This window comes from Chelmon rostratus, chromosome 16 (assembly GCF_017976325.1).
Source record: "Chelmon rostratus isolate fCheRos1 chromosome 16, fCheRos1.pri, whole genome shotgun sequence".
NCBI lineage: Eukaryota > Metazoa > Chordata > Actinopteri > Chaetodontiformes > Chaetodontidae > Chelmon > Chelmon rostratus.
The window spans coordinates 22,376,356-22,502,258 of NC_055673.1; the positions used below are offsets into that span (position 1 = coordinate 22,376,356).

The 125,903-nt window shown below is 42.2% G+C and overlaps 2 protein-coding genes across 12 annotated transcripts; one reads left to right on the top strand and one right to left on the bottom strand.

The window, feature by feature from the left end:
* The first annotated feature begins 1,966 nt into the window (after positions 1–1,966).
* On the top strand, positions 1,967–10,074 carry nr1d2b (nuclear receptor subfamily 1, group D, member 2b). Its single transcript, XM_041954906.1, has 9 exons — positions 1,967–2,150; positions 2,255–2,397; positions 4,305–4,526; positions 5,024–5,112; positions 5,686–5,830; positions 6,030–6,715; positions 7,645–7,830; positions 7,930–8,140; positions 8,384–10,074. The coding sequence occupies exons 2-9, from the start codon at positions 2,379–2,381 to the stop codon at positions 8,578–8,580; spliced, it is 1,755 nt and encodes a 584-aa protein (XP_041810840.1). The 5' UTR covers positions 1,967–2,150; positions 2,255–2,378; the 3' UTR covers positions 8,581–10,074.
* A 3,801-nt stretch (positions 10,075–13,875) lies between these two features.
* thrb (thyroid hormone receptor beta) lies at positions 13,876–121,675 on the bottom strand. Of its 11 annotated transcripts, none has more exons than XM_041954908.1 (11): positions 121,317–121,675; positions 57,287–57,353; positions 43,130–43,202; positions 41,127–41,177; positions 27,396–27,496; positions 27,162–27,309; positions 25,713–25,918; positions 24,578–24,604; positions 24,016–24,162; positions 22,737–22,995; positions 13,876–20,907 (listed from the first exon to the last, which is right to left on the bottom strand). In XM_041954908.1, exons 3-11 carry the CDS (start codon positions 43,134–43,136, stop codon positions 20,666–20,668), a joined length of 1,188 nt encoding a protein of 395 aa, XP_041810842.1. In that variant the 5' UTR covers positions 43,137–43,202; positions 57,287–57,353; positions 121,317–121,675; the 3' UTR covers positions 13,876–20,665. The 11 variants fall into 11 exon arrangements, with proteins under 11 accessions (XP_041810842.1, XP_041810843.1, XP_041810841.1 ...); XM_041954909.1 differs by having other exon boundaries at positions 121,266–121,675; XM_041954907.1 differs by having other exon boundaries at positions 121,248–121,675.
* Between the last annotated feature and the right edge of the window lie 4,228 nt (positions 121,676–125,903).

Consider the following 125,903-nt stretch of genomic DNA (forward strand, 5'->3'; position numbering starts at 1 on the left):
GCTCATCTCCAGCAGCAGCAGCAGCAGCAGCCGACACAGAGCCGAGAAAGAATGTTGGACTGTAGGTGTGTTCAGACAGAAAGCAAAGTGATGTTCACTGTGCTCGTTCACCCCCAAACATCTAATGTACAAAAACTGTTAGCTATAAGATTCAAGATTCAAGATTTCTTTATTGTCATTGAGCATGACATGTCAATTAAATTTGCATTTCAACCCCCATGTTAGAAACAAGATAATAAGAAAGATAATAAAATAAAATTAAGATACTAGAATAAAATAAACCAACATGGAATAAAAATATTCGTAAATGCAATTAAAAATATGCCAGAAATGAAAATATACTAAGGTACAAACAGTCTGTGGCCCTGATGGCTGGGGCCCGTGGCGATGGATCTCGCCCTCTTCCTGACCCGGCCTTCATATATAGAGTCTAGGTCAGGAAGGGGGATGCCCTGTGCAGTTTTAACCACCCGTGCCAGTTGTTTCCTCTCCTGTGCCGTGCAGCTGCCATACCACACTGTCACACTGAGGCAGAGGATGCTTTCAGTTGTGGCAACCGAGAGGAGAGTCCAGCCCATTTCAGTTTCCGGAGGAAGAAGAGCCTTTGTTGTGTCTTCTTCACCAGGCGGGAGGTGTTCATGGACCAGGAGAGATCAGACGTGATGTGGAGGCCCAGGAACATGATGTTGTCCACACGCTCCACCACTTCTCCATCCATGAGGAGGGGGGCGTGATCTGTGTATATGATAGCTAGAAACTGATTTGCTGACCATGAGTATAAAAGTGTGTGTGTGTGTGTGTGTGTGTGTGTGTGTGTGTGCACATCTCAGAACTCACCTTCGTCTCGGGATAAGTATTATATGCATTTTTGTGCTGGGCTTTGCCTTCCCACTCACTCACATCTTTCCATCAGTGTTACAGTGATTATTTTTGGTATGGATTAGTCGTCTTATTACATTCCAGATTAAATGAGCAGCTGTCTTGTTTACAAATATCATAAAATAATGAAAAATGCTCATCCAGAGCCCCAGGTGAAGTCTTAAAATGTCTTGTTTTGTCTTACCACTTACAAACACAATGATATTTAATTTACAATGACATAAACCATAGAAAAGCAGCCAATTCTCATGCTGAAGAAGCTGGGACAGGTAAATGTTCGACGCTTTTGCTTGAAAAATGACTCAAGCGATTAACTGATCATCAAAATAGTTGCAGATTAAGTTTCTAATTGAGTAATTGCTTCAGCTCTACTCTCCAATGAGCTTATTTGCAAATGCTCCTCCACCTCTAAAACTACCCTCACATTCTGTCTGAACACACCTTTACGCTTATCAGCTGGTCAGAAACACAGCATTCACAACAACAAAGCTGCTCATAGAGGTGTGGAGGCCGGCAAAGATCATTCTCTGTGGGTTTGTCTCTGCAGCATTCAGACCTCCGGGTTGGGAAATAAGACGTGACTGCAAAATTAATGTCAAATTTTACACTTAACTGAGTCAATAAAATATGACATAACATTTAAAGTAATTTTTCAAATGTATTCTAGTCAGACTCATGACGTCAGTATTTCATATTAACATCCTAGCTGTGATTAAACACTGAGAGGATGACTTTTATGGAAGGAAAAAAGCTGTTTTGCAATATAAGGAAAGTGCACTTGCCATCAAGCGTATAAAGCAAACTTGTTGTGTTTAAGCCAAACACTGAGTGAGACATTTCCCCCTTCATCACATCAAAAGCCCAGGAACAAACCTGGACTCGGACCAGTCTGTGAGCACCATGACCGCACCGCCGCTGGCTGCATGGTGCCTGTGTGTTTTTTTGGCCACGGGACGTTGTCGCCAGCAGTTTTTGTTCACTTTGATTGGTGAAAGTATGTCAGTGGGTTACATTGACACCAGCGCAGGGCTGCGGGGAAGGAGGAGCCGATGAAGTGGGTCACATGGTCGCACACTACTCGAAACAGTCGCTGCTGAACCAGTCCTCCAAACCACTGGAGTTGCGCCTTCGAAGCGGCTTTTCTCCGTACAGTCTTTGAATGGAGCACGGCGGACCCGCAGGTGTAGCTCAGATCCACTGAAAGCAGACGAGAATACACCGCCTTCGAGGACGAAACACCGACCTCTGAAAACTTACTGCTTCAGTCTGCTGTGAGATTCTTCTTCTTCGTGTCTAATTTCGCCTGTCACTGACAGCCGAGCAGAGTTTTTACGGTCTTTGCCGTGTTTACGTGTCGTTACTGTGAATGTTGTAGCTCGGCAGCCAGCTTCTCCACCGTGGTCAATCAGCGACTTTTCAGTTGCTGAACACTACAACAGAAAAACGGCTTCAGCACTGAGGTAGCAGAGGAGGAGGAAAACCCCCGAAACTCAAAGGATATGGAGTCAACCAAGGCTGGTGAGTGAGCTTTAACTCTTCTTGAAATGACAGCAGCCGTGGCTCATTCATGCCCCATTAGAGTCAAGGCAATTACGTTTTGTGAAAGTAGCACGGCTAGTATAATGAGGGCTTATATTTTAACTTGTCTGCTCTTAAAATTGTTAAAGGTTGAACCGTGTACTGGTGTGTCCAGGTTAAACTGGGTTAGGAGTATCAGTGGGCTGTTGTTATTACCCAAGTAGATGGCTTCAACAGCACTGCAGTCGTCCCGTCTCACATGGACCCATCTGCCTAGCCATGTGCGCCTGTGTTTACGCTCCCCGTGCGTCGCCGCTCATTGGCCCAGTGGCGTCGTGACGTAGCCATTGCATAATTCCTCCCAGCAAGCTGGTGTGGCGTCTCGCTGTGGATACACGTGAGTCATCTCGCAGCAGCTCGCGGTGACCCAGTTTTCCCGGCAAAGAACTTGCTAGCTCCACGTGGGGGCGTGTTGAAAAAAACGTTTAAAGTTATGGTGCATTCAAAGCCCATGGGATACAGAATCGTCTTTGTACTTTGTACGGTGTTATTCATTCCTTTTCTTAAAAAATATTTCTAGAGCACACATCCAGCTCACCTGTCATGTGATAATAATATAATCTAAACTCTGGTTTTGATGGGGTCGCGGTTTAATCAGTGAACTCAGAATGACAGAAAAAAGTAGCCCTTTAAAAACTAAAATGAATCCTTTACATTACATGTCACTTAATGGACAATGCTTAAAAATCTAATGGGAGGACAGGAGTGGTGTAATTTCTCCAAAATATTTGCCTTAACAAGACTAACATTAATTAGAAGTGGCATTTCCCATTCGATGGTATATATTTGTAACTAAAATGTAAGACATGCATGCCTATTTAACTTTAAATATATCAGTACTTTACAGGTGAAATAAAATTGACCCATTTAGAATGAGATCCAGCTCTAGGTCCATCTGTTGCGGACCCTGTAAATGTGAATGGCTGCAGGGAGGGGCCAGACTACCTACTACACACACCCTTGTGAAGCTGACATTATGTAATTGCTGTTACCTAATCATTGAGAATAGCAGGGGAAGAAATCAGGTCAGCCTATGTGGAGGGGGAAAAACTGGCTCAGCGGCGGCAGCAGGCTGTCTGCTCGGCTCCTACTGGCTGAGGAGCTGTTGTCGTATTATGATCTGCCCTCTTTATGTTAAGCTCGTGGGTTCACACAGCGAAACCGCCCGGGGCCGTGGATAGTTACAGTTACATTTCATCTGAGGGAAAGGAAAGCCAGCAGGAGCGCTGACGGTCACCATGACACAACAGAGGAAGTCAAGGCGCCACCTACAGATACTTGAATATCATCAACAGAAATTAAAAGATTTAGACATCACAGTATTTGATAAGATTGTGATTATTGGAGAATTTCCTGCTAAACTCCACAATGACAAATAAAAACCTGGAAATTAATGAGAAGACATTTGATTTTGTGGCATTTATTACCGTGGGAGAAAATGATGTTGAAGTGAAATATAAGAATAATGCTGGGGCTATTTTATATTTTCTTGAGAATGCATTCCATGAAAAAACAAAACCACCAATGTGTTAGTCTGTCTCTTAATACGGTCAGACTATCAACTGTCTGTGGTGCTCAGCTCCAAGCCCACTGGCCAGGCTTTCATATACACACATACACACACAATAAGATCCATTCATTGTTGGTATGAGTCTTTTCATGGGATTTGTTGATGGGAATTAAAATGTAGTATCACCAGGCTTATCTTTTCAGGGAAAAAAATGAAGGCTGTATTTAAAATCCAAATACAGCTGACATGGATCTCCTCCAGCTCACGTCTCTGCAAAGCGTTGAGTTGTCGCTGCAGTCTCATCGTGGTCCATTTTCTCTCCCCTGTTGAACACTAGGAGGCGTAATAGCCTACATCAGCTCTTCCAACTCTGGCTCAAGTCCGGAGTCGTGCCACAGCGACTCCTCCAATGGCAGCTACCAGTCGTCCTCCCCGCCCCATGGCTCTTCGCCCAGTCGCCACCAGCAGAGTCAGCTGGTGGACGCCGCCGGCGGCCAAAACCTTCCAGGGACTCAGAAAAGCGGACGCTCATCCTCTACTGCAAAATGTGGCATCACAAGTAAGACGGTCACTCCATTGTGTTTTGATAAGCTAACTGCTCTAATCTTACCGGTGTTCATTAACTTGAGGAGAACTTGAGATTCCTTCTTTTAGGTAATAGGTTGCTAGAGTTTGACCATGCGTGCACAACTATGACCATTATACAAGCATCAAACCATCAAAGGGAATATCCTATTTAACAGTGCCGTGCCCTATGATGACTATTACTGTAAGTGGGGAAAATGAGTTGCTCACAGTTCTGACTTTCCAAAGCTCTGCAAGCTGATTTTTATTACTGAAGAGAATTGTTAAAACCCCAAATTCACACAAAAAATACTGACATGAGCTCCGTGTCCTCAGTGGTATGGAGGGAATCCCTCTAAACACTTACACCACAGTTTGGGAAAAGGTTGATAATAATGTAAAATCGTAATAGTCTTTAGTTAAGGTGTTAAAACATGTGCAGTCATTGGTGTGTTCAGACGAACTGTAAGAATCTGTTTTCCTCTAAACCAGAAATCAACGGCCTGGTGCTGCTGTGTAAGGTGTGTGGCGACGTGGCCTCTGGTTTCCACTATGGCGTCCATGCTTGTGAAGGCTGCAAGGTGAGGCCGGCTCTCTGCAACAACACCCCACCCAACACACACAGACACTCTCACACAGAGCACTGAATCAGAGTCACAGTGATGGGTGCTGCAGTGACTTTGGGCTGCTGTTGAAGTGGGTCACCACCAGCGTAGCCATCTGTACAGCTACAGCCACAGACTCTGGGAAACTAGTTCACTCTCCCCATATTTATATCAGCTGCCCCTCGTACCTCACATTGCTGTGTGGCCTAGTTAACTATGGGGAGCTAACAGACCACAGTTTGCCTCAGAGCAGAAACACACACACACACACACACACACATTCAAACAAGCAGACACTCACACACACACACACACACACACACACACACAGACTGATGAGTTGATGAGCTAATATTATATAGTTTTACTCAAACCCCAAACTGCAAGAAATGTGAATAATTTGAATGTTATCGAACATGCTAAAATGAAATAGTGATTGTTTGACTGAACAGTCTAATGTGGACATATCCACACACAGTGCCCCCCCCCCTCTATGGCTTGTGGGCCCCCTGTCATCACAGCGTGCTGTCTGTCTTTGTGAACAAACAGGGCTTCTTCAGGAGGAGCATCCAGCAGAACATCCAGTATAAGAAGTGCCTTAAGAATGAGAGCTGTCCCATCATGAGGATCAACAGGAACCGCTGCCAGCAGTGCCGCTTCAAGAAATGCCTGATGGTGGGGATGTCCAGAGACTGTGAGTATCTGTAGAATGGACTGTCAGGCTCATTACAGCACCGCTAATTGATTCAGGCTCTCAAGAGCAGGAGGAGCTCTGATTGATTGTGTGTAATGTGAATTAACAGATACAGTCTATATGTATGTCTAACTTATAACTCAACACTGAAAAACATTTCGGGGACTCATCCTGAAATTGTCCTCTCCTCACTGTTCAGCTGTGCGCTTTGGCCGAATCCCCAAGCGGGAGAAACAGCGCATGCTGCTGGAGATGCAGAGTGCCATGAACAACATGATGAACAACAGCCAGCTGCACAGCGGCCAGACGCTACCTATTGGCAAACAGCTGCCGGCCAGTGCCACAGAACCTACCTCGGAGGACGCCAGCCCCGCCCCCTCCTGCTCACCATCCAGCCAGTCAGACTCCAGCTCTGACCCCGAACCCACGGTGCCCATGGACACCAGCCCCAGCTCAGCCTCACCCAGCGCGTCGGACAGCGGGGAGGAGGAGGTGATCGGCTCTGTGACCAGGGCCCACCAGGAGACCTTCATGTACAACCAGGAACAGAGCAGCCTGACAGCTGAGGCTCCGCCCCCCACAGCCCCCCTGAACAGCGGTTGTACCAAAACCACCACGAACCACAGGACAGAGGAGCGACAGGACACCTGGAACCACCACAACAACCTGCTCACCATGGCAGCACAGGAGCCCCCCTCCAGCGTGGGCCCCCAGGATCAGGAGGACAACACCACCAACCACTGCCCCTTCAGAGTGTCCAGGAGTGCTGCCACCAGCCACTGTCCAGCCTACACGCATGGAGCATTCAGAGCTCCGTCCACAGAGGGGCCCGTCAACGGAGTCCACAGTGGGCCCCTGTGGAGAGGAGGCAACAGAATGTATCTGGTAAGATCATAACAGGCAAAAAAGCTACAACACAAAACCAATTCAGTACGCTTTAATTCAGGAATTAAAGTTAAAATACCACTTAGACGTCAGTGAGGCGGAAATAAGGAAATAAATTACAGTACAATCAGATAAAAACCAAATGGCAGGTGAGGGAAACTGAAGGAGAAGTAGTGCAGATTTATTTTGGTCCGTTATTAATAACAAAGTCAATAAGACAAGAAACTAAGTGTAATATTAGCATTGTGGTTGGATGCAGCCACTCCCACAGAACTGAAGGCAGCGATAAAAGCAGCTGTGATGTTCACTGTGCTGGATCACTAAATACAAGCAAGTTTCAGGTCTTTGCAAGTTGAATTCTCTGTTTTTCTGTTGTTTCAGTGACTATAATTTACAGTGTATGAGGCCTCCAGCATGACTGCTTAATTTTACTCTCTGGCCACTTGGGGGCAGCAAATCAAACACATCTGACATATACTCACCTTATACAAGTGATATGGACCATAAGTTTTAGCAAACACAGAGCCTCATTAGAGCTCATTTGGATCTGTGTTTGTGGTCCGCTTGGTCTGTAGCAAATCCTGAAAAAATGATCTGGCTCTTCAGCTGCTAAACGCTGCTCACCAACTAGTCTCTTACCTGTGCCTGGCTGTCGTTAGGTAGTGTATGGTAGGTTTATCAGAGCATTTTCACTGGAAAGAAAACTGCTTGTCATGGCTGAAAACAGCTGATGAGAGGAGAGCTGTGGGCTGAAAACCAAACCAATATAAACAGAATAAAATGCACTTTAGAGGTGAGGGTGGTTCCGTCAGTGGGTGATAATCCTCTGTGGGATCACCGCTATGAGTGACCTGTTTTACATCATAAGCCGTGTATGTTTCCTCTGAGCAGGCTGTGTTATATCGCTCTGTCCTCTGTCCTGCCCTCAGGTTTGTCCCATGAACACGTCTGCTCAAGTGGACCCTCAGAAGTCTGGCCATGAGGTGTGGGAGGAGTTCTCTCACAGCTTCACCCCCGCTGTCAGGGAGGTGGTGGAGTTTGCCAAGAAGATCCCAGGCTTCAGAGACCTGTCCCAACCCGACCAGGTCAGCCTGCTGAAGGCTGGCACCTTTGAGGTATGTTTTCCCAAACCACGTGCCACAGATCTGTCTCTTGCGTGGCATTAGCACGTGTCAGACCACCCAGACTGACAGAGCGGGGCTTGTGTTCTGCAGGTGCTGGTGGTTCGCTTCGCCTCTCTCTTCGACGTGAAGGACCGCACCGTTACCTTTCTGGGTGGGAAGAAATACAGCGTGGACACTCTGAGGGCCATGGGGGCTGGAGACCTCCTTAACTCCATGTTTGACTTCAGCGAGAAGCTCATCAACCTGGGCCTCAGCGAGGAGGAGATGAGCCTCTTCACTGCGGTGGTCCTGGTCTCTGCAGGTGGGTTTGTGTTTACTGGCGTGTTTTCAGGCTCACTCTGCATTATGGATCAGAACCAGATTATGGGGTTTTTGCTTTTCCATTGAACTGGAAATAATGCTTTGGCCTCAAAGTTCATTCTTCACCCTGAAAGTAGTTTGACAAAACACTCCCAGCTGAGTGTGCACTTGAGTTGTGATCGTTTTGTTCAACATCTCGGAAAGTGGCCTCTCAGCCTAACGTTGTCCCCGTCCCCTCTTCCAGATCGTTCAGGCATCGAGAACGTGAACTCCGTGGAGGCCCTGCAGGAGACGCTGATCCGCGCCCTGCGAAGCCTCATCACCAAGAACCACCCCAACGAGTCGGCCATCTTCACCAAGCTGCTGCTCAAGCTGCCTGACCTGCGCTCGCTCAACAACATGCACTCTGAGCAGCTGCTGGCCTTCAAGGTCCATTCCTGAAATTTCCTCTAGTACTTGACGCCCCGACACAAACTATAACGCCTGTGACGGGACCCGGGGGCCACGCGAACCGGCTCCGCCTCACCTCCCGCCCAAACCACACCTGCACCTCTATGCTTCTCCCACGAGGCTTTGAGTTCCGTTCCTTCAGTCATTAAATTGAACTAAAGCTCAAACCTGACATTCAAAGGGGGAAGAAGACCATTAAAAATGTTCTTGTACTGTACTGTAGGGCGTAACTGCCTGTGCAATGGTAATGCATACATACAGACACACTGATTGATGTATATGTTTCTTGTGTTTGTGTGTAGCATACTGTACGTTGCAGCTGTACAAATGTTAGAAGCACTTTTCTGTATAGTGTAGTTTTTTGCATTCATAGTGCAATATGTGACTGCTTTTTGATTTTGAGCTGTATAGTGAGGAGTCGAGAAACTTGTGTATACTTTTGAATGGCACACGGTAATGATCGAACAGGTGCTGTGCTCACGTGATAAGGGGAAGGTTGCAAACCTAAAAACCCCGGGACACTGAATGGCCGACGAGGTCGGATTCTCTTTGCAAGGCAGACGACAATGAGAGGAATGTGGGCTTGAAGCTGCTAAGCGTCCCAGCTTCCCAGCTTGGTCTCCAGAGATTGAGCGAATGTTGTCGAATTTGAACAAATTCGGGGAGCAACAGATGGCGATGTCTTATATCAGGCTTTTCATGCAGTTTTTATGTGCTATGCTGTGTTTTCATTTTTTTTCTAAATTATTTGGGCATTGTGACAAATCAAATGTGTCAGTGCCACTCTATCGCTTGCCGATTTCTGCACATGGATCGCTGGGAATGGAGAAGCACTGAGTAAACGATATCAAATTCTGGACTTGTTTGAACATCTTACAGATGTGTTTTCTGTTCTCTTATCTTTGTTTCCTTAAAGAAAACAGACGTGTTTCTGAGATCCCCGTGTCTGCTGTCCTGTGCGTCCCAGGTCGGGTAGAGTTTTTCTACTTGCTCAGTGGTCGAGTCAGACACTTGATGTTGCTGTCAGGCACTGGATGGCAGAGCAGACGTCTCCCAGTCACCAGCAGCTCCCACTTGCTTGAATAAACATCCTTTCTGTTTTACGTGTACAGGCTTTAGCTGAGTGTAGTTAAGCTGAATAGGTAGGACTATTCCATATAAAATATGATTGTAATATCATTGAAGTGATTGTAATTTAAAGAAATCAGCCGAGCCGAGGTGATGGCTGAGTTGCTGGCGTTCAGATAGTTTTGCGATGCCATCTTTTTGTTCCCTGTTGGTGAATTCAGAATGTCTGTCCTTTCAATATCCAGAGCTTCTGTCATTGTGTTAACAGTGCTGACACGTAGTTCTGTTCTCCTCTGTGAAAGGATTGCAGTATGCATAGATTTCTATATAAATACATACATACTATCATACATACATAACTGTATAGATGAATATATCTATATAAATAAATTTTATAAATGCAGGTCACGTTGTGAAGTGGTCATTGAATTTGTCTGGTTGTCATTTCGTGAGGCAGAATGATTCACGTGATGTTTAATTCGAATAACTGATTTTGGTCTAAATGCTTGGAAGAAAAGTTTCTGGCACATCCACCTGCAGCTCCACCTTTACAGCTGTTCTCACCCACAGAACTTCACCTGAAAATATGACATTTTTTATGTCATTTTTTATGTCATTGTAATTCTTTGATATTTCTTATCTAGAAAATGTGGGTCTTTTTCCTAAATAAGTGTTATTTCAAAGCAGTCTGTGTTGACTCTGTTCCTAAATCACGCTTTGTGTCTGTTGAGTTTGGCTTCACAGAGCCCGGAGCTGTGAACTCAAAGCCTTAAACACAAGACCGAAGGAAACAGCATTAAAACAGCAGCTGCTGCTACAGTATCAAACATTAATTCATGTTTGATTCACTAAAATAACCAAGCCATGCATTCACAGCTGTGTGAAAGCTTTAATGCTCATTGTGCCCGTTATGCATTTGGGAGGGTTAGGGGGTTTGTTTTCATTCAGAAATTCTGAAATTGGCAAGAGAGCTGTCACTGAGTCCATCAATTATTGAGACATTTTATAAACAGTTTATATAGATTTCAGTTTCATCTGGTGGAAATGTTTTGGAAATTGAGCTTGGGGTTCAATTCACTCAGATTTGAACTGTGTCATCTCCATGCCACACACTGATTGTATGTATGAACAATATGCATGTGCTACTGTATATTATCTTATACATACAGACCTGATCAAAATCTTAAGACCAGTTGAAAAATAGCTAGAATTTACCTTTTGCACATTTGGATCTTAATGAGGTTTTACATTGAGCTACAATATGCAAAAATAAGAAGGGGGAGTGTGACAAAAAGCACTTTGAAAAAGTCAATTATTCAAAACAACAAGTAAACTGAAATAGGCTGTTTATCAGCTGATCAAAAGTTTAAGACCACAGGCTATAAAAGCCAAAATCTGCTCAAAATTCTCATTTTCTGTCAGGCATTCACACGGTCATGCCCTCCTGATGGCTAAAGCTAAGAAGCTTTCTCTTCTTGAACGTGGTCGGATCGTCGAGCTGCATAAGCAAGGCCTCTCGCAGCGTGCCATTGCTGCTGAGGTTGGACGCAGTAAGACAGTCATTCTAAATGTTTTGAAAGATCCTGAGCATTATGGAACAAAAAAGTCAAGTGATTGACCCAAAAAAATTACACCTGCGCTGAGCCGGAGGATCCGATTGGCTGTCGGTCAAGACACAGGGCGGTCCTCGACCCAAATTAAGGCCCTTACTGGTGCCGACTGTAGTGCAATAACCATCAGACGGCATCTGTGGGAAAAGGGTTTCAAAAACAAAAAACGAATTCAAAGACCTCGTCTCCTTCAACGCCACAAAGCTGCCCGTTTAGACTTTGCCAGGGAGCATCAAACATGGGACACTGAGAGGTGGAAAAAAGTTTTATTCTCTGATGAGAAAAAATTTAACCTTGACGCCCAGATGGCTTCCAATGTTACTGGCATGACAAGGAGATCCCACCTGAGATGTTTTCTACCCGGCACAGTGGAGGGGGGTCCATCATGATCTGGGGTGCTTTTTCATTCAGTGGAACATTGGAGCTTCAGGTGGTGCAGGGCCGGCAAACGGCGGCTGGTTACGTGCAGATGTTGCAGCGGGCCCCTCATGACTGAGGGCCCTCGTCTGTGTGGTAACAGCTGGGTATTTCAACAGCACAACGCTGCAGTTCACGATGCTTGCTTGACGAAGGACTTCTTCAGGGAGAATAACATCACTCTTTTGAACCATCCCACATGTTCCCCTGATTTAAATCCCATAGAGAACATTTGGGGATGGATGGCAAGGGAAGTTTATAAAAATGGCCGTCAGTTCCAGACAGTTGATGCCCTTCATGAAGCCATCTTCATCACTTGGAGCACAGTTCCCAATAGCTTCCTGGAAACACTCGCATCAAGCATTCCCAAACGAATTTTTGAAGTGATTAACAAGAACGGTGGAGCTACTCATTACTGAGTCCTACTGAGAAAATGTTTTGTTCTGGTTTGGAGAGTTTTTTGTAATTTTTTGAGCGATGGTCTTAAACTTTTGATCAGCTGATAAACAGCCTATTTCAGTTTACTTGTTGTTGTTGTTGTTTTTTTAATTACTTTTTCAAAGTGTTTTTTGTCACACTCCCCCTTCTTGCTTTTGTACATTGTAGCTCTACTTAAAACCTCATTAAAATCCAAATATGCAAAAGGTAAATTCTAGCTATTTTTCAACTGGTCTTAAGATTTTGATCAGGTCTGTATATAGGATATATACAGACAGGCATATACATATCTGTACATATACAGGCATATACAGATATATGCAGTATGCAGTATGCAACAAGCCAACAAACCACTTCATACTGAATCTGATACAAGAAGTTCACCATCACAGTCAATCCAGCTGTGACCACTGAAAGCCTCTGTTAATTCAGCTTAAGGAGGACGTAAAATTTCTTTCTAACATGTTAATGTTTAATACTGAAAACTACTGAAGCACAAAGCAGACAGTGTATGTAGTTTGTAGTTGGTGCGTAGCAGGTGCACTATGGAACTGGGACACAGCTTTCTCCCTAAATGAACTCTAATCGAAAGGTGTCGCAGCAAAATGCTTGTTTCCTGGATTCCTTCATTCAAAACAAATGGAACAGAGATCCACTAAAACAGATCTCTGCTCTTTTCTCACCACTTCTCAGCGCATGTTTCAACAAATCACATATGAAACGTATCAATGATGACTGTTTTAAAATGGGCCTAACTCATGGTGGTCACTGTGCAGCCTCAGCTGAGGTATGTGCAGGATATGCTGTGTGACACTGTGGAAATGTGATTTCCTACAGTCCTTGTAACTGTCTAGACAAAAAAGACGGGATAGACTGAATCTGCTGAACACCTCAGCAGACATTTGGTGACTTTCTTCAAAGACAAAGCGTCAAAGCTGTGATGGAAACTTGAGGTGCAATAACATTAGATTTCAAAAAAAAACAAAAAAAAAGAGAAGTGAATTCATGCACACTTGGCTGAGGTAGTGTCACTATCCATCAGCAGATGGCAACAAGCAGCTTCTTCTCTGAATGTCCACTCACTGCTCCTCCCTGCAGCCTGGGACTCAGACACCATCTGCAGCCTGCTCATGTTCCCTCTGGAAACCAAATTAGAAGTGATTTCACTGCTTTGTGAGCAAAACATACAACAGAGTCAATAAAGGCTTCACATTAATACTTTACTTTATAATTACAGCCTTAAACTCAAGATTCTGCAATTTCCCAGCTTGGGATAAATAAAGTATATCTATCTATCTATCTATCTATCTATCTATCTATCTATCTATCTATCTATCTATCTATCTATCTATCTATCTATCTATCTATCTATCTATCTATCTATCTATCTATCTATCTATCTATCTATCTATCTATCTAAGATTAAAATTGAACCTCTATCTGCATTAACCTCTGTTGAACAGTGCAAAGATGCATAACTGAACAACTTCAATTCATCATTGCCCTCTCATATACACACAGTTATATATGCATTGGGGAAGCATCAGGAGGAACATTCCCAAAAAGAAAGTCAAGCAAATGAATTACTTTGGAGGTTTGGAAGGTAATAATGAAATATATATATATATATATATAAATATACTCTTAAAAAACAACTACAATATTCAAGAATTAAATGAATTATGGTTAAAAAAAAATCAAATTTTGAATTAATGTCAAGAAAAAGCAACAAAAATGAAAGCACAAAACCAGATTCTCTCAAAACCATCTTTATTCTCAAGAGCCATTTCACATTAGCTGCAATCATCATCAATCATAGCGTCAAAAATCATTTCCTCAAGGCCCTCCACGCTCATGTCAAAGCACTGCCCAGAGCTGGACAGAGGCTCACTGGACCGCGTTTCCAGTGAAATTCAGAGTGCAAAACAGCATCTCATCTCATCTCATCTCCTGTTTCGCTGCCACAGACTCCCTCCTACACCTTACCGCCCTTTCCCTCTGCGACAGGTTTCCAGTATGTGTTGAACAGATGAGTTGAACAAGAAGACACTCAAACACGCAGGGAGAGAAATCTGTGTCGACGGTGGATGACTTTGTCTTTGATGCTGGTTACACTTTGACCGAGAAGTTGTCCTTAAATGTGTTCCTGTGTAGCTGTGCTGCATCGTACTGACAGTGACGTCCAGCTACAGCAATAACTGTTTTTTTAATCGCATAACTAATGCGCTAATTTAAGTTTTTTTTTAATGATCCATAATGTCTTGCTCATTATTCTTTTGCAGAGATGTGGAAGTGGATTTGAGAGCAAGATACTGTATTTTTTTTTAACGCTATGCAAAACAATGTCATGTTTATTTTATGCTAACAACATCCGTAAAAAAAATCTGCAGTCTGAAAATATACATCCTTTTTTCCTTTGTACTGTAAAATAGCTTTTCTATGGTGCAACTCTTGTTATTGGTTTGTAACTGAGTAACCTTAAGAGTAACAACTCGTGGGAGAGATAACAGCGTACTGGCGCCTCTTCAAGAACAGTTTCTGAACCACCAGTCAGCATTGACTATGTTTACATGCACCGACAGCTCCGTGCATATGAGAATTCAAGTAATTATGGTTATGGTGTGTGACAAGTAAAAATCCAACATATTCTTATGGCCATTAATGCCACTCTATACATATCCTAAAAAAAAAAATACAAACATTCGCATCACAGGTTATAAAAAGTTTAGAATGTTTCCTTAAAATCGTATTTCCGTGTAATTTGGTCAAAAATTACTTTTTCAGTTTTAGTTCTTTGGGTTAAAGCTGCGCTAATTATTAATTTTATATTAACAATGAGTCAAATGACTACCTGTACTGTGGAGGGGTCCCTTGCAGTAATGAAGAATTTTAGCCTCTTTCAGCTCATTGTTTTGGTTTTACGGCCCACGACTGTACGTTTTAGGTGCCTCAATATTCCCATCACCACCTTTAAATTAAGCTCAGGTAAACCAAGGCTACGCTACCTTCCTCCCTCAAATAGCACCGCGACAAAGCTGGTGAACATAATGCAGCACATACAGTGGCAGCTGAAGAGCCACATATTTTTCTCAGGAGTTGTTGAAGACCGAAGGAGATTGAATATTAGTCTTACATTCATCAGGTCGCCAGAAACACAACTCTAAAATAATGCTAACTCCATGTCTGCACTGCCAAACACCACTTTCTAATGAGATTAAACTGAAATGTCACGACTGAAGAACACTGCTGTAACGTCTGCTTTATCAGCCCGTTTGGATTGGAAGAATTTCTGCGTTTCTCTATGAAAATCCAGATGTGGTAAAGGGAATAGCCAGACTATGAATGCTCCAATTACTCTGGAACAGCTTCAGAAGACAAAGCTCAGCCATCTCTGTCAAAAATCTGAAGTGGAACTTGTGGCTCAACTGGAAGATCATTAGCCTCGAGAAACCCGGGGCTGGCTGCACAGGCAGGTTTTTGATATGATCTAACTTAAAGTCACCCTTTATACTGATGTCAAAATTCTCCGATTTCACAAAACCATCTAATGTGAGCAATCTTTGAACTCACAGTGGGTTGAGATTTTGCTGTCTATCTTAATTTTCACTGCCCCTAAGCAGGAGGGTTCTTGGTTCCACTAATCCCTCTGTCCTTGACTTGAAAAAGCTAAAAGAAAACTGGAAAGGTGTCATAGAAATTGTGCTAAATATACCTGGCGGTGGGTTGGGGGATAAACGGTGGAGGATAACGCAGAGTTAATGGGATCAACTGTGATATCGCTGCGGTTGTTCCTGTGAAAAGCTCTGATTGTACTGAATTAGCCTGGACGTGAAGTGGCCAATCAATATCTTTCATAGCAACAAATCTTTAACGTGGAAGTGGCCACTGCAGACCGATCTTACCTAAATCTGCTGCAGTCTGCTCTTTTAGCTCATTGTTTTACACAGCAGCAGTTTGTTTAATGTATAGTCTTAAGTTATAGTCTGTTTCCAGACAGCTGTTTTTCAGTCAAACAGCTCTGATCAGCATCAAACAGAGGTACTAACTAGCTGGTGGAGAAATCAAACATCTGGCAGACAAAGTCGAGCTTGTGTGTTCGTCTGCTCGTTGTGGAATTCTGCCCGTTAGTGGCAAAAAAAGCAAAAAAAGATCAAAGAATGCTGCTTTGAAACGACTGTTTTTATTTTGTGCAGGCGTCTTAGCTCTTGTCGCGGCCCTTTAACTGTGCAGGAACCCAGAGACATTTACAGAAACTCCAGGACTCCAGGAACTACACTTGATCTGAGGAACGTAGATCCAGTTTGGGTGTGTGGCCCACGGTTTGCACCCTCCAAAGAGCCCCTGCTCCTGAGGTAGTACGTATTAATGGTCCAGCAGCTGTCAGAGTGGAGTTAAAGCACTCATGTCACTGACTGGTCAAACACAAGCCTCAAAGCTGCTGCAGCGCGTACACAGCTTCCACTCAGACTGCAAGCGAGCGAGCGAGCGGTGTTGCTAGGATACTGGGACTTAGCGTGGGAATTTTCTTTCAATGTTGTGGACATTTAAACAAAGTTACGCAGCCGAATTCCTGAGACTAGTCTAAAAGTCTATAAAAATTTAAAAAAGAGGTAAGTGTGGTCCCGTCCTAAGGTAGACCATCAAACAGTCATGCAGCAGCACTCTACAAAAGACAGCCACGTGACAGCGTTGCAAACTCATTGCACTTTTTCATGCTTTTTGGGTCGAATACGCTAGCGCAGTTTGCTGGTCTAATCCTCACGGTTCTTCACATGCAATGGAAACGCAAACACAAATGCACCAAAGGGACTTTAAGGTCCTCATTTAGTTCCTGAGTTTAGTTCCTGGGACTATTTGGTTGAAAAGGGCCATCAGACAAGCAAGAGCAGAATTAAGAGTGGCCTAACTCTAGGTCAGTCTAAGGTAAGCATGTTTGTGCAACCAGCCCGAGGTTGTGATAGCTGATTCTCATTTTCCTTCATCTTGTCACTTCCTGTGGCAACTGCAACCACATTACTTTAGCACAATTGCTAACTAACGGGACATCATTTTGATTTTACAACATGTTTTCCACCAGGACTGATCTGTTAACTGGTTTATTAATGGCACCAGACACGCTCAGCATCAAACGACTTAACATGGTGATGACCTCAACAGGACAGTGGACGACAGCGGTGCATGTAAACGTGGCCAATGCCGCTTTTCCAAATGGCTCTGGCTCAGCGCGGCCCGGCACGTCCGCCGGGGCCGCCCGAGACCGGGCGCCGGTCCTCGTGTTCGCTCTCTCCCTCTGATTGTCTGTGCATTTATTTTGAGTCTGTACAGTTTGTGAGGTGTGTGTGTGAGGTCCGGGTCATTCAAACACTGCAGCAAGTCTATTGCTTTGATAAAAGGCATCACTTCACAGAAAAGAGAAAAAAAAAAACAAAACAAAACAAAACAAAACAAAACACACAAGCTGCTTTGAGGAGTAGTGTGGAGCTTGAAAAAGCGAGATATACAAAGCAAATGTTTGTCACATCGCAAACGACAATAGCAAAGAGAGGCTTCGAGAACAACAACAAAAGAAGAACATACCGGCTGAAATGAAAGAAAGGAAAGATCGCTACGTTTTCACAATCTCACCAGCTTTCTGTGTGCCTCGCTGATGACAAATCATACTGTTTTTGGGCCAGCCAATGCTCACTTGGCCTCCAAATCCCACCAGTTGGTCACAGTGGTGGGGTCTGACCCATATCTTATCCAGGCACATGCATATATGCATATATGTGCATGTGTACAGTTATGCTGTGTGTACTGTAAGTATGTACGTGTGTGTGTGCGTTAGTGTAAATGCATGCCATCATAAGAGGCTGTTATGCAAACAGATAATAATCATTTCTGCATGTGAGCAACGATACAGTTCAATCAGCCATCTCCCCAGCCCCCCTCCCCCCCCCCCGCAGCACCATGACGTCACTGTGTTAACATCCAGTCTGCCGTTTTCACAGAGTTCTACAAAAACCCCGAACAAAACACTTGAAATCATCCTACGTGGGACGAGTGCGGCGACGTGTCCGAGATGAAACATTAACGGTTGTATTATAGAAGTTGCTAACGTGGACTAACACACGAGTCAGAAGGACGACTGCGTGCGAGCGGCATGCACTAACTAGAATAACCAGTCTTGGTATCGCTATGAAAGCCCAGCGGGGATTCAATAAGGAGGGCATCATTCACTTGGTTTTGGCACAGCATGTGGCATAGTTACACAAAAACAAGTACTATTATGATTGTCTTTTCCTGACATCAGTGTCATTATGTGCTTTAGTTAGTCCTGACTCTTCTCGCTCGTGTTTATGCTACTGCTGCCTCCCTCTCAGTGTTGGAAGCCTGAATCGCCGGCAGGTAGGCTGGAATTACAACCTCTGTGTGTTTCCATGTGCAGTTTGTAAAAAGAAAGGCAAGGAACATCGACACAAGTAAGATTTTCTTTGATTGGATAGTTTTTTTTTAAATGCAGCTCCAACACGTTGGCGTATTAGGGCCACGGAAGAAGCAAAATTTGAGCCCTGCAATACTTCTGCCATTCCAAGTGCATTTGTTTAGGGCTGCAACTAACCATTCGTCATTCATTTATCTGATATCTGAGATATTCAATTTACTGTCACATAAGATAAAGGAAGCAGAAAATCCAAGCAAAGGAGAGCTGGAACTGGAGAACGTTTTGGCATTTTTGCTCAACAAACTTCTTAAATCATTAATTTATTGTCAGAATAGTTGCAGATTATTTTTTTGTTGATCAGCTAATTGACTCGTGGTTGCAGTTCTGCATTTGTCATATAAAATAAAGCATTAACAATCTGTTTTGTTGGACATTGGTGAGGAGCTCTGGAAACTCAAAAGTTTGGTAAGAAGTAATACACATCCAGTCTCTATCTCATGATTGGCAAAAATAAACTCTTCTAGAATATTATTTCAGCCCTGTTACATTCGATCCACTACTCGTGTCAGCATAGCTAATATCCATGAAGCAGCCCTTTGGAAATTCAGAACTGGATTGCCTGATATTTCATATGCTTCCTTTATTCTTTTTCTGTGAACAGTGCGACACATCTCGGACAGTCTAGATCTGAATTCAGAGTTGCTTGGTGGACCACATGTAAACCGCAATGTGGACCTGATCCTTTTGAAAATAGGTTGTGATTAAATTACCGGATTTTTGAATGGAGTTTGGTTTGCCGTTCTCCACATCTGAGAACACGCATTATGTCAAAGGCAAAGCAATGTTTGTTTTTTCTTGCATATTTCAGACTTAAGTGTCATAGGAATATTCTTTACATTCGCTTGGATGCTTGTGTCCAAAGTGACTTACAACTCGGCAGCTTTTTTTTTTTTTTTTCTTTTTTTAAGATATCACTCACTTCCACTTTATGAATAGAACTTTTTTTTGTTTCTTTTGCAATGACCCTAAAATGCTGTCGTACTGCAACGGCTAATGTCGTCCACGATATTTAGCAATGTTTGCTAGGCAGTTAGCACAGCACATTAGCATTAACTGTCAGTTTACTGTCACATCTGAAAATTCCATGTTAAACTAAGTATCGGGCAGAATTGCGCTCAAACTTTACTGAACGATGAGCTTGTGGGTTTTGAGGATGACAAACAAGTTTAACAGTATGGTTGTGTAGTGTTAACAGCGTGGATGCCATGTCAAATGACTGCTTCTCAGAAAAGTTCATTTTGCAAAATCTTGCCCAGGTTTCTTCCTCAGAGTTCTGCCTTGAGTTGATGCCCTGTTGCAAAATTCGGATTTTGCGACATCTCCTGAACGCAGCATTACGACTTAACGGTGCGATGTGTGGCTACCCAGAGACCTCAAAGCCCGTGGGCTGTTGTCTATTGTCTATCATAGAATGAGTGCTGCTGTTAGTGCTCGGGTCACAGTATGATGGTGAGGCAATGAACAGTTCACTCACCAGGTGGATGACTGACTATATGACAGCTAACGTACGGACTGACCATCAAATGGGTCCAATAAAGTAGAGCAGGTGGGGGAAGGCTACCGGATCGCTAATGTCTTGTTTTGTGTGTTATCAGGTGAGCAGCCACTTTGAGTTTTTCAACAAAAAGGAGGGAAAATTCAACATTTGCATGGTTTCTAATGAATGTCCAAGTGTTGATAAAATCACCATTATGCCAACTGTACAATCATCAACACAAAAAAAAAATCTAGAGTAAAATCCGAGGTGAGAGGTTATATCCACAATAACAACAACAAAACAAAAACAGACCAAAAAAAAACAAAACAAAAAAACAGAACAAAATGCTATTCACATGTACCCGCACTGTAAGGAATGGTTCCATCCAAAACTAGGCCAGAGAGCTACTCCTAAACTATGGAATGAAGTGACACTCAGTAGTGCTAATAGAAAGTTCATTGTGACGGGCCTTCTGCTGGTTCCATCCCTGAGACCACCAGGGTTCCCAGGAGCTGATGTATGCGCACACATACATACACACACATACATGCACGCACACACGCATACATTAAAATCCATTGGTCAGTCTTCGAAGACCTCCAGGAAGAGAGGAGGGAATAGCTCGGTGGGACACTCCACTTTCATGTGGAGGAATCGGCTGGCGTGGCAGGCGCCGATCATCCGCAGGTCCGTCACCTTCATTAGCAGCTTGGGCCAGAAGTGCGCCACTTTGTGTTTGCGGTAGTTGATGTAATGTTCAAAGGCCAGCAGGAACTCCTCTTGGCAGCGTTCGATTCGCTCCACGCTACTCAGGCCCGACCGATCTGATCATAAAAAGACATTGACAACTAACTTAGTTAGTGCACTGGAGGAATTTATAGGAAAAATGTTTGCACTGTGTGCGAGGAAGCATCAGTGGTGAAAGAAACCTGGTGTTCCTGTTCAGTTTCTAATGAGAATCATTTCTGCTGAATTAAAGGAAAAAGATGGTTAATTACAAACTGTGTTTTCTTTTCACAGATCAGTAATGATTATCAAAGTAATTGCTGAAATCTCAGAGCACAGTAGGTCAGATTTGTAGCAGGAGGTAAATCTGTAAACTATAATGAATGTTCACAACAAACAGGCTGGGTAATTATTTAACTGGTCCACTTTCTTTCCTCCTACAAATTAAACAGACTAACCTGGGGTTTGTTTACAACCTGTCCAATGGTCTGATAGCAGCTGCTTTGGTGAGTACGACATTATAATAACCAATAGCTCAACTGTTTGCTGTAAATTACGTACAGAAAGATTTTGCAGATTTTTTTAAGCGACATGTCTGCTGGATTTCAAAGATAATTCTGGTTTATGACATCTTGGATCCTATTTTCCCAGGCTCGAACACTATTCCCCATCAGTAGTAGTTAATTGGTTGGCTGGGAAACGTGGCTAATCACAGCTAGTGCAACGAGACAGCAAAAAACAAACGATCGGACAGGTTAAACAAATAAAAAAAAGAAAAAGATAATTGCCCCATTCTTATCTAAAATAGAAAGAGAAGGACAGTGATAAAATGATCACCCAACGCTCCGCTGTGAGCATCCATCACAGTTTACAGGCTGACTTCCTGCTTCGTGTGGCCTACTTATCGTTGTCGTGCTAACACACAGTTTTCCTGTGTAACGTGGGATTATCGACAACATTTCAGGTGCGCTCACTGTCGGTTTGACCTCCAACTAAAGTGGTTTAGATAATCGGACAAGACTGTTTATAGCCTGTCTGATTGTCCCACTTTGCCGTAACGGCGTTACTGTGATCCCAGACGTCGGTGATTACTCCGCTCTGCACAATGTTATACATGATGGAAGTGATTTCTACAGCTGTGGAAAATAGGTCCAAGTTGTCATAAAACAGAATTACCTTGAAAAGGCCTGATACCTTTCACAATTTCTAACTCAGTTTGATGAATATGAAGGGAATAAATGGTTGCAATCACTGGATTCTCTTGGCAGCACTGAAACCTATTAAGGTCATTAAATTATCTTTACTGTATGGACCATCACAGGGGCTGGATCCTTTTTTTTTCAGTCTTTCTGCAGAATAAAAGTGCAATTGCGGAAACAAGTAGATGCTACAACTGTGTTCTTATTTATTACTACATGATAATTATGTACCTGTACTATGTACCTAGCTTGATAGTAGACAGATAAATATCATGTTTACCATGAATATGATGCTAGTTGTTATCATTATTTATCTGAGTATGCATGATTATATAGAATTATTTATTCAGTGGAATGTTTAATTTCATAAACTTGTCTGGTAGAAAATTGTCAGAAGGAAAATGGTCAACTTTAAAGACAGCAATTACAGCATTAACTTTCAATCCAAAGCTATTGATTGCAGTGTTGAAAATGGTATTGATTAAACCAAAGTGGCTACTGGAAGCGTGTCAGAGGACAGATGGACAGGTTATCCCCATGTCATGTCTCCATGTAGAACAGTATTGATCTTCAATGAGATGCAGAGCGTCACAATCCAAGCTCCTCACAATGATTATGGTGATTAATTGACCGAACTTGGTTTTTTATGGATTTCATGTCAGAAAAATACTGTGCTAGCATGAGACAGAAACCCTCTTGTGATGAGCGTCTGGACAGCAGGCGCTTACCGGATGAGAGCAGGATGACAGCCTGTAGGAGAGCCACCTCAGAGTCATCCAAGTTAAAGGAGGACAGCGACACGCCAAGGTCAAAGATGGCATCCGACACTACGCCCAAGCCTCCGTTCTTAAGCTGACCCCGTGTGACCGCCATCTCGCCGTTCAGCGTGAGGGTCTCGCTCTCTGGATCATAGCGAACAGCAGCTCGCAGTGACATGATCTCCATGCAACAACCTTTCAGCAGGATGATCTGGTCTTCACAAGGCAGCTGATTAGAAGGAGGAAGAGATTAGCTTCGTTAGTCGGGGAATATAGCTAATCTAGCCATAGCATGCACGGCCTTATTTTTAAAATAGCTGAAAATTTAGCCATAAATACTGTTCAAATTAGGGAATGATGACAAATTAAAACCTTTGAACATTAAAATCCCCATAAATTCAAACTGTACTCTGAAATTTGGCATAAAGAAGCAGCTCAAATAGGCTGAGCTAAGTGTTTGCTAGCTAACACGTTAGACCGCTAATAATTATGTACCTGTACTATGTATCTAGCCTGATAGCTAGACAGGTGAATACCATGCTGGAATATGATGCCAATTGTCATTTATATGAATATTCATGATTGTATGTTATTATTTATTCAATGGAATGTTTCATTTGTGGTAGCATTAGCATTAGCAATACATCAACGTGAGTACAAATGTAGTAGGCATGTTAGCTGGCCTACTAATATGGTTAAAAAGTTACTGTTAGTGAATAGTGAAGTAATGTTTCTGCCAAAAATAGTTTAATATTAATATTTAAGTAAATATATGTATATCTATTTTTTAATCTCAAGTAAGATATCACTATAGGCCTCAAAATAAAGTGAAATTAATGTACCAATTGACCACTGTCTCCATTTGACATAAAATTAGTGCCAAATTGAAAAAATTCCACAGGATTAATGGACCTGTAAATCAGAGTTCTGGTTTGTTTTCATAGTAATAGAGTCAACTCTTAACTCAAAATGTTTTCAGTGCTCTTTGGTGATCAAGCTATGTAATCGTGACACTCTTTCTAAATGACCTCAAACGTATCTCTGTGTTGTGCATATTCTGTATTGTAATTTCATGTTACTTATCAGCTGACGTTCATGCTGTTGCTGATACATCTGTGATAAGCTGATATTGGCCGGGTATATTTGTTGCTTTTGATAAGCTTTCGATAGTCAAACAGGTGTTGGAACACCTCTGTATCCACCAGAGGGAGAATTAAGAAAAGTCTGTGCGGTCAGCAGCTCCTCTTACCTCACAAAACATAGGCAGTTTTTTGGCAAAGTCCACCACTCGGGTTATGGCAGGGGTGATAATTTTTGTAAACTGACTGAAGGCTTCTATATCCACTTTGTTTCCTTCAGGTGCATTGACCATGGACGCTTGACCAATATCCTCAGGCTGAAACGACAAAGACAGAGGGTCAGTGTAGGAGTGGTCTCCAGGTTTGAACACAAATACCACACAGCACGTTTCCTATAACTGAAAACTATTACTGAAATTAGCATTACATATGGAGTTCATAGGTAAGATGGGGAGTGTAAAGTATAAATGGCCAAATGGAGGAACTTGAAGGTGTGATGCATAAAAGTTATGTGATTTTGATTTAGTTGGTAAGATTTTAACTGGGCCATGTGATGTAAATATGTCAAATAGACTTATAGCCCTCATGCTGTCTAAGTGTTAAATGTGTTATGCATGTGAATGACTATAAATGAGTATATTATCCTCAACACTGATAATGGGGATGAAACTACACAAGTTGAAAGTCAGTACATTAGTTTCAGTTTCAATATTTCTGCTTGCTGTGTCTTACCTTAGTTTCCTTCACCCCCGCTGCACTCTGGTCAGAAGTATAGAATAAATTACATGTTATTTCATTAAGAAGCATAGCTTCCTCGACCTGTTGGATAATCAACAGGAATCGTGAAGTTTCAATGAAGAACCCGTGTCAAGCCAACTAAAAAGAAAACAAGTTAAAACTGAGGACAGATGAAAAGAGTGTGCAGATAGAAAACAGGTGAGGACAGAAATCCAAGATGGGTTTCTATGGTGAGATTCAGGCCCAGGACCACGACTTCATACAGGTCCTCAGAAACACTTGGTGACTATTGACGGCGCTGAAATGTACTCTTACCGTAAATAATGGATGACTATTTGGATGGCCGCGATGGGACACTTATTAACTTCAGCCAATCAAACCTTCAATCACTGAATCTCAGGTGTGAACACTACTTTACAGTAGTATTAGTTTGGATAAATACCAGGTCACGTGATGAAAGCGTGAAAGTCGTGATTCAGCCGTATTCGTGTTGACTGACACATGGAAAGTGAGGTCACTTCCCCAGCTCTCTCAAAACTTCAGAATGTCGCTGCTCCTCTATCACATTTTAATTCACCTTTATGCGAGTGTACAGGTGTTCTGTCTGATCGTGCCATAGAAACCCAAGACAAAGTCAACAGTTGAGGCGGACTTTCAATCTGGACAGAGCGATTTTACAGAAAAAAAACAAACCGAACAAAATTAGTGAAAAAAAGGGTGAGGTGTGAAATCAAAAGCTACAAACAGAAAGAGAGAAAAATGAAACACCACGAAAAAAGCAAGTTATTAGTATTAGTGATTAAGGATCATTGCTTGGTAAGACATAAGAAAGACAAAAATAAGATGTTCCATTATAAATTAGTGCTGCTGCGCTGAAGAACACACTTTTCTCCATCGTCCAGCTAATTCTCCCCACTCTACAAGGAGATACAAAAAAACACATGGACATATTAACACAGGGACCAGTGGAACAGTGGTTGTGGTGGAGGCAGAGGTGGAGACCGGGGCATGATATGGAAGGGGTCTGTGAGGGGTGGCTCGGGGAGGTGGGGGGTGGACTGGATAAGGCAGGGTAATCGATACAATGAAGGCTGTGGTGAGGAGGGAGGGAGGGAGGAGGATGTCTCACCAGGAATTTCCGCTTCTGTTTCCAGTGGTTGCCCTGGGCGTTCGTGGCCATATGGGCCTCAGTCACCATACGGATGAGGTCCCACTCCTCCTGGGTGGGCTCCAGTCGGTCCCACACCGTCTTCTGCAGTTCCTCCCTCCGACGGCGCTCCCGATTCTCCTCGATTAGCTTCCGCTTGGCCAGCCTCTTGCTGTTGTCCAACACCACTGGTGGGGAGGGAGGGGGCAGGAGCAGAGGGAGAAAAAGCGAGGCAATGAGAGTGGACAGGGAGGAGGAGGAGGAGGAGCAGGAGGGAGAAGCATGAAGCGATGAAGGGACGATATAGTTGAAAATACCGGGCAGTGCTTCTTCAGCTACAATCTCAAATCAGGTAGAGGTTAACTGTTCAAACACAAGAACATTACATTCAGTTTAGCTGGTACCTGAAGTGGTTCAAAATACTGAAAGCAGGCTGTAAGTGTTCACATGTAGGTCTTCAGTCAAACGTCCACATTTGGAGTACAAAACAATCACTGCAGGCTTAAAAGGTCGCTGTAATGAATTGTAATTCATTTAATTTACAAAGGACTCTAATGGTTTTTATAATTGCCTTTACGATGTGTAAGTATCACAATGTCCATAGAAACTGCTTCAATAACGTCTGTAGCACAACCCACCTCTCCACTCTACATCTGTTTACACTACAGCTGCAACTAATTATTTCTGTTACTGATTTATCTGCCACTTATTACCTCTCTGTGAAGAGGCCCATGTTTTTGGTTCAATATGTTTGTCTGATTGTGAGAAGGATCACGGAAAAACTACCGGCCTGATTTTCATCAAACTAGGTGGAAGCATGAGCCAAGAAAGAAGCCATTCAGCTGTGGAGTCATGGGGCGGGTGCACAAATTATTCTTCACTTCCACTAAAATTGTGAGATGGGGCAAATGGCATACATTTGAAAATCCGGCAGACGGAAGTAAAGTTCAGTGTCAACAGAACAGACGATTGTGGAACGATGCGACGACTCCACATCGTGATCCACGTTCATGAGGGCCAGTAATCCTCTGAAGCAGTCTGTGCATGTGACTGCTCAAACCTGATACAGGAAGCAGTCGTTATGGAGCGTTCAGGGACAGTGGTTTCATGGGAGAAGCGATACAACTGTAACATCACCACAACTGTACAACAACAGCTTATTTCTAAAATAAAGGTGTGGCTATGGAAACATAATTTCTGATTTTCACACGTGTACTGTATGTGAAGTATTTTAAATATTTCCAAAATGCTCATTGCACCTTCCCTGTATTCCACTGTATATATTTGTTTGCTAAACTCAGTAGTAAGTCAGTGCTGTAATGCTGTATGCAATGCAGACGTCAAAAGGCTAACTTCCCCTGTGCCTGGGATGGTTCACACTTTAAACGCATTAAAAGCAACAAACGAGCAGGACAAGCCTGCAAAACTCACAGTCGGTCGCCATCCCCACCGCAATGCACTTCTTGAAGCGACATTCCTGGCACTGGTTTCTGGTCACTTTGTCGATGACACATTTCCCCTCGTACTTACAAGCATAGGTTGGGTTGAGGTTCTTCTGGATCGTCCGCCTGAAGAAACCCTAGAGAGCAGACGGGCACACGCTCAGAAACGCCTGGAGCAAATCCTCTGACTGGGCTGCAATGCATCAGGACTCGCTTGTGTTACCTTGCAACCTTCGCAGGTAATGCAGCGATAGTGATAGCCTGTGGCTTTGTCCCCGCACACTACACATAGCTCATCCTTGTCTAGGTAACTTGGAATGTACCCTGGAGAGAAGAGCAAATGTTTAATATTAGACTTTATTGGTGGGGAAAAACAGATGACTGGATTTGGAGTCTGAACTATTTTTCCATGACTGCTGCGGTTTCATTCACTGCTAACATTTTTCACATTTTCAACTGGGTTTTAGCTAAAATTACCTGGTAAATTAAGACACTGTTTTAGTGACAATATCACATTTCTGATGTTTTTGCAATTTTAAATTTGATCTAAAATGAAAAAGTAAAAGAGAAGGCTAACAAGCTATCCATATGTTGTATATACAGTATCTACTGCTCCTTTGGAACATCTAGGTGTGGACAGGTGTCACTTTGAAAGTCAAACACAGATTTAAAAGTAGGCTAATCAAATAACAGGCTGACACCTAATATTTGATTAGCGGCGACTTCAACAGATAGTGCTGTTGTTTCCAGTTAACTCACTGACTTAACACCTGGCACAATTTTGGAATTCGGCTTAACAAGTTCAGGGCTTTGACCTCTGGCAGACTCCGGGACCGGAGCCTGACAAACTGATTAATACCTTTTTGGGGTTTGTCAAGGAAGCAATGATTTATCTCGCGCCAGCCTTCTGTTGCCTCACCGTCAATCAATAAGGAACCCCCGCCTGCCGCAGCCAAACACTGACCATCAGATGCACCAAGTCACCGCATGACGCCGTAAATCTTGGATTTACGCTTATCAGACTTAATTTGAAAATCCCAGACATCATTGATTCATTGATCAAGAAGGACTCATCACTAATTACCAAAAAAAAAAAAAAAAACTCAACAAAGATAAGGAACATGGAACCTGTTCTTCAACACAATCCAAAGAGACAAAACAACAGAATCTATTTCATCGTGCACATGCAGCAGTTCTGCCCAGCCAAAAACGCCGTTTCATCAAGCATTCGGACGTCATACCTTTCTTGTGCGCCCCCTGCATCCACTGCAGGTGGGAGTAGTCGGGTTTGATCTCAGGGAAATATTCAGGCTGATGGTGGAAGTGACTAAAAGGGATCTCCATGCTGCAAAACTCGCTCTTAAAAACAGGGGGGCCGCCAGCGTACGAGCAGGAGTAGTGCTGGCCGGGTGGCCAAGCCTGCTCCATGCAGGGCGGGTGGTGCAGCGGCTGGGGTTCACAGTGTCCGTACCCGGGCCCCTCACCTGAGTACATGCAGTGTTCCCCACCGCCCTGCACCGCGTAGCCTCCGACCCCAGCGTGAGGCATCTCGTACATGTCTGGGATGCAGTAGTTCATCATGGAGAGCCGCAGCGGAGCACCACAAAAAAGCTGAAGTTTAAGTTGGAGAACTGTCCGTTCTCAAAAAAGAAAAGCCGGCTAAAAACCCCACAGAAATCAGGTCTAAGAAGGAGCATCAAGCCAAACGAACGTGACGATTAGAAGTTTCCTGGCCTGGAGAAACTTCATAGAGGCTAACCCTACGTAGACATACAAACGTTTTATCCACCAAAGCCACACACCACAGACTGCACCTAGCAACTGCCCCACCCGCCACCACCCGGCCGAATTGGGATGCAGAGATTTATGACGACGTAGAGCTCTAATCTTACACTCCACAAATCCTCGATGTGCCACAGACAGTGGCGATGCTACAGATTAAGACCTTGCGTGTTGCACCTACAGTAAATACCGTCCAATAACATCCACCGAGCGGAAAACAATTCTGAGGAAAGAGAAGCAACGTTCCCAGAAAACTTTACACTTGAATTGTAAAAGCCTTTTGAAGGTTCTCATATCAGGATGAATAATTCTCTTTACCGCGGTAGCTTTCCTACCATTTAACCTTTAACCTCTGTGTACTAACCCCCTTGCTTATCCCGTGTGTATTCTAAATAGAACCCAAAACAAGCTCCCTTGAGTCAGGGTCATATAATTATTCCTGCCAACTATTAAGTGAATGTTGTGACACTAAGAAGATTTTAAGAAGGGTTCAGTGTTTTACACACACACGCCTGACTTTTTTACCATGTATTTAATGTGTTTATTTAGAGCGACTGAGCGACAGCGCTGTTAGAGCTTTAATGTGGGGATTACAGAGACTTTTTAAAAGAACCATAATAAAAAAGTAAAAACTTCATTTAGAATACTGAGCCAATCAAATCCACAGAATAAACTTTGTGTCCAATCAGCTGTTTTGCTTTTAAGATACATATAATAACATCTATATTGAGCATGCATAAATTAACACATAACATTCTAATGATTTAATCAAATTTTATTTCAACTTTAAAAAAAAGACAAAAGAGAAAAAAACAGTGCTAACAATAAAAACCACAAAAAATAAAGTTTTCTGTTCGTAAAATATAGTATAATGGACTGTTTTTATCTGTGTTTGTTATTATTATTCACATTCCGTCCTATTTATACTGAAACCTTACAAAATTTAGCTGTTTTCTTTTAAAAATAATTCTTACAGCTACAAGAAGACGGGCTGTAATTTGCTAAATCAATATCGTTTCCACACAACGAAAGACATGCGAGCGACACACTGAGCGACACATTGCACGATCTGTTGGAGATAATACACCTATTATCCTCCACACCAGCTACACTCAGCCATATTGATTAGGCTTCCTGTTCAATAAAAATGGGTTAAGCCTTATGGCGAGGATGCGTAGCTGCCTCCCTCAGCAACAGAGCAAGGTTTGTCATTTTCCTCAAACTTAACCTGTTTATAGACCAATCTGTCGAGGTGCTCTGAAATGCTGCTACTCGGGGCTGATAGTGAAAATAAACTCACATACACACGGACAGAAACCCTGCAGAGTGTATCTGCTGGTTTTTTATCACTATAAAAAAACACGGTCTAGATGATATTACGGGAAGCCCTGCTTAGCTTTGGCGCTCTTACATATGATTTGTTTAACACATTTATGGAAAAGGCTAGTGCCATCCATCCAATCCATCATAGTTACCTTTGAATTACCAACTGATTAAAGTGGGTCAGTCAGTGTCTACATTTTTAAGATACATTATCAACAGAGGAGAAAATGAATGCATTAAACATGGTTTTACTTGTCAGAAGAATACAGCATTACCAATGAATGCATAGAATGATATTAGTGACAATTAACAATTAAAGTCTGTTAATCCATTTCAAGGTTCAGGACCCTCCTGAGCGCAGTCAGAGGTGTATCAAGCGGCTGTGTGAATCTGAGCATGGTGCATCAGTTCTGTGTTTCCAGCAGCCTGGAGAGAGCTCCAAACCAAATATAGAGGAGGAAAAACCAAAACTGAATCTCACCCTATTCATTTCAAGCACAAGTCTCATGTAATTCTGCCTGTCTGCTTTTTAGGAGCATCCTCCAACTCTGAATTACATAAACAGACAAAAAAAAAAAAAAAATTTAAAATGATTAATCAGTTAATACTCATCAAAGAATTTGTGGGCAAGTGTAAAGTTTATCTGTGCTTCATTTAGCATTTGAGGCTACATCCATCATAATCAGACTGTACAGTGGTTTCTGTTTGCTTCTGTCTTTTCTATAAAGCTTCTTTTAGAGACTTTTTGGGCGAACTTGATCACACAAATGCCGTTGAGCTTCTTAAGATGACCACATACGGGAGCGCAGGACATCTTGTTTGTTAATAGATCATAGTTGTGAGCCTCAAACATGCAGACATGTGATTGCGTGAGCACATGGCGAAGTCTGAGCATAGATGCGTGCAGTTTTGGCTTTAAAATCCCTGCTGCTTGTACTCATCTGAACTCTCTGAATCGCGCCCAGTCTGCACGCCTCCCATCACGCCTTTGAAAAAGGCAAGATCAATACTGTTGGTGTGCAGGATTATGAAGAAGTGCGGACCATCAGGGTTCATACGGATTTTTCCACTACAAACACTGGCAGCTTTGAAGAGCTTGATCAGATGTCACAAGTCTGGCTTCTGTTTAATATTACATTGTTTCTCCTTCAAAACTTTAAAACATGCCAAAGCGAGCCCAGAGTTTTGTGCCACAGTCCACAGCAGGTAACTAAATATGAAAGAATGTCACTAACCCTCTTCACGTGTTAAATAACTGTAATTTTTTCCCTATTCTTTGTATTTCCACACAAATATCATCCTCTGCTTTGTCTCAATGGCAATACTGAAATTTATGGAAAATTAAACATAACAGAATTAAAAATCTGTCTTTTTCAGCCCTTTTTCCACCGGCTCGATGATAATCCTGTAAACCTGCCGTGATTATGTGTCCACATATTATTTGACACTTGAAGCGACTTAAACATATCATCCGACTCGTGTTGAAGTGACAGTTCTGGCTTTTTAATCTCATTAGTTGTGCACAAGATGATCTGCATGACACCAATGCATTTGTGTTCTGTGGAGCACGTTTATTATGCTGAAACAGGTGAGATGGGCCTGACAGTGTTAAAACGCAGGACTGCAGGTGTTCTGGTAGCTCACCTGATACATTACATTACTAAGGCTGTGTCCTGACCGCAGCCTGGGCCCTTCGCTGCGTGTCGCTCCCTACCTCTCTGTCTCTCTCTAGATGTCGCTATAATAAATAATAAAGCAGAAATGCTAAAATAATAATAATAATAATAATAATAATTCGAAAAAACAAACTGGACTACTGGAAGCTTCATGGAATAGTCAACTTACAAACAAGTCTGAAACCATTCATCTGCAACTATGTAAAAAAAAAAAAAAAAAAAAACTAGTCAAAGGCACCATTAGCTGTTGAGATGCTTTAATTTCACCCTACAATATATTAAAACCTAAACCAGGTTTTCACCTATCACTCAAACACAGAAAACATTTTTCCTCATGTTGACAGGAGCTTCCTCGTTCAGGTCATGTGTTGGAGGACTGGACACCAGACGAACCCTCCCTTCATTTGTTGGTGTTTAATAGCTCCAATTTCAAGTCATAATAATGTCATTTTGGCAGATTTTAAATGTTTTAATGTCTCTAAAATTGTAATTTTGTAATTATTTGCTGCAAATATAAAAAAGCTTCTATTTCCACTAGCAATAATTCAATTAATTAGAGAAGAAACAGGAGATACAGTTACACATAATGCATGGAGATATGTATATGTATGTGTTATTGTGGTGAACATGTGTTCACCTCGTTGTTGCGTGCTGGCTGTTTTTGTCAGTTTCTTTGGAGGATAATTCCTCAGTTTGTTTGTCTGTGCTGAGCTGACGTTTGCCTCTCTGTGATCGCGGAGTCTTCCACGAATGACCTGTAGCCCGATATCGTTGTTTATTTGGACCTATTCTTTGGCAAGCTCTCAAACTTGATTAGCGCTTCATTAAAGACAGGTGCGATGGGAAGGTCAGCCACTTAAGCCTCTATATGTTAAACACAGATAGACACAGCCGGCACTGAGTGGAAAACAAGCATGTTCTGCTGTATGTGGCTCGCTGCAGTGGGCGGGACACCGCTGTGCTGAGCTGTGCAAACAAGACGAGCAGCAGGGAGGAAAAATTAGAATAAGAGTAAAAATAAGAATTAGCTAACAACACTATAATAAAAAATAATAATCATATATAACAGTATTCAAATAACTGTATTGCCTGGTTGTGGACAAGAGCTGCAAAATTTCTCTGTATATAAAAGTGACTGTGCTCATTTCCATTTGAATAAAAACAAACGCATGAAATTCACTCAGTTTTGACTCCTTTTGTATTTTCTGGAAGCTTCCTCAAGATTTTAAATTGCTAAAATATAAGATTTTAAATTGCTAAAATATAAGATTTTAAATTGCTAAAATATAAGGTGTTCAAAAAAGATTGAACTGGCACTATATAAATAAACTATACAAATACCTGCACATGTAAATTTCATTATGTTTTCTATGCAAGCAGGCCAGACTGCAGCGTTTAAACTGGAGTATTGTCTGATTCTGGTTCTTTATCTAGAGTTCATGTTTCATCAAGTGACGCTCGGTTGTTTCCATTGTTAAACTTGCTGCAGTACTGACTGCACTGACGTTACTACTGAACATTTTTCCTACACGTGAAGATCTGGAATCAGTGTTTCCAGCAATAATCACTGAATTTTAAACATCACAGATGAACACAGTCAAAACGTGGTGCGTCTTTCAACGTGTTTGTACAAACTGGAGGATGAAAACTATGGCGAAGCGAGTGATCAGTGTTTAACTGACACAATGCGGCTGAATAAACAGGCTTACCGCGGGATTACTGACTCCATTCATGCAGTAAGTATGAGTGGATGTGGTCAACATGCAACAGTTGGTAAGAGGCAGGCCCTATCAGGCCAATCTGCTTGCAAAGAGGGCTTGATACCAGTTTAACTTTTTGATGAGGTGATGTCCTTGCCATGGACTAATCTTGTTTGGAGTTTCTTGAAAGACGAACTGTTAAGCGTTCATCAGACGCCTGTCAATACTGAAGCAATCTGTTGTCTGAGCGCACAGCATTAACGCCGCTGCTTTTTTTTATCATCTCTCCGTAAACTTCGAACCCGTTTTTCTAACACGTTTTTTTTTGTGTGTATTTTTATCACACTCTGTAATTAAAGTAAATGCTGAATTTCTTTCTAAATCTTTTTCACTCAGCTAAAAACCTTTAGCTGCTTTTAGAGAAGCAAACAGCACAAAAACATTTAGCATTATTTAAACATAAATGATCTGACAGATGAAAAGGCTACAGCTAAATAATATTAATACTAATAATAGTAGTATAACTACATACACAAAGATACAAAACATTTTAAAATGATTGAAGTTATCTGACGCTTTAATATTTTCCTTTGACATAATGCAAATAAAAGCTTGTTCACAGCTGACATTAAATTAATCTGCACATTAAGATAGTGAGTGGAGCTTCATATAGATTACTTTGTGTTTCTTTTCATATGACGGTATATAGACAAAACATCACAGATTAATATTAGGCTGTACATATAAGACGTTCAATATATTCAGAAGCACCTTGCAACCACGATCACCACAACAATAAAAAAAGACAACTTTTAGTGCATGAAAACAAGCGCGCACGTCGTATTGCTCACTGCATTTTAGATTTCTTCACTTACCCAGTCGTCTGTTTTTCTGTCTTTAACCTTGCTCTGATAAAAAGTCCAGAGGAATATTTCCACACCTCCTGTGTGAGGCTGTGCTCGGTCAGTATAAACAGTCCTCAGGTAAGTAACGAGGCCTTTCTATTTCAGATAACAGTGAACGTCTTCCCTCGTGGAGCTACGTGACAATAATGTTTCCTTCTCGCAAACAGGACCACGGTTCGTCCGCCGGTGGCACCTCACCACAGTGGCCCGGCAGCGGGCTTTTGCTCACATATATTCCCTCCCTGATTGATTGCTTTAGGTCTTGAGGGTTCACAGCCGGTCATGAACAATTTTTGGATGTGAGGAATCTCTTTCACCCCGGGCCCTCAACTGACATGATGCCTTGAGCCAGATGTCCCCGGCTACTCTGTGTTACCTGAGGAGGGCACATTAGTTGGTGAACCTTTCCCCTTAAAGTTCAGGGTAAGCTCAGGGGAACAACAGCAGGCTCCCATCGGCAAAGGTTAAAGTTTGAGAGGATTATGTCGCACTTCGCAATCTATTTTAGCTGCTGCTCTTCTTTTTAACTTCATTCATTTGAAATGATTCCACAAAGCTCCTAAAAGATGCTGCACCCCTCATGCTGGTAGAGCTGCAGACCAGAACAATCCAGTCTGAGCCTGGTCTACAGCTGATGAATGAATACAAATGAAAATGAATGAATGAAGTGACCGTACAGTAGATGCAACGTACAGATATTGTGCAAAGTGAGGATTTCTAAAACACTGACACTGTATGAAATCACAGGTTTATCGGAGTTATGTATTCACGTTGTGATGATCCACAGATCAGCTGCACCTCCTCTGAGCATACAGAGGGTTTCACCCTGTGTGACAGTACAAAATGTGATAAAACTGATGCAAATGAGGAAAGTTAACTGGATCAACTGGACTTTGCTGTGGAAACAGTGGAAGCACGTGCTCTTAATGAAACAAAGCTCTAAACTCCTTATTTACTCATTTTTAGAGCTCGTCCTTTTACTTTAATCTTTGGATCTTGTAGGTCTTCTTACAGCAACCTCCTGCCTTTGCTCTTTTGAGGTGTACTACAGATTACATACAGTTTGTAATTATTTGGTTGTATCTTGAATGTTTTGCCTTTATTCTAATACTGTTATCACATCATTTCATTTTCTTTGAGGTTTTGAATGAATATTATGACGGACATTATTTTAACTAACTTTCTACTTTGTGTTGTATCCTGATGATGAAACTTTAATTTGTTGCCCTTTTCTAAATGTGAAGTTTTGATGTCTCTGGTCTATATTTATGTATATTTATCACACATTTTAAGCTGTCATGTAATGTGGAAAATGTGGTTGGAATTACATTCACTTCACGATAAATACATATAAAAACTAAATTAAAATCAAAGTTTGTGCACATTAATGACATAATTTGAGTCCCTGCATGTAATCTGTTCTCTTAATAAATGAAGCACGTGACTTAAAACGTGCTGCTCGCTCTTTTTCTTGCAGAAAATGTTCATCAGCGAGTCCAGGGCTGGTTTTTAATGAGCAGAACCACATCTTCTTTATATTTTCCTGATGTTTTATAATTCGAGGATGAATGGAAATATTCGGTTAGCAGTGAAAAAGGCCCGTCCAGAACATGTCCTGTAAGTTTTATTGTGAAATGTTTGCAGCTTTAGAATGAAAACATTTTAATAACTGTACACTCATTGTTCTGCAAGGCACCGTGGCTGTCAAAAACACTTCATCAGAGCCGCTTTTGTTCCCCTCGCTGACCTCATTAAGAAGTCTGCAGACAAGCCACTGCTGAGATAGAGATGAAATGAGTGAATAATCATGGCAGAGATTTCTAAAGGCAAACACTGTCGAATGAGATTTCTCCTGAGACACGCAGAATTCAATTCCAGCCAAAACAAAGCTGACAAAATCACTCCATTTCTGTTTGAACACGGCGATAACACGCAAGCGTATGAAACTCTAAATCAAGCCCCGGTACAAAGAACGCAAAATGAAAATGTGGGAGAGAAAAGCAGCACCCGCAGTCTGACATTACACAGCTCAATCTGAATGAGTGAGTCTGAACAAGTGTGGTCTTTAGCTGAACAGCTGAGAGACAGACTGCGGACATGATGTCATCCAGAGAGAAAAACTGCCAGCTGCTCCACACTGAGCGGCACCAAAACTGCAGTTATACACTCCACTCCACTCCCATCACGACACAACGCCCTTCACGCTATCACACCAAGGCCACTGACTCAACGGGAGGGAGCCGTGTCCAAAGAGATCCACCTGATGGCATCATCGGTTAGCACGCTCGTGTATTTGAGCGCCAGAGCGCAGAGAGCCACGCTGACAAAAAACAGCACACAAAAAACAATGATGTGCATGTCTCACACACACACACACACACACACACACACACACACACATCTGAAGTGTTTGTGCAGGCCTGCAGGGTAATATCTTCCCTGCAATAAAACACTGCAAAGACAAGTCTTTTTGTGGAGTCGCAGTATTTCTATTCTATTCTACTCGTTTCGTTTCAGCACTACATAAGAGGCGACTTTTCTGAGCAGGCAGCTTCACTCTTTGGAGAACCTCAGTCGTGATGAGGCGTTATGAGTCAGCCACAGTTCTGACTGATTATCACTGTAAGCTCATCAAGACATCTGTGATCCCGAAATTAACCCTGATCCAGACTCACAAACTCACAACTTCATAAACATTTGAAACACCGCTTTAGACTGAGTCAAACGAGACAGTTTGCTGTGCCAAACACTCATCTACTAAAGCTTTTTCTCCCATTTTTCAGGTGCTGATCACATTCTGACGGTGTTTGCAGAGTGCATCTCTCTTCCATCTACGTGTGCAGTCTGGTGAGGATGAGAAAAACAATGGGTGGACACACATCAACAAAAACTGATCATGCACTTTGCTGGATTTACTCAGGTCCCACACTCCGCTGTTAAAAACCTGATGAACTGTAACAAACTGATCCAAATATTTAGATCAGGTATCACACTGGGGCTGACTGATGGATCTATTTAATTTGATTCTATGGTCCCACGTCTACATGCACATACTACATCATGCATCAGCAGCATTTAAGTGGTATTTTGCTATTAAATGGCTCGAGTCGTGAAATGTAACAGCCAAGTCAGTAATTAAACTAGTTAAAGGTATAAACCAGCTGATGCTGTATCAGCTAAGTACTCTGGAGCTCTGGTGTTTATTTGTGGGGATTATAACAGTCACAGACTGGACATTTCTCTGCATAGACTGTTTCTTCCTAATTTAAACATTATTGACATCACAGTCATATTCAAACACAAATTTAAAAGACATAAAACACAGGATGCCAAGTAAAGGAGTTGCTGGTGTGCAATTATTCATTATTTCAGTAATAAATAGCAATTCAGTTAAGTTATTGTCCACATGTTTTATACATGTTGTTTAACAAATGTGGGAAAGCGACGTGTAAGTCAAACCTAAAGTTGGCATACACATAAAAGAACGATCCCATTCTCTCCCACACAGTGAGGCATACGGCTAACCCAAAGCCAGATATCCAAATTCAGGTATCGGAATCAGATCAGAATCGGAAAAAGTGGATCTGTGCATCTCTAGGATTGACACAAGCAAGGTGGGACAAAATGCAAATATAGCCTCGATATAACAATAAAGCAAAAGAGTAGAAACTAGAGCAATGATTCTGAGTGAACACAACATTCAGTTGTTTTGTACCAGTAAATGAGCAGAGGGCAGGGTGCTGTCCTTCATTAAACTTGAAGTGTGAGATCACTGCAGGCTACGAGTGCGCTCGTCTTGCTTTGTATGTGCATCTGCAGTGAAAGTCTGGCTGCATTAACCTCAGTGTTAGTGAGATGTCAGCCATACTGACGCCGTCTCCAGCTCCACCGCTGCACACTGAGCTGTGCTGAGAGGTGAACAATGCTCGCTATGTTGCAGAGTGCTAAGATGAAGAAAAGAATGCTGGGTAATGAAAAGGGAAAGCAATGAGCAATTTGACGGAGAGGAAGATGAACATCACCTTTAGAAGAAGCCTGCACTGTTTGACTTCCTGTAGTTATATAGAAGACACTGATGGGCATTATGCTTTCACCACTGGAGATCTGTGCAGTTACAATGAAGTTAGTGTGTTTGGCTCACTAACCTATTGCAGGGGCCCAGGGGAGAAGATATGATGGAAGCAGTGTGACAGACATGGAAAATGCTATGAAGAAAATGTTATTCAGACCATTTTCTCTGAATGTGCACCAGACATGTCTTTATATAAATAAAACTGTCTTCTTACCCTCTAAACTCAACAAACGGGAGCTGTAAAATGTGAGTTCAGGCAATTTAAACTGTATTGAGACAATTTTTAAAAGTCATCCTTTCGTGCCAACAGGCATCACAGAGGACCTGAAATGAGTCTGGTCTATCACAGCAGCCATGGCCTCTGTGACTGTAGTGTCCTTGAATGCACCAGCGACCAGCGCCGGGTATAAAACAGCTGCCGGGCACGATGGAGGCTTTGTCTGAGAGACTGTGAGTGTGCTGCCTTTCATTTAAAACGTCTCTGTCAGGAACAGAGTTTGACATTGGCTTTACTGTCCGACAGCCGTGTGAAGAGCTCTGCAGGAAGTTTTAGTGGTCGGGGGAGTGGAAAGTGTCCACTGCATGCTCGCGGACACATTAGCGAGCAGTTAGCTGATGAACTGAGTCAAACACGTCTACAAATAAATCAAAGTGACGTCAGGCTGTGACAGGTGCTTCAGTCCTTCAGCTCAGCAGGATGTGCCTGTTCTTGAGTTTTAGCTAAACTTCCCTCCCACCTATCATCTTCTAACCTGATGAAGCACAGTCTCTGCCCTCGACATGTCACAGACAGATGTAGTCATTTGAAAGCTGCTCTTATTTTTCCATACTTGTCATTAGAAGTTAAACTTTTGCACACCTGTAGATGCACAGGTGCGTAGGAGAAGTCCATCAGTTGACACAAGAAAACAACAGACTCCCTCACACCATCTTCTACACTTGCAATCAGAAAAATGTATTAATAACGATGTTCGGTAAAACTGTCAGAAAGCTGAAGCAGCATATAAGTGGACATATAAGTGCTGACCGGGGTTATCCTGTAGCTGTTTCTGCGGTGTAGAAAAGGTCAGTCTGCCGTCTGGAGGTGGTGATCTTTGCTGTTTAAGAGACGTGAAGCAGTCTGGTTCTTTACAGCCTGCTTAACGTTTGAATGACGAGCTACTTCTTAATGTGATGAGATGTTTTTTTGTTTTGATTTTCTTCAGACAAACCTAAATGGTCCTTTCATGCTGTATTTCCTCCACATTAGCTTGCACCCAAACATCATTATTAATACATTTTTCTGAGTGCAAATGTAGAGGATACACCCATATCATTAAAATGCGTCTGCGGCAAACATTTGAAAATGTGGTTTGTCAGTGATCTCATCATGTTACTGAGCGAATGGAAGAGATCATTTGTCATATAGTGGACCAGCTGCAGCCTTAACAACTATAACATTAACTGAAATGTCCGTATATTTCAGCTTTATTTTATGAATCCTGCACTTTGCAATGATTTCCTTCTAACTTCCTGTGCTGTTTAATTTGGTACTAATCATAAGGGATCCAGAGAGAGCGACAGTTACTTTAGCTGTTTGTATTTCCAGAGAATTTTCCTTTAAAGAATTTAATCCCTCGTACACTTGAACTCATTATTCATTTATTATTGGACTTTGTTCTTCATATGTGTTGAATGGTTTTCTTGCCTGTAGGCAAGTTTGCCATTGATGCATGTTGAGCTGACTGTCTTGCACTGACTACAGTCCTCTTACTCTAACTTCATATTTAATAGAAATGAATTCATTCAAAGTGAACTAACAGAACTATGTATAATTGCACACATGTTGCTTTCCAGGAAATGTCTTACAAACGCATTAGATACTTACAGACCCATAAAATACAGTGCCACTCAGATTATTTTACGGCTTAGCTAATTGTGAAATTGCTGCATATTTTTTATAGCAAATAATACTTAAGTGGCAACTAAACAAGTGGAGATTCATTTTGGACACTAATTGCATTAAATTGAGTTAATTCAATATTTTGCATTTATTAGTAAACCTTTATTTAAGTATACCAACCTAGACAACCAACTCTTATCTTAACTTTAGTTCTAGCTTAGGTACAATGAATACAATGAAGACAAAAGACATGACACCTCTGTCTGCAGCCATACAGTTGCATAAAAAGGTTTGTTTGAATCAGATTTCAGTAAAACTTCGTGAATGGTTTGGGTTATGGGTTAGGGTTTTTGTTGGAAAGAGAAAGAATGAAAATGATGAGCAAACATTTTTTTCAAAATTTTCTCCAAATCAGTACATCAGTTTAAATGCAGTTATCAGAATCAGTCATGTCATTCCAGGCATTTACCATTCAAAGCAAAAGAAGGAGGTTAAAATGTGCAGCAGCGCCTCTGTTTTAGTGAAAAGCTTTACATTTCTCATGAGTGCTCCAAAGCTCACCCAGACGGACAGAGAGGAGGAAAAGCAGTGCGTAGAGGGAGGATAAATATTACCATTTTGCATGGCCTCATCTTTCCAGCGGGGGGAGCATTTTTCTGCTGGCTCTAAAATAGATGGGAGAGGCACTTTAAAAAAAAAAGCCACTCGCTCAGTGAAACAGGTGAGAGAGGCAGACTGTCGCTGCTCTGCTTTTCACATCAAATCAAAGGAATCAACAGTCAGGTGCTAATAAAACAGCAGGTTAATGTGGATCCTACACAGCAGCATCACAAACATCACTTTGTCACAGAACGCTGTCGTCGGCCTGGCATTACAGTCGGTGAGGGGATCAGGTTCGTGTCAGTCTATGATACATGTAAGCTTGTGTCTGTTCATTATGTTGAGATGGATAACATTTGTGCCGGGTCAAGCCAGGTCAGCGCGGCCAGCTAAATCCACACGTGACGGCACGTCCGTCCTGTACGCTGCAGAATGTATGCTGAGTAAACATGCACAGAGGGGCACAGACTGTCTGTACAGTGTACAGGCCGAGCTGTCTGTAGGCAGCAACAAGTACATCTTGTATCGGAGCCAGCAGGTTTAACATGTCCTTAAACAGCTTTGTAGGCGTGCAACTGCAGCCTACCAGTGTGCGTTAAATTAATGCTAATAAATGATTAAAGGTGTGGAAAAGGAGGTCACAGTTGAAAGTGAGAAATTCTAACTTTCAAATCACTAGGCTGTTAAAGAATAAAGCATTTTATTTCTGATCACAACTCTGAGACCAGACTTCTGGATTTTAGAATTTCGTTTTTACTAATTTTAACCAAGAAATAAGACAAGATTTATTTAATTGATTGATTGATGTGATTCTTGTTTCTTGCTGCTGGAGAGTAGTGGTCCCTGCAGTCTACAGTAAACAGGGTCCTCTGGTGGTGACAGCTCATCCCTAACCACTCAAATTAGACTGATTAGGTGATTTTTCTAATGTCTAGTCCACACATACTGCATATGGGTATTTTTAAAACAGGGTTTTTCCTTGTTTGTTTGCAAAAAAAGCACTACATAAGCACCTTTTTAAAAAAATCTCTGAGAACATCAAAGCACAACTGATGTATTGTCGAGAGAATGGCAAACCAACAGGCGTCAATATAAGCTTAACCCTAAAGCCATGTTGGCCAATCAGAAGCCTGAATAAAATCTATTTCCAGTAGGCTACCTGCAACTATGAGGCACGACCCACCTTTGCCATAGTAAACAAAGGAGATAAGGGCACACGCTTTGACGTCAAACAAAGGAGATAACGGGTAAAACTTTGTTTTCATCAACACTGCAAACAGAGTTCCTGAATATCTTCACCCCGGAGGGAGTTTGAGTTGGAGGGTTTTCAGTGACCTAAAATGCATAGAGAAAGCTACGATTTGAAAAATACCCGCGCACATGTGGACTAGACATATGGTCCTCTGCACATGATCAGTGGCACATGCTCAGCGCCATGTAAAGCTGGAAGGCTGCAGGCAGGAGAGGCTCATAGGAGCCGACACACACGCCTCCCAAATCCCAACAACACACTCCGCTGTGCAGAGAGAGGTCCCGACAATCAAGGTCAAAGTTGAGCTTTGACCTTCACTCATGAACTTCCTTGATTCTCAGCACCTCCAGACCTCATCCAGGCTGGCTTGGCGTTTCATTCCAGACCCTGGAACTGACTGAATTTTGAGCGCAGCACTGAGGTGTGCAATCTCAGTCTGAGGTCAGGTCAGGTCAGGCTTCCTGGCTCTCCCCATACAAAGACGATGACTCAGGCCTGTAGCTGCCACAAAGTGATCCTGCCACTGACCATGTGCAGAGGCTACATTTTCAACTGATTTCAATGGGCGGATTTAATACATTTAAGCTCCCAGACTTGAGTTTGAAAAAAATAAAAGAAGACTATAAGAATACAATTCAGGGGAAACAAGGAACACTTGTGTTTGGCATGAAGAGTCAGATTTAGATTTAGTGAACAGTGTCTTCAATATTAGCTATCAGCAACCTTAAAGAGTGTGTGTTGGGATAATGAGGTCAGACATCTTACCTGACATACTGGTGGGGTTCAAGGCCAAGACGTCATCCTCAGAGCCTCCTCAGACATCTGGGTATCTACCTAGCTGAACACAGAGCCAAGAAACCATCAGTCACCAAGTGCATTACTTACACATGACAATAATTACACCTCAACCGAACTTTTAAAATTAGGTATTTTGTGCACACATCTCTTACATCCCTGCCACTGATCGGATGCAACGCACCCCTTCAGCTTGTTAAAACGCAGGTGTTTGATGCCTCTGGTTGCATATCAGAGAGCGTTTTTGATGCAGCTCTTACTGTGCTGTCAGTTTCTCGAGGTGGATCGTGCACACAGGCTGCTCAGATGTTATGCCCCTTGTGACATTTTGCCTCTGCGTACGCTGACCTCTAGTGGTGAAACACTGAAAACCAGTTCACGCAACCTTATATGATCTGCTGCAGTTCACACACACATGCGCCTGCATATACATGAGTATGACTACACGCACACTAGGATGCTGCGTTGATTTTAATCCTGATCATGTTCAGGATATCTTATCTACAGACAGAGAGACATGTTTACTGCATGTTTACATTATTCCAACGTCATCTGGGTTTCTGAAGCCGACTTGTCTCTGTGATGTGACCTCAACTGTTTAGGGTGAACCCACTTTGGTTTGTGGGCTTACCTGTTCTATCTCACCTGGATTTGGCTTCTCAATAAGACCAGTAATGAAAGACCAGTGCAACGATACAAATTATACTGTGGTTGACAAAACAATCTCATCTCCAAGTCCACTTAGTAGCTGTCCTCGAGTCCCAGGCGGTGTGGCCTGGTGGGACTACCTTGATCCAGTGTTGTCATTCAGAGATCATAGGCTGGTGACTAATAATAGCCCTTCTCGTTGCTGTCATTAGCTGCCATGTCATGGGATAACGTAGCACATTCATTTAATTGATGAACAGCCAGACTTTACCAGGTAACTGACTGTGTATAGAAACAACATGCTTGCCTACTTGTACTGCAGAGTGTAAGTAAGTAAATGGCTGCATACCTAGATAAAACCAATGGAGTCTGATATAACAGTCCACTAATAAATCCTCCCTTCATGAAGGATGTGGTGTTCAGCTTCAGCTGCACAATCGTTTTGGAGGATGTAGTGTGGTGCTGTTGAAGTGAATTGCATTACACTGACAGGTGTTAATATTTCATCCACCCCACTTATATGAATGAAGGCGGGCACCTCTCTGCACAACGCAGCACGGATCAACATCACTACAAACTGGGAACTCCAAAACGATCCCACAATTGGATAAGCGCTTCTCTACGAAGTGTGTGCGAGCTGTATTTGCTTCCAGACACGACAGGAGGTGCAGCTGGAGTAACAGATTAATCATCTGATAAACCCCTCAGAATGATCAAATGAGCATTTGCAGAGTGACATGCACAGAAATAAAGACTGAGACCGACACTCTCATATGAATCACCGCGAAACAAAGACGGATCCAACAACGTCGGAGTGTTCCTGAAAAATTCCATTCCTCTTCTAAAATATTCTAGTCCATTTGCAGAAGCTTTCAAGTTTAAACAATATAATCGGAGAAACTGAGAGTCTCTTTAGGCGAGCTCCAAGGCTTTTCCTTGAATGCTGCAGCTGCTATTATAATCCAGACTGTCTGCATGTTTCATCATGTTGGATTTAGTTAGAATGGGCACGAGAACCATCAGATAACCAAGAATAACAACTGTCTTCCACTCAGGTTAGAATTCTGTTCCGCTGATTTCTCAATGCAGCATGTGTTGATGTTCGTTTGATGTCAGTTTAACCGAACTGAAACCCCTGAATAGAAATCAACTGTTAACACGGTCTGCACACACAATCATTCAATCAAACCTTTTAAGACAAGAAATGCGGATCGTAGTTGCACAGAAGAACAAATAAAAACGCTTTCCACCTCTGTGCCGACCCAGACACAGAGCAACCAAGACACTTAATAACCTGCATCTACTCTGAAGGCTCATAATAAGACCAGCAACATCTTTATATAACACGTCCTCAGCTGACCAGCCCTCTAACTGACCTTACCACGGTGCAAACATAGGTGTAATGATGAGAGAAAGCTCTAATTAAAACCTCGGACAAATCGACCATTAGACCAACCAGCCGCTAACGCTTCCATTTTGTACCTCAGCTCGCACGCTGTTTCAACAGCTTACTGTCAACGAGCTGGGAAAGAAAGAAAAGGCAAAAAGTATGACAGCTTTCATAATTTCCCCCGCTCTGGAAGAACAGCTGGCTTGAAAAGCATTACAGGAAACTCGGCTTCAGTTTGCTGCTTTTTACCCTGGAGAGCGTTTAATATCCAGACAACAGCTGGGGAAGGCCCGAAAGCTGGTTCATCCCTACGACGGGTTTCCAGAACTCCAGTGAGGACACGGACGAGTACATTTAAAACCCAAAGATTTTCCGGTAGGAACAAATATGAAGATCGATGTGAAACAGACAATGATGGGGCCGTCGTGCACATGCACAGATGGAAGAGATAAACGGCTGCAGGTCACAGTAGGATGCTGAGATAAGAAGACACAACAGATACTGAGCGATGTGAAGCACGGGGACATATTTATTAATAACCTCCTATCTATATCATAGACAGCGGCTGAGTCTATTGACCGAGCACGCAGACGCGGGGAGAACGCGGCTCAAAGTTACACCCGATGTTGACGGAGAATGAATATCCCCTGACTGTTGGCTTCTCAAAACTGCTTCCATTTTGGGAGAGACTTACAAACCTCTGATCAAATTCTCAGATTAACAATGAACTTTGTCTCCACTTCTTTAATAATGGAACATGCGAGGGCCTGTTGGTTCCCAAAGCAACACAGACCATTTAAAGGTACAACAGGTTTTTGTTACAGCCATCAGTTTTAATCAGCTTTATTTCTGAGAAATCCTGATTGTTATTTCCTTCAGTTCAGATTCTTTACCGTGCTCATCTACAACGTGGTGATCAAAGGCAACGACAGGAGAACTGATCTAAGATACGAGGCACAACCCTTTCAGCAGACACGAACTTAGGCTGGATGATCCTGCCAAAAAACCCTGCAAGCAAAAATCTGGGTCAATGACAACATTTTTTTCCCCAACTTTTTATAATTATTCCCTTTCTACAACAGCTGCTCGTGGTAAATAAAGCATGTAAATGAAAACAGAATGCAGTCCTTTGCACATTAGCTGTGTAAACCAATGAAGGTTTTATAAAGTTTGCCTGAGTCCATGTATTAATCTCCTTTATCCAATCATGTGTTCACAAAGTGATGAACCTCGCTCCATCTTGCTTGTGAACAACTGAGTCTTTCCAGGATGCTGCTTTCCTACCCAATCATGATACTATCACCTGTTACCAACCAACCTGTTTACCTGTGGAATGATCCAAACAGGTGTTTTTGGAGCGTTCCACAACTTTCTCAGTCTTTAGTTGCTCCTCTCCCAACTTGTTTGAAACATGTTGCTGCATCAAATTCAGAATGAGGTCAGATGAGGTCAAACATTAAATATATTGTCTTTGTAGTGTTTCCAATTGAGTATATGTACACGTAAAAAACGATTAGCAGACTTTCTGTTGGATTTATGTTTTAAACAGAACCTCAGGTTTCTCGGAGGTTGCACTATAGGTGCTCACAGGGAGGCATTTCAGGACAACCCGATTCCGTCAGATAGGAGGTCCACAGATGGCAATTTATTTTGGAAGGTTGGAAAATCATCCAGCTGAGTGCTTTTTGTGGCTCTCTAATTGCCATTTCTGCACATTAGTGTCCCAAATAAACAAAAGTGACAATAATGGACTTCCACCGCAGGCATAAATTAGCTGCAGTGGCAGGGAGCGGGGTCGCTCCAGTCCACCCCTTCCCTTTTCATCCAGCTTTGGCCTTTTCCTCTTTCCTGCTTGCTGCATCTGATTTTTTATACTTTAAAAACAGAGAAACTGGGTTGGACTCCGTGTGACATTGGCTGGACAGCTACATAACTTCACTGTTTGAATCCTGACTCTGACTGTCTTTGCAGGGATTTTCTGGTAACCCCCACCCCCCTAAAAAAAGAAAAATAATAAAAAATCAGGGCTTGGTGTCAACTTCTTATACAGCTGATCTGGACATGGAAAAACTGTGGTTGGTACTTGTTTGCAACGATTATAATTTCACAAGTTTCTTAATAATCTCTGTATATCTCAGGGGCTTTTGTTATGCAAGGCCTAGAGGCAACAATAATCTAATATTTTGTGACATTATACTGAGGACAGAGGACAGTAAACCAAGGTTACCATCCAGAAAATCTCTAAATTCTTCTCTGTACAAGTACACACAAACAGAATCTGTCAAATTTATGGAAGCCCTCCAAGGCTTCCTCCCTGTCTTTGAAAACACAGGAACACTGCTCCAGGCATGCAGTTACGGTGTGCCTCACATTTATTCTGCTTGTACTCTATGTGCACATATTGATTTGTACTCTTGACTTTCCTGGAACAGCCAGGAGCCCAAATGAAGTCCTAAAAAAAAAAAAAAAAAAAATCCACATTTTTTCTTGATGGGAAAGTGCTGAGGCATGATGCTGAGCAATTCCAGCTACAGCCTGCCTGTCAAAGCTATGTGTGATGGCATGTATGGAGTGGTGTGTGTGTGTGTGTGTGTGTGTGTGTGTGTGTGTGTGTGTGTGTGTGTGTGTGTGTGTGTGTGTGCATGGATGTGCATGAGCTTACATGCTGCAGCATTCAAGCTGGCCTTGTTTCAACATCACAGCCAGATACTGCTGCCTTTCTTTCTGCACCTCCCCTGCTCGCACTGTCAGCTGTCTAACTTACAGTAAACGGCTTCATCCACAGTGCGCGCGCGCAAAAATAACCACGATATCATCACCATCACATGCAGCGTGAAAAAATGTGAATGAAACATTAGGCTTCACCGAGCTTCATTGTTAATTGTCACACACGAGTGATTTTGGAATATTTGTGGTATTCACACATCTTTTCCTACTCCTGCTACTTCAGTCTGTCTCTCTGCACAGCAGAAAAACACTCATTTGACCTGAAATCATGATGCCTTAATCCAAATTAGTTTGTGCACACAAATATTTAACGAAAACCAAGTTATAACATTCGGTTCACCACTTCATCATCACCATTGCTACCAATTTACTAAGAGGCTTTGTACCTTCACCTACTGTGGACTATAATCCTCTTGATGCCCGCCTCTCACAGCAGCCATGGACCACTTTGCTTTAGAAAGATGCATTTCAGCATCTGACTTCATGTCAAACAACTCTCTGTTTTTCGTGTCACAGTCCAGCTCTGCTCTGATGACATGTCACTGGCAGCTCGACTGAGGTGTTCTAATTGTTTCAGGTCCTAGAATACGACTGCTAACTCTGCTGAATTTCCGTTTTGGCTCAGTGGAGTTGCTCTTTCTACTCTTTGATAACACTCCACAAAGTGGATGAAGCAGAGCAGCCTAAACGACCTTAAGGTGTGTCGATAATACTGAAGATATCATAATCATGCATTTCTACATTCTTTCATAAACTACTAACAGTCTGACCCTGCAGTGTAATGCAGAGTGCAGCACAATTGTGCTTATGTGCAGGAATATGGAAGCTCTAGCTTGCTAAGACATTCATTGGCTGCTGTTAGTTATCGGTTTGATTGATGGTTTACAGTCTAATAATGCGTGTTAGCATTGATTACTGACGGTGGCTGATCAGGCTAATTATCAGCTAATTGTAGTCAGTTTAACAGCAGTGTGCACTGAACGGTTTCCCTTTGTGTGTGTTTTTAAACCAGTTTCCTGAACATGATGTGCTTGATGGTGTTAATAATGATTCCTGGTGAAACTTGAAAAGCTCAGCGCTCTCGTCCATTTGTAAGTAGCATTAATAATTGTTCACCCAGAAACAGCTGATATTTCTCTGGGTGAGTGTCTGCAATGGATCTAGTGACGAACAGATACGAGTATTCTCACCTTGAGAAGTTTCTCATCAGTGTGTTTTAATTCATTTTTGTGATGCTCCTCTGATCTCAGACTCAAATGCTAATAGTTGGTGTTGAAACTTGTTCAGATTCATCTTGATCACCTTCAACCAATTTATAGACTTTATTTAATATTTGAAATATAACAATTACAATGAATATACTGAGTTGTTCACATTTTGTGAAAAAGTCAAACATTCAGGTTACAGCTTTAATAAAGTCAGTGCTGTTTTGACTGCTAATTATTGATTGGACACTGCTCTGTCCTCATACAATGTAATTATCACTTATTGTTATTGCATTATGGGTTTTGGCTGTGGTGCCCCACATGTTGGCTGTGATACCCCAATAAATTTGTATTTATCAAAGCCCAAAGTGCCCCTGCCTGAGAAAAGACTTAACTCCTGGCCTGTACTGCTCTCTGCTGCTCCACACTGCAGGTAACACACTGACTGTGAATAAGAACCTCATACAACCCCACCTCAAAAAACCCTGTTCCAAGCTTACTGTTTGGAACAGCGCTAACTTCTCTGTTTTGCATGAACCACAGATGTAGGATAAGAACTGAACACCCGACTCCACGCTGGCGCCCGTTTATCTGATAGAAATTGCTTGACCAAAGCGCAACCCGAAAAAGTTTTGGCAACCACACTTGGTCTATATGTCACAACACGTTTGGACTGGACACTTTGCACCAGGATAACGTCGCACATGAAAATAACTTTTCCAGCCTCCGGGTAACATTTGCAAATGGTAACTGCATCATTATTAGGTAATAACTGAGTAATAACTTGTTTGCAGCTGAAGCTGTCCTATCAACAGTTTCACAGATGTGTCTTTTATAATCGTAGTCACTGGACCACAAGGTGTTTGTTTAGCTGCAGTACTGCAGGTGGCCACAGGGGGAAATCTGCAACCAGGTTCAGTTGTATTGAACTCTTCATGCACCCATGGACCCACACGAAGCACACAAGCACCCAGTGACTGACAGTGATTGGCTGCTACTTTGGATGAGACAGGATTTGTTGTCGTACGTTCAAGTGCCTTAAAGGAGCACATTAAATCCATTAAATGACTGCCCGTCTAAAGGAATTCATTTACCAAACACACCAACATGACTGTGGGCAGCCTTAAGGCACAGAGCTTCATTTAGTCTTTTATTTTAACCTTGAAAATTAGTTGTCTCCAACATGAATTAAATCATTTCACTTGTTCATGCAGCAGTTGTCCTGTGTCCAATGCCAGCGTCCTAAAAAACAAGGCAGATTACTGCAGGAGCATGAAGAAATCCAACTTGACTCCAGAGTTTCGAAACAGGCAGATTTAGTGGATACTGGAAGCAGATGAAATAGTCAGTTTCAGTAGGAGAAAACCAAGACTTTAATAAGTCAAACAACACACTGAATGTTTGGTTCATGTGTTTGTTTTTTGTGGGGAATTCAAAGCACAGCTGATTTGTTCTGCTTTGATTTGTCTTGGCTGATGGTCAGAGTGAATGTACAGGAGCCAGCATGGACAAAGTTACAAAAAAAAGAGGCAAAAACCAAAATAGTCAGTCAATTGGTATTGTCTCAAAGAAGCAGGAACTGTCTTTTGACACTGACGATGTCAAACACTTCCACGTATGAGACTCCAGGGGTCGCCAAAGCCATCAGGTTTCAGACTGTAAGAGCTGCAGCTGACTGTCATACCCTGATTTCAGCCACAGCTGAAGTCAAAGAGTTAAACCCTGAACCATGTTCCCACTCGCTGCACCCCTTCGCAGCGTTCTCGTCTTACGGCCTCGGCGGACCCTGTGCTCGGACGTCAGGGTCGCTCGTGGGTTCGCTGCGTGGGTTCCTGCTGGTGTGCTTCATGCCTCTGGTTAGAGAGGGAACAGCACTCTGTAGGCTGCGGGCGAGCGCTTCCTTCTCTACGCCGGGAGACATAATTTCTCCACCGCAGCAACGGCCGCCACATCCTGCAAGGCGAGAGGTGCGAGAACACAGTGTGCCGTGCGCTCCAGAACAAAGCGAAGAAATGTAAACTCTTCAGCTCCGATACCTTGCCTACTCCTGACGCCACTTGAAAAGCATTATGCAACTTTGATTAACGCTGTGTACTAAGTGTTGGAAGCCACAGACAGAAACAGGACACTGATGTCATACTGCAACAGCACTTGTTAAAGCTGTGAGATCGTGTATTGCTCACTAGTATGTAAAACCATGCTGATGTCATACAGATTTTCAGCGTTTTGGCCTTCATTCCCATGAGTTCTGATCCAATTTTACGCACCAATTCCACTGCTAAGATTTGGGAAAGCTGTGATATCACTAGACACAGCTTACAATGAAATGTTTTGCTATTTTCCCTGAAAAAAAAAAAACAGTTGCATAATGTTTTCTGGGCCTCCTGAGGAGCTTTGTAGGCCTAAAAAAATGAGGGGCTCTAACTAACAAGCTGCACTTGTGAATATTTTTATAGGAACAATCGGTCGAATGGCTGCAGTATGACATGGGTTGCTCATAGTGACCAGCCCACAGGAAATTATCACCAACACTGCCGCTCTACGCAGCGTTTCAGTGTCTCACGACTAATTGTTTCGGTTTTCTGACCTGCAACTCATCTCGTCTCCAGCGACACCTGTCTCAGTGTTATTCACAGACGGTCTTGCTGCCCCGGAGTGGTCAAAAAATGAATTACTGCACCGTTAATAGAAAGTCTGCCTCACAACTTGGGGGGGTGGGGTATTGAGATGTTCATCAGGGCCCACTGGTCGCATTGTGGGAAGTATTGAGATGATTATATTAGCAAAATAAAATGACAGAAATTGTCCCAAACCACAAAAAAAACCCCAAAAAGAAATGACAAATCGTCGTCAGGGGATATACTGTGTTCATCCAACTGCCCAAAAATAAAGTGAGCACTTCATTTTTGTCTGATGAGGCTGCATGTGCACTGACAGCAGACAGAAAAGCATCACCTTGCTTAGGTTGTTAAGAATATCCCCATGGCTTACTTTAAATCTGACGACTTTGAAGGAAAATGCTGCTTTACTAATGAGTCGATTTTGGAACTGGAAACTCTATTCTCAGATCCCCGCGCATGTTGCATGTTATTCAGTGATGTCCTGCAACACTCACTTTCCCTCAGCCTGACTTGTCAACAACTGAATTAGATTTAGAGATTCTCGGATTTCCTGGAATCACTTTCAATTCACACGTGCAGCTGGACGGAACAATAGAGGCGATAGCGGCGTGAAACCTCACGCTTCGCCGCTGACGATGACATGACTTCTGCGATCGAGCCTCGGTCTCCACATGACATCATATTACCCCGCTCTAACAAGAAAACCGGATTCTTAACAACCACAATTTATCATTTATCTGTAAGTGAAAGTAGGGCCGCAAGTATTTTGAGCTTAATGTGGACGCACACTTGATGCAACAACACAGATAGTGGATAGTACAGAAATAGCATTGTGAAACCCACAAGTATACACTCAGGAGCCTGGGGTAAGGCAGGAAACAGGAAATAGGCCCCTAATGGGGCACATGCTGTACTTTTCCGCCCTGCTAGCTAGATTGACTGATTATTGCTCACCAGTTCTTGATACCTACAGGACAACGAGACTGGCTGTATGCTACAAAGTCATTGTATTTCTTTCCACATGAAACTACAGCTGATCCAAGGTGAAAGACAAGGATGCTCTTAATCAGTTTATTTTCACTTGAGTAGTGCAGATGCTGTGCACAAACACACAGATAAAGGCCTTCAGCCGGCTCTTAGCTGAGCGTTTTTATTATGCCTGTCATTAGTTAGTTTTACATGCTTTTTTTCAAATGTCAGTGCTACCCTGTAAAACCCTCTGCCAACATGAATGAGAGCCACAGATCTCTGAAAGGAGCACAGTACAACCAGCCATCAGAACAGGGCAGAAGCTTGAGGCACGAAAGAAGTCCACATTCTTTGAGTCTGACATAAAGTTGATGAAAAACACATTTGTATCAGCGTCCTCCACTTTTAAATGTGACCAAAGAAAAGCATTTCTCTAACTGTCATGCATTGGCAATGTGAAGGAAAGGGGGAGCACGAGATCAAACAGGGTTTCCCACGCTTCAGATGTCCAATCACAAAGCATTTCATCCTAAACTTCTGCAGACGCTACAAAACTGAGGCCTTCTATCTGTCGGAAATTAAAACTTAACACCTACAGCACATGGTCAGAGGTGTGCCAGCAGAGCCGCCCTCAGCACGTCGTGATGTCACAACTATCCTTCCTGAGGTGATCGGCTCAAGCTGACGTCACGTTCCTCGTCTGAGATATCATCTTAACGAGACGACGTGTTCTTGCTCCACCCGTCTCACTGGGGATTCTTCTGGAGCTGACGGAGTGTTTGAGCCAGGCTCATCGCGTTATTGTGTCACTAAACCCATTTTAAATATTATTTTTCAAAAGGAACCATGTAGATTTTCATTATAAAGTAACACCTACATGAGAGGCATTATGACTGGACGGTCAACTTCCACTGTTGTCCTGAGGAGGACAATCTTAGTTAGACAACAGTGACAACTTTAACTTCTACGTCTTCCACCACTGTATCTTTAAGACTCTTTGCAGCATGGACACAGTGGAACAAACAGCAGTGCAATACGTGCAAAAAAAAAAAAGCAAACGTCGCCTTTACCAGGAATAAAAACTACCTCTCTGTGTTTTGAAAACCCCACAAAGGGCATCAGGAGCTCATCTAAGTCTAAATGTCAGGGCTCCAACAGTCTTCAGCGATAATCTCATTGTGGGCGACGTCAGCTCGCATCATGAATCAACACTGACGAGCAGCAGTAAACAATAGTCATAGCCTTGACCGATGTGCATCTTATTTGAGGTGGCATTCAGATAAGAGTCGATCTTGATCCGCCGACCATTATGCTTGGAGCTCTCTAATACCTAATTTACGAAGCTGCATCACAGTGTGCAACGTGATACAGGCTCATCATCATGGCAACTGGTATCACAAAAAGGACAGCAGATGGTGTTTTCATTAAAGAATTCAAGCTAATAGAAGAATCAACCGAATGACTTTGCGTTGGAGTCTCCAGTGCACTTATCATATTACATTAAGTTCTCTAGCTGCCGGGAAAAAACACACGGGCCAATGTCAGAAGAGGATGGCGTGTTTCAGAAATGCCACAGTGTTCCTGTTACAGTGTGCAGAGTCACGGGCGTGATCCCATCACCGGAGACTGAGAGCTGAGCGGCTCCAAATAATGCATCGGGAGCATTACAACCAATAATCCATGCAGCGCTATAACGACCAGCAGCGAGAGCAGTCATGGCTGACAGCTGCAGCTAACAATCACCTGCAGAGCCATGAATGATGTTTGGCATCGAAGTTATCATCATCGCATTTCAGTTCCAACACAGTTTATGTGTGCAGATGGAAGCCTTTTTGTTTTCATTCTGACATCTCCTCTGAGCTACACAGCCAGTCTGTTAGCCTTCATTTTTAATAAGATGTCACATATATTTCCCTCCTTGCAATACAGTGTACACAATGCTGGGTTGAATTTACAGGGTAGCACAAGCCTCGGCAGCGGGGTGAATGTAGCAGCTGTGTTTATTTAATGGTCAAAACTGTTTCACTCATCGGTTTTTGCTCCTTTTTAATTAGCCGACATTAAATCAGTCACGGTGGAGGTTTTGATGCATTGGCTGTTGTTTGAAAAGGTGACAGCTAGTGCTGAGTGCAGCATGGGTTTCACTGAGTACAGTGAACAGCAAAATAAGCCTAAAGGGGAAGTGTTGGCTTGCTTTTTATAGCCCACATTCTGCTCTAATGCACCCTTGTGACAGTCAAACTGTTAGCAAGGTGGCCCCTTCACTGGAGCTCGGAGATCAGACTGCCCATTGTCCAATAACATCTTGTCTGTGGGGCCATACGGGTTGAAAGAAATTGCTAAAACGAGCAGCTCAAAGTTGAAATTTATCCAACATACTGCCAATGACAGGTAAAATCTCAATAAAACCATACTATTATGCTGCAGCATGATTTGCCATAATTATATGATTAGCGACTGCACGCTGCTATAATGCTTGAGTTGAAATACCAGAGAAGAACATTTTTGCATGGTGAGCTTATTTTCCTTCGGCTGTAGTAATGGTAGCTAATTACTTATTTACTTGTAGTCATTTTACACCTTTGTGGTTAACAGCCTAGCAGTGCTAACCCGACACAAACACGCTGGAGCTCTGCCATTGTTGTTGCTGTTTCAGGTGCATCCTCATTCCAAACAGCAACAATGGACGTGCAATGAACTGAGGTGGCGATGTCATTGTTTCGTTCTGCATGTTCGATAGAGTTTTGAAAAATCTGCACGTTAGAATGTGTCAGAGGTGAAAAGGAAGAGGAAAATATCTGTTTTCTAAAAAATCTGCATACATGTAGATAAGACCTGAGACTGAGTGTTTTGATTCATTTTAAAAATCCTGTTCATTTGGAAAGATGTCAGCTTTGATCACCCCATGCAGCGGTTAACTTAATGTCGTTAAGCTAATGTTGGCTATGAGCCTTTAATAAATAATGTCGGCCTTCATGAATTTTATCAATACTAATGATAAACGGTAAAGATTTCATTCATTCACTGTTACGTCTGTATGAAGAACTTCTGAAGAGTCAGATTTCAGTGGCAGAGCTTTTCTCTCACCACCTCCCTCAATGCTGACGATGTAATTTAGAATAATTTATAGAACTGTGTATCTATACATTTGTAATACCTAAAATTATTTTTTCCATGTGTGCAGCATGTCTTTGGCCTACATTCAGTTGACAAAACGTCATTCAACAAAGAAGCAGAAGTAAAAAATTATTGTATTGTAATATTACTGTGTTGTTCATGAAGTTTAAAAAAGAAAAAGGAAACAACAACTGGCAGCACATATCTAAGTCGAGAACTGCAGGGTCGCACCAGCTCTGCATCAGCAGTAATACAGTAATGCAACCTGTTGCTAATAGGAATTCAGTCACAGTGTTACATTCATTCAGTCTTTCATAGATAATCAACACAGCAGTCAGACACACAGGTGCAAAGCTCAGCAGCTGGAGTCAGGAAACATGACAGCCACCTCATTCATGGATAAATCTATAAACCAGTAACGTGTGCATTCTGGAATATAAAACTGCTCAGTCCAGCACTGCATGATGGGAGGTGTGGGCTGGTAAAAGCCTCGCTTTCAGCAAACTGGTGCAAAAGAGGTGTGTGTGAGAGTGTGTGTGTGTGTGTGTGTTTATTGGACATCAACCTCACGTCTCCGCACGTATTGTCGAAAAAACAGACTTGAAGTGTAAATAAACGCCTCGTGTTGTCGTTCCGCCTGTGAGACGCAGCTGAGGTGCGAGCCTGCACAGAGCCGATGCAGACAGTGTGCAGAAGTGCAAGCAGAAACAACACATCTGATAAAGCTCGTCAGCAAATTTCACGTCAAAACCAATCACTCAGCTAATGTTGCCATAGAGACCAGGTTATGCCGAGCCTATGATAATGATTGCGCTACATACTATGCAGCTACTTTGGCAGCTGGAACTCAAAAGTCGAGTAATCAGTATCACTTTACTTGACACATACGGCATTTCTGTAAAGTAGCTTATTACTTCGAAATGACTCACAACTAGCAACATGTAATATATTGAATGTTGCAAGTAGCCCCAACACTGTTCAGTGCATGGCCTTTGTTCAGGTCTGACTAGATGTCCCTCCAGCAGCAGACAAACTAAACTGAGACTGCACAGGAGATAAGTAGACGGCCATGCTACAGATGTTAATGTTCTGAATGTATGAAACAGAAGCTTTGTGTCATCATTTATCTGTTTACTGATGAATGAACAACATAAATGTAACGAGCATCATGTCGACAAACTAAAGCAACTATTAGGTGTAAACTATACAGAGAAGTACGATGCCTGCAGGAGGGTTACTGACGTTTAGATCAGCTGTGTGGCAGCAGGTGCGCCCATCACAGCCAGAGACATTTGATTTTCTGTAAGTGTGTGTGTGTGTGTGTGTGTGTGTGTGTGTGTGCGCGCCTTGGCCACAGCAGGGAGGTCTCATGAAGAGAAACACTATGTATTGGCATTCTGCAGGCTGCAGGACTCTGGCTGTGTGGGATTGAGCAACATGAAGGTCTTACCAGAGGAAGTGGTGAATTCTGACTCCAGGCAGCGCTGAGGAGCTGCTGAGCTCCCCGAGAGAAACACCTAGAAAAACACACACGCACACACACACACACACACACACAGACACAAAGCCCGGTCAAACTAATGAGCAGCCGAGATGAAACTCACAGTCCAGCTCTGAACACCAGCGGGTCTTGAAACGATTGCAAACATGTTGCCATGGCATTAAAAATTGACCTGAGGCAGTGGTGGGGGGGGTTGGCGGTGGTGAGGCAGCGAGGTCAAAGACATTAAAACACCTACAATGCAGGTATCTGCTCACGTCTTCAGTGAACTCACAAGCGAGCAGAGGATTCATTCAAATTGAAAATACAATTGTCACAGTGGAGTCTCAGCACCTTTTGTTCTGTGTGGCGGGATGTAGTCAGAACACGACATCCGGCTGAGATGACCTACATACGACACTCGACGAGGCAACTCCCACAGCTGCTTTAAAATAACCTCTAGTGGTTTCCACATGTGGTCACGACCGCAAATGCTTCCCCCCGCGCTGCAGTATGGGCGGAGGAATCACAGTATGAATTTCTTTTCCCTTTTGGATAAGTCGATATATCTGTGTGTGTGTGTGTCAGAGCCCGGAGTGAAGAGCGGCATTTTGGGAGGAAAACGGCCATAAATAAAACAACAGTGACAAAACAACATGTGCAGGGAAGCAGAAATGAGCGCTGACTCCGAGTCTGGTGTTTAGCCAAAAATCATTGAAAGTCAGGTTGAGTTCATGGCGAGATCTCAAGGGAAGAAGAACACACACGAAAAAAAAGAAGCAAACAACAAGAAAAAAAAACAGATTGATTATGATGAGAGTGAGAAAAGAAAGCATTTGTTTATGGCATTAATTCAGTGGCAGGACAGGGCCGGTCATCTCTCTCCGACAGACGGTAATCACTTGTAATCAGATTTAATGGGCGCTCTAATGGGAATGCTTTTCCTCCCTCCGTGCTCCCTGTGGCACTCTTTAACACACTCGTCCACACACAAACAAGTGTGCGCACGCATGTGTGCGAGCACATTTGCATCTCATCTTGGGGGAAATGTAACATTGCACTTCCATCTGAAAGGGAATTATTGTATTAATAACAATGTCTATCCACAACAGGACAACATAATCAAGTCCTATTTGTATGTAATGCTAATTTACATATTTGCTTGCTTCATATTCTCTTCAGGCCTCATTTGCATGCACTCATTCATTTGCAGAGGCTGGTTACTCCGCTGAGTCTCAGTCCTGCTGCCTCCTGCTCTCCATCAACACTTCTACACTGCTTTATTCCTTCTCTTCCCGGTCATGGCCATCATTGGTCATACCATGGCGGCCTCTCCCCCTGTGATCTGGGAACATTGTACCACGAAGCAGCGGCTCTGAAACCTTCCTTGCAACATCGTCACCTGTTCATTGTGCCCCTTGGCTGTGTTCTGACAAGGCGTCCCATCCTCATTTTCTCCACCAATGACCAGGAGGTTTGTTTAAGTTGCATTGCAGAGAGGAAGCTCCTGGCTGGGTCCGGATGTGGTGATGACAGACAACCTGACTGTTATTTTCTCAGCTGGTTAAATTGAAGTGATAGAATAAAATGCTTCATCTGCCTGCCCACACAGATATTGCACCAATCACAGTACTAAATTCACATCCACCTGGAGAGCATTAATATAGGCAGCACGATCACTGTAGAAGTGATAGTAGTAACACTTTGACCAAAGTACCGTCAAAACAAAGAGACATGTTGATTTCTTGCCACTGACACATTTGAACAGTTCATTAAAGGAAGTTAGTGTGGAAGCACATGCTTCTGTGGTAACACACCTAAAGACAGGGAGGAGGAGAGCTGGACAACATGGGCGTGAACAAAGATGGACTTCAAATACGTAAAAAATCAGAAGTTTCACGAGGAACGAAATTCACTTTTGGTGAATAACAAAACTCAAGTTTGTTTCCAAGAACACTCCAGAGGAGCCCTTTTAGACACCAGGGGAGGGATTTTCGGGATGTACGGTGCACGCTGTGGACAGGGGTTCTGGAATGCATCATCTTCTAATGTGAAAAACACTTTACCTGGAAGAAAGGATGCATTTCCAACTTCAGACAAACAAGACTGAAACTACTTAAGTCACCAAAATTGCAAAAAAAGAAACAAATAATGAACTGAGCATTTTCCCCAAAGAGAAATGAGTTAGCTATCAATGAATTATTGCACAGATTTCAAAAAATGAGTGAGGTTTTTTTGCAGAAAATCAAATCTCCTGCACCTTCTTGTTAGTTCTCGATCCATATGTACCAGCAGATTGACACTTAATGCCTGTACAGCCTAATCTCTTATTATGAGATGAAATGACTGCAGAACGTCTTCTCTGTGGAGCAGTTTAACAGCCTCATCAATCTGACTATACCAATTAAAGCAAATATCACCGAAATCACTTGTTTCGAATCACCTCGACACACTACAGCAACACTCGTTATTATTCTCTCTGGCAATAAATTCCTCTGGAAAGCCCACAGCGTACATGACAGCGGCGCTGCAACACATCTAATACCTTCCATGTTGTTGATTCAAACTTACTAGTCATATTTTCTACATTCCTTCCCCCCAGAAATGCAGCCGTTTCCAAAATAATTTCTACCAACAAGTGATTCCAGACCGTGATGCGATTATCCAGTCAGAGATGTGCGTGTATACGCATGTGTGTGTTATTTTTGAAGAGACACAAGGAGGGAGATGAAAAGAAAGTGTGTGTGTGCGTGTCTGAGAGAGAGAGACAAAAACACCCACTGATACACTCTGTTACTCAGTTTCCATGGTGATTTGAGTTATATTTGACAATGTGACGCACATTTTCAGCATCCATTTTTGCTGTTAGTCTTCTTCATCTTTTCCAGTGCGGCGAGCTGAAAGTATGAATGGTTTCTGCCGAGGAAATGCGAGATAAAATGACATTTGGGCCCGAGTCTGGGCCTGGACAGTTTAGAGGAGATGTGCTGATGAGTGTCGACAGGCTGGGCTCTAATGGTTATAAACATGTAAGTAAAGGCTGGAGAGGGCAGAGCTCCTTCCTCCAGGGGTGTGTCGAGGGCTGTGGGAAACTTCCCAGCTCGTCCTGTGTGCTCTGCCTCCAACTACTCCACTATCAACGGCAAGGAATTAGTGCTCAGGCTGGATGCTGCTGCAGCACATACAGAAACATAATGTGAGCTTATTTTTTTTTTATTAAAGATCCAATAATATACTGGCCAGTAACAGGGCTGACATTACTGGCTTTTAAAGCTCACAAATATGCAAACAACCAACCAGGCTCACTATTCCAGTGTTTTTCATGCTGTGCTGTTTGCGTTGAATCTACAGTAGCTTAGGGGATGATCACCCCCGTCACCTTTTCTGCAGCGAGTGGCGCCTCTATCCTGTTGTTTGCAGCGGTGTTTTTGCACACTGCTGTTGTTGTTGCACTTCGGGCGCTTGATGTGCCTTTGTGGGTTTTTGGAGAAATGGCCTGTAAGTGCCGTAGGCTGCAAAATGTTCACATGCCCTAGATCACCGCAGCGTTTTCTCCTCTGTTCGATCAGGTAAAGACATACACAAGGCATGCTTCTGTTTTCTATTAGAAACATGGAATCTCGATAGAATTTGAAGCTTTATTTCTGACCAATTTAATGTCCCTTTCTTTGTTAATTCTGGCTAAAAGACCAGAAAGATCCTTGGCTCCAATAAAACATTTGGCAAAAAAATGGAAGTCTTTCTTCTCCTTCCAGATCTAAGGCCTGTGCTCTAGTCGAGGATGGTGTCCATGTGTTTTGGTGTGAGAGGAAAGTGAAGCTCTTCAGGAGACCATGTGAACATGGAGAGAACATCACTCTGTCTGCAAAGGCCCCGGTCAGGTTTAAACCAGAGGAAACAGCGTAAACACTGGGGCATGATGATACGCAGCATACGGGTAAGCTTTGGTACATGACTATGGCTCTGGAGTCACAGTTTGTCTTCCATTTTAAAAACAAACACTTCACAGCGACTCATCATCAGTCTCACGTAAAAAAAAAAAGCGAAGGAGACTTCTGGTGGTGATGGCCGTGAAGTGGGCTAAGCCAATAGATATAGCGATTTCTTGCCACCAGAACATCTGTATTGCAGGTTTTAAAGAAGGAATGGAAGATCGCAGCTGGGGTGCCTTTATGACAACACTGCTGCAGAAGGCACCGGATATTTAAGTCCATGGCTGGTATGACCAGGTACAGACGCATCACTGACCGGGTTCTAATGGACAAGGCCAAAGCAAGGGCGGCAATGAAGAAGAAGCTACATGGAATGGGACAACTGCGCTTTCTTCCAGGATTATTCACAGGAGATACAAGAGAAAACATAACGTCGAGTATGCAGTGCATTACCCAGAGACAATGACTTTTTCTCTGGACGGTCATTAATTCCTGGTAACTGTGATTTGAGGACTATATAGCAGATAATGATGAGTTTCTGGAGAACAGACTGGGAGGTACTCTGTGAATAAATCATCAGCTAATGATAACTTCCTAAATGATTCGACTAACTCACTGCTTCCTTCACGAGTCGCTCTTGATTAACTCTGAACCAGCCTCTGAGTGACAGCTCATTAATGGCTCATTACTTAATCAATAGTTACTTTTTTGTTTCCCCTTAAGTAACGTGATACATCATACTGTGCAGTTACTGAGTCGTCCTTAACGACTTCATGATTAGAGCAAGTTTCTACCACCGCTCAGCAGCTGCTTCACTGTTAACCAGGCAGGACTCGTGGAGACAGTGGTCAGTATGCTGAATATGACGTTGTTTAAAGGTGTCATGGAGTCTATCAGGGTATGATAATATAATCTTGGGGGATGGGGGCTGAATCCAAGGAGGGATTCAAACATGGATAAAACTTCTCGGGCCTAACACTGTGGGTATTATGGCAATAGATGTATTCAGAACAGTTACATCCACCCTCAAGACGTTCTAGAGTAATTATTTTCTTACATCCCATAATTTGGTTAGTCAGCTACTGTCAGTCCAGTGCACCAGTGGATTTAGCCTTTATTCACTAGATAAAGGAAGAAGAAACCTGGAGATGGCAGCTAAACAACTGTATGCTGAGCAGGAAAGAGAACGGCCACTTCATTAAGTCTATGCAGGAATTCTGAGAGCGTGATGAAGGCTCTACTGAGGGCCATGGTATGATATAGATGCTTTTAAATATTTTCCGAGGGGATTTATTATTTAAAAAATTTCACTTAGTAAAACAGCAGACTGTTAGAAACAGTAAGACTGATTTTCACTGCACACCTATTATCTTTATGAGCAATAAAACTGTTGATCCTTTTGATTAAGAGGTGAATAACTGAGGTCATTTATTGAGAAAAATGCCAAACTTGTACACACATTGTGACTCCTCAACTGTGAGGACTCGCTGCTTCTCTCTGTTGGTCACTGTAAACTGACTATCTGTGGAAGAGATTTTGCACTGTGATTAATTGATTGGCACTCTTCTTTATACTGCTCTGAGAAAAACTGAAACTATTAAAACTGAGGGTCTGGAATCCATCACGCGCTATCGTGTTATTACGTAGAAACAAGATAAAGGAGAACTGTTAAGGAAGATGGAATAAATCCATTAAGGGAACAGATTTCATTTGATGAATCTGTATAGTCTGGTTGGGAATAAACATGCAGTGTGTTAATAAGCTGTAAACCAGGTCCGTCATAGAAAACCTGGAAAGCAGGACCTTAATGGCTCAATATAAAATAGTGCTTGTAATAAAAAAACAAAGAGAAAAGCTGTGGCGTAATTCTCTGTGACTGGGTGTTTGCATTTGGTTGTATTATTGATTTCTTTGGAGGCATAACATGATGTAACTGTGATCTGTGATTTTCTAAAAATGATTGAGTGATTTAATAAGAGAAAATCTCAACAATGAGTAATCATTAGTCGCAGCCCTTATTTCATTTGTAATGAGAAAAGCAGTAAATCCTCACATTTGAGAAGTTGGAACCAGAAATAATAGTTTGTAAATGTGCCTGAAAAAAATGACAATTAATCTATCTTCAAAATGATTGATGATTAATCAGCTGTTGATTTACTGAGCAGCTTTGGCATTAAATGAACTATTGTCGAAATGTATGATATGATAAGGGTGAATATGAGGAAATAATACAACCACAGAGCTAATTATGTTTGTGTGTGTGCGCGCGAGTGTGTGTGTGTGTGTGTGTAACCGCAGGGTGCAGTGGGATGGGTTAATATTGTGAGCATGTAATGGTCAACACCTGGATACTGCAAATAAAGACAAATATCTAATTCTCATGCATCTCTTGCCCTACTAATGTCACCATCTTACACAACACACACACACACACTCACACACACACTCACACACCTCCCTTTCAGGCAGACAGTTGCTGCTTTCGCCTGTATGAGCGAGTGTGGGTCACATCAGGACAATGCGCCGGCTCGCAGACTCCGTTTGCAGCAACACTGAGTTTTTTTCCCCCTTTTTTTTCAGCCTCATGGACACTATTTCAGGGCCAGAATGAAAAAAAGCAAAAATGGGAGGGTGAAAAAAGCCCTTTTCAAATTGATGACAGCAGTGGGCGCTGAGGGAAACCATTGAAAGGAGTATATAAAGCAACATCGTAGCGTCTGCCTGTCCTCCCCCCTCCTCTCTCCCGACATCAAAAGTGTGCGCCCATCCTGAGCCGACAGAGCTCCAGATCGCTGCGGTGCATGCTGGGTAAGAGAGGACAACTCAGGACACATGCAGGGACTTTAAGGATACTGCAGTAAGCTGTTCACAATGAAAAAAAAAAAGAGGGAAAAGATGCAGAGAGACGGAGGGAGGGAGGGGAGGTGAGGGGGAGGGAAAGGAGACAAAAATACTGGCAAGATCAGCGAAGGATGGAGGAATCCAACGAACGTTTCATTCTGACAAATATGAAAATGTTTGACGCAGCGGTTCTCTGTTTTCGCTTGTTTATGTTATTAGATCTGCATCAGCTCGCTGACGGGAAAACGCTGCTCTGCAGCAACGAACGACTGCGTCTGAGGGATTTAAGATGAATAAGGTGATCTGGTTCTCTCGAATCAGTATCGTTTTGGATTTTTTTTATGACGGTGGTCTCGTTCGCACGGAGAAGAAGCCTCTCCTGCCGGTCTCTTTGCTGTGTTTGACCACAGATGTGTCAGGAAATGCTTCATGAACTGATTATGTGTTCAGGAAAGTGGTGTGTTCAGACTTGTGAAATGGTTATCTAATGCTGCATGTAATCAAATTTAAGACCTTAAATTAAATTAAAATGAATTTAACTGCAAAAATATGAAGAAATGAGGCTGTAATTAACAATAATTTTCATTATCAATGACTCTAAATAAATTAAATTAAATTAGATTGATAATAAATAACCACAAAAACAATTAAATTAAAAACGGTGAAAACTGTCCATCACCACTTCTCAGACCTCTAACTGCTGCCTTTTTTCGGTTAAAACACCCAAAGATATTCAATTAATAATGCTATGAAACAGAAACACAGCAAATCCTCTCATCTGAGAAGATAGAAACAATAAATGTCTGAAGTTTCAGCCTGATAAATGACTTCAGTGACTGCAAATGATTAAAAGGTTGTCTCAATTGTTGTCACTTAACTTTAAATGTATTTACTGGCTATTTTACAGGAAACACTGCACATTAATATGTGAGGGATTTTCCATCTGGAGTTCCTGCATAGATGTCACACGATCAGCCTAAAAAATAACTAGCACACACTGAAACACACAGAGCAATTATAAAAAGGACGTATCGATGCAGTGAAGCTAATATTACAATAATACATATTACATTACATGCATTACATGTAGCATATTTCACTAAATGATCAGGCACTGAAACGTGCAGCACAGAAGCCCACAATGCACAGCACACAGAGCCAAATACAAGAACAGAACTCCTCCACTATGTGCCTCTAATTATACTTTAAATTAAGGCCAGAAAATGTTTTGATCTTCATATATTTCATCCATTATGTTTTCTTATCTGTATTCATTTTTATATAATTTTGTATTGTAACCCCAATTCTAAAAAAGACATCAAATTCAGAATAAGCATATATTTACAAAAATCAAGGAAGCTGATGAGGTCAAACATGATTTAATTATTCATTAATTATTAACATCGTCTGTTCTGTTTTCAACTGAGGATACGTCAAAAAGGATTAGCTGATCACCACATCCTGTTTCATTTATGCACAGCATCCTGACTCTTTTAGAATCGAGGCTGCAATTCAGTCGGTGTATTCTCCACTAACCCTGTCTCCTAAAATCATATTTATAGACTAATTTGTTCAGGCAGAATGTGCCTGGATTACACTGTTTTAATATACAACGACAAGGAAATGTTCACGGATCTGCAAAAGTGTTGAGCATGTCTGCACAACACTCACTGAGAACGTGCTAGTTTTCCCACAATATCTACTTATGGCACGTAAAGCATTTTAAATCTGTTTAGGCAACTCAATTCATGTGGTTGAGGTTATTGAAAGTGCCTTGTGCCAAATCATGTGCTTTGTATGACAAACATTGACAAAACACCTTTTGTGAAGCAGTATTTATGGTTTAGTGGTAAATGGAATTAGCAGGAGACGGGGTTGACTGCACTGCTCTGCAGAGCCTTGGGGATTTATTCAGATCCAGGCAGAGGGGCAGCAGGAGGGATGACAGGAGGGTATGCTGATGATATGAACTACAAATTATAAATAAAGTGGCTCAAAAATATGCAAACTGATGCAGGCGCAGTGACAGCAACAAAACCACCCCCCCCCCCCCCAAAAAAAAAAGCTTAAATCACACTGCACCAATGGTGCAACATTATAATGAAAGACAAAAAAACATGTTGGTATCTCTCTCTGTGTTAAATGTAGCCTCGGTTTCACAGCCATCTAACCTGGGTCAGTTTTACCCTGGTAGCGTTGTTAACACTGACCTTGTATGTTGTGCCAACTCTCCCTCCCCCAGCCTCCCCGCTGGTATTAAACTGTCCAGCGCCGCAGCGACCGCCGCGGCGCTGACACACGAGCGTCTGCTGGATGGCACTATATGAAACCCCGACCCCTGCACGACCTCTGCGTGCGCACAGCGGTATCTGGAGTGTGTGAATTAGTTCCACCCCGAGTGCTGAGGATGTATGCTCGCAGCAGACGGAGAGCGCTACAGGAAACGCGTGTTCACATGGTCTGTCAGCACCGATCAGCCGCCACTGCTTCCTGCCAGATGTGACGGCGAGGCCGCCGGCGCTCAGACCGCCACCGGGCCGAGGGGGGTCCCCCTGCAGCCCGGCGCATACCTGCTCTGAGACCGGCTCTGCACGGTGCCGCTGCTCAAGGTGTTTCAGAGCATGATCGTATCAGTGTCAAATTAACTCCTCATTAGAGACCACATTACCAGGACTATAAACCACTGAGGCTACAGCTAAACAAACTGCGGGCTTGTTCTCACACCGCTGGATGCAGACGGCGGGCAAAAGTCTGATGGGGCTGAAACTCAAGATGCACCGTTCTGATCTGATTCTGATATCCTGCCTTTGGATATCTGCAGACACAGAGCTTTTTATCGTTAATGTCATTATTATCATAGTTGCTGTTATTTGTAAGGTAAGGCTGGAACTGAACTCCAGCTTAGTGGCGTGTTTGGGCTCACATGTAGTCAGTTTCCACCATGTGAAAAGCTTTTTTAGGGTTCATTCTGCCACTTTCATGCTCCAAATTGTCCTAAAATTTCAGTTTTTCTTTAAAGGTCCAGTGTGTACGCGGATCCACTGGCAGACATGGAATATTTTATTCAAGTTTGTTTTCATAAGTGTGTAATCACCCCCACAAACAAAGCATTGGATGCTTTTCCCGTTTGTCACAGCCACCGTAGGGGAGGGTGAGGCGAGGGGTATTCGTTTGGTCTGCAACCTCATTGCTACATGCGACTAAATCCTCCACTCTGGTCCTTTAAGAACGTCGTTTTTGATGTTTGCTGTCCCGAGACCAGCCCAGTCTGAGCCTGAAAGCTTCATGTTCTCTTTATTACATATTGTAGCAATGGCCCTGACTTTCCCATCATGCCTCGTGCTGGACTGGAGTTTGTTAAGCTTGCTGTTTCACGTTCAAGTGTTTGTAATGTGACTGTTCAGAACATTTTGGCAAAATACTACACGCACGTTGACATAGATCAGCTATTTGAGTCAGTATCAGGCCGATATCGGACAGCAGTCTGATGTCTGTAACGTCTGCAGTAATACATTCACTATAATGATACCAAATGATTGTGTTTCCCCGGCAAAACAAGACAACACACATCTAATTCCTTTTAAATATCTGGCAAAACACCTGAAGAAACAGCTGGCACACGGACAAGAGACTGCCCTCACCAGAAAAACGACTGCGTTAGCTATTCGTTCTGAAACCTGATGATCTGTTTTCCCCTGATGCTGCTGGGGAGCACAAACAGAAGTAGCTCAGTATTGTTATAAGGCTGCAAAAAGTTATTGGTGTCTTTTAACCGTAATGAGAAGTTCTAACTGCTTGAACTTAACCAGAGAGGTGAGCGATCAGAAATGCTCACATGAATCAGTGAATGAATGAACTGAATGAATGAATCATGAACTCCAGAACAGTCATTTGGGTCACGTGGGTTGTTTTGAGGGCACTGACAAATTCAGTTCAGTGTGGTGTATTGTTGCAACTCAACATGTGACTCAGAGGACAGACTACTGAACTAGTAATAATACTTGTACTTTTACATTTCTTGGGGATATTCAGTGTTTTTCAGCCCACTCTAGTCTGAATGGCTTGTGGCAGCGTTCACCTGAAGACTCGCTGTGAACGAGCATCATTTTTCAGAGGACTGCCAGGTACAAATTACTATTATAATAATCTCTAGCCATTTAAAATCGTCACAGATATTCAAAAAAAAAAAAACAGCGCCCTCTACCTACTTTGTGTGATATAGCAATCAAGCAGTTGTCTTGATATATCTGACCTGTTAGCGAACAGACGAAGAAAACTATTCATGAATGTTCCAGTGATTGACGTAGCACCTCACAGATCCCCCACAGCACCCGGCAAAGATGTCAACCCGCCTGCTGAGCTCCGTCACTGATTATTTTGGAGAACCTTCAGGTGGCTTTGTCACCTCAAGTGTTTTGTCAATAAAAACATTTATGATATCTAAACATTATGAAACCATTAGGGGAATATAGCTTAGTTTTATAAAGTCATCAGTTAAGTTTGCTTGCTGTGCTTGATCGGAAGTATAAAGTGGTAAAATACATTTGTGAGCAAAACGCTTCAACTGTTCCAATAAAGCAGTGAAGAAGAGCCATCTGTCCAACAGATCATCATGTGGTGATGTTTGCTGCCAAAGCAAATATTTGTGCACCTCAACCACCCACAAACGCTGTAGTCCTGACTGATCCAGGTGTAATAAAGACTCTTTTGTGGTTGTATGAAAATTAGTTGGAAATCAAATTCTCATAGTGTTGCTCTCAGAAAGCCTGTCAGTTCACTTTAACCCTTTAACCCTGCACTTCTGCTCCGCTGTTAATGAGCGGAGCTATGGATTGTCCAACAAGTTCAGCTTTTAACCTGCTATGAATGGTCGCAGTGGAAGGTGGGGTGAAAAGCCTGCTGGCATGGGGGGGCGAGAGGGAGACGCAATAAACAGCAAAAGTGTTCACACTGTCGGATAGTCTCTCTTAGAAGATATTCACTTGAAGTGATGGAGATAGTTGTGTAGAGGATGAAAGTAGCGAGCTTGAGAGAGAAGTTCAAACCCTGTCTGTTTTCTCACCTCTTCACTGTATAAAGTGGGTTTGATTGTCGATTGTCACTTTTTGAAAGTCCCCGATTCTGAGATAAAAAAGTTGTGTGGAGGAGAGAAGTTCAGATGATCTGATAACTCTGTGTGAAGCGCTCTGATGTAGCTCAGCTTTCTTGGTCCACACTGAAGAACAAAGATAGCTACATAGCTGTTGTCAGTTCTGCTCTGGTTTGTGTGCTCTCTGGCATTTTATCCATGAACCAAAAGCTGTGAAGACAAAGTTTTTGTGATGTCATCATACGTCATTAGCGCTTCATCAGGACCCACGTGGGGCAAACGAATTCCAGAGGCTGACGACAACTCATGCTGCACTTTATGGCTGCTTCTGCATTGATTTATGTTTTTAGATGTCGCAAAGAGCTCATCACTACATCACACACTTCTTCAATCCTGCCTTTTATGAGCTGCCAAAGTCTGCAGAGCAGCCAGGATGTCTCAGGTATAAGAGAAAATCCCTGCACCCATACTGATGTGCACAAATATTTACATACACCTTTACATTTATACCGATCACTATTACTGTAACATCACTTTCTGAACATTTTGTCAGGAGTACTTTACAAGAACATGCTTTGCTCTGTTTCTCCAGTTGGTTAGGGTTAGGGTTAGGGTTAGCTAGCTAGGGTTACCACGGCTCCAATCCGCCTTTAAAATACAAAAGAGGACGATGAACAGCCAAATCAGTAGCTAATCTAGCTAGCCTCAGCGTGCTAGTTAACAGCCGACAGTCAGACCTGGTGAACGTCTCAATATATAGTGATGTACTTGGACCCAACTCAGGTCCCAGCTCAGGTCCCAGCTCAGGTCCCAGCTCAGGTCCCAGCTCAGGTCCAGCTCAGGACCCAGCTTGGGTCTTGGTTACTAGGACTGCACCTCCTGCTTTAATGAAAACCTGCGCATCACAGCAAGTGCAAAACTGGTAGTCCACCAACACATTACAAAAGAGTGAACCACAACACCACACAAAGTACCACAGCAAACCAGTAGCACCAGTAGCTTGAGTGTGTATTATTGAGCAGTGCATACATACATACAGACAGAAAGTGTTGAGCCGACCTCAAAATTGCTAACAATCAGTTTTAAATAAACAAAAGAGACCAGCATAAAGTATGTGAGCATTTCATTGTAACTGTAACCTAATTCAGTCCTGACTTCATGTACACATAACTCCAGGTCTGGTGTCACAGATAGACTGACTGCACACCCACAATGCCTGTATACAGGATTACTGTATTCCTGAATTGCACATGAAGATGCATTTCAACAGCTTATCCCAGACAAGACCTTAAGTGAGGCATTATCTATTATTCTGAACAGTACGTCAACACAATCCCTGAAAGCACAATGTGCATTATACACTATCTGAGCAATAACACAATGTCTGCTGGCAATAACATGGCACTGCCCTGAAAACTGGAACGCCATCCTGTAATTCAGCACTATTATGTGGCTGTTTGTGTGCGGCCTTTGGCTTTGAAGGAGCAAACTCTGTGGCAGCATCGCATGGGGAGGGATTTGCAGTCTGATCGCAACAATAACTCTGATTTCAAGAAGTGACCTTTGGACCCAAACCGCTGTCCTTTCCTCACGCCAGCCCAGCCTGCCCTCCTCCAGCTCCTGCGGGCCTACGTGTCAGGGACTGTAAATGCTTGAACTGTAAGAGCTAATCTCATCCAAGCCACTATTATTCGTTCCATTCACTAACAAGGTCACTAAAGCTGCACAGACACATTAAAACTGCTGCGAACTATGCACAGTGAACGCCTCACCATGCACCTCAAAGTAGAGCCTATTCATAGAACACACCACACAGTAAAAGCTTGTCTTTGTTAGAAAGTCTTTCATATAGTTTTAGAGCAAATGTTTTGCTCATTAGTCTTTGTAGTTCAAGTCTCCAGGTTCCACCATAATGATAATATATAGCAAAGGAAGTGAGCTTTACACTCAGGGTCTAAATTCAGACAGCTATAAACCATTAAAATCTGGGTCTGGGGTTTCCTCCCACTGGTTTTGCAGCACTGCCCAGTTCTCTACAGTAAACACTAGGTTTTCCCAGACAGACAGGCAGGGCTGGGGAGGAAAGGAAAGGATGGAGGCATCATGGGTGCCAGGCTGCCAGTGCCACGGCAAGGCATTGGATGAACAAGATGTTTCTTGGCAGACACGCAGGAAGCAGTTTGCTGCAGCATTCCAGCCAGTGAAATTAGAAAGACGTACAAAAACACAAAAACAAAGAAAAAACAGAAAAAAAACAAAGCAAGAGCTTTGCATGTAACTCAATACGCGAAAGCAATTTGTTGTTCTGACTTGATCCAACCCTGTGTGTCTTCCTAATAAGGTTGTTCTGATGGTTACAGGGTTTGCAAAGAGTGTCAAAGCCTGCCTAACTGCAAATAGGTCAGTAATGGGCACCCTAGGATTTTCTCCAAAACTCCTCTGATTGGTCGGTTTCCATGTCTCTGGGGCAGAAACCTGGATACCACACTGGCGCAACCCTCACTAGCTAGGAACCCTGCCAGGTTTTAGGAGAAAAACACACACACACACACACGCATACACACACAGACACACGCAGTTAAACCGCTAACATTACACAACATTACACACATGTGGAACACAGTGGATGGCCCACATACATTCAAACGGTCAGACCTGCAGCATCCAAACATTCGCAGCGTACATTCAAGCCTGCAAACATGGTGATGTCACACTGGGCTCATCTCCACCCGGCAGCTGGAGCCACAAGGCTCCACGAGGAAGATTGATTTTTCTGACCCTGAGTAGCACGCACAGCCTTTCCCAACAGCTGGACGGGGAACAGGCATGGCTCCGGACAGTTCGAGCTGCCCACCTACAGCTCCAACACACCGCTGTTCTCTTGTGAAAACGTATTAAAGGATAATTGCAGTGCCCACCAAGGTAACAGCTGAGATCTGGAAAGTTTGGCACGTCTCTGAAAAGAAGTTTGACTAGAAGGCGGCAAAGTCAGACGATCAGACCAGTTGGAAGCAACATTATTACCCGAACTGTCCGCTGTAAACATCCATCACAGCGTACAGGACGACCATTTCAGCTGCGCTCGCTTTCAGCTTGAAGGCCTGAAGGCCTGTTCCTACCAGCAGAAACTAAATCATTACAGTAAGACTGTCACGATAACATCTGCTTGTGGGCTCCAAATAAACCTGAGCAAGTGTTTTGTGCCAAGATCAACTTCAGTGACTTCAACATGCAAATGTGCGCCGTCAGACTGATAACAAACTGTCCAGACAGCGCTGATCTCTGAGGGGGGGGCTGGCCAAAACACAGGAAGCTATACTGACATGCTAGCTGTGACATCTCGAGAATAAATTCTGAGCTTACTGTTCAATTAGCAACCAAGCTACCCTGCTTGCTAATTTACAGTTAGCTTTTGAATGCTGATGCTCGCTAGCTGACGGTTAGCCAGCTGACTGGGAGAGCTGTCATAACTGATGACTTGTTACTGACTACCTGTTGCTGCCTGACCTGCACGTTAATAGTTAGCTTGATAGCTAACTAGCAGTTCACATAATCACCGCGTCCCGAGCGTCCTGCACTTTCTCTTTCACTAAGACATCCAAAGGAATTTTGCTGTGACACTTAAATCTCTTAAACATACCAATTAATCCATGTTGAAAATGATCAGTTCTGTTCAAAATCCTTCAAAATGAGCTCAACCTCAACCAACTGCAGCAGCAAAATCCTGCTTTGACAATAACGCATCATAATCTAATAATCTAATGGTATAACAATCACAGGGAGCATCCTCTTCTTTCTTATACTTTAAAAACTAAAATACATTTTCTTGATTATACTTCCATACTTTCCTTCAGTGAAATCTTCAATGCAGGACTATTGTTACCTTTTAGTACTTTTACTTCAGTAAAGAATCTGAATACGTCCTCCACAACTGAATCAAACTCAGGACAAACTGGGAAGCTGTGTGTGCGTCTATTTTTAGTGTGCAGGAAGGTGTTGTGACAGTATCACCTTCCAGCAAATTATGCAGTGGATAACATCCGTGATGTTATTCGTCTGTCAGTCTATTTCTGTCTTGGCTATTGTCCTCTTTAAATTTCCTCTAGGTGTTCATATGGAGTGCAGCTTCAACGCACGAGAGCAACAAAGGAGCCATCTCTGAATCTCTTTATCTATTAGGGCACTGATTTGCAGGTATAAAGACGTCCAGGTTAAAACAAGGAGCATCAACATCAGCAGCTTTTAAATGGGTTGATTTTAATGTGAAGCACATAGAAATATTAAAAACTACACGGTAAAAGGCTAAAGGTAACCTTGAGTACTAAAAAAAACATGCTGTAAAAAAACTTGCTGTAAACATCTTGTCTCTAGAGGGGCAAATATACATGCTTAATCTGATCTTGACAAAGGCCATTACAGTGTGACTGTCAGACAGGTGCATGAGCTGCAGTAAATGTGCCTTTTTATTGCACTGAATGAATGTAAAATGGGGTAAAGAAGCATAACCCTTTGCTTGGTTTGCCATTCAATCTCCGTTCCAACACTTAACAATGATAATGAGCTTTGGATGCTGACCAAAAGAAAGAGTTTGCAAAAGCATGAGGCTCCTCTGCAGAGCAGTTGGCCTCACACTTCATGTTAGAGTGAGTTACACAATCCAGGCTTATTGTAGGATTTACGGAGCATTACTGCCTGCTGAGGGGCTGACCACTCAACAGTGTTTTCTACTGGAAATATGTCTCGCAGGGAAAATGAGAGGTGTTTTTGTTTCATATCAAAACAATGTTACAGTTACTCATCTGATCAATAAATCACTTTCAGATGATGTGACCTGAAAGCACACTTTATAAAATGCCTTGAAAATAAAAACAGCAGTGGCAGCTGCAGGTCTTAGTTCCCAAATCGTTTCCTTGTGACAAATGTTTTCAGTGTCATAACCAGTCGTCACAAAAGTACTCGAACTGACTATAAAACATTTATTGCTGAAATTTACTGCACCGAATGTAAGCCAATACACTATTCCTGTGATAAGCCAGTACTGGCTAATATCAGCATCTCAGTCAGTTTCAGTCTGGCTCTGGTTAATGCGTCGCTGTAGCAGCCTGAGCCACGTGGAATATTTGTTTTGGAATGATGTACTGAGGCAGCACAAATTAGATTTGCGAGATTTCATTTGCATATAATAAAAACCATCTTCTGGACTTACTTATGGTGATTTCTTTAGGTTGTGCTTCATTTATTAGGTCATTTATGTCCTTTATTGGGTGAGATACAGAGAGGTGACAGGAACAAGGGAAGAGGGAGATCCATGGGCAGATTCGAAGCAGGGATCTTGTAATTACATGAAAAACGTCTTAAATGCACCACTGTACCCCAAAATATCCTGACTTTTAAAGGAAGAGGCTGCATATTCTCGACTTTTTCTCTTGTTTACAAATCTTATGAAAAGATCGAAACAACCAAAAATGGTTGTATCAGCTAACAAGTATTGTGTGTGTGCCAAAGCTTCTTCCTCTGCACCACGGAGCTCTACTGTTGTCCAAAAACTACTGAAAACACATCAATGAGCCACACTGGATGACATCATTACCATGAACACATACTGTAGATTATTTAGACTAAATCCCAGCCTGCTGTCTCAGATACTCACTAGACCACCAAATATAGATTCGTCCGCACGAAAAAGTAGTCCACAACAAATACACTGTGTCCCCCGGTTTGAATCACATTTCCCACAAATTAAAGCAATCAGCTATTTTTTTAAAAGAAGATTTTTTAAATGCTGCCTCTGGTTTCATTTTTGACCATGGTGAGAGCACAAAAATGACTATGCTGTGTATATGTAGAAGTGAAAAAACAAAAATCTGCATAATTGTTTAATTTCAGGAGAGCATTTAATTCCAAGTCATTTTGATTGTAAGAAATGTTCTTCCTGAGTCCTGTTTGCAGGCAGTTAAAGCCTGTTACTATGGAAACAAAGTGCACATCACACAAATTGCTTCTGTATATCAACTCAAAATGTAAAGTTTGCAGAGTAAACTTTAGACTTTTCTGCAGGGGAAATGGGGAGAATTGTAAGACCAGGTTTTTTTTTTGTCTCTCATCAGAAACAGGAGGCGTTTATCAGTTGCTGAAAACTAAAGGCAGCAGGTTTGACCCGTATCGTCAGCTGAGGACAACATGAGCTAGAGAAGCCCTCCAGCACCACTCTGCAGCTCTGGTGACTGCAGGCAGATGTTTTCAGGACAATGACACAGATATATTTTCTTCAGCCATTTCTATGAGAAAATGCCAGAAATAAAAAAGCAAAGAGAAAATACTGAGGGAGAGAAACAGCACCTCTGTCAGCACACAGTATGGAGACAGTCTCTCCCTGAGTGATCTGGACCTCATGCAGATTGCCCACTGCATCACCCTGGAGAAGGGTGAAAGCTACAACTTCATCTTCTTTAGAAGACAGCTGCACATCTGCACAATGTGAACTACCAGAAGAAGAAAATCGATCAAAACTAGGAGAGAAGAAAATAATTCAGCGGTTCACATTGAGCACTGGCTTTAGTTAGTTGCCGTATTTGTTTCTTGAGATGTTGTGCAGAGCCAGAGCTAAATGCCAGAGAAAAGGGATTTGATTCATTTGATCCCAGTAAAAAAACAGGTGCAGTATTAAAGGTGCCCTGTGGAGGCTTCTTTGTTCACACGCACATTTTCTACACTCAACATTTCGTGTATTCTTAAGGATTATGATGAACATGCTGAATTCATTTCCTATCACCCAAAAAAAGGCCTTTGTCCCTCTTTGTTTTTTTCTTTTAGGTCTATCTTTAACACCGTTAAAAGATCTATTATGGACCTATTACAAGATCTGGACACCAGACCTCAAAATGGCACCGATTCACTCGAATGAAAACTGCTCCTCCTGCTCTCTGCTTCCTGGTTTGCTTCCTGGTTGTCCCACTGCACATGCTCATTAGTGTTTCTCCCGTGCGTTCCCACTCAGCCAATAGATTTCACATGTGGATGACGACACACACATGAAAAATAGCTTTTATAGGCCTTGAGAAAGTACAGCAAATATAAAACCTTCATAGTTTAAACGTGATAATCCAAAGAGTAAAAATTGACCTTGTTTGCAGTTGGAAGTGTTCTGTCGACAGTGTCTGGTGGCGCTATATCCTGCTTGATCAATACATCCCTGGTATGATTACCACTAACTTTTGACTTGTCCTCACAGTCTGAAGAACTGACCGTTGGCTAAAGCCCTTTCCGAACAGCAATCATTCAGTCATAGCTCAGCAATCATATTGAAGCAAGGCAGACCTGTCAAGCTTTGGATTTCTGAGTGTATGGGGCTGAGGAAAGAGAGATGCCCGACATTCACAGAGTGGTACAGGATGGTCAACCATACATATAAAATCAAAAGTGTCAGACTAACTAGCCAGCAGCAGCTGAGCCATTACTACCACAATCACTGTGGAGCATGTCCCACTGTGTGAAAGCTGCGATAGCAGATGTATCAGAGTTTAGGCTAACTTTAGCTGCGCTGTCTGGCTCTCACACTCCACCAACCCCAGCTTTTAATTATCTAAAAAAACCTATACTTTTGATGGTAATGCCACTGTTATCATTGTCACTGTGCAGGGTGAGGCTGGAAAGCTTGACAGGCAATAGTTACAAAGTGGCGAACAGTCAGCTGTATAGATGACATGCACATGCTGGTAGAACACAGAATACAAATACGCCGTCAAACTAATCAAACATTACTCTACAGGACAAATCCAGGTCCTTTTACAGTAGCCCTGAGATTCCATCGTCATGGCCGCGACACATTCCGGCTGTGACGCGGTTTAGTTCCATCCTCACCAGGAGTGTTTCAGAAGCAGAGCGTTGTGCCTGCCTGATTTTGTCGGCTTGTTGCGCTTGTGCTTCTAGCGTGGGTACGTAAGCTGCACAGTGAAATGGTTTCATATTGTTCATATATGATGGGGAGTCTGCACAGGGTGTTTTATTTTGAAAACTGACCGGACTCTCCATGCTGTTCCTGTGTTTGCCTGGATTGTTCTGCTGTGTGCATCTTGATGCGGCGTCCCTCGGAAACAGACCAGACGAGCATTCTCCGTGGAGCAGAGTGGAGACCGCTCCTGGGACGCTTGTGAAACGCGCAGTCGCCTCTGGCTGAATGACAGGCATTGTCTAGAATGCTGTGGCCGGAACACGATGCAGCTGTGCCAGGTGGAATTTAGGGGTTATTCTACTAAGAGTTAAAAAAGCAGAGGAGGCGCACACTGTGATTTGGCACCATTGTAAACCCAGTGGAGGTATTTACTGAGCTACGCACACCTCGGCTCTTCATAACAAATGTTTGCGCATGTGTTCTCACATGTGCAGGCAGCTTTAAAAAGGTGAAGCACAAAGCTGAGTTCACAGTTTGATCCACATCTGGATGCAACATCTGCACAACTCCTGAGCATTCAACCTCAGGCAAAGTAGAGAAATAGACTACGATACACATTCGGCCCTATCTGTGTCAGTGTTACCAACTTTCTCATTCGTTCTTACCACTTTAGAGCATTTAACCATCATTCATCGAGGCAAAAAAACCCCAACATAAAACTTGGGGGGAAAAAAAACAAAAAAACAGATGTGATACCAGATAACATCTCAGTGTTTCGGATGAAAAACTACAAATGGCTTGTGCCCTTCGCTCTGTCTCCATTCCTGCACTAAATTTAGAGACAGACAGACAGATCCATGTCCTTTCAGCACTGTAAGCAGGGTTAAGCTGAAACGTGCACCATACGGCTGCATACATGTTGAATGAAAAGCTCCAGTCCCAGATCCAATGAAAGGGTAAAGAAAAGGTTACTGTGTAAAATCCCATAATCCAGTGGGGGCAGCAACAGGCTTTGCCTCGCTGCAACAAACAGCTATAGTACAGTAACTACATGACTAATGGACACATGTGCCACGGAGTCTCCCAACTGCAGGGAAGTGAAAGCGGTCTTTGACACATTCACAGAAGAGAAACAAAACTAAAGCCGTAGCCACCATCACCTTTATTTCTGGTTAATGTGCTGTGCCATGTACGACAGCACAATGGGATGTTGTCACACACAATAACTGTAAAAGCACAACAGCGACTGGAAATGGGGAATGGAGAATGAAGGAGGATGTGGGTTTCTGAGAGCTCATAACGTGCAGATTGTTTGGGACAGTGTAACATAGAGGAGTACTTTGGTACCTTGTGAGTTTCCTAAAAAAACCCACAAAACACTGTAATTTAGAACCAATTACACAAGAACGTGATGTTTACACACTGGTTACAGACACAAAGGTCAGATCCATCTCATTGTCAGGATTCATGAATACATTAAAATAATTTCATAATTACATGTTAGTACTGCAGAGTTCAACAGGCCTTTTTGTACCATTACCACACTAAAATGTTAGTATTAAACACCTTTACCAGAAGTACAGATGTTGTGTGGAGCTGATTTACTTTGCACTGGTTTAAAGGAAAGTAGAGACGGTGCTCTATTGCTCTGTACATAACGGCAGCATGGCAACATGCTCACGATATTTAAACATGCTGATGTTTAGCAGGTATACTGTCTTCATTATCTTAATTTAGCATGCTAACATTTGCTAATTAGCGTTTAGCCTTAAACCAAAGAATTGGACAAATTAAAAACCCAACCTGAAGATGGCGCTACATGAGAAGTCAGGGGATTCGTCCTCTGGGGACCATTCATTCCTGTATAACATTTCATGGCAATCTATTCAAAAACAGTCTGACACTGCCTTCATTAAGTAGTAGTATTAATTAATCATTTAATTTCAGATATAATAAAGGATAAAGTTTCCATTGATAAATGAATAATGAATTAATATTTACTTGTCTTTAAATACAGCAATTACTTCAAGGTACTCAGCAGTTTCTTATAAACTCAACACCACTAACTGGAAAATAACAGGAAGAACTCAATTTTTCCTGTAATTAGAAGCAAATTAAATTGTTGTTAAAAATTGTATTAAGAGTAGAAAATATTAAATTCTAGGACACTATCTACAGTAGAGAATTATTGGTAAGTTATCAGGAAATCATGGACCCATATAATGAAGTGTTACCAAAATCCTACCACAATGACTGCATCACAGCCTGCGTGACACTGACTGGACAACATTCACATTCATTTTCAGCAAATGCATTTCTTCAAACATCAAAGTACGCCCCTGTTAGAGCCCCTTATCAATAAACCCTCTCTCTTGCACGCACAGCTCCCACCTGTGGCCATTTTGCGTCCCTCTCAGCGGCCCTCGGTTTCTTTTGATCCGAGGTGCAAAACGACTTCATTCAGACTTGCAGGTTCTGTGGCTAAAAAAAAAAGGCAGGAGCGGGAGCAAACATCACCTCACATTTAAGGCCACTTGAGTGAGCAACCACACGGAAGAGAAAGAGAGGGTGAAGACGGTGCCAGAACATCCCCAGCCCCAAATTAAAACCATGAAGCCAAAATAGGAAAAGACACATGTTGAAATCAATGAGCTCTAATGTGTTATTAGAAAGCTTCCTGTCCCTCTTTGCCCACGGCTTCATTTAAAGGGAATGACAACAAACACATCTCCCTCCCCCTCTTCTGCCCACGGGCCAACACAACGTGTGCACACTTGGTTCAATGGTGACACCGTAGCCTCTGGGATGGGAGCATTCGGAAAATAGTTTCACAATACGTCTCTCTGCCTTATTCATCCATTGCTTCCTTCATTCCCTCGGCCTCTGTATCTCCTCCTTTTCCCGCTCCTTCCACTGCTTGAAAGCAATCCATTTTTCAAGCAGCACACATATTTTGGCAGGCGCCGGGCTTTCTTCCCCCCCAGAACTGTATCCACATTCTGCTTCTGCTTTTTTTTTTTTTTTTTTTTTTGCACTTCTTTTGTTTCTGACACAACCCCTGGCATGAGCAGACACACTGGCTGAGGCTTTTGTGCATTATTTTGCTTAAATGTAAATCTGTAGCTATTCCAGGCAAATTTGCCTCAAAACAGACTAAAGCAGTCAAACAGTGCAGAGCTGGACTGATAGACACATCTAACTGAGATGAAGAGGAGCAGGTCCCAAATCTGATTCTTCCTCTCACATGTGACACAGACTTTCTGTTTTCTAATCTGAGCGCTGCCAAAATGCAAAATCCATCTGGTCCACATACTGGAGATATGTGCAACAAAGTAAGATCAAGATAGATGGAGACTACAAGCGACCTTATTTCCTCTCATAGCACTGTAGGAGGATTGCCATGGTAATAAAAAATCTTACGTGATTCATCTCTGATACTGACACCAGAGCAGCTGGCAGAGCCGGCAAACACAAAGCGATGGCATGAAAGCCAAACTGAAACTTTATGGGTGCTGCCAATCATACAGCTGCAGTCGGCACAACCTGTGCAGACCCATGCAAAACCTTCCGCCATCACTTCTCCAAGCCCTCCCCACCAAACCCACGACTTCGGACAGCAGAGGAGGGAGTCCTGCGAAACGTAAAGCGCTGTTGGGCCCGTTCTCCGTGGCGTGAGCATCGCCAAGACCCCCAAAGATGCCCCAGCAGCCCCAGGGCAGAGCGTCCCAGGCTTCAGAGGCAGCTGCGACCATCTAACAGCTGGATGAGAGGCCAGTGCACCACAAACACACACACACACACACACACACACGCTCATTATTCCTTTTTGACAACACATGTGCCATGGCATTGGATATAATGAGCCTAAAGCTTTTCGTAGAATAGCCAATAGAAACACACTCTCTCTGAAATTACCTGTGATTGGCCGAAGTCTCCCGTCACTGGCTCGATTTCCTAAAGCGTCAGGAGTCAGAGTCAAGAGGAGGTCGGAAGTCTAGTTTTCTCTCAGATCACTTGAATTACAACAAGCTGAAAGGTTATTACGGATTTTTTTCCCGGTGACACCTACAAACGGGCTGCCTACCCCAGCTTTGATTCAGTCAAAAAGCCAACATTCATACTGGAGTGTAACCACAGTCACACTGTTTACACTTCTGGCAGTGGGATGCTTGTGTCTAATTGTTTTCAATTGAGTTTTAAGTGCTTTGCACTGCTTGTGGAACCTTTTACCCATCCTGTGTACCGAGTGTGTTTGAGGAAACACTCACGGGGCACCCGGCGAGCATAAAAACGCTCCACATCATTACAGCCTCCGCTCCGCTGTCCAGCCAGAGGAAAATGCTCGGGTGTCCAGATCGCTTCGTATCTGCTCAAAGATTGTGGGTCAAGTTTTCAAACAGCATATGCTAACATAATGCTATCTCTGAGTGCTAATATAACATCAGAGCCCTCTCATTTTTTATTTGAAGAACATCAGCATATTTTGCCATCAGACAGCACATTAGGAGTCCCACAGGCTCGGCTGAACGGACTCTTTTGTTCCTCAGTCTGTCAAACTGTTGAATCAGAGTTTGGGTTCAGCGTAGGCCTCAGTCTTCCTGTGTAGACTAAGCACTGAGTGGAAAAGGGAGAAATGAAATGGATCTTCAGATCTTCACTTCAGCCACTTATTAGTAATGTCTGATGTAATCTATGGTTGCACCGTTTGCTGTTTGGTTCATGTGAAACAATTTACATCTTAGGATGCAAGACAAATTCGAGAAAACTACATTGATAATAAAGTTCAATCAAATCAAAATGAAATAAATAAAACATGAAGGCCAGTCATTTGTTTTATGGCTCTTCTGTTGTTCTATAAACAAAGGAAGTGGAGGGCAAGCTGATAGTGGCTGTTCTTGTGCATCCTGCCTCACCATCAGATTATATCAATAAAAAGCAGCATGCTTGAAATGACTCAACTATGAATGCTGAGCTTTTTCTTCCTCAGTTGGTCAACAGCGTTAGCTTCCGTCATCAGCGAGGCTTGCTAAGCGATTGACAGCAGCTGTCTTGTCCTGCAGTTGTCCAACAAGAGCAAAAAGATCCAGCAGCTCTATCTGAGCAAACCTCTGAGAATAAATCACAGACAGGACTTCTCTGAAGTTCTTAAATCCCTCACAGACCCTCAAAGACCCTAAAGATGCATCTTCAGGGTCAGACAAAGTGTGTTCAGTGGCACCAGGTCCTTAATAGTTCAGGCTCGTTTAGGAAATGAATCTGGAATTGGTCTGGAAATAAGCCAGACCACTTGGGAAGTAGTTTACGTGATGGTTACAACAAGCAGTGCTGCAATTTGAATTTAAACTGAGTATTGTAATTGGCTCCTTTAAAAATGTGTTAGTGTGGCAACTATGGTATGGGAGAGGGAAAGCTTATACAGCAAGAATATTCAGCCAAGGTCTATAACAGGAAGCAAACTAGTTGAACCAGTGTGACCACGTCGGGAGGCCAAAGTGTGATAGCAACACCCAAAGGCAGCGAGAAAAAACCTGCAATCTTTGTGACAAATGTGAATAATGGTGCACGCTTTCCTACAGTCTATCCTCGTATGCATGAATTGTGGTTTGACCATCCAACGAGCCGTCCATTGTTAGCATAATGACACGTTCACCTTCCACCTGGTTACATAAAGGTTACATAAACGCTACTTCCTGCATTGGCAGTAAACTTTGCCGTTGGACATAAAACGTTAGGCAATAGTCCATTATGAATGGACTTCCTATGGGTCCTGGGCTGCAGTGGACGTGGGTCCGGCCTTCATGCTGATGTTGGCCCACCTTGATCATGGTCAGACTACTGACGTTAAAAACACATTTGGATCATAGCTTAGCACGCCCCATGCCAAGAATATTGTATCACTTTGACGAGTGACGTGTTTGGTGTTAAACTTTACCTGTTTTTCCAAGCACCTTATCCATGATAATGAATTTTAGAACATGGAATATACTTTCAGGTCAACACCGATACCAGGAATCACCTTCTAAGAATATTCTCCATGTTCATGACAGAAGAAATTTCCTTTGAGCTCTGGAACCAGTTAGGACGAGCCAAATAAAAGTGATATTACGCTCTAGGACAATGCTAATTTTTTCCTTAGCCACATCCCCGTGGAAGTGACTGCAGATGTTTGAAACCGGCGTAATCACTCAGGCCAGACGTAACCGATGCTGCATCTGAGTACTAACAGAACCACACACACTTCAACGGAGTAGCCTCTCTTTACAAAGTGCTACTTTTAGCCACGGCACCCAGTTTGGGGAATCTGGGCCACATCACAACAAGGAACAATGCAGAGGGACAAATAGGAAAGACAGGCGTCTCTTTCATTTGGTCAGTGTGGACGCTTTGCGGACTAACACAACATACTGTTTGGCCTTCCATGTCCCATGTAGTGCACTGCCTCACTCTTTGAGCTCCCTGTCCTGGCATTTTTTGTGTGTGTGTGTGTGTGTGTGTGTGTGTGTGTGTGTGTGTGTGTGTGTGTGTGTGTGTCAATATGCAGCCAAACTAGGGCGGTGAGTCCAGCTGAAGCCTCATGCACAGCTGTGAGTCTAGAAGAGGCCCTTTGTGTTGGGATACATTCATGCTCCCTGAAGGAACATAAAATTGTAAGTCAGTGCGTAAGAAAGGCGCTGGTATAGTTAGGAGTAATGGATGCATTTTGGATGTCTAAAGCTAAGTACAAAGCTCTTCACTGCTGCTCTCTCTGACAAATATTCCTGTCGTCGTTAGCCTCTTGATTATCTCATTCTACATCCATTAGTGCCGGGTCGCATTTCTGCATCCAGTAATTCACTGTTTTCCCCTGACTCGCAGACAGGGGAATTGCTCACGGTCACACCATCAACATCAACTCATTGGAGTCCATTAATTTCAGATAAAGTGTAGCTAGGAGACGGATGAAAGTCACCCGATGTGTGGACACTACGGGAGTGTGCTGGTGCTCTAAAGTTGACCGTGACTGGTGTTTTCGTGCTAATTGGCTGTCAACAGCAACTCACATTTGCATTTCTCCTGGTTGACCAATGTTTCCATCTGCTTTTATGCAAATGTGAATTTGCATTTAAAAAGACTGAATTAAATCATCAGAAATTCATCTGTTTAAAGGAAGGTTTTTGCGGCTGAGGCGGAAAAACTGCGTTGATTAAATGAAGATATCATTAAAGGTCTTGGATGCAGAAGTCCTGTTTCCACAGCTTTGAGTCTTTCCACCCTTCTAGAATCATACTAACCTGTACAATAGGTGCTATAGGCGCTTTACAAATAAAGTTTGTTCAAGTTTATTCATCAAAAGTCATTTTGGTTCCAAAATTTATTTGCATCCTCTGGAGAACACTCCCTAAAACTAATTGAATCTTTTTGAAACATATCTCATGTGATTTTATTAAGTGCTTCATTACAGATATTTCCCACTCACTCAGATCTTCTGTATAGAAGACTGGAGAAGTAAACATTATTTGAGGAGCATTTCATTAATTGCAAAGTTTATTTTTTACTACTGCTAGCAAGAGGTTAACTCATCAAAATGATGACAAAGCAGCACAAACACTTGAATAACCGCTCAGTACTGCGGAGCTGCATCAAACCACAGATGCAATCAGTCTCTAACCACGCCCATAATCAGTTGGAATGGAGTCAACCAGTGAATGCATTGTAAGATGGTCCTGAGTGACTGTTGAACCTTTCACAGCAGACAATCATACCTTCAGCAGATGATCTACTCAGTGCTCAAAAGCAGGAAGAGCCACTCTGAAAACACACTCACATCGAGCTAATGTCCCCGTGCTAACTGTCAGCTAACAAAATTAGAGAGACCTCGACCAGTGAAATGCTGACCTGAATCCAAAGCTTGAAATCACCATCACCATGTGAAATCACTTCAAAGTGGCCTGAATGCTTTCTCCCCACCACCCACCCACTCACCCACCCACCCACCCACACACACACACACACACACACACACACACACACACACACACACACACACACACACACACACACACACACACACACATTCTGTCTGATTCTGTTCATCCACCTACTTGGTATTACTCAACAGATTTTGAAAGACAAAATGACTTAAGGCCTGATCACACAGGATGCACATTTGGCAGTGAGAGCTGCTGTTTTCTAATTATTTTCAGTATGTTAGTGGAAGTGTTTTTCTGCACTGCCTATGTGTGCCTCAGATTTTTGAAAAATGCTCTGAGTGCACAGACAAACGCTCAGCGCTCAGTGCTGAGCGGAAGGGCCTTACTTACACCACATCACTGCAGCTTTTTCACTGCCGGCCCATTAGATGTAAACGGTGGCAGCCTCCTTTCTATTAAGTTTATGAAGGTGGTGGTTGTTTCTTTAAATCGTGATTTACTGAGAGGGAAATCATTAACAGCATTAGGCTTGGACTGATAAGACTTAACATCATTATCTAATGTCATTAGCGGCGTGAGCTAAGTTCTCTTTGCCGATCATGACAAGGATGTTCCTGGTGCTCCTGCGTGTGCCGGCTTCGAAAACAAGAAAGTGGATTAGTGCACCTCGTGAAAAGCCTACGAGGCGAATGATGCACAGTAGCTCTTAACATAACTGCAGTTAATTCATCACAAGTCGCCCACATTCTGTTACAATGAATATCCTGACGTTTCCAATGTCTACCCATTTTTCTTCTTCAGTCTATCTTTTGTAACAAAGATAGATTCACGAGTCCGTAAAGGCTTCCTTCAGTGGAGAAGAGCCCTCAGGGGTCTAGCATTGCTAAATTTACAACTGCGCCCCCATCTGGAGAGTAATTTAGCTCTGACTTCATCTGGAGGGTGTCCATTCTCTCTCAAAATAGATATTAATGGAGTCGTCCTCTTCGAGACCAGGCTCCCTGTCCACTCTTGGTCATGCTACCGTGAATCTCAGTCTCTCCTTCAGACCATCTCCTTGTTCCATGCGCAGCAAATCCATTATCCCACCATTTTTACCACACGGAACATTTTCTTCCTGGCATGGCAAAGATTATATGATGATAACATATTTCCATCTTTGCAACAACTCTCAGCTCCTCAGTTTTAGGTACCTCCTAATTAACCAGCAGCTGCTAGCCTGGACCCCTTCATGACCCCACAATCCACTATGAAGAGCGTAATCTCTGTTTACTATAGTCTCATCCACTCACTAAATCTACCTCGCTGCCCACTATGAGCAGGCTATGGGAGGGTGACTTACATTTTAAAATGAAAGCTATGTACGGGTTGCTAGGTTAAACTATCAAGACTGCCCGAGGATGTTGATCCTGTCAGCCATAGATGTCGTCAGTCTCCAGCTTTGGGCATGCCCCCCTCTGCATAATGTTTGGTGGGAAATTTTCGATGCAATCTCACAAATTGTCTCTGTCTGTGTCAAACCCTCTGCAGCCATTACAGCCCTGTTTGGAGTCACCGTCACGCCTGCAACATCAAATCATACGAAGGACTTTGTAGCTTTCGTAACTCTCTTGGCTGGACGCCTGATTCTTCTCAAATGGAATGCCCTGCTCCACCGACCTGTCACGTTCTTCTTCTTTGCTCATGTAGAAAACAGATTACGCTGAGAGGATTGTCCACTAGTTTGAAGAAGACACGAGGCCCATTTTGTGCATATGCTAATAATTAAACATTTCACTCCAGACTGACAAACTACATTTTCAATATCCCTACCTAATCTGTTGAAATTCACACACACTTGGATGTTTACTTCTATATTTGCTATGCCGCTACATCATTTCTTGCTTCTCATCCGTGACCAATTCTGTTTGTCTAGTTTTGTTTACTTTCTCATGCGGGCGTTCTGTTTCTTTTCTTTCTCTGATCTTCTGTTTTGTAATTTCTTTGTAAAAACCTCATTTGAAACTTGGTATACTTCTGTTATCGGGAAAATCAAGAAATGAAGTTTGAAAAAAACACCAAAGTCGTTCATTTGTGGATTTTCCCACATGTGAGATATATATATATATATAGGCGATTTCTGTTCAAATTTAATTAGGCATAAACTACTTGGTGTTTAAAAGGACCAAACCCTGACGGTTGTTGAGGACAGAACGAGAAATGCACTGGACCTCATACCAGACGATCTATCCTATAAGTTTTGTGAGGCACTGGTCCAGTCTGCAAACCTGTGCCCCAGACCCGAAAAGCTTGGCACCAAAACCAAACAAATGACGAGCTCAAGCCAACCTGATCTGTTAGTATAAGACCTGGATTGACCTGGAGTGCACAATGACCAGAGAAAGAGATAAAAAACACACACATACACATGATAGATGCAGGCTGTCAAGGCACACCCTCAGAATGATCCGAAATGCAAAACATGCCTTCCCTCATGATGGATCAAAATCAGACCAGTCACCAGGATTTAGCAGGAACTGACCTTGTTTGCTTTTCTACACACACAAAAAAAAATCAAATCTCTGAAATCCATTATGTCTTTTCCAGTACTTCATTTGACCAAACAGCCAGTTCTTTTATTATTCCGGTGAGGACAGTCTCTTTTATACCTCCCACTTCTTACATTTCTCAGTGCTTTTAATCTTTTATTTTTTTTTTTAATTCATTTGGTTGGATTATTGCGGCCACTGTAAAACCATTCACTTTGGCAAGGAAGCTGGAAAGTATTTAACAAGGATTGTATTCATTACTGTTTTATTCACCAAAGACTTCAGAGTCAGTCCCTCAGCAGTTATTCTTCTGCTCTAACTCGACACAAAGCAAGCCAAGTTGTGACTTAGAACCACAAAGCACTAAAATACTCGAGTGAAACCAGTTCATCCACTGACACACAAGAAAATTAAGAAGATGCTTGTATTATTATAGAAGCACTTGTTGCTGTGGAGCCACTAAATTTGCTGGGCTTCAACTTTTTTAGCCTAAATATGCACACATTTTGGCAACTTGGCACCATTAACAGAATGTAGAAGTAGCTGTTAGCAGTTCCTGTCTGCAATGCACCCATGGATATACAGACAATTATCACTGGTTTGAAATATGATGGCTGTTGTATTCTGAAGCCTCTTTTTTCTATGATTTCTTTGTGGATTTACAGACATTTATTCACAATGGACATCGTCAGGGAGTGTAATTTGTGTTGTGTGTTCAGATGCGACTCCGAAAAAATGTGATTTCTGATGCAAATTGCATCAAATCAGGTACCTTCAATGCCTCCATGAATCATGTGCCGCAACTCCAACTGCTGCTCATGTTGGTAAGCCACCAAATCAGCCACAAAACTACAATAACTGACTTCCTGCTGTTTTCAGAGCACCTGCACGCCTCACATCCCTCCATGTCCTCATAATGCCTCATGAGCATCTCACAGTCATTTCAGTAAGAATGTTTTGTACGTCTGTTCACAAACAATCAATATATTTTTAAGACAGATGATAATATCTAGCTTCATAATTTCATGTGACACATAACAACTGGCTCTACTTTCCTCTGTGGGTAAAACCAAGCGATGTATTTTAGCACAAGCTAATATAAAATACGCAGTGGGAGGAAGTCATCCTCGCCTTATCCTTATTCACAGCTTCTTGTTAGACACAGTCTCAGTGGAGAGGCAATCACAGAGGAGAAGCAGATATAAAAACAAAATGGTGCAATAAGACCATGTGAGAGAGAGTCAGCTATTTCAGTGCATTGTAATTTCAGAGAGTGGAGTGAGTCAGCAAAAGAGGAGAGAGAGAGAGAGAGAGAGGAAGAGGAGAAAGACAGAGGGTTTAAAACAGGGAGGCTAGCAGGGAGCATGACAGATGGGTGGTGTAAGGGAGAGAGAAAGGAGAAAATGAATTAGGCAAACTACAGAGCAGCACTAAACAATATCCAGAGTTCAGAGGGCCCTTTGAAACGGCGGGGTGATGAAACCTCCTTCGCTCGCTGGCAGTGGGACAGCGCAGGGGCCACGCAGAGCCGAGCGCCACAGCCAAAGCCTTACATAACAAGCCACAGCGCCCAGCGCTCCCATTCCGGCACCCCTTCAAGGCGAAGGCACACCGGCCACAAGGCAGGGAGGCTGACAGAGGACTCCAGACGAAGAGCTTCAAGCAGCGTAACGTTCATTAGGTCCCATCAACTATGCAATCAAAGTGTCTGAAACATTCTGAGCTGTTTTTGGTTTGTACGTCACCTTTTTCTGTGCGTGCACGAGTGAATGTTTTTACAAAGCGCGCAAACACACAACTTTCACTCGTATTGAGAGGATCAGCGGTTCCAAACATGTGTGGGGCGAAACACTGAAAATACAATGAAGAATTTTAATGCAGGCCACATTACTGAATGCAATTAGCTAATACTGTCCAATCAGAAAAGGAGGTTTACTATCCAGCCAGGGGAATAATGATCCTGCCTTTTCCTGGTTGCCATTTTACAAGCTCCAAATCTCGCCTGATCCAAAAACATGTGTATGATTTGGCCTAACCAGAAGTCCAAAAGTGTGGTTAAAGCACTATCTACTGTTTTTTCGTCTGGCCTGTACTGGACAGTTGGTAGTTGGACAGGAAAGCACAAGATGCAATCAAACTGTTGCGATCATAATGCCCCTATTGATATTTTTGTATTAAAAATCAACTAAATGTGTGTAAAGTGAAACAGGTTGTTGCGTCCACCCTCAGAGGATGACCATCCAACGCTGCTGGTAGGGTTTTAGCTTGGTTTTACATCTATCGTATTTACTGTGTAGTCTGAGTTTTTAGGAAACAAGCTCTGATCTACCCACTGCACACCACATGCACAGTGGCACACAGGAAAGCTAGCAACTTGTTGATCATCTGGCTGCTGAAAACCCAGAACTCACATTCATCAGGTGAACGATAACACAATTCAAATAAATGATGCTGTGTGTCTGCTTTGTATGTAAAAAGTAGAAACGTCCCGAGTGGATCCTGAGGATCGATATCTAGGCTGATCCAGGCGATGTAAATCGGCTCCTTACTTCACTGAACGACTTTGTTTTGTTCACTCTCCTGAATGACTGCCACTGCCTGCATGTGAGAGCGAAAATTAGCGCGCGAACGTGAAGATATATAACTGCACTGGTGATTGACCCTGTTGTCAGCAGCAAAGATCGGCTTAAAAACATTCAGGTAGCGGCGTCTCATTTGTGGCCAGCGCTGACCGTCACTTTCACCGGCTGAAATGACAAACATCGCCGGCGGCAGGTCGTTTCAGCAGCCAGTTAATTAACGTTCACTCTATAAATGACTTGATGGAAGGGAAGAATGAAACTTGGCTGTTGTCAGGTTAAAGTGCTCCCTGGAGTCCAGCATCTGTACACAAAGATTGTTAATGAGGTCAGTGCAGCTGCACTCTATAACGCCACTGCACAACTTCATCAAAATTCAGGTGAATGTGAGCATTGGATCAGACTCAGTATGAGCAGATACTCAATAATAAAGGACTCAGGCATCCGCAGTAAAAACACACATCTTTCTTGGCAAAAGAGAAAAGCCCAAGAATGTCACTAATGATAATAATAATAATGATAATAATTTCTTGAAATTAAACAAGGACAAAACTGAAATTCCGCTAGTCAGCTCAAAAACAAAAAGAGAAATGCTGTTTAATAATCTGGGGAAATTAACTCCTTGGATCACATCAACAAGGTGATGAAAACGTAATTTTTCCACCTCAGAAACAGCTAAAGTACGACCATTTACAAAGCGAAAAGATGCCGAAAAACTGATTCATGCCTCTATTTCAAGCCGACTCGATTACTGTCACACATTATTTACTGGCCTCTTGATAAAAAGACAGCTCATTCAAAACTCTGCAGCTCAGCTATCACCCAGAACCAAGAGGAGAGAGCACATTAGTCCAGTTTTAGCTGCTCTGCACTGGCTACCTGTAACATTCAGAGCTGATTTTAAGGTCCTCCTTCTTGTTTATGAAGCCCTTAATGGACTAGGACCAAGTTACACTGCTAAATCCCTTGTTCACTATTTACCTTCCCGAACACTGCGATCATCTGCTGTGGGTTTATTGGAGGTTTCCAGCAACAGTCGAAAGAAAATCTGGGATGCAGCATTTGTCCATTACACCCCAAAGCTCTGGAACACACGACCTACAGATATCAGGGAAGATTTTCAAAAGAAAGCTGAAATGTTATCTCTTCACTCTGAAACTTTTGTGCTTTGCCTCGCACTGATGCACTGATGCACTGCTGCACCTCTCTTAAAATGTTGTATTACTTGGTTTATCTATTTTTTACCTATGTTTTATCATTTTATGCTGTGATTTGATGCATTATCCTTATTTTTATTTTCATTCTTATTCTACTGTATTTTTACCTAGATTTTAGTTTTTTATTGGATGCTTTTATGCATTGTCTTTATTTTTATTTTCATCCTTATTATCATTATTAAGTGGGTTTTATTCTCCATCTCATTTTAATTCATTTTTTATTTGTTTTTACATCCATCCTGTCTTTTCTATGTGAAGCACTCACTTGGTGCGTGTGATTTCTTTCTTGTAAAGCACTTTGAGCTTCAATTTCAGTATGAAATAAACTTTATTATTATGATTAAAATCCAAAAGGTTAATTCCCCTTGGAGGGAGCAACTACTCATCAAAGGTCATGACATCAAACTTTTGAGAACGGTGATGCTACAGACGGGTCAGGCTTTTACCTACGTTTGACTGTGAGGACAAAAGCGAACAGCATCAACAGCCTCATAATCTGCAGCTTGTCGAGCACCACTGGAGACTCATCTTTTTTAGCACACTAACATTTGTGATCTTGATTAATTTTGCATTAGTTTGAATTGTCTTAGTGAACCCACTGTCTAATCTGCTTCAGTCGCTGAATACTTTCCATGAATGTCTTTTTAAAACCTACAGAGGGAGGCCAGGGACTTCTTTTTGTCCAGTGGGTGTAGGGACCGACTACTTAACTAAAGACTGGGGTGTGTCTGTGAAGGCCGAACGTTATTTGCAGCTGCATGTCTCTTATGTCTGCTGTGGCCACTGTTTGTGTGTGACTCTGACCCTCTCTGTCCTCACAGCTCGGTCATACTGGTGGACACACATTTGTGGTTCTGTAAAGAAGCTCTTGATGTGTCTCTGAAATGAACTGACTGAGTCTTAGCTTTGCTCGGCAGTACAGCAACAACACAGACATCTTATGGACTTACTGTGCAATATGGCACGTTAGTGCCTGAATATTGTTCAATCATATAATGAACCCAGACATGCATTTGTGGTTCTCAAAATCAGCACCATACTTTCTATTAGCTTTGCTTCTTGTTCCACAGAGGATGCGTCTGCCTCTTCACCCTCTACCCTGCCCTTCTCTTTCTTAAGATGAGTAAGCAGCAGCAACTTACAATAAAATAAAAGCCAATCAGGACTTCGAACAGGCAAATCTCAATTTCCACCTATCATCCCACTGCTCGCAATGTGCACAGATGCACACTAGTGTTGCCTGAAATAGAGCCAAATATGTTTTCAGAATATTTACAACGAAGGGTGGATGTTATACATTTATATCTGATGCATTTAATCTAAAATGTGCTAAACCAAAAACTGCTGACAAGAGTTCCATACTCCCTGCCCTTGAAGGGGGCATCTCTGGAGGTTTGTGATGAACAGAAATCCTCAGTTTGTGTGTCATTTTACTCATGGTGGGAATAAAAACCCTTTAAACAACGTGCAATGCAGTTCCTGTTTCCACACCTGACCAAACAAGCCCAACAAAGGGAAACCCATGCCAAGGCTTGAAGTATCTTCTCTGATTTAGATCTGCAAACACCCAAATGTGAAACAGACCTTCTTGTAATCATGCATGATGTAATGCACGCTTCAGGCCAATCATATTAAACGGTGAGGCTGGAGTTATTTTATGTCTTTCTTCCCAAGTCCCAAGAAAAGAGCAAACCGAACAACTTTTTATCAAATCTTACTCAAGCATGCAGACATTGTGTATTTGTCGGGGACTATTTACAGCAAGGCTGAACAATTAATCAAAATATCATCGAAATTGCAACATGGCCAAGTGTAATATCCAAATTGCAGGAGCTGCAATTTTGTCAAAACATACCATTATAACCACTCAATCATAATCATTGCAATCACTGTAGTCAGGCATTGTGGTGGTACGGAGATGTGCCAGTCTACAAATTATTCTCTCCAGGCGCAGAGGAAACTTCAAATCACATCATCATTATTTTTCTTATTCATACTTATAATGAAAATGAAACACAAAAATTACCATTCCTACTAAAATCATAGCGGAACCTCAATCTGTCAAAATAATCAGAATAAGATTAGGTTTATTTTGCATGTCTTCCAGCCCTAAGTTTCAGTGGGAGATTAATACATCTGACAGTCAAGTGAGTATTTGGGGCAGCTGGACGGTGTTTGCAGTCAAAAGTAAAAAAAAAATAAATAAAAAAAAACTACAGTGTGCAGTGTGTGTTCATGGAAATGAAGAAACATGTCACTCAGTGTAACATGTGCCTCTTGATGTGCTTTAATAGTTTTTGGACAACACTGGAAAAATAATATAAAGCAGACCTTGGAAGCACACAGAGTACTTGTTCATTGGCTATTTGGGTCTTTTCACAGGATTTATTGACTGTTAGAAAAATGAAGACTATCATCAGGCTTATCTTTTGGAGAGTCTTCCATCCATTACACATGTAAGCTACAGTATTTGTCATATTTCCAGCGGCGTTTAAACATGTTCATCCATATAACTACACACTGCAGTTCACGGCCAGCAGTGCTACAGCTTGTCACCATGCCTGTGATATACTGTATGAGAGTGTTAACATGACTACCAGCATGATGGGTGAAGCAAAATACCGAACAGGTGTTTAGACATGGATCGACGACATCCCGAAAAGCTGCGGTCTGGACGGGAATCTGCAGGGAAAAGGCAATTGGTGTGCCCCATTAGCACAGCCCCTTTCCTCCTGCCAGTCCATGTGGTATCGATATTCTTCAAAGATAATCACGTGCCATCTTACCCCAACTCACCCCATCACTTGGAGTGCAACACGGAGCAGCACAGCCAGGGGCAGAAAAGTGAAGATGAAGGCTTTTACAGCTCCTCTCCCTCTATCTCCATGAATAATTCAACCCCATCCAAGCCTGAGAGCGTTTTTCAACTTTCCCTGAAGCATGAAAACACAGCGCAGCTCCAGACTGACTGCCAGGGGGTTCATAAGCTCCTCATACCTAACATAAATCCACTCCCGATTATAACAGGATCACATTAGGCCACACAACTAGAGGTTTTTCTGAAGGCACAGGCACAGGTAATGTGTAAACCCACACAGGGCCCTGTGTTATCGGTTTTGTACAAATCATGCACTGAATGACGCAATCTGGATTCAGAAACAGATTTTGAAGTTGATGCATGAAACCAGAGAAATTTTTTTGACTGAATGAAATACAGTGATCCAGATTTAAACAACCTTATATCATAATCAGAATGCACAACAGGACCAGAGCTGCACATGTGATTCTAGGTGGAAGGTATTAATGTCAAATGTGGAAATCGTCTCCACGTGTTTGACAAAGTACTCAAAAGTGCTCTCTTACACATATCTGAAACTGTTCATCAAACTTAATGTACCTCTGTAAAGAATGGCTTATTTTTCATTGTTTTAGATTTAATGAGACATGCAAAATGCGAGTGCTCGCTCTGTGCTGAAATTAGCACTGAGCATCATTAGAGATGTTTTGATATTAGTGCTGATATGATATCTTAGTTTCAGGTACTTTTTCCAGTGGGGGGGGCAAAGTCGTCGTTTTGTCTCAGATCTTGGCGATGAAGGCCAGAAGAGTCCAGACACAAGAAAAGAAAGGTAAGGCCAAAGACAGACCCAAGTCCTAAGCTTCCAATACAAGTCAGTGAGGAAGTAGAAACAATATTAATCGCAAAAAGTTTGCAACCGCAATACTGATACATTATGTCACACACACACACACACACACACACACACAAACACAATTTCGCAGTTTTGCTCAAATATCCAAATGTGATATATGGTGGTATCTATCTGGCTGCTGGTGGACTTTCTGATTATTAAAAGGAGCTTTTTCCTTCAGCAAATAAAACCAAAGTCCTCCAATTTGAAATGCTGTCTAAACGTAAGAATCCGTACAAAACTTTGCCTGAATAAATACAGTCTCTAACTGGCAACACTTTGATTACAGTCAGGAACTATCTGATCAAACAACGAGCGGCCCCTGACACTTTTCCTTACTCTGTACGACATCATTTTGGTCTGACCCAAAAAGTGCTCAAGTTCGATACCAATAAGAATAATAATAAAGAGTATTACAAGCAGAAGCCTGAAAACCTGAATTCGAGAGAAGATCCACATGGCATTAAGTTCATATTCAACATGGAATAAAAGGAGATCATAACTTACCTGTAGTGGTGTCAGTGGTGGATTGTCACAGTTCAGTCACATAGAGGAGAAAGAAAGGGGACAACATCAGTTTATCGCACTGTGGATCACTGCACAGTAAAATCAGTCTCACGCGTTGTGTGAGATGCATAAACCTCATTCACTGCAAGTCACATGAAAACATTGGAGACTTCAGTTATCTGATCCAGTCTGATCCAGTTTGATCAAGTGGGCTGACTGTCAAAGTACCTTTCAATATTTTAGATTCGACTTTAAGGCCTCCAGTCGAAGCTACCTTTGTGCAGCTGCGCTCGTTAAAGGACAACCACACACTGAATAGATGATATATCCCAGTTGAAATGTTGCTGTCCATAACCTGCTCAGTGAAGGATGGTGAAGGAAGGGTGTGCCAGCATAATGATGGCACACAAGATAATCTGCTATCAAAATCAAATACAGGTTCAGCTCACTACTCTGTCTGAACCACAAATGACAAACGCCTGTAAAGAACACCTTTAACTGGTTATTCAATACTTAACTACTGCCTATCCGCGTGGGCCTTTTCTGCCCAGAATAGGGCTCATCTCTGCATCCCAGATCATTTGACAAGGACAAAGAGAACTACAGAAAGACAATAGCGAAGGTCCCAAGTCAGTCCATTTGGAAACCATTACACCACAATAAGAAAGCGGGTCTCTCAGGGGTCACATTAGTTGCATCAGGTGCGTATATATTCAAAGCAGGTGACATGGATGATGCAAATAGATCTACTTGTGGTACCTGAATGGAAACACATTTGTTTGACTGTTATCTTAGATGCTCAGAGTGGAAGTGAAATGACAGCAGCTCTGCCAGGAGCAACACTTCTTTTACACGTAAAGCATTAAACACACTGATGAGAAACTTCTCAAGGCGAGAATACTCGTATCTGTTCGTCACTAGATCCACTGCAGACACTCACCCAGAGAAATATCAGCTGTTTCTGGGTGAATAATTATTAATGCTACTTACAAATGGACGAGAGCGCTGAGCTTTTCAAGTTTCATCAGGAGTCATTATTAACACCATCAAGCACATCATGTTCAGGAAACTGGTTTAAAAACACACACAAAGGGAAACCGTTCACTGCACACTGCTGTTAAACCGACTACAATTAGCTGTTAATTAGCCTGATCAGCCACCGTCAGCAATCAATGCTAACACGCATTATTAGACTGTAAACCATCAATCAAACCGATAACTAACAGCAGCCAATGAATGTCTGACAACCTAATTATAATTAAGCAGTTAGTGTTCCTGAGGTGGTGACAAGATGTGAAAATATATACATACAATATATATATATTTGAATTAAAGAAACACATTACTCTAGAAACACAGGATAAAAAGCCTCATATGTCGACAGTCTTCTTGTCAATTCAGCATCAGTGTCACCCATAAAGTGGCGGACAACCATGCAAACCGCTAGATATGTGCTGGTGGCTGCATCAGATCCACAATGAATTAAACCGCAACTTATAACACAGTTAGTGCACCGTGTAGCTTCAGGGAAATACCAGCGCGTCCTTTCGGATTGTAACACAGGAGCTGCAAGTCCGATCTCACAGCCACACAAACTCTACGTACGTTTGTAGCTAGCTAACACTACACTCACACATGTATCAATACTCGACGTTCGACAATGTTTAGCTGCTTGTGCTTTTACTTGATGTTAATCGTTAGCTCGCGGATTAGCTGTTAATGTTTACAGAGGGCTACTGGCGGCACTGGGAAACGTGGGCTTGTTTACCCGCCGCCGGTTGAAGTCGGGGCATGCCAAACTGGCCGTGCGGTAGAAAGGGCATCCACTGCACAGGTGGTGCAATTCCTGCCCCACTAATGAAAACCGACAGCAGTTTGGGTGTGAGCATCCATCAGACAAGACACTTCTAAAAGAAAACGAGACAGACGGCATGTGTCGCAGCGTTTGCTCAACGAATAGATGAATGTTTTTTGGAAATATGCTGATTTTGTAGCTACGTCGAGAGACACTGAGGAAGCGCTGCGCACTTCTGATGACGCGTTAATCTGTGAGCATTTGGTGTTAATGGGTGTAGTAGTTGTGAATTTCTAGCTAAACTTCAACTAACTCGATAAGGTGGACTAAGATAAGGAAATAGTCTGAAGAGGTCACAAATCTGGCAACACTTGTCTTTCAACAGGATCCAAGACAAACCTCAGTCAGCAGTGACACGACTCACAGTAATCTCGTTTCACACTCAGTTTGTTTCCTTTTAGTTATTTTGCAATATCCTCCATGTGTAACAATGTGATGCCATCGTGCAGAGGAGTGTGAAGCAGGCTGCCTGCTACGTTCACGTACTTGTGGTCACCCGCTGCGTCAGACTTTTCAACACCACAGCAATCCCCCTCTGCATGACACCGCCTTATTTATCACCGTCTATCAGCAGTCACACAGCCCCTCAAACAACGCCGCCACAGCAGGGGCGACATCTGGTTTGTTCTGCTCCATCCATTGACTAAGTTGTTGTTGATGCGCGCAGCTTCTGTTGATAATAACTGCACTTCCTGCACGCGCTATACAATACATGCATCTTAATGTGACCGCAGTGGCGGTTCTGGTGAAACTATTTTTCGGGAAATTTGATGAGCCATGTTTTCCAAGTTGATAAGGCGTATTCAATTAGAAATACTGCAAAGGAGAAATCTGTTTGATTACATCTCTGACAAAGCACGACAAATGAAAGCAGCTCATTGAACGAGGACAAACTGGCAGGACTTTTGTCAGATGGATTTAAAAAAAACTCTGCAGAATCTGTGTGGCAGCTTGGTTTTAGTTTGGAAGCAAAAGGATGACAAAGATGAAAAAAACATGCATTATAAGATGGGTTTTAAGAAGCTCTTTGATCTAAGCTTCCAGTCAAGGTTGCAGTTGTCTAACGTTTGGGCACCTTGCAACCTCTGGACTTTAATTTGCAGCACGCAGTCAGTGGACTTGATTAGTCTTGCAGGGTTTAGAAGGATCAGTGATACGCCTTCTGAGTAATATGATCAATACATGATTTGTCACATGTAATAATACAGACACATACACATCAGCAGCATTTTGCAGGGAAATTACATTTTTGTGCCGCTTATGAATATGTCAAAACTTGATAGACCTTTTCCCATGACACGACATGACAAGCCATGGGAGGAAAAGCATGTGCATTTCATAACATTGACGATGGCCGCATTCCACATAGAGGAGGTCCTGGTACGGTGCTAACTGGTAAACTGGAATAGCTTACTGGAACACTTAGTAGAACTGAGCAATGAATGTTATCAACAACACCTGTGCTTTTCCTACTATAATAAGTTAAAGTGTGTATGATGTTTGTTATGTTCACCATCGTTGCCCAGCATGTTAGTGTTTGCTGATGACGTTCGGTCATAAACCAAATGTTATCTGATGATAGCACATATGGAAAGTTACAGGATTGTCAGAGTTGTTGCACTTCATTATTATGAATGTCTGTGCCAAATTTCATGACAATCCATCCAACAGTTGTCGAGACATTTTCACTAAAACCACAAATGGCAACCTTATGAAGGTAGGACTCATCCTCTGGCAGCCATGAATGTTTGGACACATTTTTATGCCAAGTGTTTCAGTCTGGACCAAAGCTGTGGAAAGACTGACAGACCCTTAACACTGACATACCCCAACAAATGATGAGAACCAGCTCAGAGCCAGATTAAGATACTCTGCATGAGGCTGCATGGTGGTGTTGTCATAGTATCAAAGGCTGCCCTTATTGTAAATCTAGCATTAAATGAATTACTCACATTTGTAGTCTCTCACAGAAACAAACGACTGCAATGGATAAGCTCTGTAAAAAAAAGTATGACAGAAAATACTAACAGCGTTCCTGCTACCTAGAGGCTAGAAGAGGATTAGGCTCCCGAGGGAAGATTAGACACAATGTAGGCTACTTAATGTGAATCAAAATAAGCTTATCACTGTCCAGTCATCAGAGCACATGGGCATACTTTCCACTGATACAATATGATGTCGTCACACTGTTGCCTTGGCCTCAGATATATTAATTTGGCTGGCATTATGTTTTTCAAGGCTGCAGTTATGAAATGCTGCGTGCATGCAGAGGACTACACCAGATCAGTTTTTTCTGTGATTTGTTCTTCTGCTTTGTAATTTTGCACTCGAGCATTTGTAGTTGTTTCCTAGATTTTGGCTTTCCCAATTCTGGTCAGGCTTGGCACCACAAGGCTACCGTAGATAATTGCCTTTGTTTGAATTGCTCAGGTCAGCGTATCAAGAAGTGGACCAAATTATATGTTCCCAAAAGCAACAGTCGCACACAAGAGAAGACGGACAAATAACAGACTGAAAACATAAAAGGTCAACTTAGTGTAAGACAAGACTGCAGCTTTTACTTAAAAAGCACTGGCACCCTGCCTGTCTTTTATATTGGAAAAAACACTAATTCTGGCTGCCACATTTTTATTTGTGTATGTGTGTGTGTGTGTGCACGCGCGCGTGTGTGTGCATGCTTTTCTGGGAACTGCTGCACAGTTTGCTCTCCTCACTGAACTTTAAATTTGTATGCTGCACAGTAACCTCTGTGATCAACAGCAGTGTTTTCCAATCCACAGGGGTCCCTCTTAGAGAAATGTCAAAGAACTTTTTCTTTTCAAACAAAATACAACATGCATTAGTTCCAGGCTGTTTTGCCGAAATGGCAATTAAAAACGGTCAAGCTCGAAGGCAAAGTAAGTTTAGAGTGCACTGCTGAACTTTCAAATAAGACTGAGGCCAGTCAGACTTAATACTTTGAATCTCTGTTAGCAGTTCATCCATTTAAATTACTGCTGCATCGCTGCTTTGCAGTATGGAACCCCAGTGTGTTCAGTATTGAATAAATAAACTAATAAGTAAGACATTAAGAAATGTTTATGCTCAGTATTTAGCTCGACTAAGTAGAGGCTGCTATGAAGAAACATTAAACAGACACAGGAACTGGTTCATTCAGAGTTAGCTCTGCAGTGTTTCATTTTAAAGATGTTTTTTCCCAGAATGACACACAACTGTGTCAAGACAAAAAGTTTGTCTCTGCAACAGGAGCGAGCTGGTTGGCTGGTGAGCCTGCTGGAGGGCTCGTCATGGACATGTGATTGGCTGAGGGGTGAGACGGCGGGAACTGGTGGAACTCGAGCTAAAATATTTAATCGATTAACCGAAAATTAAAATGAGCTCCAATAAAACTCTGAAATAACATTTCAGAATAGTGGGATGAGTTTAATTCATTTTCAAATTTCTTCTTTATCTATTTAATATTGAACACTTCGGTGTTGCAGATAGGGTGTTGTGTGAAGACATCCTGCACGCTACATTTCTTTCAAATATGGATTAACAATGCATGTCTTACTGTCATTTCATCTGAATCAAAGCTGCAGCCAAACCAGAAATCTATCTGATCTACCTGCTTTCAATACGTCTGGCTCCTACAGCGTGCCCGCAACACAAAGGCATTAACGGGCTTTGATACGTTCAGTACATGTCATGATTTGTTCAGTTCTTTTTTAAAACCGCTCGCATCTGAGCGCAGAGCCAACGCACCACATGCAAACAAAAACAGTTCAAAGCTCTTCTAACACATTCCCAGCAAACCAATAAATCTTTGCACAAGTTCCAAATGTTTGAATTTTAAACCAAAACAGATTGTGATTTAGGCTCTGATTTGCACCCTCAACACCAAAGCAGATTTCAATACAGGGTTTAGACGACATAAATCTACAATACGCTTAGGACTAATTGTCGTAGAAAGGTTAAGGTACAAGACAAAATCTGCTTTAGTCTCAATCCAACATTAAGAGCAGTTGGTGGGCTGCGGCAGAAGCACCAAAGCCTTTTGTTTACTTCTCAGCTATTTCCTCCACATCAGGGTGAATCATCTGATTAGTTGGATCTCTGTATATCTAATTAGCCTAGTGTGTCGACTCTGAAAATCCCATTGCAAAGACACAAAACTGGGATTTTTTTCAAAAAAACGTTGCAACAGTGTGAGCAATCTCATCCTCTCAACCCACTGTCTTTTACATCCATTTTCAAGGTTTTCGAGGACTTGCAAGTGCAACTTTGATGGCATATTTCCTCTGCAGCTTTGCCGATACAAATGGGCTTTAATAATTTCTTTCTCTAGATCTCCCTAAATCACAAAAAAATGAATTCTGCCATGACATCTATTTGCCAAGCAAATATAGTCTGCAAAGTAGCCACTCACTCAGAATTCAGACTTTTGCAGGATTCTTCTTTCTTTGCTCTTCAAATGATTTTAACGTGAGCGGACGACCGCAGAAACACACACACACACACACTCGTGTACTAGAGACTGACATACGGTATAGGGAACAAGAAAAGAAAAAAGAAGTGACACAGGAAGAGAAAGCAGGATGACAAGCATGAGTCAAGTGCAGCGCATGTCAAAAAAACAGAGAGCGCAAAGAAAAGTGGCCGACCCGTGTTCCTCTGCACAATCACACACACAGAGTCTGCAGAGTCCACACCACGCCAGACGAAAAAGAAACGAAACGTGTGGCGCAGGCTGACAGCTTCCTCTCTGCCTCGCTATCTTGCTTTACTTCCTTCTGTCTAAGTGTCTGGCTCAGTGATATGCCGAGAGGGGACGAGAGGAGGGTGAAGAAGCGCGACTGAAAACAACATGGCTACATACGTACAGTGGCTTCGCAAAGACATATGAGTCCTTTCGTGTTTTGTTTTGTTTTTTTTGTGGTGTCGATTTAATCGGTTTTGCAGCCGTTTATGACACACAGCGCCCCGTAATAAGGAAGCGTTCCAGCAGAAATCTTACAGATATATCTTAAGAAGCAATTCTGAGTAGCAGAGTCACTACATGTTTTAGCCAGGTATGTCATATACTGTTATTTTCAGAGTAAGCTAGGGTATTTGGAAATGCCATCTTTGGCATGTCAATGGTACCACGCATGTTTTGGGACAGTTCAGATGGAAAAAAAAAAAAAAAAAGAAATTTGAAAGAAAGAAATTTGGAGAGTTAAGTTAATATTGTTAATGTTATGTTCTTTGTCTTAAGGGATATTTCATGTTTCTATGTTTTTGTCTTTTAAACTTTGGCGTATCTGCACCATGGAAAGTCATGCTGCAACAGCTAACAGACATTATTGTTTCCTCTGTCGCCATAGATGTACAGACAATGATGACCAGGTTGCTTTTGATACGGATGAAAACATGGAACAACCTGGACCTTATTTCTAGCGTTAAATACGACCATTTACTCACCCAGACAACTTTGGTGGCATTTGGAGTCGTTTTGAAGAAATTAGCCCCAGAGGAGCGGCGCGTATATCCGTATAATGCGAGTACTCGGGGCATCCATGCGCAGCCTCTATATAACGCATAATCTGCAGCGAAACTCGTTCATATTCCAATATTTTGTTGTTGTTTGTTATGATATGCTGGTGCTATTCCCCTCTGAGCCGGCAGTCGGCTAGTTTAGCTGTAGTTTGACACAGCTATGGTTCATTATTGCGTATTCGTAGCCGTGTTGTGGCTGGCTGCTCACAGCGCCCGGCGTTCGGTAATGACATCATCCACGTCAGAGGTAGTTGTGTAGAGACGCCGGATGTTGATAACATGCCACCACGGGCTCAGAGGGGAATAGCACCAGCATATCATAAGTTGTCTGGGTGAGTAAATGGTCGTATTTAATGCTACAAATAAGGTCCAGGTTGTAAAAAAACGAAGTTATCCTTTAAGTGCAGCATCTCTTCTCCTGAGATTTCTAAGTAGGCTCGCTGGGATTTATAGACATTGGGAACACGTGAGTCCCACTGATTCCAGCAGGGTGTGCTGTATGCTGTTTTGACTGTGTTTGTTCTATTTTGAGCATTTCATGACTCTGAGAAGCCCTGTGATTTCTAGCCAACGGTGGCTAAGGCTGAGGTAGCTAAGGCAACTCTGAAGCTTCTTTCGACACCTGGACTACATACAGGAAGGACGACTGCAATGGACGTCCAATTTGAAAAAAACTTCCTGGTGTTGAGCAATGCTAGAATGACGCTTTGAGACGCTTTGTACAATACAGCCACTCACTTTGGTGTTTGGAGTCTCTTTTGAAAGATAAGGTTTAAGTGGATGAAAACAGGAACCCCCTCGAACAGAGTCAGTATTCTTTAAGATGTCTGATCTCATTGCATCATGTTGCTGCTCACAGACGTTCAAGACACCTGTAGACACCTTCTGTTGCAGAATAGAAGGCACACAGGCCTCTTTCATTTCTACCTGACGAGTATGTGGGACTCTTCCCATGTCCAGCAAAAACTGATGAATAAGTAATCATTCATTCCAGAACCAATATTTTATTTTACTACAATGGATGGAATACGAGAATGAAGTCCTTGGTTCAACTCCTTTATAACTATTAGAACAATAATAACGCTTTGTTCATTTAACCAATGAACCTCACCATCAGATTCCTTCCTGCAGTGAGTCAAGCCACACAGACAGCTAAACAACCACCACCACCACATCAGAATTTAAACCACCGAAGTTTGGCTATTAAGGAGTATCACAAATATAGTGTGTAGGGGAGAGTTGCGGATGACGCTCGCTAAAGTTTTGGTATTGTTTGACTGCTGGAATAGAGTTGGAAATGTTCCATGTACACATTATAGCAGCAAAGCCCCCACTACTTTGAACTGGGACTTTAATTGTCAAATCAATAAATCCATGACAGCAACATTTTCTTTTATCTTTCCTCTGTGACTCTCTGCTTTAGCTGGTGACTGCATCATCAAACAATGCTGTTTTAGTTTTGTTTCTTGCCCTCACTTGCCCACGCCTTCTCTTAAAGCCAGCCTTTGTTTTAGGCCTATAGGGAAACTTGTTGTCATTGATGTTTGAGCTGCATCTAACGGTCTCCGTCTGCAGCAAGCAGACCTTGAGTTGAGATTATGTTGTCAAAGCCCTGGTGCGGCCCTTTAAATGACTCAGCATGTGCAAAAAGATTATTCTAACACCTTTTCCGCTGTGGTGCACGGTGGCAAAATCATGCTTTGGGGATGGACAGAAAGACACAGAGAGAGAGGGAGAAATCCTCGAAGAAAGCCTGCTGCAGCGCACACAGCCTCAGACAGGAAGAGCACGAGTGGACGAGGCATCGAGCCAGGCTAAAGCTGGAGTGGCTTCAAGTTCGAGTGTCCTAGAATGACCCAGCCCAAGTTTGAACTTATACTCCAAAACAAACCGGAGAGTGAGCTGATGATCACAGTTAACCGGTAATTCCCTCCAAGTCTGACAAAACTTTAGAGGATCTGCGAGGAAGGATCTGCTCAAATCAAAGTGTAGTACACGTCCCGTCGAGTCAATAAGACTTTAAGCTTGGAGCTTCTGAAAACAGCCACTGCATTGTATTGCTTAACTGAATGACTAAATGAAAGAAATGAAGAGTTGAGAAAACATACAGGAAGCTTAGTTTTTGGCATTTAACTGAGGCCCTTATCACTGGCCAGAGTTTCAGTAACTGGCTCAAGGACACAGCAGCAGGATTCAGACTGACTGTTGCAGAGGTACAGCCTGCAAGCTTTTGGTTCAAGGAAAGGATACAGCATGATTCCTCCATAAACAAAGTCCTTCTGGTTGCCTGACGTCTCTTCAATGGCACTGTGATTTCTCTTGAAATAACACCTTACAGAGTGTCATTCATTGAGTCTCATGAATGACAACGCTTCTAGTCATAATAGCGGGAATGTTAATTGCTGGGCACTTTCACTCTTTTATGTGCACGCCAACTGACTTTGACCTGCTCTGACAAGAAGGTCAGGGAATTAAAAAAAAACAGTGAACTGCTGAGTAAGTTCAACCAAATGAAAGTAGTATTCACTCAGCTTTTCAAAGCCCTGCAGCACAAAACGACCATATGAATCATACTAACATACGCTGACATGAGCATGCTGGTTTTGTGGTGTTTTCTGGTTTTCGCTTCTTCAGCTCATATTAGTTCCCCCCCAACCACTTATGTTCTACAGCAGCATTTTCACACACGTGTAGAACAAATCTGTTGTCCGGTTGGTGCATGTGGGCAAAACTGAAACTGACCAACAAAGAGTTTTACAGTGGAGAGCAAACGAAGGACTTGACACGTCACATGAATGTCACGTCATGAGGCCTATCGTCAACCTTTCTAGCACTGGTGATCATCTCGAAATCAACAAGCGACATTATGTTAGCTCCACATCACGTCTACAAAGCTGCAGTCTTCTAGTGTAGCACACATCTACTACACCCATGTGATGCCGGGTCCACTCCAACTACTGACAGAGGACAAACTGTGCTTTTAAAAGCAAACTATATCGCATTTCACATGATGATCATTGATAAGGCGCGAATACAAGGACACTTGTTTTAATGATTTTAAGACTCTGACAGCATCATCTTGTGTGTATGCAGTGTGAGCAGTTGTTTCTGACAGCTGCACACTACAGTATGTGCAGCCAGCAAAACATCACACCAGCCGGCACAGTTTGTCAAGAGTTCTGCCTCATTGTCACTATCGCAGTTTATCATAGTGAACTAGCAGGATATGGTGCTGAAATACTTTCCTGTTGACATATACACTATGTGGGTCAGAGCGGTATGCAAAGTACCTGACAAATCATGGTGACAGGAAACAGAGCAGTGTATGCTTTTCCATGTTGCACTTATTACACTCTGCACTAGCTGCCAGGAGGTCTAAGATGCCAAGGCTTCTGGTATCTGATTGAAGGCAACAGTTCAACTAATACTTGACAAACAACTCTGTTACTCATAAGGCTGCAGATGTCACTGTGAGAACCTTATGTTTTAGGACACAGCACCAAGGGCTCGTTCTGACACATCATGACACTCGTACCTAAAGTTCCTGTCCAGTTCATTTTGGCCCATCAGTTAATTTAAAAAAAACTTTGTGGGTGTAGTGAAAACAACATCCACATTTCTCCAATAAATTCTGCTTTTTCAAGACTGTGTGGGTGTATTTTGATCAGATTTTACTGACAGTGGCTAATGAAAGGAAACAGCACCCCAAACTGCAACCAGATTTGGATTCAAGTGTTGCTAAATCCCGATCAGCATATATAGACATGTACTTTATCATTAGACCCATTCCATTAGACCCATCTCATTAAAGGGGGAGGTGGTGAATGAAATGTTGACTGTGTTCCTCGCTCGTCATGCCACTTTAAACATCGGGAAATGACGTAATAAAAAAAGATATGAACATTCAGCAAGACAAAGCCAAAAGAGAGAGACAAAAGGCTCTCCTAGAGGATGGAGAGACCTGAGGCAAAAATACTGATTCCAAAATTGTACTCCTTCTCAGAGTCATAACTCAGTCAAACTTTAAAACACTGACATGAAACACATATTGACGCCATTCAGCAAGCCTATATGTCCCAAGGATGTCATTATCTCTGATGTCTTTCCTGAATATTCTTCATAAATACACTTAGAAATCATAAGAAAAAAGATGCTTCAGAACTTGCCTTTCTTCACTATCAAAGTAATCCAGAGTTAGTTATCTGTACAACCATGGGTGCACTGCAAACAGGAGCTGCTAATAGCTAATTCAGAATAACTGTAATGGTGCTAATTGCCAAAATGTAAACAAAATAAGGACTAAAACCTGAGCTCAAAAGAGAGCTGACATTTCCACAGCCCATTTCATGAGCTTTCCTGGTGGTTTTAATTTTTCTGTCATCATATTGGTTCCCAAATAGACCATTATGACTCAGTCAAACAAGTCAAATTTCACACTGAGCTGAAAATAAATTTTCAAAACAAGCAGCTCTACACATGGAAAAAAGTCAGAGATCAATTTAAAATAGCTCAGGATAGGATTTAAATTACAGGGGAACCGGCTAGTTCACTTGAAAACAGTTGTAATTATTACTGTGTGGGGTGAAAAATTACCTCCATATGCTCTCTGGACAGGAATCAAATCACTGACCAGAGCAGGTGATGTAAAATCACCACTCCTCCCCTGAAGAAAAACATCTAGTCCCAATGGTTTTATTATCAACAATCACATTTTTTGTTGTTGCTGTAACTGGGGATTATATTGTTAAATATTAAATGTGTCAGATCAGATATGTTGGCCATATTCCATATCACCTCTTTTACTCTTGAATTTTAGCAGGTCATATAATAGTAAGCTAGTTTTGGTTGTTTCACTTCAGTGCTCTACACAACAGGTCCACCAGTTACTCAGTGTAAATACTAATCTAAAAAAACTTTGTGTGGTGCAACCTGTTCGAATTTTGTTATGGGTACGCTGTAAATCCCCACTTAGTAGAAACTTAAGTTATCACCAGGCCAAGCTTGAACTTAAAAACAGCTGGTGCAACAGGCCCCAGATGTGTGCAGGCATTCCTGGACAGAGTTGTGGCACCATTGAAAGCTACCACAGACAACCATTCAGTACAGTCATTCAGTAAAAGAACACATAATCACAGCTATTTGGACACAGATCGTTGCATTGGTCCTCTAGCAGAGGATGTTGCAAAAGGGGAAGAAGGTTAGCATAAGCATCAAGCAGGAGCTAACAAGAGAAAGAAAAATGAGTTATCATAGTGCACAACAGTGAAAAACTAAAACATTCAGATCAGTTATCAGGTAAAGTTAAGTTTACAGGGAAAAGGTTTCAGTTGTATTTTGAAATCATATGACTCACAGAACGATAATACCTTGATGTTAAGCCACGATATGATATTTATTGCGAAAGAGCGAAAGAAAAATTACTTGAAAAAATGTCCTTTATAAATAAATTAGCATGTACAGCATTTTTTATTCATATAAAATGTGTTTTTGACTGAAAGTGCTTCTGCTTTACTTCTTGCATAAAACAAAAGAGTAGCCAGCCATGGCAACGAATGACTGAACCATGTTCAATTTCAAAACAAAAACAATGTCGCAGTTGGCAGCAGTCCTTTTACAAGATAATTTAAAGAGCTGTTCCATCGAGTGATAACATCCATGATCAGTTTATGTATAGCTGTGATAGTTGAACTGTGGTGAAAAAAACACTGCTAGACGCCACCACTCCACGGCTGGCACGGCCAGTGTGCAAACCAGTTTATGTGTGGGGACAGTCCGGCTACTTCCATATTTTGTGCATTTTCTGACAGCAATATCGTGATGATTGTTGTTTTTCTTCATGCTGAGCTCCCACTCCAAAACAGCAGATTTCAAAACCTCAGCTATGTTGAGTCCAGTGTGTGATTGGAAAAGAGGCCACATCTGTAGGACAAACTTTTCATTTCCCATTAACTGGTCATAACATGAGCTGTGACTGTGACTCGAGCTTTTCTGGGTAGCAATGTGCCAAATGGCCTCTCATGCTTAATGTGCTTACTGTAGTGCAGTTGACTGTCATCCGGCAGTATTCGCAAGTTGTTTTGCGTTTTATAAGTGTTAGTTTGCCATTGTCAGTTCTTGAAATAGGAAAATGGTGCCCCGTATGTTTGTTCATCCGTAATTTTCTTGTTGGGTTTAGTTTCAGCAGTACTTGGCTTGCACGCAAAGGATGATGGGAGTACTATGGTTGCGCCCTCTGCTGTTTAAACTGAAACAATACAATTTTTGACAAGCAGGGATAGTATATTACCATGTAACACATGGCATCGAGCCATATTTCTATCCCAAGATTTGATATACCACCACGGCAGTGTGTGTGTGTATGTGTGTGTGTGTGTGTGGTCTGTATGTGTCTAGGATATATATTATTCGGTATAGTGAAGACAGCATAATGTTTAGCCATGCAGTCTTGTGACTTGTTATTGAGCTACTCAAAACAATCAAGACTTTAAGGTGAAAAATAAACAAATACGTAAAGAAGTCAGATCAGACTTGCAGTTGGTTGCACATGGAGCAACACAGGGCATAATCCAAGCTAGTGGCAAAAATCACTAACGTAGCGGTACACAGCAGGCAGCAAAACATCTGCATCTTTGGTTTACCAGCGCAAACAGATGCTCTACCCATTTCTTTTCAGAGTTACTCAGGAAAGGTAAGAGAGGTACTTCGATGCCCTCCAGAAAGAGCTGTTCTGGTGCAACTTCACCATTAACAGATCAAGGATCTCATGGTTTGAGAAGCATGCAGACGAGAGGATAGTGGAATATCGTAGCCATAGCGTCCATGTCCTTGAAGACTACAGCCTGGAGGTGTTAAGCCAGTGGGTAGAATATAGAGATGTATGGTCAAACTGGGGGGGGGGGGGGGGGGGGGGGGGGGGGGGGATGCAGGACAGGTTTTCTTCTGATGATTTTCCAATGAAGCTCACATTTGTTGTGTTGCTGCACAGTAGAACAGGGCATCATCACTGCAGAGTCTGCTGAAGCCGCCTGAAGGTCTTCTGCAGTCTAACAGGGGTTTTGATTTGCCTTTCAAGCAATCCTACGAGTAGCTCTCTGTGAAGGTTTCCTTGGTCAAGACCTCAGCTTGACCTCCACCTTTCCTGTTAACTGTTATCTTTCAGTTACCTTGTGAACTGAAGGAAATGGCTACCTGAAAATGCAATCTTCTCATAGCCTCTTATTTCAGTTTTCAGAGCACTGGGTGGCTGCTTAGAGGAGCCCATGGCTGCTGATTGTTGGGATAAGGTTTGAGGAGTCAGAGGATTTGACTGCAAGTGGTAATCCCAGAAGCAATCGGCCTGTTCCAATGGGTACTGTGCTAGCTTCGTAAATAAGGGGTGATATGGAATATATATTCACATAGTCACAGTGGCTTAAAAGCTTTTGTGGATTAAAAAAATGCATTTCAGTTCGACAGTAATGGTCTTAAAATGGGCAGTTTTTGTTTAACTTGTATCAGAATTCAAATGGCCAAATTCAGCAAAGAAAATCCTAATTAATGCACGTTTCCATCCACTTCTTTGTGAATATTACGTGAATAGTGGAAGTGGAGGGTTTCGTGATAAACATTTGGTGGTGCCAATTCTCCAGATGAGTGTCATTAAACCAGTGGACGACACAACGAGATCATGTAATCATTTAATGTTGTTTCATGATTCACGTGACACATGACACCAAGTCTTGTTCCTAAAAAATGTGCATTATAAACAGTTGGATGGAAGAGCACTTTAACAACTAAAGCCACTGATAGTTTGCCAGACATCTTAAGGGGATCCTAAAGTATTGTCCTTACATAAATCTGTGGGACTCACAAAAGACAGATTTTTTTCAAGTCATCAAAATCAATGCTGTAGATACCGAGAGATCCTGAGCTCTGGTCCCTAGTATGTCTTAAGATCCAAAAACAATGTATCCTACAGGTGCCGTAATGCAACACATTCAATCCTTTTCATTTGGACCTCTATGACTGGTATACGCCACATCCTTTCAACTCTTATTTCACAAGCTTTTGTTACAAGCTTGGTATAAAACCAACCTGAGATGACCCTGATGACATAACTTTTTAAAATTTCTTAGACTTGACAAAGCTCCTCCAGAGCACCAGAGGACATTAGACAACTGTTTTTCAAAGGCTCAGTTGCACTCGACTAGGTCTCGAGGATTTGGAGATGTAAAATCTATGGAGTTCCCCTTTACATTGCCTATGTGAAAGTCCTGCCGTGTTGTTTGCCTGCTGGCCTACCTATCTGCCTGCTTGTTTATCTAAGAGCTGATTCAGTGCACCAGTTGTCAACTGTAATCCTGCCTGAATGACCAAGGGAGCTGCCTTTACAGCCATTCACAGCTTTTATCTGAGTGACAAGAGTAGATTTTCCAACCAGCATCTCTTCCCTTATGAGACCCGCTGCTAGGAAGAGAAAAATTACCTTGTGACCATTACTGAGTATTGCAACTGCAAGATTAATTAACATAATTGCTGTTGTTCGTACTGCAATTTCGAGTTTGAGGGGTGAATTATGCATGATTGCAATTATACAATCAAGAATTTCATTGTACTGTAACAGTCACAACTAAATACTTCCACATGTGACAGGGAAGTGGTTATGGTTCATTGAGGGACCACAGTGAGCTGATGCAAATCAGTGGGATACATCAACAAAGCAATTGATGAGATATAAGCAGCAGAAAAACAGCAGCTGCATCATTTGGACAAGCTTTCATTCGATGGAGCCACAAAATTGACAAAAGGCATTAAAAAAGCAGGCTGACACCAACAAAGCTAGGTAGCTAACGCTAACTAGAAGTGCACAGACACCCCATACTGATTCTATAGATAATTAACATTTCCTTTAATTATTAATTGTATTATAACATTGTATTATTTATGAGTATGCTTCATTACTTGCATGACTCTTCTGATAACGTTTTACTGCCTTTTGTCAGTGTCAGCGCTCCATATCTCACTGCGATTGCTGTAGTATGAAGTGCCACTGCAATTAGGATAGGCATTTTATAGACCAAGCACTTTGGAGATACAAGTTTAATTTGTCAAGCCACAAGTGAATAAATACTAGTATTTAAACATTACTACAAGTCGGTGCTACAGACTTCTTTCTGTCACACTGTTTTGCCAATTTAATGGTCTGCCTCTGAAGAACGAGTGAGAGCTTCTGCACGGCGACAGACTCCTTCAGCAGCAGAGTTCAGCATCGTTCACGCACACCTGCAGGAATACACTGGCCTCGGCAGGTTGGACAATGATTGCCAACCCTGGAAAAATGGCAGCATTCAAGATTTTACTCATTTCACCACATGGGTAAGAACATGTACATGACACTATCACACCATAGCCTTTGGATTTACTGATCCAAATTGATCTATAGTTAAGCCACTGCAGAGCCTACTACAGATAAAGTCCACTACACTATAAATTAATCATTAACTAATTAATTCAGAGAACATTCGTTTCAGAATCTGACAAGATTCTCCAATAAGAACAATAAATGAGCCTTGTACAACTACGAGCATGTCCGCCTGTATTTGCATGCCAACGTATTTGCCAATTTACATAGCCAGCGGCATCAAAGCTGCCACACCAAGCAGAGCAGTACTGGAGGACTGGCGGTGGCTGTGGCTGGTATCATCACAGAGGGATAACGCCTTTAAAATCACGCCATGGTTTTCAGGTTTACAGTGTAGGGATCTGGTAGGAGCAGGTTTGTTTATTAGCAAATATTAAGGCTAGTTGTTTATACCAATTAGCGCATTCATGTCAATAAAATTCTTCATATGAATTAATAATGATGGGGCGCCACCATGAGATTAGGGACAGTTCAGTAAGGCTTATACAACAATGAAGCGCACAGTAACACACTTTAACCTGTCTCTGCTCAGACTATAGCCTCTTATTTGAGATTGCTTCAGAAGCGATTAGCATGTGTTTCAGTCCGTGCAGTGCGTGCAGATTTTCTTCAACGTCTGATGGGGCTGTCGAGAGAGCCGACATTATTGGAGTAAGAGCAAATCTGAAAGTTCCCTCTGCAGCCACAGTGAGATCACTGGTTTCTCAAACAGCTGATCATTTTTAGGATCCAAATGTGTTCAAACAGCCTGTTACTTGTCCAGCGACTTAAATGACTGTTGCCTAGGCTACTTAAATCACAAACTTTTGATAGGGAACGAGATGCCTCCCGTACCAACTCGCAGTGGAAAGGCGAGGCGGAGCAGGGAACGCTGATTCTTTTATCCTTGATGACGTCATGGCCGCGTCGAGGGGAGTCAAGCCAAAACTTACGCTCCTGATGGCCTGACAGGATTTTGGCAGTATATTTTATGATGATATCTAAATTCATGTTCTTAGGCTATGTGCATGCACTAAACCTTTTACTTTGCACTGCTTTGCAGGATTTGTTCGAAACTGAAGTATGATATGTGCATTTGTGATGTTAATAGAGTGAAAAGAGGCAGAATGATGTTTTGATTGGAGTGTTGCTTTCATTTATGTATTACCTTGATATAACACTGTCACCATAAAAAACAAAACAAAAAACAAAAATACTGAGATATAAATTTTAGGCCATATCACCCTCTCCTCCAGCATTTCATGCCATGCATCATCTGCTCGTGTAACAAGTGTTGTTCCAGTTTTACGTCTGGTTCCATAATGTCCTTTCCTCCATGTATCTTGCACTCTATTATAACATCCAGCAGAGTGGAAACACAACATAATTGGACATGAATTATTTAAACCAAATGGGACACACCTAATGACGTAATTTCATTGCAGTGTAGGTAGCTTGGATCGATCAGTATAAAGAAACCCGATATAATGAGCATTATTGGTCTGGACACATAAAAAGTAGTCCTTGGTGGTCTTAGCTTCAGTAAGTGCACATTTAGTGGACCATGCTTCAGCGAGTCCATTAAGCTCATCGAGATGTCTGACAAGATTTGGAGCAAGAGGCAGATGGGAGCTCACATTTGAATTGAGGGCCACATTTAATTGTTATGTGCCAAGAAGTCATTAAAATCTTCATAAATCACTGTGGATGCTGGTACTGATTATAATAATAGTGGCTACATATTTCATAATGAGATGCTTCTGTGATGGCTCTTTTGGCAATATACTGCACTGCCGATTTCGCAGTTATTCTGTGAAGCTTTTGCAGAAGCACACATTTACATAGTAACACATGGCTCAAGGAGGAACACTTTTGGACTACATGTATTTCAGTGGATAAATGTGACTTGTAGGCTTAGAGCAGGGCAGTGGAGCGAGATACAGGATGGGTTTTTTCACTTTTTTTCACTGTCACTTTTTGACTTTTTGAAACAAGTTGAAAATAGTTGCGACAAACCCTAGGTCTGTCAAATTACAACAGAAACCCTGAGAACACCTGAGCTGATGTGGAAGTTCCAAATAAAAATAATTATAATCAAATGTACTGTGAAGTATGGTACAGTATGGTTATTTTAAACCATTTCTTAACTGAATTTACCATGCAGTTACTACACTGATATATATATATAGCTATCATCACCGTAATATAAAATCATATATGCCATGAAAGTAGATTTTGGCCACCCTTACACCAGCGTAAGAGGCCTTTTAAGAAGGCCATGGCCTATTACACTTGATTACATACCGACTGTAATATTTTAAGGTTACAACTGAATGAGCACTGAATATTCTTTAATAATTTTTCAGACTTCAACCTTCAGATGTAAAAGAGAATTAATGGGGAAAATTAGTTGACATGTTTTTTTTTTGTAGCACCTGCGACTAAGTCTCAATACTCACGTCAATATATTTAGGGGTTTTTTTGCCTCTGATCCGACTGAGTGCTTCAATCTGTTATTTATTTTGGAGATATTATTTTTAGAAATATTAATTTATTGTTTTCTAGGGTTGCAACTACAGTTATTTTCATTATTAATTCTTCTGCAGGATATTTTCTTGATTAATTGGTCTATAAACAGGGGAAAACAGTGCAATGTGCTACATCTGTTGCACGTGCTAGGAATAAATACAGTCAGTTCAGACTGATGGCTGAAATGCCCAAAGTAGCACCTGTGTGATAGAGCTGGAATAGTGCTGTCACACAGCACAAAGCGAGACCGCTTTCATTTAAAAAACAATGAAAATGAAAACGTATCAGTGTTAATGTAGCCAGAGCGGCTAGTTTGTGTGAAACGAAGGTTTGTGTGCTTGTTTGCCCCGCCTCGTCGTGCACATCAGTCTATTGAGGCAGGAGGTCTGTTCACAAGAATAATCATAACTCACTAAATTCTCCACCAAATTAAAAAGTGTGTTCTTTTACAAATGTCAAACATGTATTTATAGTACAGGACACTTGGTTGAATTAAAAATACGAGTTTCCAAAACAAAAATACATTATCTCACGTAGATAGTAGCAGTAATATTTCTATAACATGACAAGTCATTTCATGTCAATTAGTTCCTAAATATGTTCTTTTCCAGGACATCATTTTGTTTGGAAAAGTTTGGAAATACATGAAGATTATGTCTTTCAATAAAAAAGGCATTAATACAACAAACACTAAAGTTAAAAGATAAGGTAAACTTCTGGCCAGGCCTCACTGTGTTTTTAATTTCATTTACAGTGATATTTACTAATTTGCTAATTTACATTTTAAGTTTACACATTATGTACAAAAGTTACATATTCTGATCAAATATTCTGACTGTTTCAAAAGACTGCTGATAATGGCTGATTGATGATTTTCAACATCTTATTGACATTTCATCTTTTTTTTCTTTATCTGACATGGGCTAAGTTTGCTCAACTTGGCATCAGGACAGTCATGTTAGCTGGAAATGAGGATAATGTATTGTGATATATCAGATTCAACATGTTTGTAACGGTAAAATATTGTAAAATAACCCTGCAACTCTGAAATATTATTCCCTGTTGCTCAGTTTTGGCATTTCTTTTGTTAGAACATGCAAAAGCGGCACAAAAGTCTGGCACATTCTACGATCTGAACAGGTCAAAACCTGCTGCAAGACGGTGGCGGCAGACACAGATCTCACTGCCTGGATGCATCATCCACTGTGCGTATACATGAGTGAGCTGGGCTAAATGACACAGGGGCACAGGAATGGGAGGAGAAGGCGGGCTGAGTATACAGGGCCCTCACATGAGGGCAGCACACCAAGATACCAAAATGAATAGCTGTGGAACAAAACCACTTGCATGGTCGCTACCAACTTAATAAAAATAATATTGCTTGTATGTTGATATAAATTAACCGAGGTTTGTGCTGCACATTTGAAGCATAATATACGGATGTTTTGTAAAGCAAGAGGTTTTATGTCTATGTTATGGGCGAATAAAGATAATGTTGGCCTGTTTCTTGTTAAAGGTTGGATGGTGCCGTGTATGCAACATTAATGCTTTTCGCCAGTCACAGGCCTGTTTCAGTGATGAACTGTTTTTAGAGGTGGTAACAGGCGTTTTTACTCGGTCTGCGCGACAAACCTTTCAACCTGTGTGGCACCAGCGCTAAGTGAAAAATAATTTTAATAGTTAAGCCCCGATAAAGCATCAGAAAACAGTGGAAAATGCCCCTCACAATGCTCGAAAGCACAAGATGACAGCTTCTAATAGAAGTCTGGCCAACAGTGTAAAATTAACAAAAAAAAAAAGATGTAAAATACAATAATGCAAGACCAACAAAAGCAGCAAAATCTAAATCTCTGATGGAAAACAAAAGCCCGAAGGATTAATCAATGATTAAAATGCCATTTGATTGTTTTTTTTGATCAACCGTTATGAATAATCAACTAATCGTTGCAGCGCTACAGAACACAGTCAGGCCTACACTAAAGTGAGTAAGGCAGTGTAGATACATTATATCTGACGCATGAGAAGCTCTGTAAGAAATCACAACCAGCGTTCCTATAATATTTTGTAGATTAATCTGTGGTAGGATGCATGTCACAGTGGAGCTGTTGTGGCCACAGCATGAACATCAAATTTCAAATGCAGATTTCAACCAATAGCAGCGCTGCAGAGATGCAGCATTCAAAGGTGGCCGCTCCTCTCTGGCTCAGCAGCTCCTCCGCGATCTGGCACCTGGTTGCTACGATTTTTTCACTCCGCATGCGGGCTGGGGGCTTCACCCACCGCCCGAAGGTTGACACCCAGAAACATCCCGAACACAGCAAAACAAGAAAATCTGGGCGGAGGGTCTCTGCAGTTACACATACCGCCACACACTTCTAGTGAGTCATAAGCGATGATTAAGAGGGATTATTTCTGTATGCGTCAATACATGTTTTTTTGGAAAATCCTACTCTACTGTAATACAGTAAGTGGCCACAGCTCGTTATAGCCCAGTAGCCCCATATGTGCTGTCTGTTAGAGGCAGCTTTACCAATTCAGCTGCTGTAGATAAGCATCAAAGGCCCAGTACACACTCACAGGTGTTTTCACTTGCTCTGAACTGATCATTGCTCAGCTTGAAGTTGAGCAGCCGTATGCCAGCACACAACTCAACCCCCACCCCCACCCCAAATGCTCCCCCTACACCCCCTCACCACCGACACCGGGGCGCACCCTACCACACACAGACAGGGCCCAGAACAAACACCCACCAAGCGGCAAATGTGGGTAGATTTTCCGTGTGGCGAGTAAAATCTCATTACTGAAAGTGCAATAAAAAGCTTTGCGGGTGAAATGCCAGTGAGGGTAATTTATCTCTCTGACTAGTATTTCAAATGTTTTTTATATTCAGTTCCATCATCAGTTTCATAATCATCTGAAGATTTGAAGCTTCAAACTATTTGGTACAGCACTGGTTTATTCATTGGTAACCTGTAACCTACACTGTAGTTTTACTGTAAAAAATAACATAAATAATAGAATAATAAAAATAACTGCTCTTAAATCGTTGAACTTGAAAAGCTGAATGGAATGGATTACATGGAATAATTTACTGAGAAATAGTGCGTCAGTGCTTTACAGGCCCGACCGTATCATAAACACCACACGTTTCATCTCCGACATCAGAAACATTTTTATTAACACACACGTCTCCTCACCCGCTCTGCGGTCTGATGTCATGTTTTCTCCGATTAGGAGTCAACTGACATAGCTTCAGGGCGTCCGTCTAGATTTGAATGCAGCCTAACAAGTTCCAATGAACACACCAAGGGGTTATTGTTTGAACTAGGTACTGAAAGCCGGAGTTAAAGAGATCCCGAGGCTAAACTATTAAAGACTCTAGTATTGATACACCAACATTTCCAGTTCTGTTGGAGAAATTAAAGTTCCAGTGTGCAGTCTTTAGTGGCATCTAGCAGTGAGGTTGCAGATTGCAACCAAATGAATAGCCCTTGCCCCGTCCTCCCGTACAGTCGCTGTGTAAAATGTGCAAGGCCCTCTGTAGAGCCAGTGTTTGGTTTGTCCGTTCTGGCCTACTGTAGAGACATGGCGGGGCAACATGGCGGACTACGTGAAAGAAGACCTGCTCTTTCTGTACATATACAGAGCTCATTTACAGGTGATTGGGCAGCATCTGAGAAGTTTATTATGCACATGCAATGGGGGGAGAAGGGGGTACTTGCTTTGCAGGCCAGGTAGGGGGCCTCTGGGTCCCCCCTTGGTGGCGCCCCTGAATATATCCCCCTAAATATTACACACCTGGACCAGATCAGAAAATAGCTTTCCTATTTTTTTAGGCTGCGTAGACATTGTCTTGCACCTTTTATCTCACCAACTCCGTCTGTAATTTGCAATAAGATTACGACATTCGTCTATGATGCATTTTTGCTATTCCCAATCCAAAGAGAGCTCTTTCTCTGAGCCTGCCGAGGGGCGGGGCCAGCTCTCTCTGCCTCTCTCTCTCTCACATGCACACAGACATGCACACACAGACCCTGCTCTTAGTGCGAATGGCGGTGAGAACTAAATGCTCAACAGTCGATGATGACAATGCTCGCTGCCACAATTGAAACAAGTCTTTTACATGTAAGGGCGGAAACACGAGCAACCTTTCGGCACATCTGGCAAAAGTGCATCACATACATGCAGGGAAATGCAGCTTTCGACTGCCTAACTCGTATTTCAGCCTCATCCACTTCAGGTATATGTACAGCGTGCTTGCAGCCTAGAACCCACAGTTAACTGAAATCTACAACATGGGTTAATGATTAAGAGTAACCATTAGGCAGCCGATTGTCTAGCTATAAATATGGGTGTGTTTATAAATTCAATCTGAAATGGATAAACATCATCCAAACGGTTGTTTAGAAATGTGTGCTGTTCAGTTAATAATTTATTTCATTTTTTCTCTTAAAAAAAATATGCAAAAGAACCAGTCAGAGAACTGCATCCATACACAGCATCAATAACAGTATTGTTAAAACCTCCCCTGCAATTGGATTGAACATACAATGCTAAAGCTTTCCAGCTGTTAGCCTCTTTCCACAAACTGTCCCTGCATGTACACAAATGACAGAATTTTAAAAACCCGCTCTACACAAATTTGCAATAATATATATTCTGTCGGCTGTGCTGTTGCAGACACAAGCCTGCTCTGTGAGTTGAAGATGTCCACACCGGCTCCCACAAAACAGCAGCAAACAGGCAGACTGAACGACCTTAAATACCCTCAGCTGAGAACTGATGCTGTCTTCAGCAGCTCCTTGGAAACTCCCTCATTACATCATGAAAATATGAACTGTCATGCACTTCTGCAAGGATACTTATGCTATCTTTAAAATTAGTAGAGATTATAAATGATGCGCAAAAATAAAAAAATGTTTAACTATCAAAATATGTCTTTGAAATGTCAATACTAACATCATTTGAAAGTGATTTTTTCTTAAAATGCAAAATTGATATGATGGACAGGTTATATTCACTCCCAGTGAAATCAGAAGCCGGCCAGTGGTTGACATGCTTTGCCTGCTGCTGTGTTTAACTAATTAAATGTCAAAATTTCTGGTCATTTAACCACTGAGGAAGACAATGTCCTTTTATGATATCATAAACAGTACTAACAACACGCGCTGCTATCATTGTTTCAATGCTACCCGTCCTCTAAACTTCACATCTCGACACCCAGAAAAAAAAAAAAAAAAAAAACTCCCACAGCCAGCTCGCTGGATCGTTCATGCAGGAGCACTGTCGTATTTCCTGACAGCCTTTGAAGGCATCATTCTCTGCTCATATGGTAACATGTCACCTATGAGTCTGCAAACAACGGCAAGGCAAACGGGACACTTTGTGTTTATTTGTAAACAGGCCTAGCTAACTTTCCACTCCTAAACAAATTTTCCCCAGGACTAATGCCACACATTTTGACAAAGGACGCATTAGCAAACAAGTCAGACTTACGTTTGTGCAATATCAGTGACATAACACTGAACTGTCATGTTCAGAAGTCCAACCTTTAAGGTCACTAATGCACTGTGAAAAGATTGCTTATTTTGCATGCCAGATGTTGATCGAGCGCTTCAGTGAAGTTCATGTTGCCAAAGCGAAAGCAAAGGTTACATCAGAATGGTGAGCTGAAATAAATGTCTGTCATATATCTCAGGCCACAGCGGTTAGAGTGAAGCAGACCCTGCAAGACGAGTGTTATCATAACCTGATAGGACGCCCTGGGCTACGAGGGAAACGATAACTTGGGCCCATAAACCAACTCCTTTAAGTCTAGTCCGGGTACGTGCTGTCGTCCTGTTGTTCTAACAGAACCTCGAGCCAAATATCAATCAATTTAATGTGCTCTCGCTTTTTATTCCAACTAACGAACTATAACACGGATCTGTAAGTACGCGTCCGAATTATTTCGAGGCAGTGTTCAATTCGGCGTGACTAAAATCCATCAGAAATTAAATACAATTTAAACTTTTTTGATCAATTCTCCTCTCATTCCTGCTATCTCATTCCGACAAAACACACCATCGTGGGCGTCAGGAAGCAGTGTTAACCAATTATAAAGTTTAAATATTACAGGAATAAAGTACTACTTGCTGCATAAATTGTACTCCGAATCGTCACACAGAGTCATATGATTCTGAAAAGCTCCAAGTCATGTTCATCCAGGTGTGAACCGTCTGCCGATTAGCAAGGCAGCACCGAATTGCAGAAATTTTCAATGAAGTTTGGCGAACACTATTCCCTCCGTTGGACATAAATAACACATTGGTGGTCATGTGAAAAGCATGTAAATTAATATGAACATTTAGCTCAGGCAGCGCAGCGTACGGCCACCTAGCTGCTGTACTGTCAAGCACCCAGTTTTTGGAGGGGCTGTCACTGGCTACACTAATGTCAAAAAAATATCCCAAAAATGAAACATACCGCATATGCAAGACGAACCTCGTATCCAAATATTATTTGGAGTCCCGCTCCCTGTGCATTCCTCCTCACCTGGAATCAGTGTCGATCTCCGTCGGCTAAACTGAACGGGACACAGCGCCAGGGTTTAACCTGAAATGACCCGCGCTGGTGCAAATCAGGCGAGAGCTATGCGTGTGTCTGAGCGGCGCTGTGTTCAATATCAGCGCGGAGCGCGAGGAGTGCGGGCTCGCGGCGTGCGCGGCTATGAGACCCTGTGCTCTGGACGCAAAAACTTCAACATGGAGCCGAAAACAAAGCTTTAAAAAAGCGACACACTAGTGAAACTGACAATTGTAGCACTCCGGCTGATCGCTACGGGGAATCAGAGAGCCGATTCACGGTCAGGAACCGAACAGAATAAGCCTCGCCCTGAACACAAACTCCCAAGTTTTTTTTTTTGTTTTTTTCTTTTCTTGTTTCGATGGCGGCTGGCTGTCTTTACAGTAGGCCTGCTACATGCCGACAGCAGGAAACATGCTGCTCCAACTTACTGCGTGTGTGTGAGTGTGTGTGTGCGTGTGTGTGTGTGGGTGGGTGTTCAAGGAAAGCAGCAGGATTATTATTATTATTATTATTATTGTTGTTGTTGTTGTTGTTGTTGTTGTTGTTATTTAGTTCAATACTATGTAATGTATTTCAGTGTTATTGTAATTTATTTAAATTAATTGTACATTGTTCAGATGTATATAGCTTTTTTTTGTTATTATTTTTACAGATTAAGTGTCTGCCTGTGTAATTCCCAACCACCAAAAGTATTTCATGTAGGTCACTAAACTTATAGTCCCAGTCAGTATTTGTTTGTTGGCCCAACATTAAAAACAAGCTGAAATGTGAGTCCTAGTCTGGTTTGTGCACAGGTTCCATGGTGGTCCCAAAAGGGCTTCATGTAAAAGGTGGTCCCCTAGGTGCTTGACATCTGTGCATCCTATTTTGGCGCCACCTTCAGCCCTTGGAAGCCCAAAGACAATGGCAGACAACCATTCCCTCTCACGCTTCCTACTGCTTTCAAAAATGTAATGCACCATTAAAGAAACACATTTGTAGTGTTTAAGCCACTACTAGCAGACACTGAATAAATCACAGTTGCCCCAAATGCAACATTGTCTCTACTATATCAATAATATAATACTAATAAGCTTTGTTTATACAGCACCATTCATACAAGAGTTGAAGATCAAAGTGCTTCAAGAAATCACATGTGTGGCGTGCTTCACATAAATAAGACACAGTCTGAACATAAAAACAGCAATATAAAATTATTTTAAGTAAGATGGAGAATAAACCCCACTTGATAATAACAGTAAAAATAACATAAAAATAAGAATTAAAAGAGAATAAAGAGAGTGCATAACATGTGATGGAAAATAAAACCCACTGAATAACAGTAATAAATATAAAGTTGAAAATAGAGTGCACAGAATGCATAAAATCAAGTAAAATACAACATTTCTAAAGAAGTACAGCACTGCACAGTCATAGCCAAAATTCAGCAAGCTGGCTTCCCTGATATCTACAGGTAGTGTGTTCCAGAGCCTTGGGGTGTAATTGACAAAGGCTGCGTCCCTGTATTTGCTGTTGCTGGAAACCTCCAATAGACCGGCAGCACATGATGGCAGTGTTCTTGAAGACAAATAATGAACAAGGGAGTTTCCAATGTAGCTTGATGCTAACCAAGCTAGGTTTTCTTTGGGAGGCCAGTAAATAGTGCAGTACTGTCAATAAAGGCATGAATCAGTTTTTCAGCATCTTTTTGGTTTGTAAATGATCGTTCTTTAGCTGTTCCTAAGGTGGAAAAATTAGGTTTTCATTACCTAGGACTTGAATCTTAGATCTGGATCAAGGATAACATCAAGACATGCAACGTCAGATTTAATCCAGGGAGTTAATTTCCCCAGATTATTAAACAGCAAATCTCTTTTTGTTTAGGGACTGCCTATGCAAACACACACCATGCTCTCTGATGATGTCACCCAATGGCAGCATGTATAGTGAGAACAGTAATGGACCGAGGCAGCTGCCTTGTGCAACCCCTGAACAGATGTCATATTCTCAGACACATGATCTCCACGACTGACATAAAACTTTTTCCCTTTGATGTAATTTTGAAACCATTTTAACACACATTCAGAAAGACCGACCAACTGTTCAAGATGGTTAATTAAGGTATCATGGCCAATCATACATCAAATGCTGCACTTAGGTCTAAGAGGACAAGAACTGAGGCCTTATTTTCATCAGAATTTAGTCAGAGCAGTTTCAGTGCTTTGGTATGCTCTGACTGAAATTCCTCCAGGAGTTATTTGCACTGAAACTATCTTTCCCAGCATCTTACTGATGAGTGGATGGTTGGATATCAGCCTATAGCTGTTGAGTGCATTACCATCTAGGTTTGGTACCTGTAGTAAGGTAATGAGGAGAACTGGATACAGCCTTGGAGTCAGGTCCCTGTTGGAGCCAAAAAAAAAAAACTACCCAGCTCGTCCACATCATGCAGCTTTAGAGAAAGAGCATTTGCGTTTCCTTTGAGACTGCAGACTGCTCAGTCTCTGGTTCGCTCACATGTCCAAACGTTCATGAGAGGACGTTTGTTTTGGAGGCACCCGCTGATGTTAATTTAATAATCGCTTTGTACTAACATTACATCAGATATGTGGCTGATGTCCATGCAATGGAGGTAAGTTAAAGCGCAGTCAGGCTTCGGTTCTGTTTACTTTGTGCTATATTAGGCTTTATTACAAGGTAATGGTTGTCCACCCTGAAGGCTCCATGTTTTGTGTGCACTGAAAGCGGATAGATGCCGTGGATGGATGAAGTAGAAACCCACGTCAGAACTGGCCAGCTGGCCATCCTCTCTCTTCATGGGTTTCTCTTTGACATTCTTAATTACAAGGTAGTGCGATCAGTGTGATTCCTCTCGACTACTGCAGAGACCACATGGTTAATACATAGCTTATACTTAAAAATTTGGTGGCCAAATTGGTTTTCAAATTACAATTGCTATGTAATAGTGCTCTTTGCTGATCCTGCAAATCTGTAACAGTACTGCATGCTCAAATATCTACTGCATGGTCACATGCGTACACGTGTTTTTATATGTAACTGACAAGCCTAACTGTGTAGATAATTCCTTTTATTTCGATTTATAATCAATCTGTCTTTGTCACAGTTTGTTTCCCAATATTGTTACAGTCATCCATGCATCCGTCCATTCACCCACCTTCCAGCTGTGTGGCATCATCAGATGAATGTATCTGTGTCTCTGATGTGGCTGGGCAATATGTGAAAACATAAATCTCACAATGAGTACAAACCTTATGGTTAAATTAAATTAAATATACATCTATAATGTGTGATAATAATCTACAATCTTTACTGACATTACTTGTCAGTACACTTCAGACCAGTTGTGATGTCACAGATCATGCTTGTGTGTGTGTATGTGTGTGTGCGTATGTGTGTTACTGTGAATAGCTAAGTGAGTAGAAGATGAACTGATCTCCAAAAGGTGAAGATGAAACATTCTCTTCCAGATTTTAAGCAAGATTAGTGTATTATTTTTGTTGTGTAAAATTTCAGAGTAAAAAAAGGAAAGAAAGGAGCACCACGCAAAAGTCTGGCACCCCAAAAGAACTGAGCTCTCAGATGACTTTTTTAAAGATGTCTCACACCTAAAAAACCTCAGATGACTTTTTTTTTTAGATGTCTCACACCTAAAAAACCTAAACTAGCTTGTTAGGACTGTGGCTTGTTCACTGTCATCATCAGAAAAGGCCAGACTTTTCCAGGTGATGCAAATTTCAAAGCTTTTACTACATACTATTGCTGTACATGGTGCATACAGTATGCAGTTTGTACTGTCAATAAAAAAAAAAATCTTTCAGTTGTGGGCCTGCCATTGTTGCTGAAGTCTGCTGTGTTGGCTGCAGTGGTCTGTGTGACTGTGGGTCAGCATGTCTGTGAACGTCACTGGGTGGCTGGCTCGCTAGCTACCTCTGCAGGCGCTTACAGATCTTCTCAACTCTGAAAATGCACTTTTTTGATTCGCCATAAATTTTGGGAAAACTGCCAAACATTCGAAATCTACAAAGTTAATTTTTTGTCTTAAAAATTGCCAGAAGTGAATTTACTAATGAAATAGCAAATACAAAAATTTAGAAAATATTCCCATTGCTGTCTGGCTGTTGTGAACGCACCAGTGCTTTGCATTGTGGTACACAGCCGGCGAGGTAGACTGGTCCAATTCATACTGGAGATTTTTGCAGAATCAGTATGACATCCAAGTATTTTTGGCATACAGCCGATTCAGCCTTTGTCTGCATACTGCATACTGCATGCTACATTTTGGCCAAATCAGTACATAATGCTTGTGTAGTAGGCGGTTTTAAATACAGCCACTGACTCATGAGCCTCGTCCCAACTATCAGGAGCCATGGCTCCTCAAAACAGCTGCCAAGTCAGTTGGTCAAGTTGAGATCTGGAAGACCTTGAAAACTTGTTGGATTGCGGGGGAACCCCCATTTTACTGCAAAACACCTTTAGGAAGATTTAGCAGACTCTGGACTGCTGATACACCATCATACCAAGCAGCAACACCTGTATGAAAAATTACCTTCATGA

What these genes read in the sequence shown, in the direction of transcription:
- nr1d2b (XM_041954906.1), top strand. An exon ending in TGAAGGCTGGCACCTTTGAG is followed by an intron (nt 7,831 to 7,929) that starts GTATGTTTTCCC and finishes TGTGTTCTGCAG; the next exon opens with GTGCTGGTGGTTCGCTTCGC. An exon ending in GGTGGTCCTGGTCTCTGCAG is followed by an intron (nt 8,141 to 8,383) that starts GTGGGTTTGTGT and finishes CCCCTCTTCCAG; the next exon opens with ATCGTTCAGGCATCGAGAAC.
- thrb (XM_041954916.1), bottom strand. Translation starts at nt 28,753, where the DNA reads ATGATGAACTACTGCATCCCAGACATGTACGAGATGCCTCACGCTGGG. An exon ending in GGTGGGGATGGCGACCGACT is followed by an intron (nt 25,919 to 27,161) that starts GTGAGTTTTGCA and finishes CCTCCCCACCAG; the next exon opens with TGGTGTTGGACAACAGCAAG. An exon ending in AACTGCCTATGTTTTGTGAG is followed by an intron (nt 22,996 to 24,015) that starts GTAAGAGGAGCT and finishes CCTTCTAATCAG; the next exon opens with CTGCCTTGTGAAGACCAGAT.